Source organism: Tachypleus tridentatus, chromosome 6 (assembly GCF_004210375.1).
Source record: "Tachypleus tridentatus isolate NWPU-2018 chromosome 6, ASM421037v1, whole genome shotgun sequence".
Lineage (NCBI taxonomy): Eukaryota > Metazoa > Arthropoda > Merostomata > Xiphosura > Limulidae > Tachypleus > Tachypleus tridentatus.
This window is the reverse complement of record NC_134830.1, coordinates 24,530,064-24,640,572: the sequence shown is the minus strand read 5'-3', so window position 1 is coordinate 24,640,572 and position 110,509 is coordinate 24,530,064. Positions and strand designations below refer to the sequence as shown.

At 31.8% G+C, this 110,509-nt stretch overlaps 1 protein-coding gene across 1 annotated transcript; it reads left to right on the top strand.

Moving 5' to 3' along the window:
• Nucleotides 1-252: 252 nt before the first annotated feature.
• Nucleotides 253-103,702, top strand: LOC143252108 (ATP-dependent RNA helicase DDX55). The gene is made up of 17 exons (XM_076503756.1): nt 253-546; nt 11,813-11,945; nt 21,487-21,624; nt 28,835-28,989; nt 38,164-38,257; nt 41,708-41,763; nt 49,991-50,180; nt 56,588-56,712; nt 56,989-57,078; nt 63,164-63,256; nt 70,867-70,981; nt 71,253-71,332; nt 75,529-75,617; nt 80,178-80,304; nt 85,016-85,105; nt 95,649-95,801; nt 103,061-103,702. The coding sequence occupies exons 2-15, from the start codon at nt 11,820-11,822 to the stop codon at nt 85,095-85,097; spliced, it is 1,560 nt and encodes a 519-aa protein (XP_076359871.1). The 5' UTR covers nt 253-546; nt 11,813-11,819; the 3' UTR covers nt 85,098-85,105; nt 95,649-95,801; nt 103,061-103,702.
• Nucleotides 103,703-110,509: the final 6,807 nt, after the last annotated feature.

The following is a 110,509-nucleotide window of genomic DNA, read 5'->3' as shown; positions in this document are numbered from 1 at the left end:
CAATAAACATGTGACTTGGCGAAAATAAATAAAAATTCTAGTTCCGAAAAACAAACAAACAAAAACACAATATATCAAAATTAAACTACTTAGAGTCAGTAACAATATCAAGCAATAACTCGTTTAAGCTCAATTAAGCATTTTTATTTCTTGGCTAAAGCACAGAGTTAGGTACTATGTGATTAACTATTTTTCTAAATCTTCCCTTAATCAATGCATGACTGTTAGGGAAAATAGGTGTCAGTTTTGTAATACATACACTCCGAAAAACAACGTGGTTTAGGTAGAATTTGAACAGTCAGGTGGTATTTTGCTATCACCAAAATTAACAGCTAAACAAAATGATGAAAGGAATAATACATGAACAGTTAACAAAACCTTAAGAAAGTTAAAGTAGAATACGCTATCTCCCGTTATTTCACGAAATTAGTGTAATTCCTTTTATTTCAAAATATATAGAAGTTGCGTGGTAATGGTTGAGGATATAATTTACTAAATTATTTAGTTTACAAACGAAAACATTCCGGTGGTATAACTCTAAGATAGGTAAGACGTGGTACTGAAGGGTGAAATAAGTGGTTAAATCAAATTGTATAGGTGATTATGCTATTTAAAAATAATGAGTTGAAATGAAGTGTAATGTGGATATTTGAAGTTAGATTTAACTTTTTAAAGTTTTCTTTTTAATGTAAGGAAATAAGGTTACTGCGTTAGTGTTACCAGTATTCGGATTTACATGTTTCGGGAATTTTTATTATATTGAAGTCTTAATCTCATATAGACTAGTACTGATAGTAGTGCATGATTTATTTCGTTTTATGGTTTAAGTTTGAACTTCACTAAATGTTAAACACATAAATATAATTATAAATTAGAATTCATGAAGTAAGATATATTGTAATTTCATGTATTATACAACTCATTGTTTACTTCTGTAACTTGTAATTAAACCTTGAAGTGAAAAGGTACTTTGTATTTTTATTTCATAATACAAGTAAATATTAATTTTATTGATTCAGTATGTAAGTGCAATGTAACTCACATAATTGTGTATCAGTAATGTCCTTTGAATATCATTTGTAATTTTAGTATCTATAGCAGCTAATAGTAATAAAGAGCAATTCTCTGTTACTTGTATAATTTTTCCATATAGATCTTTGGTGAAAGGCTATGTTGTATACAAAATTTCACATTTTTTTTAAAGACTCAAATGCAGCTTAGTTACTAAACTTTATGAATTATAATGGAATTCTGTGCTATTGATAGTCATCTAAAATAATAATAATTAATAAACTAATGAAATAAAAAACTGACATCTAATATTTCATTTACTGATTCAAGCTATGCTGATGAGATTTGAATAAGTCAAGCTGCAATCCAAAGCAGAGAGTACAGCCAGTCAAGGAATACATTAGACCTTTACATCACAGATTCTTTTCAATTTCATTTGTGGTGAAAAAGAAATCTTTAATACACACACAGCCATTAAAAGTTGGCCCACTATATAGTGGCCTGGTATGGCCAGGCGGTTAAGGCACTCAACTCATAATTCGAGGATCGCGAGTTGAAGTCCTCATCACCTCAAACATTTAGTCTGAGTGTAATGTAGTAATAGTGAAATCAATGAATTTAGAAAATCTTCAATACAGAGGTTTGATGGCTTTATTCCAGAAAGTTTTCGAAGGACATATTCATTTCTGCAGATTGTACTGTACTATTTTACTGTTCCTTAGGTCAAGTTTGGCCAGTGTTTAGCATATTGGGTTGTGAATCTACAAAAAAGCACTCTCCGTATTTGGGAGATGTGGTCGGTGGCATAGTTAGGTAGGAGTTAGTGGGAGCTCAGCCCCAGGGTTCATGGTATTAATGAGGACTCATTGATAATTTTATTCTATATAAAATTATGTGAGATGCAAGGCCCACAAAAACTTAAATCTGCCACAGGATGTAGTTGCATTACAAGAGACTGTCAACTGTCATTATTGTTTAGTGTAGCCCAAGGCTGACAATGGAGGTTGTTTACTAACTGTCATTACTCGAGACTGTAAGCTATAAATTGCCAGGTGGTTGGGATGTTTGACTCAAAATATGAGGGTTGCGGATTGGAATTTATGACTCTCACCAGACATGCTCGCTCTTTCAGCCATGGGGGCATTATAATATGATGGTCAATAACACTATTCAATTGTAAAACAGTAGCCCAAGAGTTTGTGGTGGGTGGTGATGACTAGCTGCCTTCCGTCTTGTGTTGCACTGCTAAATTAGGGATGGCTAGTGCAGATAGCCCTTGTGTAGCTTTACGCAAAGTTCCAAACACAACAAACCACTATATAATATTGAATACTGAACTTGATGAAATGTCATAACTTTATTTACATATCTAAATTAGGTTACTATATGATGAAGTGAAATGAACTCAAAATTCCATAGATATTAAAGCATACTGTTATACAGTTTTAAATTATGAACATAACACATTTTATTCAATACTTAAGTAACCAGAGAGTTGGCATTGTGTATTGTTAGCCACTTGCCTTCCTTCTAGTCAGTGGCATAAAAGTAGTAATGGCACTGGCTGGTGATTTTAATTGCTTTGGCATGACAAAAACTGGTTGACTAAATTTTTTCACCTGTCCATTATGTAGGTTTGTGCTTAACAAATGAATATAATGGCTTAAAAAAAACAAAACACTTGAATGTTCAAAATAATTAAAGATAAATAATGAAACCCAAACTTTAATTAGTTGATTATTTTTTGTGCCACACAATTTAATTGAAAGTTTAAGTAATCTCAAATGTTGGCAATCAGAGGCACTAATTAAGGCTAGTTCGTTATGTTTGTCACAGTGATTAGTGTCTAAAAACTAATTAAGTTTAGCAGGACTAAACTTGACAAGCATATTTGTGGAGATTTGAGGTCTTAAAGTCTAGAACTGTAGATGGTTTATAGCTTTTATTTCATCTATGTGACTGATTATAGTGTTGTCAAAGCATGATAAGGTTGAAGTAATTCTGCTGTTAATCGAAACTTGTTTTAAGTTGCAATGACAGTATATGGAACACATTTTGTAAAGGTCAGTAAAATACCCATTAGTGTTTGAACAGGTACCGAAATCCCTACCCAGATGGATCTCGGGGTGCCTGGAAATTTCTGACTATTATTAACAAAACAGTTTTTAACATGGCGAAAACAAGACAATGTGAACCATGATGCCATGCAGTTTAAGTTTACCATGGTATTTGCCTGCAAAGTATAGGCTACTTTATGTATTCTGACTAATGTGCATGAGGTACTGAAACTAATTATTCATCCTGACTGTCATTATAGTGATTACACAGTACCTCTCCTGGGCATTGGTTTTTGTAAAGTATATCTGAGTTTTTGCAAGCTTTTTTCATATTGTTTAGTTTTAACTTTTTTTTTTTTTATCACTATATAAAGAATTTTACCTCCTGATTTTTTCACACCAATGATTTGACACAGATAATTACGTTAATTTGTACCCATTAACCCCAATAAACAACCAACCAATCAACCATAATTTACAGTATTTACTATTACAAGTCACTGTCATCAGCACTGAAAGTTTCCTATGAATAATAGGCCTATTTTCTGTTCTAGAATGTTGATTGTGCTGTTCTACAAAATGCCGATTGCTTCCAATTTTGTTGTGACATTTTTTTTCCATACTGTTTTTCACTTCAAAATAATATTTCTGTAGCTTTAACTTAAAATTTGAATAACTTTTTTTAAGGAACTGGGTAACATTTGTGATAGGCAGGTTACTCAGTGAAAATGCCAGAGCCTCTGGTTCCAGACTTTTCAGACACCCTGTATGTGATTAGCCTCACTTTAAGGGAGAGCTAAAATGCATTCAGAAGACAATCAAGACATCATGGGGAAGATCTAGAAGTATTAGCTTTTTGTTGTTTTTTTTAAATCCAAATCTGCCATTGAATACTGAGTTCCAGGCCTCCTTTGAGATTGTGGGGCATTATAGAAAAAACTGTGTTCATAAACTAAATAGTAAGTTAGCAGGGCTAAACATGGCTTTGGGGTAGCTATTAGAGTAATTGGGCATACTGGAGAAGCTTTATTGGTACAGTGAGGCCTCTGTCAATTATGGTGGAGCCTTTGTACTATACAAAGAAGAATGGATATTGTATGCTAGACCTATCAGTTTGTTTAATCCTACTTTTTCTCACTCTTATGGTTTATTTCAACTGTGTCTTATGAATATATTCAGTCTTCCCAAACATTCTGCAACTTTGCCTACTTAAGTGGACACACGTTTTAGCATGTAATGCATCCTGACTTTTAGAAACTATTCCTGGAGTTGACAACTTGTTACTTTAAACTAATCTGATGATCTTTTATTTAAGTTTTAAATCTTGCTAAATAATTCATTCCTATGCCTAGCCTGAGGGTAAACTCCCAAAATGGTGACATGTATATTTGTATTCCTAAACCTGTCAAAGTGTTCTTTGTACTTTTAATCACCTTTTTGATTCATACTCTGCAACATGATTTGGTAATAAGATGTTTCTTAGTATCAGGAATAAAGGATAAGGGTGATATTTGTTTAAGGTTATAATCTTATGTGGAGAATCAATAGAGTAAAGGGCTTCAATGATTTTAGATACATTTTGTAGGTATTAGGATAAGAAAACAAGTTTTAAAATTTGGGAAAGACCCATGTTAAGACTTTTATATTCTTGATGGGGTGATTAACTTGTGTAATATTTTACAATTGGCAGAAGTGGAAGCCATCATTTTATCTTGTTAAAGAACTTTAGGTTTTCCTTTATTTAATAAATACAGTTATCTAACGAGTGATTCACATGTTTTTTTACATTGGTAAATAAAATGTTCTAAAAATTATGATTTGTAGGAAAAACCAAGACATAAGAGATTTAGAAATAGGTATAAATTATGAGATGTAAGTTGTACATTTTAAAAAAAATTAAATGAGTTGTTAAAAAGTTACTTTTCTCTTTGTCATTAGTAATGGTATTTTGAGATGAGAATTTTCATGTATGAAGTGTTCTACAAATCTTTTTAGTATCATTATAGGGATAAATAATTTACTAGGCTGTGTTTCAATAAAGTTTTGTATCCATTCACCATTACACATTTTGATTAGTATGGAAAGGTACAGTCTGTTAGTTCAAATGTTTTTCACATATGTTTTGGAAGAAAATGACATATTTTCAGCCACAGTTATAGTTTTTCATTGTATATGCATATATATTCAAGCATATAAAGATAAATCTTGATGAAGATCAGTAAACTATGGCAATAAATGTTAAAATATAAAATTAAGTTTGTAAATGTATTTGTTTATTTTTGATTGATGACAGTAGAAAAGCCAAGCTAGTTAGTTAAAAAGTTAAGTGACAACATGTCTTGAATTATTTTTCTAAACATTGTTATATTTCCATATAGATTTCTTTAATGTATTAATGTAAAGGTATGTTAGTATTTATATAAAATTTATATAAACAGCATGAGGTTTTTACAGTCCTATACTTGTAGAGACTGACCCATTACCTTTAATGCTGTACTACTATGCGTGTTCTCTTTACTGATCTATGGCTATCTTTTTAACTTGTAGCTATTCATCAGTATAATGGTTGTTTTCTTCTACACATGAAAATAGGCTATTTAGGTAGACGGCCAGACATGGCCAGATGGTTAAGGCATTTGACTCGTAATCCGAGGGCCGAGGGTTTGAATCCCCATCACAGCAAACATGCTCGCTCTTTCAGCCATTATAATATGCTGGTCAATCCCACTATTTGTTGGTACAAGAGTAGCCCAATAGTTGGCAGTGGGTGGTGATGACTAGCTGCCTTCCCTTTAGTCTTACATTGCTAAATTTGGGATGGCTAGCACACATAGCCCTTGAGTAGCTTTTCACAAAATTCAAAAGAAACAAACAAACAATTTAGTTAGACTAAGTACTTTGTTTTTAGAAATATTCTGAGATTGTGTTATGTTTTTATTTCAATAAAATAAAATAATTGTTATTAAGAGATATTTTTTTATTAGTTGTAGTTTTGTATGACAGCATGGGGCACACATATACCTGATTTGATTATTTTTTTTATTAGTTGTAGTTTTGTATGACAGCATGGGGCACACATATACTTGATTTGATTTAATTACTAATCAGAATCTTTAACAAACTATCTTTGAATCTAACTGTATGTCCAAATTAGCACATTTTCCATTTTTTATGCTAGTATTCTACTTGAGAAAATAAAAGAATCATTGGGACCAAAGATAGAATAGTTATGTGAAAAAATTATAGTAGTAAGGTTCATTTTTTTTATATGCTCATCTGGAAAGGCCTGCATGGCCAGATGGTTAGGACACTTGACTAATAGGGGCTTTATAATGTGCTTGTCAATACTACTGTTTGTTGGTAAACGGGTAGCCCAAGAGTTGGTGGTGGTGGTGACTAGCTGCCTTCCATTTAGACTTATACTGCTAAATTAGGGATGACTAGTGCAGATAGTCCTCATGTAGCTTTGTGTGAAAATTCAAAAAACAAACAGATCATCTGGAAAAATTGCTTAAATCCTTACTTAGATGAAAATTCATTGAGATATTGAAATTTTAATCCACTCCATAAATGTGGATATCATGCTTTAGTGTTCTTAAATCTAGATGAAGGAAATGGAGTTGTCGTTGTCAATAAACAAGACTATTTTGACAAAGTTATGTTATTTTGGATGATTTTATAAGTACAATAAACTTTAGTTTTGCTCAGTTAATACTGTGGAATAATCATTATTAATATTCAAACATTCTAAAGGTAGTTTTAAATAGGTGATTTTAATGGTCCCCATTTTGTTTCATCATGATTTTGAATATTAAGTATTATGGTAATTTTTAATGCAATTCTAACAAGGTTTCTCATTTCTTTTGTTGTAGCTTAACCTACTCTTCAATTTCAAAATTTTCTTGCCAACCAGTAGATAACAAAACCTTTTGTTTCTTATAAAGAAAAGATCCAAAAATAGATATTCCTGTTTTAAGATTTAAATTTGTAACTGCCACCTTCTTGCTAACAGAAATAAAAGTAATAAGCTGAAGGCTATATGCCATACCTCTTTTATCTTTCACAAATGATTTTTACTATTGGATTATTTCTAATAAAAAGAAATGGTAGATTCCTGTTTATCAAATGAGAAAAGGTTATAAGTCATGGATGTTATCAGTTTTTAGTGCTTTGCTGCTGTTGTCACTGTTTGTCCGATGGAAATTACTTGAACAGTTATGTGAATTATTTAATTATCTTCTAATTTAGTATGAAAACCTGGTATCTTATATTAGTCTCAGTATGAAAACCTGGTATCTTATATTAGTCTCAGTATGAAAACCTGGTATCTTATATTAGTCTCAGTATGAAAACCTGGTATCTTATATTAGTCTCAGTATGAAAACCGGTATCTTATATTAGTCTCAGTATGAAAACCTGGTATCTTATATTAGTCTCAGTATGAAAACCTGGTATCTTATATTAGTCTCAGTATGAAAACCTGGTATCTTATATTAGTCTCAGTATGAAAACCTGGTATCTTATATTAGTCTCAGTATGAAAACCTGGTATCTTATATTAGTCTCAGTATGAAAACCTGGTATCTTATATTAGTCTCGGTATGAAAACCTGGTATCTTATATTAGTCTCAGTATGAAAACCTGGTATCTTATATTAGTCTCAGTATGAAAACCTGGTATCTTATATTAGTCTCAGTATGAAAACCTGGTATCTTATATTAGTCTCAGTATGAAAACCTGGTATCTTATATTAGTCTCAGTATGAAAACCTGGTATCTTATATTAGTCTCAGTATGAAAACCTGGTATCTTATATTAGTCTCAGTATGAAAACCTGGTATCTTATATTAGTCTCGTCTCAGTATGAAAACCTGGTATCTTATATTAGTCTCATCTTATATTAGTCTCGGTATGAAAACCTGGTATCTTATATTAGTCTCGGTATGAAAACCTGGTATCTTATATTAGTCTCGGTATGAAAACCTGGTATCTTATATTAGTCTCGGTATGAAAACCTGGTATCTTATATTAGTCTCTTATATTAGTCTCGGTATGAAAACCTGGTATCTTATATTAGTCTCGGTATGAAAACCTGGTATCTTATATTAGTCTCGGTATGAAAACCTGGTATCTTATATTAGTCTCGGTATGAAAACCTGGTATCTTATATTAGTCTCGGTATGAAAACCTGGTATCTTATATTAGTCTCGGTATGAAAACCTGGTATCTTATATTAGTCTCGGTATGAAAACCTGGTATCTTATATTAGTCTCGGTATGAAAACCTGGTATCTTATATTAGTCTCGGTATGAAAACCTGGTATCTTATATTAGTCTCGGTATGAAAACCTGGTATCTTATATTAGTCTCGGTATGAAAACCTGTATCTTATATTAGTCTCGGTATGAAAACCTGGTATCTTATATTAGTCTCGGTATGAAAACCTGGTATCTTATATTAGTCTCGGTATGAAAACCTGGTATCTTATATTAGTCTCGGTATGAAAACCTGGTATCTTATATTAGTCTCGGTATGAAAACCTGGTATCTTATATTAGTCTCGGTATGAAAACCTGGTATCTTATATTAGTCTCGGTATGAAAACCTGGTATCTTATATTAGTCTCCGGTATGAAAACCTGGTATCTTATATTAGTCTCGGTATGAAAACCTGGTATCTTATATTAGTCTCGGTATGAAAACCTGGTATCTTATATTAGTCTCGGTATGAAAACCTGGTATCTTATATTAGTCTCGGTATGAAAACCTGGTATCTTATATTAGTCTCCGGTATGAAAACCTGGTATCTTATATTAGTCTCGGCGGTATGAAAACCTGGTATCTTATATTAGTCTCGGTATGAAAACCTGGTATCTTATATTAGTCTCGGTATGAAAACCTGGTATCTTATATGAAAACCTCTATCTTATATTAGTCTCGGTATGAAAACCTGGTATCTTATATTAGTCTCGGTATGAAAACCTGGTATCTTATATTAGTCTCGGTATGAAAACCTGGTATCTTATATTAGTCTCGGTATGAAAACCTGGTATCTTATATTAGTCTCGGTATGAAAACCTGGTATCTTATATTAGTCTCGGTATGAAAACCTGGTATCTTATATTAGTCTGGTATGAAAACCTGGTATCTTATATTAGTCTCGGTATGAAAACCTGGTATCTTATATTAGTCTCGGTATGAAAACCTGGTATCTTATATTAGTCTCGGTATGAAAACCTGGTATCTTATATTAGTCTCGGTATGAAAACCTGGTATCTTATATTAGTCTCGGTATGAAAACCTGGTATCTTATATTAGTCTCGGTATGAAAACCTGGTATCTTATATTAGTCTCGGTATGAAAACCTGGTATCTTATATTAGTCTCGGTATGAAAACCTGGTATCTTATATTAGTCTCGGTATGAAAACCTGGTATCTTATATTAGTCTCGGTATGAAAACCTGGTATCTTATATTAGTCTCGGTATGAAAACCTGGTATCTTATATTAGTCTCGGTATGAAAACCTGGTATCTTATATTAGTCTCGGTATGAAAACCTGGTATCTTATATTAGTCTCGGTATGAAAACCTGGTATCTTATATTAGTCTCGGTATGAAAACCTGGTATCTTATATTAGTCTCGGTATGAAAACCTGGTATCTTATATTAGTCTCGGTATGAAAACCTGGTATCTTATATTAGTCTCGGTATGAAAACCTGGTATCTTATATTAGTCTCGGTATGAAAACCTGGTATCTTATATTAGTCTCTGTATGAAAACCTGGTATCTTATATTAGTCTCTGGTATGAAAACCTGGTATCTTATATTAGTCTCGGTATGAAAACCTGGTATCTTATATTAGTCTCGGTATGAAAACCTGGTATCTTATATTAGTCTCGGTATGAAAACCTGGTATCTTATATTAGTCTCGGTATGAAAACCTGGTATCTTATATTAGTCTCGGTATGAAAACCTGGTATCTTATATTAGTCTCGGTATGAAAACCTGGTATCTTATATTAGTCTCGTATGAAAACCTGGTATCTTATATTAGTCTCGGTATGAAAACCTGGTATCTTATATTAGTCTCGGTATGAAAACCTGGTATCTTATATTAGTCTCGGTATGAAAACCTGGTATCTTATATTAGTCTCGGTATGAAAACCTGGTATCTTATATTAGTCTCGGTATGAAAACCTGGTATCTTATATTAGTCTCGGTATGAAAACCTGGTATCTTATATTAGTCTCGGTATGAAAACCTGGCATCTTATATTAGTCTCGGTATGAAAACCTGGCATCTTATATTAGTCTCGGTATGAAAACCTGGCATCTTATATTAGTCTCGGTATGAAAACCTGGCATCTTATATTAGTCTCGGTATGAAAACCTGGCATCTTATATTAGTCTCGGTATGAAAACCTGGCATCTTATATTAGTCTCGGTATGAAAACCTGGCATCTTATATTAGTCTCGGTATGAAAACCTGGCATCTTATATTAGTCTCGGTATGAAAACCTGGCATCTTATATTAGTCTCGGTATGAAAACCTGGCATCTTATATTAGTCTCGGTATGAAAACCTGGTATCTTATATTAGTCTCGGTATGAAAACCTGGTATCTTATATTAGTCTCAGTTGTGTTAGTGGCAGTATTTGATAATAATCTAAATTCCATATTAGAATTTTTTTTTTTTAATTTCTGTTTTAACTATAATTGAGGCACAAGAGGTTGATGTATACATCTACAGTTTAAGTGAATACAAGGGCTTGCAAAAGACAATATTTCAGATGTATAAATAATAAATTTCTTGTTTATGTAGTTTTATTTATTGTTGTAAAAGTAACTAAAACATAAAAATTAAACTTATTAAGTTTAAGAAAACGTAAATGAACAAAATACTTGTATAATAATACACATGCAGTATGAATGTGATCATGCAATTTGATGGATGTTTACACAGAGCTGTCTGCCTCATGATAAATAGCTGTCTGTGTGATCCAAGAGTGTCTAAGTGCAAATATAAAAAAATTGAAACAAAATGAAAAATCTATCAGCTTTGGCCTTAAAAAAATAAATAGTTATTGTATATTACAAGGCACAATTATTTTAGAAAGATAGTGGATAATTTAGTTTTATTTCTTTTTTTTATGTGTGGATTTGATATCCATATGACTAAGGCCAATTCATTTAGCATTAGGGTCGAAGAAGTAACAGATAAAATAAAGTTTTACTGAAAACAACTCTGATCTCGAATAGAGGGTTTGGAAGTTATGCAAATAAAATATGAAACTATAGATGAAAAGTATTTTTTATTATTAGTGTAAAAATGGCCTTAAATCAGACTAGTTAAGTTCAGTGTTTGACTTCATAAATTTGCAGACAAGTCTTTAGTACATGTACTTATTTTAACTACCTTTGCATGTTACTTCCCTTAGCTTGTTTTTGAGCCATGTGCTACTTGTTCATTCTTTATTTCTCCATAACTCTTTTATTAATGGTTTTAATTCATACCAGAAACCCTATGAAGGGTTCTTGTTTAAAATGTTTTCAGTGTTACCAATAAAATTATTTTAATTTTACAAGCTTTTTACTGGTGTTATATGTTTTTACATTTTATAATTTCTTCACCTATGTAGTTCTTCATCTACTTCCAGATTACCCTTTTCATATGTTAATGTTTTTTCCTCAGTAATTTATTGTTAAAATAATTATTTGTGAATATAAATATTTGTCATTCTTATATTTAGAGAGTTAATGGATATCACAAAGGGAATCACCACACAAGACATGGAGGAAGATAGTTGGGAATCACTGAACTTAAATGTTGAACTACTTGCAGCTGTAAACCAATTTAACTTCAAGTATATGACACCAGTTCAGGTATAATTTTTAAGTATATTCCAAATCACTTGCTTTTATATAGTTTCTGGTTGTAGTTTATACAAAAAAAAAGTGTCAATAAACATATACCAATTGAAGTTACTCTTCATGGTACTTTGAATTTCTCTTGAGGAGTGAATGTTCAGAGGAATTTGAAGAACATTCTTAAGTCAAAGATGCTGTCTGAGTTCTTGAGTGAAGGTGTTTTTTATGTGGGCCATATCTCCACTTGTAGAGATGGAATTATGCTGCCTAGCAATGCTCTTATTTTGATGTTTTCATTATTATATCCACCTGCCATTGTTAAGGCAGCTTATCTGAACTGTGGGGTATGATCTTCTATTCCTAATCCTTTTTGGTGTTTCCAGTGTCAGCAGTTTGGACATTTGAAGACATTTTGTTGTGGTTTTTTGACATGCTCATTGTGGTGACAAAGATGGTAACACCTACAAGTATCAACTGGATCCTCACCGTGTCAATTGTAGTGGTTCACCTCTATATTATCTTTGTTCTTGCCTTGAATGGCTGGGACAGGAAAAGGTACAGCATTTAGAAACTATTAATAACATTTTTCATATGGAGGCTCCTTCAGTATGGAGTCCTGTATGTGGTGGGAGACCTCCTAGGTAAGGTTCTGTTCTTTCAGTTTACCTCCTGTGGGATCTAAACATCCACCCATGTGTGATGACCTGTGAAGGAGGAGAGGATCTTGGTGGTTGAGGGGTCCAACCCTAACACACCACTTTGGCCTTGAATTCCTATAGACGGGCAGCCTTGTGGTGCCCCCTTGGGTCAAACGGCTGGTCCACTCAGGCTAGGATCAACCAAGTACCAGTGTTGGATGTTCTCAACAGGTGTTGTGGACATTGTATCTGATGCTGGTGTTTGGGTATAGTGCTCACGAAACCCTGGCATTGTTGCAGTGTCCATGTTTGACATTGTAGTGCATCCCCTTGTAGTGCTCCATGGTGGGTGGGGTCATGGGCACCAAAATTTTCCTTTTTTGGTATGGATACTCCAATTAAAAATCTTAATAAAATAGTGAAAAAACAGTCTATAGGTAAATGACCACATCTTCACCATCTGTAGTACCTGTACCTCATTTTGTTTTATTGCATTCTCTTTCAGACAAACCTTTAAGGCAAATGTCTCTCTTTTTCATTCAAAAGGGACTTGCTGGCTCTCCAAAGTCAGTAAAGAAGCTTTAATCTGGTGACATGTTGGTGGAAACATCCACACTTCAACACAGTAAACTTCTCTTGCATTCAGAGGCAATTGGGGATATACATATTGAAGTTACACCTCATGCAACTTTGAATTTATCACAAGGAGTTATTGTTGAGAGGGGTTTGAAGAACATCCCAGAGTTGGAGATTGTCGCTGGTTTCTCCACCCAAGGAGTTTCTGCAGCGAGGTGTATCTCCACTTGCAAAGATGGAATTATTGTGCTGAAGAATGTCCTCCTTCTCACATATACATCATCATGTCCACCTGTCATCATCAAGGCAGGTTATCTTAATTGCAGAGTATGACCATACATTCCAAACCCTCTCCGATGTTTCCAGTGTCAAAGGTTTGGTCACTCGAAGACGTCATGTTGTGGTTCCTTGACATGTGCTTGTTGCAGTGGCAAGGACAATGATGCCTACGAGTGTGAAATGGACCATCATTGCATCAATTGCAATGACTCTCAACCATCCTATTTTCATTTTTGCTCTAAATGGTTGGAAGGAAAAGAAGTGCAGCATTTGAAAATGATTCAAAACATTACTTACCCTGAGACTTGAAAGTTGCTGTCCACCACTTCATTTCGGACATATGCTGCTGCACTTCATTCCACTACTGCAGTGGGAGTGCAAACAGATCTCTTTGTGCCTCCAAAAGAATTGTTCTTAAACCAAATTAAAAGTATTTTGATCTCCATGGTTAAAAAAGTTGATGAATCAATTTCAACACCCATCTCTCTCCCTAACATTCATTCCAGCAAATCCCAAGATCCACTTCCTTTGGCTCCAGTTACAGGCATTTCCTTGGGTACATCTTCTCCCCACCCCAAGATGCAAAATGATCATTCATTCATTCACATTTTTAGTTGCTGGAATCCTCTTCCAACAGCAAAGACCTGCCCAATTGACCCAGGACAGAATCCATGGAGGTCAGTAGACCTCCCTCGAATAAAGACATTAAAGAAAAAAGATGTGGTCATGAACAGAAGGGCTCTTCACCCAATTTGCATACACATAAATAAAAATGGTCACCTTGATACAGTGGAACTGTCAAGGTTTATGCTCTAATCTGGATGACATCAAAGCACTAATTGTTTCTACTATCCTGTATGTCTTTCATTACAGGAAACATTTCCGAAACCTGCCGATTCAGTTGCCTTTTGGGAGTCTTTTTTGTAAAGAAATGAAGGGCTGTGTGATGGATGAGTGCATGGAGGGATGACATTGTTGGTTGATCAGCATGTGCCCACCCCCTGTTTGCCACTCAACACACCCTTGGAGGCTGTAGCCATTCCTGTTTTCTTGGGTCATACCATCACTATTTGTTCTCTATACCTGCCACCTGGAGAGACCTATGATCAATCAGACCTTGATGCTCTCATTGAACAGTTACCATCTCCCTTTTTAATCCTGAGGGACTTTAATGGACTTCTTCCCTCTGGGGAAGTGCTGATATTGATGGGAGGGGTGGCTTTCCACTTTTGGCCTTTGTATCTTGCCACAGCTGGCTGAGTTGGGTCTGTCATTGTATGGTGTTGCTGAGTCCAATGATCATTTCATCCCACCATGGCTCAATGTTATCCCCACCTGTGACCTTTCTTTGAGCCATTTGAGAAAAGTGTATGCTCTCTTCTCTTTGCCAAACATATTTTCATTTATTTTTCTGTTTGTGTTTTTTACAGATGGTTCAAGCAGGTGATTGTTTGGGCACTGTGTATAGTTTGTATGTTCACTGCTGAGTTGTATGCCATTTCCCTTGCCTTGGATCATGTAGAAATGAAGCACTACACTGTACTATTTATATGAACTTTCTTAGCTCTACTGGTTATGGAATTGCTTAATGTAAGTTCTCAACCTGTACTCTTAGATATTCAGAAATGACTGGAACAGTTTTCTCTATGATCCATCTCTATCCAGTATTTCAAGGAATAATGGTTTTGACACAGCAGCTAACCATGTCTGCTCTGGTGCCATTAAAGCTGTGCTTGTTCTCTATTTGGATTATGGTTCTAGTTCTATGATGCCAGTTGGAAGTTTATTTGGGGTGAAAAACTTTATAACAAGCTCTTCCAGATAAAACTTGCTACTGTTATTTGGCTGTCTGATTTCCATAAAGATCAGTGGGAGGAAGTTGTCTTGGTGAGGCTTTGCAATGGTCACAGTTTTTTAACCCATTGCATTTTTTTTTTTTTTAAGTAGGACTGATCTGCCAGTGAGTGGCCTTTATGACACTAAAGTAACAGTTTTTCATATTTTTTTGTCACCATTATATGTTTGAACCACACTACCATGGTGACATTGTCCAACATGAATGTATTTTTAGCTTCTTTTCAGAGCTATTAGCATCTTTACTTATAATCATATTTTTGTTTAATTTTGGGCCATTATTTCATTTTTGACTTGTTTTCATATTTACTTTTCTGCAGACTTTTACTTCAGGCATTATTTTTACATTTGCCATGAGCTTATATTTTGATAGCATACCACTTTAATAGTTTGCATTTTATTTACAGAGTGGTTTCTGCACCCCAGGTCTTTTGTAAGGTTTTTTCTTGGTTGGCCACACTCTTTTTGAATACTTTTACCATCCTTCACAACTTTGAGCATCCAATCTTATGATCCATGTCCTCATCCTTTGGCTCTTTTTGTCTGTTTTCTTAGCCTGGTCTGGCCTACACTTTTCTTATATGCCATTTATCTGTTTGATTATTCCCTCAGGTCTTGATCTTTATAGATGCTAGTTTCTTTCTGAAGTTCTAAGGTGCCTCTTCATCTGGCTTAGGTTGTGTTTGAACTCTCCCTTCTGTTCTTTTGCTACATGCTGACTCTTCCCTTCATTGAGAGTTATCTTCTCTCCTCCTTGCATATGGAATCTACCAAACCTATCACCTATTTAGCTGCATTTTCTGTTTTTGTTTCATTCTTTCTGTTGTCCTTTTCTTTCAGTGACTTTGGCAGGTATTTTGTCATTATAATTTTTGCTACTCTCTTCTTCTTGGTAGTTATACTATGACCTCCTTTTTGCTATTTTCTCCTGGCTGTTTGCCATTGGTTTTTTAGTCTGTTTTTCTACTAATTATCAGGGAGTCTTGCCTGTTGATGTTTCTTTCCCAGTCTGTTTTCTCCACTGTGTTCTGATCCTTCTTTGTCCTATTCACGTTGTTTCCATGACTTAGTGTGACCTTAATGGGGGATGTACATGTTTTGATGGATACTCTGTTTGAGCCTTTGACTTCCTATTTTTTGTAATGTCTCTTTATCCTGACTTGATTCCTCCTTTTCATTTACTGTTCTGCTGTTTGGATTTCTGTCATGTGGTTTATTATTGCACTCTTTTCAACCTCACTTTTGTATGCTTTACCTTGTAATATCTTTCCTTCCTCAATCTTTAAATGTTGAGGAGATTTGCTCTATTTTCCCATGTACCTTCCATTTGTGACTTACCATTTGAACCTTGGTTGACTTCCATGACTTGTTTGGCTGCTATGTGTGCCTATCAAGCTCCTCTTGCTTCTTCTCTGAACCCTTTTCTCTCTCTTTTCTGATGGGTCTTTTACCTTCTTTGGTTGGCATGTCATGTTGGGAGTGTTTAGACTCACATTTCTTCTCATTTGATTTGTTGCCTCTCTCCTTCTCTTACATCTCCTTCTGGCTTTAGGATCAGTTCCTTCAGCCAGGTATGTGAATGTTCACCACATATTTGTCTCCTCTACACCTTCTGGCTTTAGGATAAGTTCCTTCAGCCAGGTATGTGAATGTTCACCACATATTTGTCTCCTCTACACCTTCTGGCTTTAGGATCAGTTTGTTTCCGTGGTTTTTCTTTCTATAGGTTGACATTTTTCTGTCATCCACTTTTTTGTACAGTTTCTATTTGAGCCCCATAATAGGATCCGATATAGGATCTTGCCAGGAGGCTAGTGGTGCTTTCTAGGTATAGTTATTTTTCAAAATCCATATTGAGCCAGGATAATTGAATATACTCATACTACCTTCCCTCTGGTTTCATATAAGCCTGTTGTGAGATGAAGTGTTTTGCAATTCTTCCCTTTTTTCTTAATGAGTTGGGTATGGGAGACCTTTATCACTTACCAGTTCCTACCCACTGGGGTGGTGTACTATCTTTCCAGACAAAGAGAGTAACCTAGAAGAGATGAGATGTAGCCTTCCATGGGTGTATATTTATGGAGCCCTTGTGGTTGAGTGTCGTACGCTCTGAGTTTCCTTTGGACATTTTTCTGAATCGATCTTATCTGGATCATTCTTTACATTGACTCCTCTGTTACTTCAATGCAGTCTTCTAGCTTACTGTGTTAAGAGGTGGGGTATTATTTCTGAAGTTAATATTTTCTTTACCCGAAGATGTATTCCCACCCATCCTTTCTACTTATGGTGCTTATTTTTCTTATTTGTTTCCTCAAAAAGTGAAGTTTTATAAGTGCAAATGCATAGAAGGAGTTAGTGCCCATGGAGACCTGTTGCACTCCTATTGTCAGGGGGCTTTGCTACATGATTACATCATCATGCAGAATTCATGTTAGATCACAAGATTAGGTGGGAGTTGTCTAAATCTTATTGGCATGTAAAACGAAAGCAGACATGCAAGGAAGTTAGCTTACTGTGTAAAGTGGTTTCTATTGGAAATACATTTACATGTAAGGAAAATGTTGACTTTAAGGGAATTACTGATCTTCTTTCCTGGGAAATATGAAGTAGCAGAAAATATTGCTAACATAAAAGGCACTTGAATGATGAAACAGTGTATTGTGATTATTGTAAGAAACATTGTTTGAGCATTATATTTATCTAGCTATGTTCAGTAGTAATTATTAACTTTGAATTCTCATCTATATATGTAGCATACTTTGATGATGCATTAATATAAAGTATTAATAGATATGTTTTGATGTACAGTAAAAAAACAACAATGACAATTATTTATCTTTTGTTTTTAAGACATGATGTTACTTTAATTGTTTCATTGATAATTTCAGAACTTGTAGCATATCATATCCAGAAACACTTAACAATAATTATCTTGCAAGGTGATTACATTACACTAGTTTAATATTGTATGTTGCATTCAAGCAACATACAATATTGAAAGACTAAATAATTATATTGTTGCAATATAAAGTACTTTTAAATTACGTATAATAAAGAGCTTTATTAAGTTGAAAAATAACATATAGCTGTATGTTTATCTAGTTTTTGTTAACATACAGCTAAGTTGCTCAGTAAGGTGAGAATAAATATTAAATTGCTTTGATATTGGTGATTTTAAGTTTGAACTTGGCATATATTGTACATACATGCATAACCATAGTGATGGTTAAATTCTTTAACTCGTTCGTATAAGATAATCTAAGGGTTGGCAGTGACAAACCAAAAAACAGACATAAATCCCCACTGTCCTTAATTTGCAGATTTTAAGTGACTTTGCACAAAAGTTCTGAAACAAACAATTATTGTTGGTATTCTTCTGTCATTAATATTTGTAATTTTTACTGCACTGAAATATTTGAAATTTTCTGATTTTGTTTAGAGCTGAGCAACTTAGTTAATAAACATAATTGATTACATTTGAGCAATCATTGCATTGATCAGTGTCAGGTACATTGATTAAATCATTGAAATTACAATTTGATTGATTAAATAATGTTTCTGTGCCTTTCAACAGTCAGTTAATCAATATTTTAATGAGTTTGTCAAATGAAGTTGTAACTAATTGAAAGTAGGGTTTACAGTTACAACTAATATTGACTGTTCCAACTATTCAATTAAACAACATATTGCTTTTATATTTGTTTTTAATATGTAGATTTTGGCAATAATTGATGCATCTTGTGGTGCCAGGAGGTAGTAACCTTGTTATTGTTGATTAAGGAATAACCAAAAATGAATCAAGTGACTTGTTTGGAGTGTCATCTCTCTTCTGGTTTCTGTCTTGTGGTTCACTCTGTCTCAGTCAAATTTTATTCAGAGTTCCTTCATTTTTTTGCACTTGAAAGATCTAACCAGTTGTTAGAAAGAAACATTCTCTTGCAATCAGTAGAAATGCCTACCGTATTTTTTGTCTTTGTTGTTGTTTTTTATGGGATGAAACGAAGCAGGGACACCATCGTGGATCAGTTATTTATGAATTTATATTTCTGCAGTTGTATTTCAGCTATACTCAAATGTTTTCAGAATACTGAATAAAATTTTGGGTTCTCAAAAATCATGTTCTTTTAGAAGTTGGACAGCCTTATTAGTTTCATTGAATGGTATTGAAATTAAAGCAATCCATTGAAGAACATGTATTCACAAGTATGGAGAAAGAGCTTTGCATCAGGTTGTAACCCTCACAACAAAGAAATTGAAAAGGAGGAGATGAAAAAATCATGGACAAGTTTACAATTTAAATAGTATCAATAATGTGAAATAAAGAAAGGAAAAAGAGAAATATGCAACCGTGCAATTACATTTAAGAGGCCAACATTTGCAGGTGAATGTAACATGTTTTTACCAAGCAATTGGGACATAACCAATTTTGGTACCAGGAAAATTATTGAAGACACAAAAGTTGAAAACTGTTGATGTGGTTCACTTGATCAAACACAACTTTGGATATTCCTTTCCCCACAGGTAATGTAGACTTGTAACAGTTTGGAACCACTAGTGGCTTAACAGTAATACTGAAGGTTTTTTATGCTTAAATTTTGGATTTCCAAATGAGTGTAGTACTTGTTACACATTGTGTAGCTTTACACTTGACAACAGCCAGACATGCACACAAAATTCTCATTCAGTGTGCTTCTCTTCAGGTGGGGTGTAGTTTTGGATATCTTTTTCACTTTAGGAGTATATTCTGGAGAAGTCAGCCTCTTTATCAATGTTCTCAAGATTGATCAACTAGCATGCCATCATCTCTCTGACTCTCCTGTCTGGTCTTACTCTGTTTCGTTCAGACATCTACACTGTAATTACTAACACTGACAACAAGAAATTTACTTTCAGGAATACTGTTTTCCCTTTTATGTTTTCTTTTTGTCTAAGTGAAAACCTTGCTTCCCCAAGCCAATAGAATCAATATGGAGAGTTCTTCATTAAATATGTGTAGTCCTTTAAACATGAGACCAAGTTGATGCACAGCTTTGGTGTCAAGTGGAGCTGTGGTGTTACCTAGAAGTGCAGTATAGCCCACCTCACTACACTGAACCAGGTCATTTTTCAGTGGTTAAGCCAGTCCTTTGGGTCTTGCATTCCACTTTGAATACCTGAAAATTTTCATTGGTATCTCACATAAATATTTTTCATTATGATACAGTCTGACTTAATGCACTAGCCATGCTCCACAGTCATGCTGAGCTGACAGCTTGAGAGATACTGACTCATTGAGCAATCTTATATTTTGTGCATATGTATGACACTTGAACATTATACAGAAGGTTTTGTTTTTTGACAAATACCCCATACTTTTTCACCTTTATTAGGTAAAGGGTATTCATTGCATGGATGCCTCAGTTGGTGACACATTCTATGGATTTTTTTCATGTATAATTTTAGAAAGCAGTTCACTTTTGTAGTTCCATTATTTACACGACTCCTTTCATCACCTTCAATGTGGAATTATAATTCTGTTATTTCTAAGCTTGCACAACCCACATTATCACACATAAAGGTAAAAGTTTCATTCATGGCTTGTGACATGGGCCAACATAATCTTAGCAATAGTGTAAAGTACATTTAAAGTAAAAAAGATTTCAACATTCATAAATAAGTACATTGCTTTGTTAATTGTCTCTTAACATCACCATTAAAATTCTTTATTAACAACTTTACCCTTGATCACTGAGAAAAGCTTAAAATATTTATAGTTTTGCATATAAACTTTCTCTCTTTTTTTCTCACATCTGAATACAATAAGATATGTTTATTGTTTTCAAGAATTTAAGGTGTTTAATTCAATATCTTCAATTTTTTTTGGTTAGTATTAAAGCTATCTTAACTTCAAAAAAAAAAAAAGTTAAATAACTTAGTTTGTTGTTGTGATCCAGAAATGTAAGTCATACAAAATCACTGTTTCTCTAATGATTAATTGTATGTAATTATAGATCAATGGTTTGGAACTTTGATGCTCTTTAAAAAGGTCAATCTAAGAACTATTGCATTTTTAAATAATGTTTCATTGTGGAAATTTAATTAACAGAGGTCAGTACTGGTATTTGCTTATTGCATGCAGTTTTTTTTTTTCAATTGAAGTTAAATATTAATTGTATTTTGTGTTTAAGATGTAAGATGTATTAAAAGAGAAATTTAACATTCTATTCTAGGCCACTTGCATACCCCAATTTCTGTCAAAAAAAGATGTAGCTGTGGAAGCTGTAACAGGTAGTGGGAAAACTCTGGCATTTCTCATACCAGTTTTAGAAATATTACTGCAAAGATCCAAGAACTTAAAGAAACATGAGGTCAGTGTTACTTTTGTATTGTGCATCATGTTTGTAATTTTTACTATTGTTTCATGGGATATGGGAGAGGAAGTATCAGCTGGTTGAACAATCACTTGTGAATTGCAAAAGGATAAATTTATAGTATCTGAAAGTTTAGTCCACAAATTTGCTATTTGTGCATGTTAAGTTTTCAGTAGTAGAACACCCATAGCAGCTGAATGATATTGATAGGGACATAAATGGTATTTAGGTTTTTGTATATTTAGGTATGGAGTATTTTATACATGCTGTTAGTTCTATGAACTCAAACAAAGAATTGCAGAACCTAAATAACAATGGTCACCTTTAACATGTAAATTTACTGATGAAGTAAGAGAACTATATTTTCAGAACACTTATTTGAATGAAAACTTGATTTTAAAATATTCTGAGTTGAAGCTGAGGTAATATCTTACAATTTAAAATTTTTAATATTCTTTAATTCTAAAGCATGTTTACTTGTATATGTTAAAATAATGAAACTTGTTTTTAAAGTTGTAGTACATTTGTTAATTTTAAAAGTATATGAAGAATCTAAATGTAAATAGTTAATGTTATCAATGAAATGAAGAAGAAAACTGTCTTTTTCTAACAACCGTTTTATATTAACCACTTTTTCACAAAACACAGAAAAAAACTTTATTTTATGAACTTGGCGTATGAAATGTCAGTTAAATTCTCAAGATCGTAAGTTACTATCCAAGTTAAAATATAAACCAGTAAATGGTGGTTTATGTTAACATTTATTTTCAAAATATTTTCCTAATTTAACAATTTTAATAACCAAAAATGGTAGAGTGGGTGCAGTTTATTTTTCAACAGTAAGGACCAGGCTTTCTTAAGTGTCCAGTTTGATGTCACTAGCATTCTTTGGTCAGTTTCTCTGAGTGGATACCCACAAACACATGATTTCTAAATGATAAAATGATGGACAGAGCTTTGCAAACATACATGTTGAGCTTGCATTAAGTTTTTCCAGCAAACCAAAGAGTTAAACAATGGTGGGGTGTTAAAAGTTGTGTATTACCATCAGAAGAATTTAATTTCAAAACAATAACACAAATACAAAAGTTTTAAATGTAACTCAATCCTTTATTGTGAATAATTAATAAATATATATGTTTCAAAAATTTGTTAGTAGCAGTTTGTCCCATTACTTTTAACATATAAAAATATCAAAATAATTTGTCATCATAATCATATCCTCCTTTTTGTTTGTTTATTTTCAAGACAATAATCATAAATTTTTGAGTAAATAAAAAGATTAAATTAAAATGTATTTGTGAAGTCTAATTTGATTTGATCATACCACAAACATAGGGTATGAAGAGAGATTTTGGGTATGTCCATTTGGAGTTTGTAATAAAGTTAGTTTTTAAATATGTGATCTCCTTTATGCATATATTTAGTGTAGATACTCAAGTTATGTTATTTTGATATATCATTATACACAACCAAGAGATTTGTTGTAATCAGTAACTGAAACATTAAGAGTAAATTACATTCTTCAATACAAATTACAGAAATTGTGTGAACTCCTTTGTGTTCTTCTTTACATCAGTTTTGCTTCAGAGGGGAATATATAGAGTTCGTAATGCTTTTCTCACCATGTTTAGTTTCCACCATATGCAGATGATTAGGGTAGGATGGATTTGAAATGTACTAATCAAAAATCAACTCACTTTTCTGCAAGAAAAGTCCCTAATGTAGGATTACATAACAGGTGCGTATCTCTAACTGTATAATTAACATTCGAATAGTGCAAGTTGTGGTAATTTAGGTTTAAATTATTACAAAGCTAAATCTGTGAGTGATAGATAATTAGGGTCTGTTTATAAAAACAGATAATTGGGGACAGGGTGAGAGGTCTGTAAAGGAGTTTCAGAATGGGAAAAGGGGATCAACATTTTAATTCAACTCCTTATTTGTGCTTTGCACTTCATAGTATAATGCCTTAGCATAATGCTCCTTAGTATAATTCTTCTCTTCTTTTTCTACACTCTTTTCTCTCTCTAGTTCTTGTTTTTGCTTATTAAACTCATAATTTGCTGTCTTTAAACCCAAGACTCTCCCCAATTTTTATCAGTTTATGAAAATTTGACATTGTTACATAGCTTGATTATAATCTACATATTATTTGTGATATTACTCCATTTGTGCATTTATAGGTCTACTTATTTCTGCTGGTGTTCATGTTTTCTTCTATCACTGTTTACCATTGTGTACTCCTGACTGTCTTGCCAATTGTCAGGAAGCTTTTTTTATATTTTATAAAGTAAATTAACATATGTACTGGTTGGTTGGTTTGGTGTTTTATGGCACAAAGCAACTAGGCTATCTGCACCAAAAATACGTACTGTGTGTTGTTGTTGGTCTAAGGATTGTTCTATAGTAGGTGTCGATGACTTGTTTGCAATAACTTTGGAAAAAACAAACAAACAGCACTTCATTTGTTTTGAAAATATGTATATATTCAGAACTAGTTAAATATATGCACAACAAATTCTTTACAGTGTAGATTATCATAGGCAGGTCATAAACATTGTATAATTCTTTTCTTGTTTAAAGTCCACTTAGGCCTATTCAATTGCTTTAGAATTTCAATTGACAAGCTAAAATATTTTTCTCTGTTACTTTCTCCAAACCATCTAATCATAGCTCACTTATATTTCATGAGCTACTGTAGTTGTATCCTATACTTGTAAAATCATTTATTTTTTTTTCATATTTAGGCCTACTTCCAATAAATGTATACAGAGGGGTTCAATTACTTTAGAACTCTCTTTGACAAAATAAGTTATTATTCATATGTATTTCAATACATTTATTCTCACTCTGATATATATGAACTGTTTTGGGCCTGTATTAATCAATAGGCCTTTCTGTGTCTGAATATCTCTTTTACATGACTTTGTTTCTTGTTTGCTTTGTCTTTGCTTCTTGTTTTCTGCTCACCTTGTACTAGTCCTATGTTTATTACTAAACCATCTGCTCTCTATATATGTTCAACATCAATGAATTTCATGTTATGTTCTGTAATCTCAACATCAATGAGTAATAAATACTATGTATGATTTTACTGAGTTACATAACTAAACTTGTTGTAACATTTACTTTGAAATAATTACTTCTAACTTGCTTGTTATGAACAAAAACTAAATAATCATAAAATATTCACTGACAAAATAAATTAATAATATCTACACTAAACAGTCATTTATATCATGATAGAATACTTATGGCTATGATTAGTGTCATGGACAGCTCTTAAGTAAATAAAAATTTTTAGGGTCATTAATTCTCATATTTTTTCTTCTAATGGATCATTTCTTGAACAATGATAAACTTGTGGACCCACATTCTCTGATAAGTCTTATATTCAAAAGCTGGTTTTACAACACTTACATAAATATGAAAATTAAACTTTTAATAAAATATTTTGATTCAGTTGAAAAAAAATGATTTGTTTTTGGTAACTGTTGGATTGAAACAGAGTCTTTACTGTCATAGAAACTCTTTAAAATGCTTGTGGATAGGTTAGGTATAGTTGTTTATGTGCTCAAACAAAATATAATATTTTACAAATTTTAAATATATTCATAAAAAATAAAAAGATATTGGTAGCTCAGAAGGTGAAACTTCAAAAATGGTACTCATGAAAACAGTCTGATAAAGTTTGTCTGGCAAGTGACTTAAAATGCTATTGGCATCCCATGTTTAAAATTAAGGATGAAAAGGTATTCAAGTATCATGTCCTAGGGTGGGATGTTTCAACACGTTCTTAAAGTTATGTAATATATATAATAAATGTGTATTTCAATTAACTAATTAGCATTTTTTTGCCACTTTGAGAAAAGTAACAGAGTTGTTTTGTATGATGATGTATAGCTGTGGGAAAGGGAGATCGAATCCTAAAGGTTTGTAATAATAAATGTGTGTGGAAGCTTCCCTACCCAGAAAACTTCTTTCCCTCCTCAAGAATTTTTAGGGTTCATGGACCAAAGGTTGAGAACTATAGCTTTTGAGTATCTTATGAATAAATAAAAAATTGTTTCAGTATTGTGTGAGTTATAAATGTTTTGCATGCAAGTCCATTGTGAATTATTGTAAAATAATTATTAGTTATTGTTGTGAGTTACTAAAATGTTTTCGTGATTCACTTTTCACTGTGTCTTGTCAGTTGTGAATCATAAGTATACACTAATAGTTCATTGTGACTGCTTATGTTCACCAGGAGTATAAAAGTGATGTGTATCTGTTTAGACAATGATCTTATACCCTGCAAAGTTCTCTAATTATTCCAATTCTAGAGTTTGTATAAACTACTTTACAACACAAAACCTAATAGTAAAAGACAGAACAAAGATTGGCATGAAAATTATGGATAAGAAAATAAACAATCAAATAAGAACAATACCCAAAATCTAAATAATTCTAATAAAAGGATATCTTTGATCAGAATGATGCTCATAATGGAAGCAGATCAAAACATGAAGATATTGCTGTAGAAGAATGTGTTTTTAATAGATTGAAAAGACAAAGTATCTCTAGTGATGATGTCAGCTCTCAGAGTAAACAGTGGTAGTGTAAGACAAAAGTTGTAAAGATAATTACTCTCTTGAAGTAATTCACTGTTAAAATTTATTTGAAGATTATAAAAAAGTGTGCATATATATTTATGTATATATTTCAGAAATGTATCTCAAGCAAGAATTAATGATTAAGAATGAATGTGACCTACCTTCAGTACCTTTGCATGTGAAGTGATGTGAAAAAAATGCTAGGTAACCATATCAAAGAATTATTCTTTTACATGATTTAAAAGTAAACTAAAAAAAAGGTTTTCTTCTTTTACCAACCACTGAAAGGCATCATTTTGAGACAACTAAAGACAGTGTTGATTTACGTAATCATGTACAAATGGGTTTGGCCACCAGAGGGGGCCATTTTGTGGTGAACAAGATGCAATATCATCATGTCAGTTGGGTATTACACCACTTTATGTATGGCATCACATTGTCTAAAGTCATGTAACCAACTGGTTTATTCTTTGGATTTTGTTATCAACTCTTTGTACCTCATAATTTGAACATTATTGCTTAATAGCAATCAAATTATAAAAATAGTTCAGAAATTGTTTTATCTTATTTGCATCTAGATGCATGTATAAGTAAGAGTAATTATTTGTTATTCACACATACAGGTGACAGAAATGTTGTCTTTAGAAACTTCTTACAGTAACTGAAAGCATCTCCTGTCCTTGTTTCTGGATGAGTGTTCATCAAACTGTCATCATGTCGATGTATAACAATAGCTAGAACCAGTTAACTTGTATCGAGTGAGAGGATTTATTGTTCTGTCATTTAGAGTATGTTAAATAAGTTGCAAGGTTAACTAAACATATGTTTTCCTCAGTCAAGCTGTTAGGTATGTACATACTTTACTCATTTTGCTAACCTCTCTTTCATCACTCCACTCCTCTGTTTCTTTATACAGCTGCAGTTTTAATACTGGAATGTTTAAGAGTAGTGTTCTGGTGCATATCCTGTTGGTGTCATTGTTTTTTTAAATCCAAATTTAGAATAATATTTTCAAACATTCCATCTCAATTATTCACAGAACTAAATGTGAATTGCTAGTAATGACAATGTAACTGATTTAAAAGAAAATACTGTTTCAGTACAGAAATGTGTAATAATACAAGCTGACAGTTTAGCCTTGGTTTAATCTTATACAAAGCAAGCAATCTATATTGTGAAAATAATGTGAAATAAAACATTATACAATACCACATATACTATTGAATTATGTTTAACCCTTACTTAAATGGCGGCCATCATCAATTGATGCTGCTACCTACAACGCTCCTCTTGTTTAAGGGTTAAGTAGTGTTTTACGTTTCATCAAATGTGCAGCAAAAAAGAAAAAGCAATGCTGTAGTATATTTTGTTCATTTAAATAACTTGTGTTTGTTTATTATTAAAAACTTTTAAAAAAAAAAATGATGAGATAGTTTTTGTCTTTTGTCTCTTTCTTTTCTGTATTCCACTTTACAGCCAAATTAAATGTTTAGATTATGTTAACTAATTTTATGTGTAGTGAAGGAAGAGATGAAAGTGAAAAACTTAAGTTGTTCAGTCACTATGATTGGTTGGTCTAATATTAAATGTCATTTTCTTTACCAATGAACTTCACGTGGTAAAATTTGAATTAGCTGCCAAACCCAAACCTTGTTTTTGAGTTTTGTTATAACTATAGCTATCTGACTTTTCAAATGAGATGAAAGGTTACATTTGTCAACATTTTTCATCTCTGCAAATGTACTTTAGAACTGCTGTTGACATATATGTTTATAGTGTACGTAAGTATACTTAAAGGAAGTTTCATAAAATAATTTTGAAGAGACAAAAAATTTTATGTTCTTATATTCAGAATTCAGATATAGGCTACACTTAAAAGTGTTCTTTTCATATTAAATTCCATGAGAATGCCTGAATTTTACAAAGTAGAAAGCTTTTATTCAGTTCCAGCAGATCGCGTTAACTTTAGAGAGAAAATTTACATGGACTTTTAGCAGACTGCATAATATTTATAAACAGAAAGCTTAATGTTCAAGTATGAATTGTTAAATGTGTTAAAAATACAAGGTTTTAAACAATTCTTTTGTACTTAACCCTATTGAGATGTCTTCCTCTAGTCACAAGTCAAAGGTCATGTAATCTTCTTTGTGGACGCGCATTCAAAATATTATTGAACTACTGCATCATTATGTTTCTACATTTATTACAATATTTTGATGAATATCATGAAATTGGCACAGAAAAATTGTTTTATATGTAGTTTTGACCATACTGTGCAAGTAACATACATTATTTATTTTATGTTTACTAATATTTAATTCAGATTGATAGGTGTGGTATAATTGATACTTTCATTATTATAAAAGTTCTCATATTTTGAATTATTTATTGTATTTCTTCATTTTTGTAAATGACCATTTTATTTAGCAGTAGAGAAACAGGTAAATGAAGCTGTTGCTGCATTAATGATGCTGTTCAAAGTACTTATTAATTTGTGAAATTTTGCATGTGTGTGCACAAACTGCAAAATAAAAAAAAAAGTAGTTGTTCTTTGTGATATATTTTAGTACCTTTCATGAAGTTATATTTGCATTTACATTAATTTGTAGGTAGGAGCAATCATCATTTCACCAACACGAGAATTAGCTTTGCAAATTGATGAAGTACTTGCACGGCTCCTAAAAAGGTTACCTCAGTATACCCATCAACTTGTAACAGGTGGTTACAATCCAGTGATTGATATTGAACGCTTTAAAGAAACTGGGTGAGTTTAATGTACACTTTGTGTGTTATTTCTGTATCTTTCATAAATTTTGTGATCAAGTGTATGAACCAGAATAAGTATATGATTTCCCCATTAGATTTTGTTCTGGAAACAATATTTATGTAGTTTTTGAATAGTTTTTAACTCACCCTATAGTAGTGTTAATTCATTTTAGATGTCTTAATATTATGGCATCAGAATTCTTTCTACCAAAGGTAAACTTTAAAATCTCTGTGGTCTAGAGGTTTAACGTATTACTTGATTTACTGCATTTCTGCTGTGGATTGTAGGTTTGTTCTAAGTTCATTAGAACAGCACAGGCAAGCAAACTAAAGAACTATAGTTAGGCCTCTTCTAATAATAATGTATAAATAATATTTTAAAATACCATTTAGTGACTTAAATTAAGGTGGGTTTTTCAATAATATTATGGTATTGGCCCAATTTGTTATTTCAAACTATACAGCAAAGGACTCGTGAACTCAATAAATATAATTTACACATTACCTATGGTTCTGTGAAATCTGGCCCAGCCACCTTGGCTAAAGAAAAAGTCCAGAAAGCCGCAGAGGCACAGAGAGCTGCCCATTCAGAGAAGGAGAGAAAAAAAGCTCGGAAGAGAGCACTGTAAACCCTTGTCTCGAAAAAGAGGAAAGTAGCCAAGATTGATTAAAGGAAATTAAGTGATTTGAAATTTGACTGTAATTTATGCAGCAGAGCAGAAGTTGATATCAGTGACTGAAAAACATTTTATTATTATCTGCAGCATACAGTGCCAGTGGTTTATTTTAAAGCATATCATTAATTTTATTTTGAAGCAATGTCAAAGCTTTCCTTGATTTGCAGTTTCAGTTTGTATTGTGAAAGAATGAAAAATATACTGATATTGAGGTACCAGTAATTTACTGACAAGATTGTATAGATGAACAAGTTTTACTGTAGGTAGTCATGTAGAGTAATTTTAAGTAATTTGAAATTTTAATGGAATACATGCAGCAGAGCAGCAGTTGTTGATGTCAGTGACTGTACAAAATTTAATATCTGAGGCATATCACTGATATCAGTAGTTTAATATTGAACCATATCAGTAGTTGAATTTTTAAGCAATGTCATAGCTTTCCTTCATATGATGTTTTAGTTTGTATTGTCAATTTGTGAAAGAATGGAAAATTCACTGACATTAAGGCACCAGTAGTATAATGACAAGATTGCATAGATGAACAATTTGAACTGTAGGTAGTCATGATTAGTCAAAAGAGTAATTTTATGTGATTTGAAAATTGTATGGAATATATGCAGCAGAGAAGTAGTTATTGGCAATGACTGTAAAACATTTAATTGGCAACATACCAGTAGTTGATGATGATGATATTGATGACAAAAAGGATAATAATGAAATGATTTGTATTTGAAATATTTACTGAGTTATTTTGGCTTTATTAACTCATATTACTAATATATTTTGATTTAGAAAAAAATTAAACTGAATAAATAGCAAATAAACAATCTTAAATTTCATTTATTTACTTTTTATTTTATTTGTTATTTTTAGATATTTTGATATATCTTCTAAAAAATGAATGCAAATTAAAAGAATAAATCAATCTGCTAAAACTGTAAATGAAAGTTATAGTTTTATTAGTTTGATTTAGTCTTTTAATTTCCTTTGTTATTTTATATGATATATATTGTGTACTTTTCCAACATTGCAATGTCAAAAAACATAAAGAAATTATGTCCCAGATTGCACCAAATAGCATTCATTTTTTTAAATTTTCTTGGGAAGCATGCCCCCGGACCCCCCTAGTCAGGCTCGGCTACTCGGCGCTGTTGCGCCTCAGGCGCCAGGCTATATACCTTTTCCTCTCTTTTTCATAAATGTCATTGGCATGCCTGATTATAAGAGGACAAACTGTCCAGTACTGTGAAAGAATGTGCAAATATTTAATCTTTGTTTTAAATTTATTAATAGAACAATATTGTTATCCTTTTACAGAACTGGTAAAAAGAAAATATGGTTACAAAAACATAAAAGATATATTAAGTTTCTGTATTAATAATAATTTTATATTTTTCATTAAACAGATTTTTAAGCAAGTGATAGGAGCTCCAATGGGAACTACCTATTCAACTTGTGTAGGAAATGTATATTTATATTATCATGAAAATATATTTATTGAAAACCATGCAAATCCAGATATTTTTATCTTAACTTACAGATATGTTGATGATTTAATCAGCATAAATAATTCTGAAATATATATAGTGTTATTGACACTATTTATTCAAGACAATTATAAATTGAAAAAAAACTTCAATTTCTGATACAGATACACATTATTTAGATTTAGAAGTTAAAGTAACTGATATAAAGGATATCAATATAAATATTTTTGATAAAATTAAAGACTTTGGTTTTCCAATTTATGGTTTATCCTCCTTACATAGTAATGTACCATACCCATTTATTATAAACATTATAACTTTACAGATATTCAGATATTGTTAAATGTGTAATAAGTTAGTATTTCCTTAATAATGTTCATATACTGATACAAAAATTAATAGTAAATGGATTAAATAAAGAAATTTTAGATAAAATTATTAAATTATTCTGTAATAAATACAAAGAAAGTAAAATCATAGAAATTCTACTAAAATTATTTTTAGTTAAAAATAAGGTTATCTAAGAACTTGGCACTATTATATGTGGATGCACATTTTAAGCCACATATAAAAGCATGACAGTCACAGCAAACTGTCACTTTACTGATGTCATGTTAATTAGTACCTCTACCATAGGAATGCTAAGTTTTATCTTACTTACCCCCAAATGGTAGTACCTTATTTTCATTTTTTATTTTTCATCTTTTTCTTATTCTAACTTCGGAGAGTAGTCACCTTCCCACAATTCTCTGTAGGCAGTGAAGGCTGATATAGACGTGGGATGTTGTGGGCTTGAGCACCCACATCTCGCTCTCCTAATTTCTAATTTTCTCATGTGAGACTAGCAAATTGGAGGTTAAGACTGATAGATGGTGTATTTCCACCACAATGTGGGTCCTACTTCGCAGTCACCTCCAAAACCTAGGATATATTTTATAATCCCACATTTTAGCTTGTACACTAGAATCCTTTTGTTTTTTTAATGTACAGCATATTTTTAAAAGAATTTCATGTTAATGTGTTTCTGTTTATGGCTTGAAAATTTTATGGTTGTATTATAATTAATCAGAGGTTGGGATTTGCTCTTTATAATGGATTTGTTCATTTACTCATTTATCTCCATTTAGTTATAATTATTTAATTTCACTGTATATATATTGAACATGACTTTTATAATATAAGGTGTAACCTAACATTGACACAAAAAATTTAACTGACATTTCTAAGACATTGAAATGGAAGCTTGAAACAGCAAAATGACAAATTTTGCCCACAGCAACTCCTAGTTATGTGTATAGGTTCACTATACATTTCATTAGCTAGGTATATTGTATATAAATATGATCACTAACCAGAAAAACATCATTATATGTTAATATTGTATATTTAGGTAAAACTGAATTAATCTTTGAGCAGCAAGAGATTCGTTGAAGATGCTGATTGTGAAGTAATGCTAAATATTTGAGTGATGATATTAGATGGAATAATGAGGCAGTACATAAAATGAAATATGGAATGCAAAATTTTTATTAAAACCCTAAACACAACTATAATGCATGTTTTTACTTCATGGGACAATGGACTATTTAATTTGCTGGATTATTTCAACTGACGTTTTTTCTTTAAGATCCTGTTTCTTACTGTCTAAATTCAACATTTCTTAGTTTACAAGAAATGTCTTACTTTAGAGATGCCAACGATTTGAGTGTAATCATTATGATTTTGGTGTATACATTAGCACTATACACTCATGCAGACAAATATTACGATTTGTTGCAATTCCCAAATTATTATATATTATATAGACCTATACAATAAAGTGATAAATTGTTCCCCCAGGGCTTGAAAGGGTGAAAAGAAAATTTCTAGTGAGATACAAATAAATTTTGATAATAAATAAAAGACATAGTCCAAATGGCTACTTGCAATAATCATGTTTGTGCTTGAAATAATAAAAAAATTTGTATCTCTGACGTCTACCAATAGTTTGAGTGTGGTGCTTCTCCATATTGGGTACGTCATCAGTGCTTGTCAGCCAATTAGATCTCGCCTAGATGGGTATTTCTTGTTTTCTAAGTGGCACAGAAACACCAATGCGATCGTTCGTGAGATGGAAAAAAGAGACCTCGTTCACAAGATTGTCTTGTTTCTAGCAAATCTAAAACTAAAACTGTGAAAGGGCTCTGTCTACAGTCATTATGCTTGGTCATTTGAAATAGTTGGCATCTCTGTTACTTATCTGGAATGACCAGCACTGTTCACATGAATAGTCATTCTCATTCCAGTGTAGGTGAGGTTATAACCTCAAAAGGTAAGTAGAACTACTACTGAAGGACTGTCACCAGTGTCTTTACATAACGTTCAGTATTGCAGCAGTATTTCTGGAGAGAACATGTACTATCCATTCAAGAATGTAAAAGGAACAGTTGTTTGTTTATTTTATTAGAGCAATGCCATATTGTATCATCTGTTATGTCTATCAAATCTTAGAATTTAGTGTTGCAAGTCTAAATTTATTACTGTAATACCAGGGGACTTCAAGGAACAGAGACATCAAGAATGAAACTGAACAGCTTTCTAGACTATGTATTATGGGAAAGCTAAATGGCATAATATTACAAGAAGATAAACACATGTATATCACATGTTTCTCTTTTCCCCTACTTCAGGTGTATACTTAAACCCAATAATTTATTTGAATATTAATCTCATCAAACTCTAAAATTGGACTCTGGTCAAGAAATGCATTAATGTTCTTTCACCCTTGAAAACAGGTCACATAGACCTCACAATCATAAAGCAAAGAAAAACAATACAAAATAAAAATTAACAAAACATACCCTTTAATATAGAGATACAGTGAAGAGTAACAGTAACCAAGGTATAATACAAAAATAAATCCTTTAACACTAATGTAAGCAAACACATAAATATAGGATCTTTAACAATTGTGCATCACAAAGAAAAATCCATAAGCATTGATGATAAAAAATTAACTCTTGTTATGGATTTTGTCAGTTTGACCAGACTTGTAATCCCAAATCAAATGTTAGAGTTCTGTACTGTAGCATTTAATATGGTTTGAATATCTTCACAATTTTTCAAGCTTCTTGTTAACACAAGTCTTTTGTAGAGAAAAAATCTGAAATTTTAATGAAGTATTTTTACTTAAAATTTCTCTGTGAATATATGGAGTCAGTGTGGACTGCTTTTCATGTTAAGATCAAAAATTATTTTTTCATGTAAAATTTATGAAATTTTTAAAATCTCAATCATTTTCAGACTTTATTTTTCAGTTAGATTTGATATTTTCTTTCCTTTACCTTAAACCTATATACATTTGGTCATTTCCACCAATCTCATAAATACCAGAAAGAAACTAACAAAAAAACAATCTGAATTACCTCCTTTCTTTTTAGAAAAACTGTAAGTTGTGAAAGGAAACTACATTTGTTTATCTTAAATCTTGTAGGAGTTACCATTTCTACAGAAATGTTAAATGTTTTACTGCCCTTTGAACTGTGTTGTACTAATAATCTCATCAGACAAGTTGTAAATCATTTGAAAAATGTATAGCACACATTATTCCATCAAATTGTGCAATGCACGAGCTTCTTGCAAGCATGTACTGTGTGAAATTCTTTTTACTCTTACTTCATCTAACGTTAATAATAATAATGTTTCTAATTTTTACATTATAGTTTTATAATAATAATAATAAATAAAAATACACAAGAAAACCAAGAAGTATAGCTCATATTTTTTTTTCCCTTCACCTATCAATGAAACTTATGATTATTGTTCTCTGCTTATCAATGAAAGTGTTAATACCCATACCAGCTGTTTTGAAATACATTCTAATTCTACAATTTTCTGAAATGTTGTCATTATTTTTAAAATTAATTTAGACATGTTCAGCTTAATCATTTAATGTCACAACTTGTTAAAATAATAAACTAGTCAAAATTAGTGTTTTTGATTATCCTAGATAATCAGTAATTATCTAGTAATTACTAGATCTAGTAATCAAAATATTACTATTTGTTGTTAGACACAAAGCTATTGACTGTCTGTGCTCTTCTCACTGCTAGTATTGAAAACCATATATTAGCATTACAGGTTTTTTTATTTCATTATCTATTAGTTGAATGCAATGGGTAAAAGAGCTAATAAGCCCCACTATAGTGTAAACTATAGTGTTTACAACAGTGAGCTTAAGTGGAAGTGTAGCAAGGAAGTGTTAGTACAAAGATTGAAAAGCAGTCAGTCGTCACTAGTTTTATCAACTGCAATGTTAATAAGAAAACTAAAAGTAATATCAAAGCCTGGAAAGATAAAAATGTAATTTCTTAATAAAAGTGAAAAATGGTTATGTATAAATCTATTTATTCACTCAGTATTTGAAAATAAAACCCTCTATTATAAATATCTTATTTGTTTTTACATACTTAAATATACAGAATTTGTTTCAATGGTCATGGAGAATGTAGTATAGTACAGAGAGTACATACAAGGAAGATTATTGATTAGTTAAATAAAACGTTAAGTGAAAAGTGCTTGTGTTATTTAACTGAAGGAATTTCATTAATAAGCAATGTTATTTTGATCCAAATATATTATGTTGAAAGACAAGTGATTAGAACTTAGAATTATTTTTATAAGTTAGATAGTCACATTCTCACAGTGAAAAGAGATATTATGCAGATAATTTTAAAGCATTTTACCAGTTCTGAAGTAAATCCTTTCAGGTAGAGAGTTTATGGTATAAAAGTAGCATGTTGCTTTGTTATTTTAAACTTGGTAACTGCAGTACATTGATGATATTAGGAAAACACTTTAAAAAATCAACTCAACGTAATATCCCATAACCTGAAATCCTTTAAAAAATGGACCTTTGTTTAACTAGGGACAAACCAGTAATAGGTTTTTAGAAACAGAAAATCCATTATTTGCATACTTGAAATCAGAACTTTAAAGTGATTCATTTGAAGTTAAGGTAGGATGATTTCAATGTTTTGAAGTTGTTTTTCAGCGATTTAATTATTGTTCACTGAGAAAATGAATAGTTAGAATAATAGAATATTTTTTCAGTGTTAAAACAAATAAGAATGTTTATTAATCATGTGCACATTGGTGAGTCAAAGACTTATATTCAGAATTTAAATAATTTAAAACTAAAAACGTTTTTAGGTTTTGTAATAAATATGAAAAAAAGAGATGTTAAAATATTTATTTGACTGATTCACATAATTCACTTTATTTGAAGTTGTGTGTGAGATTTACACTAAGCTGTCATGTTGTGATATGATTAGTTTCAAATAGTGAAACATTCTAATAGCATTTTAAATCAGTAAAACTAAAGAAAACTAGATGTAAAAAAGCTGGAAAGCTAGTCTGTTAAATAATGTAATTGTTTGTTACAAGCTGTAGTGATTACAGAAAATAAAGGTATTTGTGATCCTATTTCATATTTTTCCACTATTAATTTAATTATACAATGACAATTTCAGTATTTAGGGTGAATAAAATTTAAATTTTACAAGAAAACCACAATTTGGAAGATTTCAGAGGTGATGCAAATACAATATGGAAACTGCAATAATGCATTTCTGAGGTAAAGAGCTTGAGACTGAACTAATGACCTGTACAATGACATTATAACCTGTTTAGACTTTTATTTAGTAATTTTGTAGATACAACCTAAATTCCTATTTATACTACCTCTAGCAACACATTGCTTGGATAGTTTAAGAGATTGATCGACAAGAACTCCAAGATGCTTTTCCTCCATAACACTGTTAACATTTTATTTCCATCAAGAATTGTACTCAAAATTCAAATTGTGATAAGTCATATGCATTATCTTGCATTTATCATATTTAAAAGCCATATACCACTTATTTTACCAACTCTATAAATATTCAAATCTTTTTGTAAGACATTTTCCTTGCATCTAGCAACACCTAGAAAACTTAAAATGTATATTGGGGAACTGTTAATATAAAGAATGAAAAGCATGCACCACTAGTTTTATAAACTAGAATGTTTATAAGGAAATTAGAAGTAACAACAAAACTTAGTAAAATGAAGAATTACTTTTTCAAACAGTATCTGCTTTGAACATTTGTTGAAAATAAAAACATCCTTTATGTATGATATGTTTCAAATTATTTGCTTTCTTTATTTTAATTCAATATCTAAAATTATTATATAATTTCATGTTTTGGCTCTCTATGCATATAAAGTGCTGTTATGAAAAATTGTGCACTTTTTACTGCAGGTATTCCGTAGAAGGTCTGATATTTTCTTAATATAAAGCTTTTTAAATAAAACAATCCCATAATTGGTTACGTTTTCTTTTGGAAATAACTATTGTGTATATCTAGTGATATAAAATTTATAAAAATGTCTTCATTATTTGTAAGAAACATTTATGGATGAACTGCTGTAATGTTTTTGACATCATAAAGTAATGAAAACACAAGTTCATTTAAATTTCTTTCAGTGTAAATTTGTTTGCTAATTTAGCAGTGACTTATGTTTCAGATTCTATTTCATTTTTTAAAAATACAGCAGTCATGTACTAGACCTAACAAAAGAAAAATAAAACCATATTTAAACTCTGTTTTTAATTCCAGTAAAATAAATATAAAGAAAACTGGCCTCTTAGTGGATAATGTATTTTTAGTTCTGATTGAAAGAACAAGTTGCTATACTGCTACTAAGGGCTTTCCCAGCACTCAAAACTGGTTTTACGTTTTTGATGTACATTTAATTTCTTGTGTTATAGTTGGTTATGAGAGTTTTCAAAAACAACATTCATTATTTTTGAAAATCTTTCTAAGTGGTTTTAGATTTTCCACGTTTATTGTATATCAGGGAAGTAACTCTAAATAGAGCACAAAAATGTGCCTTTTAGTAATTATTCATCACAAAGACTAAAACCAAAAAGGAAGTTCTAGAACTGAAACTCATCAACAATAAGATTTTATATTTATTTTATTTTAGAGGAAATGTTTTAGTGGGAACTCCAGGTAGGTTGATGGATCTCCTCACAAGCAAGAATTCAGACTTTAACCTTGGATCACATGTAAGATCTCTTGTAAGTTGGTATTTTGTTTGTAATGCTTTTGTGTTGATTACATTTATACTTTTTGATAAGCTCTTCAGTTTACATTGCTTGAAATCAAAGGTGATGTCTCAGCAAAAAGCCCCAAATATTTGTATAAAAAATTCTAAGTTTTTGTTTTCTAAATATAAAAAGTTATCTTCACATTATATTGTTATCATGATTACTTTCTTTGCATACCATGGTGCTTGTATCACTTCAAAATCCTTAAATTCATATTCAGATAATTTCAACCATATTCTAGGAATTAATGATTGATTTATTAGAGTATATATAAACTGAGCATAAGCTAATAAATAAATCATTACTTTACTGCAGTTTTGCTAATTAAAATCTGTTAGTAGCCTGAAACAAATTTTGACATAATCGTTTTGATGTTACAGTTTATTTTCATTAATTTCAACCTGTAATTTACAATACTGATTAATTCAGAAGAATGAATATTGTCTTTATATGAAATTTTTGTGCCTGAAAAGTTGCAAATACATTTGTGCACTGCTTCAGATGCAAGCTGTGGCACCATATACATTTGATTTATAGCAAATTCTTAACAATTAGATACTAAATGTTATGGCTAGATAAGTATACCATAGTCCTTTTCAATGAATAGCATTCAGTGTTTTCATGATGTTGAGGCACAACTTGTAATGGTTTGCAGAAAGGAGTTTTCAACATGGAATTTTTATAAGCTTTTAAGACAGCAATTGGAGTCAAAACTATATCCCACACCAATCTGGAACAGTGCCATTATCCACAGATGTAAGGATATGGTTGCAAAAGAAAACATTATGACCTGACAAAAAACTTGAGAGCTTCTGTGTTATTTTCTAGTGCAACTAAAAATAATAAACATGTTTTTGAAATTAACAAATAATGCTCATAAGCTAAATGCATCCAATCACATCTTAAAATCAGACCAGTTTCACAAGATGAAGAGATAAACTGAAATTATAGCATGATTAATTATATCCTGTCACATGTATATCCATCCTTGTGATATAGGTTTGACACACATGCATGCCTTTGGCCTGCATAAATGGGTTTTAGAGGTCAGTATTAATACACTGTGGAAAATTTAACAAAATGTACCTTACCATCTTTTTGCTGCAGGTTCTTGCAAGAGGGAAATTTGCAGTGTTGAACATCAGTGACATGGTGTAATTTATATGCATAGTATGATTTTACAGTTGTTCTCTCTGTGTCATCATTATCATCATATTTGGGCTTATGTAATTTTGCCATGAGATGTTTTCTACATCAGCAGCATCCTACTCGGCACACACTACAAAAAACAGTGACAAACCAAAACTTCAATTAGTAGCTCTGAGATGCATAATAATAAAATGTGTGATTTTACAAACCTTCACACTTCATTATGGTGTTAAAATGATGATAAATTTTAATATAGTTTTTCTATTAATAAATATTTGTTCAATGAGGAGTATCTCATAATCGTGATAGATGATAGAGGTCATTTGATTCATGTTTTAAGCCAGTGTTAGCGTGTGTAGGTATACTCGAGTCAGAAATTTGTTTTCTATGAGATTTTGGGTTTATTGAAAAAACAGTAACAGCTAAAAAAAACCATCCCACACCAGTTTTTGTAGCAATGCCATTACCTGCTTTTGTTTTGGATGTTTTTTTTCTACATTTACTACATATAATACAGTAGGGTATTGACTGATAAGTTAACATCAAGAAACTGTGAGAATATTGTTAGACCAGTTTTTATTTTTTAAAAATAAAATCATAATGTTCATAAAAGTGGTACTTATGATAGATTGTTTATCAACAATAAGGCAGAGCACTATAGTGAAGGTGTTTCTTTTATGATTTTTAATTTAAAAAAAAATTAAAGGGAGTAGTCAATTATAAAACAGAATTGAATACCTGTTTTTAGCTTTTATCAATAAAATACATATTTTACCAACTTATAAATACTCCAGTATATAAGAAACTGATCTATTTAGGAAATAGTTTTTTTTAATACTAAAACAACATGTATGATATGTCAGAATTGTAGTTTATGAAGTAGTGAAGCTATATATTAACAGTATGACCAATTATTCTGTGTTTAAAATTTACAAAGCAATGGCATTGTAGTGTGATTTATGTGCATATAAAGTGAGCAGGTTAAAGGGAATGTGAGCTTGTTGTACAGGGCCCATCTGTATACATTAAGGGGTGGAGAATATGTAGAATTCATCACTTCCTTCAAAACATGATTTATATGCAGAGCCACACAATTCTAAAATAAGTGAATTTTTAACAGAAAAATGCAATATAGGTAAACTTTCATTTTTGTGTATTTAATTACTTCATTTCAACTGTTTTTAAAACTGAAAAAATTAAATTTTAAAAATCTTGTAATTAGTTTCAGTTTGAATGCACTCAGATCTTTATTTTACTTTCAGTTATTTTTTACTGATTAATTATTCACTGGTTTAGTCTGATCAGTACATGTATATTGCACTTGGCCAATTTAGTACTTGAATGATAAGATAATGCCTTGAAATTGTGACAGTAATATAAAGCATATTAGAACAGCTTTTATTTTGAATGCTTAAATTGTTTGTTTTCAAAAACAGAAACTTAGGCTTAACATTTGGCTACCTTTACCAATTTACATCAGCCATTTAGAATAACACTTTAAAAGATTGCTGGTTATGGAACAGCTAAAAGGCCAACACAATTGCTATAATATATTTTCTTGACCATCTGCTTTGAATCTTACTGTAAAGAGACAGAATTGCTATATAAACATGTAACAGTTATGGGTGAAGTATTAAAATTTATAATGTTATACTGGTGGATTGGGGTAATCTTATAATATAGAAGAACATTAATTAATGTTTATCATTAATTTTTATTAAAGTATTTAAGAAATTGTTGTTGACAAGTGAATGTCTTTTTTTTTAAATTTTACATGTAGTATGCAAAACTTGTAAATGAATTTACTGCAGGAAACCATTGTGCCTTAAAAGTTTGAAGAATGGAGACAAGTATGGGAAACTGAGGTTTTAATACATAAAGCATTATTGTGCTCTTGCAACTGTATTAAAGTTAACACTTAAATGTTTTTCTCAGTATGTTTGATAATTATTTATACGTTTTAATTATTTCATACAAGTTCTATTTTTTGGCTCAAGGTTATCAATTGTAGTTAAATAGAAATAAGCACTTCAGTTTCATAAACATTAAGTTGTCAAAACCTGTGTTTCAAATACTTTATTTGATGAACCGTTGTAAATTGTAAATAGTTTAAAATGAGCAAAAATAGTCTTTTGTGGAGTTTCCGTTGTTATGAACATACAGATATGTGTATATAGTTTCAATTCTGAAAAGTTATTCTCTTTTTGTAAGGAGTTTTAGGTAAATTTATTATATTGTTTCTCTTATATTTGAAATGTTCTTTTTATATAGGAAGTTCTTATACTTGATGAAGCAGATAGACTGTTGGAGCTAGGTTTTGAAACTACGTAAGTTATTATAGACATCGGTTACATTTCTGCTGTTAAAGTTTTTTAAGGCCACTTCCATGGTTATATAACCTTAACTGTATTTTGTTTATCTACTCGTACCTTAATTCTAGTGGCACAAAATATAATATATAAATTTAATGAGTAGCTGATGTAATGTATAAAAATTGAATCAACTAGCAATTGATTTTGAAGGTTTCTCATCATATAATTATTTTTATGAAGTGACAAGGCAAGATAATTTAGTATTCAATGTGATTGATTCAGTGCTAGTAACTTGTATGATCACCTACTTCTAATTGGAAAGCAGTGAGGTAGTAATGTGTATACTGAATATCTTATGTGAAAAACCATAAGCAAAAAGTGACTCCAGGACTGGGACTTGAACCTTGGACTTCTGACTAACAAGACTGAGTTGTACAAGAATAAAAGTAATTTCTAGATTTGCTTCTTGGTATTTAATGTTAGTCATAATCATCTGATAATTTTAAGTACTATCTAGTTAAAAACATCAGTACCAAGAGGCATACAAGAGTTTAATACTGATCTATCCGTAGAAGCTAATCATGTCAGTCAAGATCATACAATGCAATATAATTATACAATGATAATAGATACAAATCATATATGAAAAAAGAGCTTTCTATATCCTCTCGGTTGACAACACAGTCAACATACCAGATTTTGAACACACCTTCCTTAAAACATTCAAATACACCATTAATTTGGTATTGGCTGTTCAACTTTACTAGACACTGTGTACAGTAACCTTTTCAGGAAGAAATTGAAATAATAGTTTTAAGCATCTGATAGATTATCATCTTTGTACTCGTTTCAAAATTGTGTTAACACTATTGTAACTTGGGTTCAAACCTCAGTATTTTATTTTTCATTTCAATTAACTTTCTTTAAGTAATCAAATTCATCCAAAGTAAATTTTTATTATTTGAGAAAAACAACATCCAGATGGTATTTTTCTTTTATGAAAATATGCTGGGACTTGACAAAAAATACAAATACCAAAAATGTAGGTATGTAGTAGATAATCTACAATAAGTCTTCAAGGCAACACCAATTGAGATCAGAAGTGATGAAATAAAGTTTCAATAGGAAGGTGATACTGCACCTCAGTTAGAACATTTCCATCTTTATGATGGTAACACGAGTCTTGTTTGGGTGATAATGGTTTGATGGGTTTATGATCTGGTGAGTAGTCAGTCAAGGTAGATTACTAAATCCTAGCAAACTAATTTGCAACAAAAATGTTAGAGTTAATAAATTAGAAGAATAAATTAAATAGGATGAAATATGAAGAGGAGAGAATATACCAATGCTTTTAATTTAAGGCTGGCTTTAAACTTGTAGTAATGAAATTTTCATTTTATCTCTAGCTCTACTTACTGTAATAAAATGTCCATTTAAATTCTAACTTTAATTTACATGTAATGAGTTGTATGAGATTTCTTTCCTGTTTTTGCTGCCAAGTGTTATATTCTTGGTAACACCTAATGGTGGATCCAACAAACATCTTAGTGCAGCAAGGATGTGAAAATTTGTAGACTTCAAAATATCACTTAATCCTTTCTCTTAGGGTTCATTATAATATACATGAGTACAACTACACACTTGCACAAGTTCAGTATTTGCACTGTAACTTTTGATACAGCATGTGTATTCATATAAAATTTAGTAGGCTTTTAGTAAAGATTACAAGTATTTTGTATTCAAAAAATACAATTTTTTAATGAAATATTTTTACTAAACTTTTGTTGTGAAAATAGTCTGAGTGCAAAGGGATTTCATGTTTTGATAAAAAAATATTCTTCATCCTTAGAATCTCCTGTATTATAATCTCTAAAATCTCCTAAATACATTTCTAATGTTTGTTTTCAGTAAGACTTCATATATTGTTATTTTTTATACTCTAACTGTGTGAGGGTCTGTCACTTGACCAACTTTATAACTATCATAAAGAAATTAAAAAATGATTATAAATTGTTTTTTCATGCTAGAATGATTATACATTATAACACTAAAATACAAATGTTTAGTCTCATAATGCTATATATATATGTATATATTTACATACATATTTGTTATTATATTTTCCTTTCAATCATGCCTAGTTAACATACTTAACTTGCATTGATGCAGCGTATGTGCATCGTGTTATGTATCCAATAATATAAAACTAAGATTCAGTCTTCCCTGTGTTGGCTGTGTTTAAATGAACTAGTATTATATAGTTTATATTTTACTGAAACAAACTTTAAATCAACAGCATTTGCCATGGTCTTTTGTCAAATTGACTCCTAAAAACAATACTACTACTAAAAAAAATGGGTACTTTACTTTTAGGCTGATGATCAGTTAGCAGTTACTTACTTTTCCATTAAATATAATAATTGGATTAAGTCTGTGTTAGTAAATTCTAACCATTTTGTAATAGAACTGTATGAAACCTGTACAGTTGAAATCAGGTGCACAGTGTATACTTTCTTCAGATATTTCTACACATTACTTAGTATTTACTGATAAGTAATAATAAGAAAGATACATTGATAAGTTAACCCAGCTTCCTCACTGCAGATTTCTTTCGTGCATGCCAAAAAGTTTAGTTATGTACATTCAAAATCTGATTAATGTAATTTGTTATTATCATGGTGTATGAATACATTTGGCACAGAAGGGTAGCTAATAATCTAAATTTTGATACATAAACATTTTAACCTCTTAGTTTTATAAGGCAGTACTAAAAAATTTCTCCTGGTAGGATAATTTAACACTATCTCTCTCTGAGCATCTCCTTTTCTCTAATTTATTTACCACTCTTCTAAGAAGTAAAAAATGTAACATATAAATTGCTTGCTATTATGTCATCAACTGCTCAGACAAAACATAATTTTCATAGTATTCAATTCTATTTGGTTATAAAGCTATCAAGAAGAAAATCAGACTTCTCTCACCACCAAGTTAACTTGTCAAATGCTCTCTTTTTATAGAAATTTCCAATATCTCTCTATGACATTTAATATTATAGTATCTGGTAAGTACTTTATTTCTCGTTCTTTTTGTATATATTATTTATTTATTTATTATTATAAAAGGAACTACAATGTAAAAATTGGAAACAACTTACATGACATACATAAAACAAACAAAAAGTAGTTTAATTAAGTTTTGAATACAACTCACTAAAAACCTTGTGACAAGCATAGTAAAGGATGTCTGTGGTGAGAGGGGAAATTGCTGCTGAAAAGTTACTAAATGTTTTCTTCAAAAAGCCAAAGAGACTGCATCGTGAAGTCAGAAAAAAAACTAGATTAATTTGAAAACAAACAACAAAACAATTTGAGGCAAACTTGTTCAGTTGTAATATTTTCAAATCACTTCTTTATCTGGTTAATTGCTGCTGAAAAGTTACTAGATGTTTTCTTCTAGGTGTTTGGTCTTTCATGCAGACTTGAATTTATACTTTGCATACTAGGAACTGTTTTGTTCATGAAATTTTATTTATGATACAGTTAACTATTAGGGTTTGAAACTGAATAAAAATGCTATTAAAATAGAAACATACCACTTATCTCTTTCTCATTAGTTGATTTCTTTCAAAAGAGTTGAGACTTTTAGTGTTGGATTTATTAGCCGTGATGTATTAAAATGATGAATGTTAAAAGGATGCTGAGAAGTAGCTGCCATTTAAATTCAGTATTGATTAGAAGTTTATGCTAATCAAATTCACCAAATTTTTTTGTCCCTGTAATATCTATATTTGTCTCTTAAAATTATTCTTTGAACTTCCCTTCTTTTGCCTTTTTTTCATTCAGATCTTTAAAAAGCATTCCTATCTGTGTCTTCAACTTTCCAGCTCGATCTTCAGTTTATTTCCAAGATTCATATGAAATCAATTCTTCTTTTGGTTTTCTGTGGAAACCTAAGGTTTTTCTGACAGCAATTACATAAATTTCCTTAAATTCTGTCCATTTTTCTTTTAATCACTTACTATTATCTAGTATCTTAAATCTACTTTGAAAATCTAGCTGAAATGCACCTTTTATCTCGTGACTTTGTTTCTTAACAAAATCATATGATTTAGGCATAGTTATTTTGCACAGTTTCATTTTTGTCTTTGCAACAACCAAATGGTGATCAGTATTTTCTGCGTCTACACTTCTAAATGATCTGACATCATGGACAAAAGATGGACACCTACAGGTTATGGCTATATGATCTGTTTGATTTACAGTTAAATCTTCAGGACTTTCTTCATGTTCTTTTATGAATTTCTTTGTGTGAGAAGAATGTACTCCAATAGCCAAACCATTAATTGTACAATATTCCACAAATCTAAAGCCTTTATCAATCTGTGCTCCTATTATCAAGTGCAATTCCAGGATTGATGCTCACCTTGATGTTACTTTGTCTCCCATTAATACTTTTGATATCTCTTTGTGGAATTGCTTTGAGTACCTTTTGCAGTTTTAAGAAATGTTTGTTTTTACTTATCTTGAATCTTCTGCTGGAGCACAACAAACTATGAAGTTAAATTTAGCATATTTTGATTTACAGTATTCACTCAGTAGTCTTGCTAATATAGGTTTTCATTTCAACAAACTTGCTTTCACTTCCATGAAGCAGAATAAAGTCAACCTGTTTGAGAGTATATAAGTTTGACCTGAAAACCCGTGTAGTTTATTTTCATTCTTGTACTGGACTGTTCCAATATATCTACATCCACAAACTGCAAGAACATCCAGAATATTTCTACCAATTTTTTTCATAAGCTTGGAGAGTAAGTTTTATTTGATTTTTCTTTAAAAACTTGAGTTTCTAATTTAATATTTTTAGTTAGTTTGAAACTTAACTGTTCTTTTTGGTTGGTTTGCTGATAGTGCACAAAGTAATTTTTGTTTCAAATAAAATTTTAGAACATGCACTAGAAACGAAAATACAGGAGTAAAACCCTAGAGTGGGATTGAGGAGTTGTTTTATTGCATTCTAAAAACACAAAAGCAAAATCTTCAGCCAAGTAGTTCCAAGGAATAGAATGAGCCTTCATTCAAATGATAGTATACATGGTGATTATTGAACGTTGTTCAGAGGTTGGCACAAAGCATTCATGTTTATAGGTGGATGGGTAGGAGCTTCATTCAGGACTAGGCTCATACCAAATCTTCTCAACAGCTGTGGTGAAATTAAGACACCTTGGGGCACTGGGACGGTGAATAATATGGAGTCCTCATGCATCTTATATTTCTAATACAAAAGCATTACTCTGCAGTTAAATTTATAGCTTTGTCTACAGATGTGTGTGTATATTTATGATTAATTTTCTTTTTTTTGTGTGTATATGTTTTCAGATGTCAATCTTATTTGAACAGTGTAAATTTACTAAAAAAATCATAACCATAATACAGTTTCAAACAGCACAAAAATTGATAATTTTAATTTGCTTTAAACAAATTATTGCATTAGTAGTCAGCAGTATATTTGGAGGAAATTCTACAGTATCTGTGGCTAGCATGAATTCTGTAGAACACCATTTTTAATGGTTGTGAATTAAGTTTTTTCTTATATGATATTGTTATTTTACACTTTATTAGTATCACTTAATTGTTAAATTTATCTGTCGTTTTATGTCTTTGCAAAGAGAGGGAGGAAGACGCACACAAGCGTTTCAATGCTACTTCTTTCTTCTTCCACTTTTCCTTCAGTTATCAGTATAATAACTTGGTACAGTTAATCTGGGACAAATATGCTCAGGCAGTTTTTTTTTTTCTTTTAGGCCCTTTTAAGGAATTTATGGGGCCAAAGGTAAAACAACCCCATAAAATGAACATTTTCGGTTCTTTTGTAATCATATTTATAGCAAGCTAGATGTAAATTGGCATAAATAAATATTTTCATGCATCTCACCCATTGACATGCAAAAAAGTTGGATTTACTGATTTTGAATCTTTTTAGGGTGTCAGAGCTCACTCACCAGAAGGCATAAATTGGAGTATTTAGTCAATTATTTGGCTGTATTTTGATTAGTTTAGATGGGATTTAGTATAATGGTATTTATCTACTAATCATTGACAAACAAAAATGGTGGTCTTGCACATTTTTAGTAATTATAGAGGGTAAAGATGCCACAAAAAACAACATATTTAATTTGTTGTATGTTGGCCAATTTACAGGGAATTTGGTAGAAAGAATTTTTTATGGATTGTATGCTTTGAAATTTTGTTTTTTGCACAGTTTTTCAGTGAGAAAGCACAATCTGGAGTTTTCATGATCTGTTCATGTATATGCCAAACAACATGCATGTGATGTGGTACAAAAATTCCAATCATTGATGTTGACAATATTTGATGTTTCCATGTTTTTCATGATTTTTTTAGTATCAAAATTAGCCATGTTAGGATTTAGTGGTGGAGACATGTTGCATTCACCTGTGAATGTTGGCCTCTTTAATTTGTTCTCTACACCATAACTGAGCAACCACTTAAACAGTCATTTTCATTTGATGTTGCAATGAACATATGATTCAACAGTGGTTCTCTAGACATGAATCTACTGCTCATTGGCAGAGAAATTAAATGTCAACTCACTGCAAGCTTCCAGTGATGTCTAACCAATTGTAGCATTCTCAGCAGATCTCCAAATGAGCAGTGTAATGCTGTGAAGCCAGGTATGGGCTAAAACAGATCTTTCCATCCTCAAACTTGAGATTTATAATTGATAATAATTTCTGTTACGTACTGGAAATCAAGTTCAGTGTTGCGATCGTGGACAGTGAACTGGTGATCTTTGTAACAAATAATGGTGATATGTGATGGAATTGACCTTTCAGTCTGTCTCTTGTAGTCCTCACGTGCCTAAACAGTAAATTTCATGTCTGTAATGCTAGAACTTACAGCTCATTTCTTATGGTGGACAGAGTCCAATTAACTTGTTTATTTGCACTAAAACAAACAATTACTCTTATGTACATAGCATTTGTTTGAGAATATGTTCAAACCCTTCCCACTGCAAGCGTAGGTAAACCAGTTGAAGTTGCTGTGATTTTTTGATAATAAGCACATAAACAACGTTCTGAGTACAAACTTACAAACATAAAACCACCCAGAAATCTTGGTGCATATGAAGGTAAAATCATCACGTCTTTCAACCGTGAATGTGTATAAGTATACCTTTTTCAAATTATAATAGATGTTTTCTCTTGTACAGGTTATTTTAGCTCTATTCTGTTTGTGTTTAGAAGGTATTTAAAATAATTGTAGATCAATGGTACAAATAGATCCATTATACATATTTCAGTAAAAGTATTTTTATGCTAATTTTGTCATAGTTTTGTTGAGGTTCATAATCATTATAATTTACTAATATTTACAGCTTTGCTGCATTTCGTTTTTATTAAGTTGTTATATTTAGGATTTTTTTGAAGCATTATAGTGAGTACTATCTAAAAAAAAGCAATAGTAGTCATTTAAATTTTTAATTTTTCCATGTATTCTCTGTATCTTATAGTTTTGTTAAATATAAGCTGTTTAAAGTTAAAAAGAAAAGGACACATTTAAAATGAGATGACATGTATGACATTTTCCTGTATCTTTCTTTTTGTAATATGAAATACATCTTATTTTCTTGTTCAATTGATGCTAAGTTAATTCCTTTTCTCATTACTTTCATGGACACAATATCTTCTTAGATATGGGTGTGTCCACTGGGATGGAAATTCATCATTTGAAAGCCCTACTCCCAGCAACATTTCACATTTGATATATCAGGAATGAGTTTTTGTTGTTTTAAATTCTCCTTCACTCATGTGAAAATGTTTTTTTTTGTTTGTTTTTTGACAAAGTAGTCTTACTATTTAACTTGAACCTGAAGAAGTATTTCCAATCAGATGTGAGACCAAGAGAATAGGTTTACTGGTAATTTAAAACAGTATCAGATTGCACAAAGCTGTGCAAATAAAACAAAGCCTGAAGTAAGTTTGGAATTTTTGGTAATTAAAATGAATAAATAGACCCCTTTTGAAGGTAAAAAAAGGCTGTTTCTTTTGTATTTATTACATTTGACCACCATCCTTCATGATAAACCGTCTTCTAATTTTTTGAGACTGCCATCATCTCATTCCTAATTAAAAATTCTAGAAATGTCACTTGAGATATAATTCAGCAGTGACACAAGCAGGACAGGTAAAAAAATATTTTAACAATAATTTTGTTTTGTTCAGGTTGAATATGATCCTCAAGTATCTCCCAAAACAACGAAGGACTGGTTTGTTTTCAGCTACACAGACAAATGAAGTTGATCAATTAATTCGGGTTGGTCTTCGAAATCCAGTTTGTATCACCGTGAAGGAGAAAGGTTGCAATGAAAATAATGCACTACGGACTCCCTCATCTCTTACAAATTATTACACAGTATGTTAAATTACAAATGTTTTGGATGTTTTATTTTAAGGCAATCAGAATTTATGATTGATAAAATTACGAACAGTTGATTATTGCACCAATTACAGAGTAGGTGATAATGTTTATTGATATATTTCTACTTTAATTCATTTTCAGCTGTCATATACTACAAGTTCTTATAAAGCAAGAGTATCCTAACAGTTCAGTCAATTGTGATGTATGTTGTTGTGCGAAATGCAGCTTCTGTGAATTTATGAGCAGTTGATGTTGAAAGATTATCTATTTAAATATAGAGCTTTTCTTTTTTTTACTTATGCATGCAACTGTAATGAAGCTAGAGGGTTGTCATATGTGTCTTAAATTATTCTGAATAATTTATAACAAAGAAAATAATTCACACACAAGTCAGAAGATCATTTTCTCCTATTAATTTGCTTGTGATGGAATAGTGTACCTTTTAAGGTCCAATGTTTTTGCAGAGTGATTTGCTAATGTGCTTGGCATAGTCATACCCTGGGGACTGCACTTACAAGTGTTAATGGACAACTAGCTGCTTCTTGCCATTTCTGAATGGGAGTTGTCTACTCCTACTCATTAGCTTTTTCTCAAAGATGTGTGGTGGGATTGTTGATCTCATCTGGAGAGGTCCTTCTTTCATCCTCCCTGATACTTTGTATGTCTTGCTGTTTTCTTCAATACCCATCAATACCTAACTCCTTTCAGATTCCTTTCTATGAAGCTGGCTGTTCGGACTGCTTGTCTGATTTTTTACTTCCTACTTGTAAAGTTCCACCATAGATTTTGAGGTGACTGGACACCTCTGATATGTTTCATACCCCTTTACAGGGCTTGTATTCATTTATTTCAGTGGGTCTTTCATGACAAGTATGACCTTGCATGGGATTCCTTGGGTGTTCCTATTCACACTCCTTTCCCTTGATGGAATGCATTGATTAATTTTCAAGGGTTTTGATTTATTGGTTTGTGGACATTTCAAACCACTATTTTCAAACTACTGGTTGTTTGTCAGGCTTTGGATCATTTGTTTTTTTCTTTCTAATAACTAGCAGGTTTTGTTCCATGCTGACATTTATATTGAGTGTCTTCTCTCAATCACCTGATCCCTGTATTTTTTCACTATGTATCTTCTTTTTTAGACACACACCTGGATCCAACCATTTTTGGGTGATTCTGTTTGCATCTGGATATGCCCTTTACTGTTGGCTTGACCACTGCTCTCAATCTAAATTACCTCAGTTTTGATACTTAGTTCCTCATTTTGGAGCTTTGGCTGTTAAGGTCTTCAGCTAGGATTGGTTTAATCTGTTCCTCTATGTTTACCCCCCCCCATCCATATACTTGGGTGGTCTCCTTCATCCATGCTCCTCCATGTATGGTCCTTCTGTCTACTCCTTCCTGCCCTGCTGAACTTTGGTTTCCTCAGTTCTACCAGCAACAGGTAGTCTTTGTCATTCCTTTTCCTTTCTGTTCTGGCCTGCTTCATCAACCCAATTATTTGTGCTCCATCCTTTACCATCCATTCTCCATCTTCACACCCAGCTTTTATCAAGTCATTGGTGGGGTTATCTGGTTTCTTTCTGAGAATAGTTTTGCATTTAGCATGTTCCATTTGCTTTCTTCTTTGGCCATCTATGTATACAAGTTGGGCATCCATTGCTCCTGGGCATTAACTTTGGTTTTCCAGGCTTTTCACTTGATGGTTGCCTGCATCTGAGTGTCTCATGTTGCTTTTTGAGAGTGGTTTTTCAGACTGCTTGATTTCAGGTGTGGGGCAGCATTATCCCGTACCTTACATTTTTTCCTATTTCTATATGGTCCTTACTACTTTTGTCCTTTCCTTGTTGATCTGTTCCTTCTGACTTTATTGGCCACTAAAACATCCATAGCTTCTGGTCTGGAACATTACTGTAATCTTTCATATCCTCATGTAACCTTTGTTTGTGTTTTCTGTTCACAACTCGTTTATGCTGTATTTTTTCCTCCTCCCAACCTGTGGTTGTTTTAGATTGGATAATTTCATCTTTTGACATTATCAAGTCTTTGTACCACTCCTTTTTCAACATCCCTTGCATCTCATGACGTTACAGTCTACTTTTCTTCTATCTGCATGTTTTCTGTTTCCATTTCTGTCCTCATGATCTGGATGGACTCCTCTGTTCTATCCATGCCCTCCATTGTTTATTTTGCTCACATTGCTTCCCTTTCAGGGCTCTCATTCTCACCTGTTTCTCCTTTTGCAACATTCCTCTTCCTGTGACCTTTTCTCAATTATCTTAATCAGTTGGGTTTGACGCTTGATTTAAGTGGCTTATTTCTCCTCATATCCTTCCTGGCATGATCTCTTGCATATTTCCTCACATCAACTGCATCAACTTCCATTCTCTCTTGCCTCTCATCTTTGTTAGTCATTGAAGTAGATTTTACTATAGGGCATGTGGAGGACTATTTACAAATTCATCTCCGACTACTTACACCACATCATTGCTTCTGCTTCCTTGGAGTACTGTCTACCAACTGTGTCTATTCTTTCCCCTGGCTTTGACACAGCTGTGACATAAGTCTTAACTAATCCTTTTTTCTTTCAAGAATACCTGCTTTAGCTTCACATTGGATCTTACCTTGTGGCAAGTGGTGCCTGACCAGGTATTTTGTACATACTTTGAATGGGTTCCAATTAGATGGCTATAACCATTCGTAGACATCCTTCTGTCATATCTGCATAGTAGACCATGTTGATCCCTTTACTCCCATGGCTATGTACACTTCTCTTTGAGATAAGGTGTTTCACAAGATCACTGAAGTGTAAATTTCTCATGGTACTTGCATCATAATATGCTCATTCTGGACTGCACCTTTGCATAGGTAAAACTGGAAGTAACTGTTACCCATTCCTGTTGTGTCTCCATTGAATAAATAGGTCTGGTCTGCTTTTAAATCTAGGATTTTATCATATCCCATTGCACTGTCTTGAGTGTTGCAATCCCTCTGGACTCTTCATCACAAATTTCTTTCCCTTTCTTTTTCTGGAGTATGGGAGCCCATGGGTTTGCTGATTGTGGATGCAACCTTCTGGATGAGTTCTACACAGATGTTTATAGCCATTCAATTTAGAGTGGGGTGGTGGTGTTTTGCTAGTGTAGAGATTTTTCTGTAGTTGAGACACCTAAAATTTAGTTCATCCCTCTAATTAGATGTTCCTCCTACCTTCACATAGATTTCAATACCCAGTGAGTGAGGTTTTCAGAGATGAGTTAACCAATCACTCAAGCCCTTACACAGGTTTCTGGTTTACACCTTCCTCTTTTAATTGCTTTTCTTTGTAGTGGATCACAGAGTATTTTTGCAGCATGTTTCCATTTCTGTCTTGGGTCTTCTCTCATTATAAGGTTGTTGATGACTTGGGTTTTTTTGGGCTTGTTCATTGTTATACAGGTTGAGTGCCTACAATGGACTTCCTTCAGATTTTTGATGACACATTCCCTTGTCCATGAAATTAGGCCACCCTGTGTTCATACAGTATTCTGATAGATTTTTCTGGACTCTAGGACTTGAAGTGAAGACTGTGTAGGTCCTCATTGTACCCTTAAGAAGATTTCAGTACCAAGTGAAAGTGATTTTAGATGTAATAGACTTGTCAGTTGTTGTCCATCATGTCCTAGATTCTGTGCATCTGGGGCTACATCATCTTTTACTCACCTTTTGGCATGGGAGTGAGTGATTCTCCTTCTTCTTTCCCTTTGTTGCACCATTTTCTTTCATGTGGATGTACTTTCTTTTCATTCCAACACATCTGGTCCTCCTGACATTTTCACTTTTCATGATGAAAAGATACCTGGCTTAGATGTGATACTGTTCCCCTACTCAGATCTTCTGATCTGTTCCTCTCGATTAATAGACTTGTGTCCTGTGGATCTTTCCAGATACCCATGTGCTTCCCTCACACCAGTCCCTTTTCCAATTCAGTGTAGGATTCAAGCTGATAGTGGGAGAAGAGGGAGATTACCAGATTGAAAAGTTATAATTTTCCTAAATGAAAATATATTTGCAATAGATATATCCCTCTTCTCACACTTCCAGTCCTACCTCCACACGATCTTCCAGTGCTCGCATCTTTTGGCAAATTTCAAAGTGATGGTTTGGTAGTGACATGTAGAGGGAGTCATCTAGGTCACGATAGTAGAATTATGCTATTGGTATTGATTCTTAGTGATTTACATGAAAAATTTGTTGGAACTTTGGATTCCAACAGAGAAGACAGGCTTGTAGCATGTATTCAAAAATGTTTCAAATAGAGAGCAGCACAAAACAAGAAAAGCTAATTTTATGAAAAGATGGAAGTACCTATTCTTAAATACCTTTTTTCTTTTGGAAATTATAACTTCAAACTTAAACCTATTAGAAATACTGAACTTTAAACCATGATCTAGCATTTTGTTTTTTAAATCTTTTATAACATACTTAGAAAAATATAATTATCAATTTTTATCAAAGAAATTGGGACATAAAATTTTTGTACATTTTTTTTCCAGTTGTGTAGAGTGTTAATCTAAATTTAGTGTACATATATTTATTAACTTTCTCAATAATAAGAAAAGTATAAAAAAAAGAAATGTTTACATATATTTCCAACTGGAAAGGTTGGGTTGTTAAATATTCTGACCTCAGTCTACTGTAAAAAAACAAAAAAGACCAATCAAAAGTAGAGAAAGAAAAAAATGTTTTTACTACTATAAAGTGATCCCAATTATAACACAAAAATGAAAATGAGTTTTTATCATAACACAGTACAAGAATATTTATTCTGACATAAAAATTAAAACTTAAGTTTTAATAAACATAAAATTAAGTAACTATTAAATATAAAGTAAACCAAAAAACATGAACTAGATAAGTTCTAAAGCCTCTTTTTCCAAAGATAAAAAAATAAGAAGCAAACTAAAACCTACTACATCTATTGGCTAGGAGATTTTGGACTAAACTAAGCCTATTATTGAATGAAAAGAGTCTCTCTTGATTCACAAGCTAGCACCTGAAATCAGTGTAGTTATTTCTGCAAAGAAGCTGTTGTTAAGGTTTCAAGATGTAATACTAAAATTTTGATTATAAATATATACTTTATGATATTATAAATAATGTCAGATGTTACAATATATGAGTGACAATTAAAGATAAACGGAAGAAGAGCCATTACTTAGATTGGCATATATTGTTATTTACCACTTGCAATTAGTTTTGGAATTGTTTTTATCAGATCAAAGTCTTTGAAAAATATGACTGGTTGCTTATTCATATTATATTATTCAAGTGTCATTTTCATTGTAGGAAAAAGTGCATATAAATAACCATCAAGACAGTGTGTGTTTGATTTTTTTGAACCACATCATAACTATATAAAGTTTTCTTTAATTTCTTTTTTTCAGATAGTATAGTTTAGGTTTCATATGTTAGAAAGAAAGTATTACTACAAAGCAAAGTGTTTTAACTTATAAAAGGATCTAGTGGCATGATTAGTATTCACAAAATTTTAAGGTTTTCATATTTCAAGTTTACACATACAATTAAATACTCTATACGAAACAATGTTCATTTTATGATGAAAAACAAGCAGACTACTAAAGTTTGTACCTAATTTATCAATACACACACACACATAAGTAGTTCAATTCAATTTGCTGGATTTTTCTTTCGGTAAAACTTCTGAGTAACTTGTGTTTGTAACAAATTACTCCTTTGACTTGCATTGTGAAAGAGCTTGAATAGATATGTATTTTGAGTTGAGATAAAATTTCACTCCAGGTGCAACACATAAATCTTCTGTCAAAACTAAGCTTCTTTACCATGTACCACAACACTTTTTGCATATTTACGATAATTGCATTTTACTCAAAGTTTGCTAATCCTAAGTTAATCTTGTTGTATGCATGCACTGCTTCAAAAGAAAGCCTTAAACTGTATTTGTGTTGCAGGAAATATTTAAGTTGATTATTTATTCTTTCACATTTCAGTTTCATTTTATTACTCTAATTTATGCTGTAATTAAAATATAATTAGCAGTTACTGAGTACTAAACAGTATAATACAGACTGGTGGACTTATTTTGAGTAATAGTTATTGTAGTTTTTATAAGTTTAAGATTTTTATCTTATATTTTTAGAATTGGACAGAATTGTGCATGTTTCATAGAAAGCATTGGTGAACATTTTTGGGTTTTTTTTCTAACAAACAAAACAGTAATAATTCAGAATGACATTGTGTTTTAATAACTGTACACAATGTGTCTTTGATTTCAGGGAATTGTTTTTGTTACAAAATTCACATGTAAAAAAGTTATTGAATGGTGAAATATATGTTTTTACAGTATTGTTATAACATTTTCATCATTTTGTGTTTTATAGATTTGTGATCCTGATAAGAAACTCAACTGTCTGGTGTCATTTCTTCGTGATCATCAGCAAGAGAAACTTATTGTTTTTTTTAGTACTTGTGCTTCTGTTGACTATTTCTCTAGACTCCTTAAAGGGTATGTTTGTCTTTTCTTTTTTTTTAGACAGAGTATCTTGAAATACAAGTCATTTATTTTTCTGATATATATTAATAGTAACTTAACTAATAAGTTACATTAACTTAATGTTGAGTAGGATTGTATCTCTATAAACCAAAAACTATACTATTCTGATAGAAATAACTTAAAACTCCTGAAGTTGAATGTGCTTCGACTATTTTTACCATTATATCATTGGTCTACAGAATAATGTGCTTAACATTATTCCTTATTAATGTTTGATAATTGTTTTAGAATATTGAAGAAACTCGCCATCATTAGCATTCATAGAAAGATGAGGCACAAACGTCACAAACTGTTTAAACAGTTCAGAGATCTAAATAGGTAAGAAAGCTGAGGCTAATCTTGGTTTTAAATAGTTATACAAATACTAAAAGAAAAGAATATTGTATATCAGTCTGTAATAATTTTTTTAACATTTATTGTAAAAAATACCATTTAAAATTTGTGTTTTTAATTCATCAAAGTGTTAATGTTTGACTAATTTTACTGGGTTCATCTCACTTAATTTTGTAACAGGTGTGACAAGTTTGCTAATGTGACAAAGTAATCAGTTATTTTTTGCTTACATTATTTAAACACATTTTATGAATAGGTGGGTAACATTTTAATTTAAGATAAATGTGATTTCCACATCCTTCATCAGAACCAAAGCTGTTTATCATGTGTTGTAAGATTTTTGTAATTCACCATATGAAAAATGGCATGAAAGTTTCTAGATTTAATAAGAGACTGTTTCAGACTCCTTACCAGCATTCTTCTTTGAAGATTTACAAACACGAGTGAATCTGTTTGCCTCCTTGACACTGCTAATAAATTAATTCTTTGTTAACTGTCATTTTTTTTTGGTACTGCTAAAAAAATTAATACATTTTTAAGAGCAAATTTGTCATCTCCTTGATACTGTTATAAAGAAATTAATCTTTGTTGAAAGTGTTAAAATAGGTGCTTTTATTCAGAAATACTAAAATAGACAATGCTTGATTATGTAAGTTTGAATCGTCAATTATTTCTAGTTTGAGAAGTATACAAGGGCAACTAAAGTTATGCAAACAGAAAAATTTATAAGTACCACAAAAGAGCAATTTTAACAAAAAAAAGGAGCAAATATTATAAATGTACAGTATTATGTAGCAATTGAACGTTTTTTTTCAAGAAAGTAATGAAAAGATTCAGATGTTCTTAATTATCTTATGAAGAAGAAACATTACATGCCAGTGTTGTTTTTTTAATCACACTAACAATGTTTTCTGAAATCATCATTACTAAAGCCTACAGTAATTGAGTTAAGGCTTAAGTCAGTAACTGATTTGTTGAAAGCTAATAGAACAATATGAAAATTAAATAAACATTGCTGTGGTAATTTCTGGTGCCTCATTTTTTTAAGACACACTAGCAATGTATCTAGTTTAGAGATTTGGTTAATGTTAATATTAATGTTTATATACTTGCAGCTGTTGCAACATAGACATATCACAGAATCAATTTTTTCATTTTGTTTATGTTAGAATTTGTATGAAAAATGTTTTTTTTTGTTCATGTACAGAGTAAGTAAAATACAATGAGGTAGAGTTTGCTGTTTTGTTTTAAACAGGCATCATGTTTACCAGTGTTGTTACTTTCTATCTAAATATGATTATAACTAATTCTAACAATTTAAGTTTACAAAAATAAGATTTTTGTTATTAACCATTTTATTTTCATATCAGTTGCATTACTAGAAATAAAGATAAGTTTTGAAATTGCTGGTATACAACCTGAGCTAATCATTTACAGAATATATTAGTGTTATTTTAGTTTTGTTTGGCTTACTATGGTTGTTTTTTTATAACTATGTGGTCACAATGATTTATTTAAAATACTATATTATTATTGTGAAAGCCTTTTTTTTTTCATATAATAAATTCTAAACATATGGCTAGTGTTAACTAGGTAACTTTTAAAAAATTAACTGGTATCATACCACTGTAACATTACTTCAAATACTATTAAGATATACAATGTTTTTACTTGTTAACAATATACTGTATTATTTGAATACTCTGAATATAGTTTTATTTGTATTCATTCCCTGATGATCTTGAAGTTTATTAAGATAGAGCTATAATTACTTTTTATAAAATAAATTGATTGTATTCTAATTTTATGTTGTTTGATTTTAAGTTTAGATTGCTTGGAGAATATCAAAATGTACTAGTTTTTATTTGGCTAAGTACTCATTTGCTTAATAATGAAATTAGTAATGATTATTCATTTATCTTGATTTGTTACAAAGTATTTGAGCAACTGTGTAGCTACAGAAATAACACTTAAGGTCCACCCAAAAATTGTTTTAAACTGAAGGGTGCTAGATTCCATAAAATGCAGTGAACATTGAAACTTTAAAAAGTTTTATATGTTTGACTGTTGTTATTTCAATTACAAATATTGAGAATGCAGTATTACCTTCTTTTTCAATCAGCTTTGTATATAATGTTGCATATTTCTGTAAACTGCATGTAAAAATAGTGTGTAACATGAAATATAATTGCATTTTGGGTACCATAAAGGCCTATTTTGAATAAACATTAAGCATTAATCATATTATTAAAGAAATGGTATGTTATCACTACCAGAAGAGCATATGTTTGCATAGTTATTTATCTGCTCTTCACATCCATCTACTCCAAATTCCAGCAGGATGCTTGATTTTGATATGGTTTAACTTGTTTCTATAATGCCCATGTATTTAAGCCTTGCAGAACAAACGCTGTGTTTGTGAATTTTTTGTCAACCTGACGATGATCCAAGAAGGTCAAAATGTTGTTCTGTACTTTATTTAATTAAAATGTTAACACCCATACCAGCTGTCTTGAGAACATAATTTTATCTCAAGTGGAGTTTTTGTCATCATGAATACATGTGTATTTTACTTTTTGGCTTTGCTCATTTTGATCTCCTGTGGAAAATATTGCTATATTGTGGTCATATTCACACCAGTTTGTTTTATGTCTACCTAGCAGTAGATTATGCTGGTTTTTTTGTTTAAAAACTAGTTCCAATCAAAAGTGGTTAATCTACAATTTATGACATTAATTTTTATACTGGGAAATCCAACATAATCATTCAGATTAACAAAGAAGATGACCTAGGAAGGTTGAAACATTGTTTTCTGCTTTATTAGTTAAAGTGTTAATACCCATAATAGAATTTCTTGTTTGTCACAGTCTTGTATTCCAATTAGTAGTAATGTCTATTTGGTAGACGTTTGATTTATTAGTGATATTAACAGTTATAGTAATCTAAGGAATTTGCTTAAATTTGAGTGACACTATGATATATTTTAACAAATGCAAGGGTTAAAGTAAAACATGAATCTCATTATCTGTCAATAATACCATGTGGCAGAGGAAGGAAATAAACACTGGAAGAACCGTTACTAACACTGATAGGTTGCCTCTGATTAATGTCCCCTCAAACACACACAATTCTGGTAAATAATAAATGTTACACAGGCTATGACTTTCCTGCTCTTTTTCTCATCATAGCAGCAAACTTGAAAGATGTTTTGATGATGCTGATTGAAGGAGGCTACCATGTATATGGTAGGACCACTTCCCAGGATTTTTTGATGCTTATAAACTGTTATTACTGCATTTACTGTGATCGTGAGCACTGATGTTTATAGTAAAGTTAGAAATAAATAGGTTATATTTACTAATACTTAGTATAAACATATTTAACTATAATAGAGCTATTATCATATGACCAATTTTGTCTGTTATTTGCTCCACCCCTCCTTTTATAGTGGCCGTGCAGTGGATTTTGTTTTATCAAATGTTAGAGGTGGAAACTTGACAGCGTAAGCTAAACTAGTGTGATGAGTCTCAGTTGATCATAGACTGTTTACCTTTATTATATTATCTCAACTTGTTTGAATATATGTCATTGTTCTTCATTACATGGGCACAAATTGTATTGTAGCCTTTTCCTGTGGCTAGAAAACCAAACAAGTCAGCAAATTCTGTTTCATAACTTTTGTGGTTATGATAATTCACATAAAAAATGAAAGAAATTTGATTTCAAACAATTTTGAAATAAATTCAGTAAAAATAAATACATGTATGTACTATATAGGTAGTCAGTTATACAGCTAATTTGTCTAATATTAGCTGTCCAGTACTGCTGCAGTAGTGATCAGTGACAACAAAAAACATTACTATCACAACAATATGTTCATAAGTAGCATTGGTATCACCATAGTCAAAATCTGCCTCAGCAATCATTCCTGTGTGGTGTTAAATAGAGTTAAATCAATTTGATAATTATTATTGTAATTGAATTCAGTATCATTTACTTGTAAGTGTAACTTTATAATGATGGTATGTAAATTACTGTTGAAAATATATTTTTTATTTCATTAAATTATTTCTGAAAAAATGTGTAGGACTGTTAGGCTAATTTCATTTTGTGGATTGAAACTACATACATGTAAAACATATAGGTTCATCAATTTAAAGAGGATGATTTGGTTACATCTTTGTTTCTACAGTTAGGTTTACAAATTTTAAAATGTAATTAAAAAGTTGTAAGACATCTGTAGGCTAATGAGTCATAAATGTTACTTTCAGTAAAATTAAACCAGTTAGTATGCAATGTACTCACTTTGAAAACAGACATTTAACTTCCTTTAGTTTTTAAGTTAAATCTTTTGTATAGATCAGTTAATTCAAGGGTTGCATATTAATATTAAACTTTTTTTTATAACTAAGAATAATGTACACTGCATCTTGATGTATATCTACAGTATAGTATTAACAAAATGATTTTACTGTGTCATAAATATGTACATGTACAATGTATCACTGTGTAGTTCACATTTAATTATATTTTATGTTAATAGTGTTTGTTTGGATTATTCTGTGAAAAAAGAAAAGAAATGAAAAGTCAAACCAAATAAAAAATAAAACAAATGTTTTTATAACCAATTCACAGGTTTTTATCACAAATAAATTTCTCTGTTTAAAACACAAACCCAATATTCACAGCATTGAAAAACAACTTTGTGTGTGTGTGTGACTGTTATCTTTTTGTGGCATTTTTATAACTGCAGTGTAATTTAATTTTCATGGAAAATTGTCATTTTGTAACATTATGTAATATGTTAAGAACACTGATTTGATGCAAAACTTTTAAAGCTAATTGTTTTTATATTCAGTCTTCTTAAAGAGTCATGATCCATTAGTGACTAATTTTATTTTTCTAGGTACTATGGGGTGATGTGAACCATGATTAATAACTGTTAAAGCACTTGAAATTCTCTAACATCCATATAAATTTATTATTCCCATTTCATATATCATAGTGAAATCTGTTTATTATTTTCAAGACTTAGTGTAGTATGAAACTTTATTAACTCTAGAATTATCAGTGGGGAATTTTTAATCCTTCTTAAACTGTTTATTTCTCAAGTTGTTTATGACTGTTGGTTACAAAAAATTTCAGAAAATTTTAGGTTGTTAAATTTTTGTATTGTGAATTGCAATTTGTATATATAACTTATTTTTAAAATGTAATTTCTAGTCTGCATTAAATATGTCTTGGGAAAGAATTTAAAGGTATTTTGAAAGTGATTCATTTGTATCTTCTTTATTGTAAAGTTATATATATACTGAAACACTGTGTACCTTTGCAGAACTTGCCAACTAATAAATTTAAAGTCTATGGTAATGAAAATATAAATAGAAAAAAAGTATTTTTGGCTAGTTTTAGTACATTCTTTTTTTCATCAGCTTTGAAGCAACTGGGGAACAGAACTTTTCTTAAATTTTTGGATTTTGCCTGCAAGAAATCCATTTCTTTCTTTCAGATTTTGGTTAACTTTTCTGTAGTCAGCAATTGTATATTAATTGCATAAAAATACAAGAATTTTAGCATTTCTCTGTTCTCTTGTTCTCACTATTTGTTTCAATTGCATATGTTTATTTTTGGTGTTATTAGATCTTGTTCTTATATTTTATTGGCACTTTTTGGAATGTGAAGATAATTATAGCTTTCATATGGTCTTTAGGTGTTTTGTAATTAAAAATCAAATATTGGAGCATAGTTCTTTAAAGACAGAAATGAAAAATATCATTGACCTAAATCAAATTTTTGTAAAGCTGTGTGTATGAACTGAGATATAAGATCAGTGAACTGTAAGATGTAATTTTGAGGTATCACATATATTTGTTTACTTATCATACATTAATGTAATTGTGTGAAAAGACTGTACTTTATTAACATATCAACTAATGGAAATTGTAGTGCCTGCTATTAATTTAAAAAAGTTTTACTAATTAAGTAAGATGTGTAATGGTGTGCAATAATTGATGAGAATGCACTTGAAATTCTAAGTGAAATTATGAACGAGTAATTAATACTTTTTTAGAGGGATTCTACTCTGTACAGATGTCATGGCTCGAGGTATTGATGTACCAGATGTCCACTGGGTTGTTCAGTATGATCCCCCTTGTTCAGCAAGGTCAGTTTGTGTCAAATACTTTTATTTCATTTTTTTTCTCTTGAAATATTATATTATAGAGGGCATTCACAATTTATATGTAAAAAATAGGTGTTGTAAAAATTTAAAATTATAAATATTTGAGTAATAATCTTATTTACAACTGTTTTGTAGTTGTAAGATCTAGTTTAAAGAAACTTGGTTTGTGAAATTAATGCGTGTTCTAGCAGCAATTTATAGGGTTATTTTTATGTATTTTTGATAAATTGCTTAATCAGAATATATATAATACAGTGAGTATTCAAACCTCTGTCATTTTTCCTTATTAACATAATTTAAATTGTTTTTGCCATTTTCATGTGAATGCAGTTTGTATTTATGGTAAATTTATCCCGTAATATTATGACTGGACACATCATTAGGATTATCAGTTAATATGGGATTGAACCACTTTTTATCATGATGATAGCCCAAAATCAGTGTAGCAGATCATAAAATAGTGTATGGTGTCTTTTTTGAGATTGGAGCTCAATGTTTGCAGTTAGTGATATCTTTAATTTTAAAGTTTATTTCAAAGCTGCTTTATTGGATTGAGACATAGTGATTTAGCTGAAATATTACAAAATTGTTGCTGAACTTTTTTTAAACAATTTTGGAGATTGTAAACATGAGAAAATTATTACATTATTATTCAGCAAGAATTCTTGTCAGTCATTTCAGAAATGCTGTATTGTAAAGATGAAATGATTATTAGAAATGTTCAGGTACATTAGAGATATTTCTATTTATTATTCTTCTAAAGGAGTATGATAGCCCAATTCCTGCCATGAGATTGCCAGTTACATTATTCACAGTAGGTACATCTACTCTTTAACAAATAGCCAAATGTATATTGTGTCTGTAACTCAATATACAAGGCATGCAGACATGGTCAAGAGGCTCAGTTGTTGTTTGACTAAATATTAGAATGGGGAAGATCTGTAATCTGAGCAAGTTTGACCATGGAATGATTGTTGGTGCCAGACATTGTTGTTCCAGCATCTTGGAAACTGCTGACCTCCTGGGATTGTCACACACTATATTCTCTAGAGTTTACAGAGAATTGTATTCTGTCTATCTTCTATATACCTCATCTTGCTCCAGAAGTGTTTTTGGGGAGGTTCATTCCCTTCTTTTTACCACTTTTGTCTTATGCCTTCTCACTTAATTATTCAGCTGTTGGGACTTTTTGGATAAGGATACTATCTTTATCAGTTCATAACTACCTACTACTATCTGCATGTGTTCCTTCAGATTCCCTTTCTTTGGTGTCATTTCTGATTCACAGGAGTTCAGGGCTGAAGCAGCCTAGCATCAGTTCTCTTTCTCTTTCCTGGCTTATTGCCTTTCACAACCCTGCTCTTCCACTCCTGTTCCTCAACTGCTTTTAGTTTTCCTGTTATATCATACAGGCCTTCTTCATCCTTCTACTAGCATTGTCAGGTTTGGTGCACATGTTATTCTGTACTATCAGTGGGCACCCATCTTTCTCGGTTGCTGAAATTTAGTCTCTCTTCTCTTCCAACAAATGGATTCTTCAATTTCTCAGTCATAGTCTTTCTCTCCTCTTCTCATTGACTTTTCTTTTTCCTGGAAATAAATCTGTCTTCAGCATCTTATAAATGTAGTATCAGATCTCCAGGATTTTACTCTCATTCTTTTGCAGTTCCCAGAAGACTAGATTGTTTCACAGTTTCACATAAATAATTTATCTTCAGTGGTTTCTCACCCCAGGCTGTAGATGATAAATGCTGTATGTAGGATGCCTCCCATGACATCCTGATTGCCATTTCCTCTAGATGTTTTCTATAATTTGTCCATTAGAATTACATCTTCCAATTCCATGCTTCTTCTTTCTACAGATAATTGGCTCCTTTCGTACTCGTACACTTAATGTCCTTGGACTGAGATTTCACTTCTGTATTGATGATTGACCCTTAGCTTATTCCCATGAGATATCCTCTTGTCATGCCTATTTCTTTACAGATTGATCCTTGATTGTAGTGGGTTGTCAAAATATTTAAGTTGTTTCTCATACTCGTTCAATATTTGATATATTTGAATGCCTTCATCTTGTTTCGGAAAGTTTCAACCTTGTTGCCTTTGCCTGTGAGTAATAAATATTTGTGCTTTTTCTGTTCCTGTATAATATATTCTTTCACTTTTGGCTTCCCTGGTTCACTTACTCCTTTTAGGCATACCACATGTTTTTCATCCAGTAGACCTTGTGAGAACAGTAGATTCCCTCTCTTTGTGAACCTTTCATCTTCTCCACTTGAGGAGTTGTCATAATGGTTGGACTGTGTCGGTAGAACCTCTGGCATTCCCTTAACCCATAGGCTTGATCTTCATTTTTTTACCAATGTTTTCCTTTTAAGTTGGGAGTGCTTCTTTGAACAATGACATGGCTCTAGTGTTTGGATGTAGAACAATGGTTCACTCTATGCCAATGTGCTAAAATGTTTCACTGTTGGGCAGACATCTTCCCATTTCCTGTCCATACTGATGGATCACTTGGTCACTTAAAATGTCTACAGTTTTTATTTACATCATTTGTCAAGGGGCACCTCTTCTAGGACCTTCTGTTTGGGGAGTTAGACCTACTCTTATAAGCTCATTCACATCAGGTTCTTCTTGGTGCTTGTCATGTGCTAGGAGTTATGAACCTGATTTCAAAACACATCTGTTTGTGAGACTGCATTCTACTAATGGAGTAATCTCTCCACCACAGTTCTTTTGTTGGGTCTGCTCTTTGTTGGTCATATGATTCATAAACACCTTTGCCACCTCTTTTAATTTGAAGTTTCCTTACTTCTGGTCCCCTGGTCCTTACTTTTTAGCTCTGGCTGTTCATGCTCCCAACCAGATCTGGTCTCATTGCCTTTTTTTTTTTTTAATATATCTGTCCTTGTCTTTGCTTCTTTTCTTGGTTCCATGCCTTGGTATGTGTTCTAGTGGTGGTGTCTCTTTGGCTAACTCGGCCTCAAATGGAACACTGGGTCAAAGTAAATGTATGTGATGCCAAAATACTTAGTCTGTAGTTTCATATGAAGTAGGAACTCAGATTACCAATACTAAAAAGCTAGAACATAAAATAAGAACCTTATGTGTTTTTTATTTGTTGAGATATGACTTGCATACTGAATAAACGCACTGGCTCTTTCCATTTTTGGAAACTGCCTTTTATATACACTTGTTTCAATATAAAATGTGAAAACCAGTCAAAAGCTCAGAATGTTCTCCTTGTTGCTTTCTTAGCCATTTTGAAGTACTTGGTAGCCATCTTATATCTTATTCTTTCAAACCAAGATTTCAAGCAGGTAGATTGTCTTTAGTCTGTTCAAAATTACATATTGTTTTAGACAAAATACAGTTTAGTTACAAGGCTTGATAAATTATAGTGGAATTCTGTGGTAGAGATATAATTATTTATGATTTTTTTTTCATCATTTCAAATGTATACATACAACCTAAAATATTATTTAGTTTTACACTGTTTGTGTATGAAATTTGAAAAGGCTTAGCAGCTTATGGCAAGCAGCAAATGAGTACAAAGGGTATCGCAGGTAGAAAACATAACTTGCTATCTTTATTTATTTACTGTTATGTGTTTTTAGAAAAATAAGTTTAAGAACTTGTTTGTGAATAGTAATAATATATTTACATATAACTTGCTATCTTTATTTATTTACTGTTATGTGTTTTAGAAAATAAGTTTAAGAACTTGTTTGTGAATAGTAATAATATATTTACATATAACTTGCTATCTTTATTTATTTACTGTTATGTGTTTTTAGAAAAATAAGTTTAAGAACTTGTTTGTGAATAGTAATAATATATTTACATATAACTTGCTATCTTTATTTATTTACTGTTATGTGTTTTTAGAAAAATAAGTTTAAGAACTTGTTTGTGAATAGTAATAATATATTTACATATAACTTGCTATCTTTATTTATTTACTGTTATGTGTTTTAGAAAATAAGTTTAAGAACTTGTTTGTGAATAGTAATAATATATTTACATATAACTTGCTATCTTTATTTATTTACTGTTATGTGTTTTTAGAAAATAAGTTTAAGAACTTGTTTGTGAATAGTAATAATATATTTACATATATAATGTATAATAATTGTAATATGAGTGTATTTTACCAAATACTAGTCTACCGAAGTACAGCAAAGATGGGTCACTTTCTGAGTTTTGTGTTATTCGATATGGCTAGGAAGTTCCTGATGCCCAGAGCAACACCAATACTCTCTGTGAAAGCTTTTCTCATGTGTCTAGTACTTCTGCTTCATCCTCCATCTTCTTAACCATCAAGACTTGGGCAGAGTGATCACCTCTTTTCTTTGAGGCTGATTATTTTTATGAGTATAGTTGCCCCTTTACACATATGGAGCTCAATCTTGCTCTTCATTGGTCTGGCAGGACATCAGTTGGACATGATGACATTCACTATGAAATGCTGCTCCATCTCTCTCTTGCTTCTCCTGCTATTCTTCTGGTTGTTTTTCACTAGATCTTGGAGAAGAATGTTTTTCCTGATGCTTGGCACCATGATGTTGTCCTACCTTTTTCTAAGCCTTGGAAGGGTCCCAAGATTCCTTCATACTATAGTCCAGTTGCATTGATGAGCTGTCTCTGTGAGATTCTAGTGAGGATGGTTAATGCTCATTTTGTTTGGTGCCTTGAATAAAAAACTCTTTTCACCCACCTATTGTGGGTTCCATCAACAGCGTTTCATCTTTGACCATCTGATTCGACATGAAACATCAATCAGGGAATTCTTTCTCAAACAACATCTTATTTCTGTATTTTTTGGCCTTGAGAAAGCTTATAATATTACGTGGAGGTCTGGCATCCTAGGACACCTACATTCATATGAGTTGTATGGCTATTTGCCCATTTTTATTAAACATTTTTTAATGGACTGGCAATTCCAAGTCCATGTGGATTTGAAACATTCCGGTTTTTTCCCACAGGAACTTGGAGTCCTTCAGGGCTGTGTTTTGAGTAATACGCTTTTCATCATAAAGATTAATGCCATCAGTGGACAACTCCTCTTACGGTTGCAAATGGTCTCTATGTTGATAAACTTCCACATCATCTTGTGTCATTTAATGAGCATGAGGTTTATTGAGCAGCAGCTACAGACTGCACTCAATAATTTACTGAAGTGGACTACAGCAAAGAGTTTTATCTTTTTTCACTCTAAAACTGTTTGCATGCACATCTGCCACAAATGGGATATTCACTCCACCTCGAGCTCTGTCTCGAAGAAATTGTGCTTCCTGTGGTCCTTGAGGCAAAGTTCTTGGGGTTTATATTTGACTATAAACTGACTTTCTTCTGCACATCTAGCAGCAGCACTTTAAGTGTGCAAGGGCATTGAACATCTTCCATGTCCTCTCTTTTACCCCTTGGATAGTAGATCGATGTTCTATGCTAAAGATCTATTTTACCCTCATTAGTTTAAAACTGGACTGTGAGTCTCTTGTCTATGGCTCTGAAGATGTTGGACTCTGTTCACCATCAGGGGCTCTATTCTGCATAAGGTCTTTCTGCACTTCTCCAGTCCAGAGTTTGTACACTGAGTCTCATGAACTTCCTCTGTACCTCTGCTATTTGCAACTGTCTTTACTGCATATTTCAGAACTTTGATTCTTACCACAGCATTGCATCTGGGGTTGTGTTTTCTTTTCTCAATGCGTGATGCTTTTTCAGAACATGTGGTCTGCCATTGTTCCTTTTGGCCTTTGTATACAGGTGCAGTTGGATGAATTGGGTCTGTCCTTGGATGGCATTGCTGTATCAACTGGTCAGCCCATTCCACCATGGTTTATTACCATCTCCAAATGTGACCTTTCTTTGAGTCATCTGAAGAAGGTGGATACTCCCGATTGGAAATACCATTTTTTATTTGCCGAACAAACATCTTTTGAACCATCCTTCCATTCCCTTTTATACGGATGGTTTGAAATCAGGTGACTCTGTGGTTCTGTGGTTGCATACAGAATCCCCTCTACAGCTTCTGTGTTCACTGCTGAATTGTATACCATTTCTCTTGTTCCTAGATCACATAAAAGCTACGCAGTACGTGAACTGTACTATTTATACCGACTTGCTTAGCTCTTTACTGGCCCTCTAATCACTTAACATTAGTTCTCTCACTGTTCTCATTGTTATTCACAACCAGCTGGCCAAATTTCTCTTTAACATCTACTTATATCTAGTTTTTCTGGATACCAGGCCATGTTGACATTTATGGGAACAAGCTTACTAACAAGTGCAGTTAAGTCTTACTTTTCTGGTGATATCACTGCTTTGCCTGTTCCATATATGGACTGTGGTCCTGTATTCAAGCTTTTTGCTGATCTTTGGCTGTCTTGCTTTTGTAAGGATCAGAAGGAGGAAGTTATCTTGGGTAGACTACACATTGATCACAGTTTTTTAACTCATTGTTTTTTTTTAATCTGGGACTGATGCAGCAATGTGTGATCTGTGTGACACTTAAGTCAAAATAGCCCATATTCTACTGTCATGTCGTCATAACGAGTGTGAGCGACAGCAGTATTTTAGATATTTTTTACTATAGGTTCACCCCTATTGTTGGACAGTGCCATTGGTAATGGTGACACTGTCCACCTTACTAAAGTTCTAAAATTTTTAAAAGCTTTTAGCCTTTTTAACTCTATGTTTTTACCAACTGTTTAAATTTTATTTTGTTTTACATTGATTCAATTTCACATTTTATAACGATTTTAGTTTTTATTATTTTTGCCATTTGTTTGGCTCAGATATTCTAGCTGCTTTGTACCAATAAACACTAAACAACCAACCTACCTCAGTGTACTCAACAGCTAGATGATGCAACTTTACTATTAAAAAAATAAAACAAAAACAAACACACAACCAAGGAAAATTTTAATGAAATGAATTTAGGGGAGCAGTAGATTTTGAAATGATAAATGTAAATTTAAAGAATGATTTACATTTTGTAAAGAAAAATCACAGCAGTTTAGAGAATACATTAAGCTCAATCTTGAAAAGACTGTGTGAAATAAATGGCAAAATCAAAATTAAGCAACCATGAAAATAACATGAAAAGTGAACATAAAATGAACATTAGAATAAATTTAAGATAAGTAATAATAAGGAAAATACTTCACAGCTTCAGACCAAGAAAAAAACCTTGAGTACAGAACAGAAGCATTATTCAAAGCTGTGACATTTACAGAAATATTCACAACCTCAGATGATGGGAAGGGAACATTGGTTTTATGAATTAATAATAATAATTTTTGTAGTTATGTTTCAATATAAAGTAAACAAGTTTTAAACATCAGGCAGCACATAAGCCAAGTGGGATTTGTTATTTACATTTCTGATAATCTGTTCAGTAACAAATATTTTATTTTTTTTTCTCTTAATTTTTAAAAATTTCATAATACAATTTATTTGAGCTGTTTTTTATTTTTAAGATGAATTTCACTGTTTGTTAATTTGATATTTCAATGTATCCTCATATTTTTATCTGCATACAATTTGGTTGTATGACACTATACTTGGAGATTCATGTTATTCAACAGTGCCTTTGTTCATCGCTGTGGAAGAACTGCCAGAATAGGAAACAAAGGACAAGCTTTACTGTTCTTGTTACCAACAGAAGAAACATATGTGAATTTTCTTCAACTGAATCAAAAGGTGCATATCTTCTATATAAAAGTACAAACATTTGAAATATTGTAACATTAACAGCAAGCATTGTAAAGTTCTTTATAATGTACAAAATAATTGTATTGTTTTGTATGTTTATTGTTCATTCATGTATGTAGTATTTATAAAATATTATATATATACAATGATTTTAAGAGGCTTAATTAATAGCTTAGATTTAATCCACTTCAAATAGTCTAACCATAATAGGTATGTAGTGTTACATATTATATTTTTTGACATACTTGTGATGTTATAGGTAATTTTGGAGAAGATGGACCTGGGAGAGACATTTTTTAATGTTCTACCTAAAGTGAAGAAAATGAACATGCGAGACAGGTTTGTCATTAGTAAAATTATAACTGCATATATGTCATTTATTAGTTTTATAAATGTAATTTGTCATCCCAATGTTCAGTTAGATTAAGAGACAATAATATTCTGTTGATTTGAGGATTTCTGACCTTTTTTTATTATGAGAATTATTTGTTTTCTTTTGTATTGGTGTAAATCCATGGAGAGAATTTCAAAGAAGGGGGAGAACATTACAAAACTTATGAAGTCTCCATATTTGTATATTTTAAACTTGTATTTTTTCCTTTCATTTGAACTTTCAAGTGATTAAAGATACTAAGAATTTAACATTTCTTCTGCATTAATGCTGGTGCATTTGCCCAGTTAGTCTGCCTCTCTGTGGTTAGGTGCATAGCATTTCATCAGCTGTTTTGTTGCCTTCAGCAAGTCCTGTGGTTTTGTCCCAAATTCTGTCATAATAAACAGTGTTTTTGCATTTTGATCTAAAAGAGTAACTAGAGAATATGTTTGATTGGAAGGTTTTATGAAGTTACAGTATGGGTTTTACAGAACTTTGGATAAATATGTTAAATATTTTAGATTCAAAGGAATTTGTATTTATTTTTGAAAAGACAGTTTCTGAAATTACAGCTATGTTTTTGAAAGTTTGAAGTTTTCAGAAGGTGTCAGAAACAACGTTAAAATTGTCTGTAATTGATTCGACACTGTCTGCATGCTGGGATCAAAATGTTTTGTGTAATTTATTTATTTTATGTCCATCATAGATACTGTATAAGTAAATCTGCAGTTGTTGAGAGGATGAACTAATGAAATACAGAATTTCATCTCTGTTGTATGTTTCTAATGTAAAGGACTTTACAAGAATGAAATATAGTCAGGTTTAAATTGTGATTTTTGCAGTAAATGTAAATAGTAATTGGACATTGTTCTTAAACCCAGCTTGTATGCATCACTTCTATATATGCCCATTCGTGTTCCCAACATCTTCATGGCCCTTTGTGTCAATGTTCTTAGCATCTAAATAAAATTTTGTCAGTTTTTCTGGTTACAGTTGTTAAGGTCTTACCTGTAGTATTTCAGATAGTCTCAAAAGTCTCTAATGTTGTACTCACCATTCACATTCTTTGTGTGTGTGATCCACATTACAAACTGCTCTGTATTGCTAATATCAGCATACTAATATGCTAGTACTAAATATAACCTTGCCTTTCTTCAAACATTCAGAATTTCCTTCCTAATTTGATTACCTAAAACTTCTCCTGCATTTGATGGCTTTCTGTTTGTAATGTTATTCTGACATGTACATCCCGATTACATTCTATCTAGTGTAATGTTATTCTGACATGTACATCTTGATTACATTCTATCTAGTGTAATGTTATTCTGACAGGTACATCCCGATTACATTCTATCTAGCTTTCATTGCTAGCCATACATTTTGCATTTTGATGTTGTTTTTTTTACCTGAATATCGAGAACAGTTGTCTGGTTGTTATCAGAATGAAGTCATTTACTTGTTATATGTTTATCAGACTGTGTACACTGACCAGTGATATGCAAATAGATACAATCTAACACAGTGTAAAAGATATTAACATTAAAAAAAAGTTCTATAGTCTATTAGCACATGCAAATAACAACACCCACCTACCATCTCAGTTTGATAAATTTAATTATCAGAGTTTATGTACACTGTCAAGGAAGCAAACTGTTCTGTGTTACATATTTAAAGTTTAAGCAACCTAAAACAGTTTTCATCACATAAAATTTGTGTGTTAAAAAAACCCCAAAAACAACACATGAATATGTGTACAGGTAGCAGTGCACTTGCATGTGACTCTTATTAAAAATGTAACCACATTACAGAACATTGAAAATAACTACCATTACAAATTTCAGTATGCTGAATTGATTTTGGAGATCATACCAAAGTTTTTATTTTTTGCTAGAATTTTTGTAATTTTCTGTTTATGTTATGGATGCATGAATATTTTTTACATTTTTGTGAAATTTGAAGTTTTTATTTCTTTAAATATTGTAGGATATTTTGTATCTCTCTTTTCTCTTTAAATAGTTATAACGTAATAATGCTGAAATTGTGTGTAGTTGTTACTAATATGAGAAAGTATAAATATGTAAAATCGTTAGTAAAATCTCTTGGTACACTTAATGACTTGATATACCTAATGGCTCATATTCAAAATGTGAATCACTCTGTATATTTTATATATATTCTTTTAAATGTTTACTACACTTTAGTGTGCACATACATACATACATACATGAATTTTGTTTTGCATGAGGTTTGAACACAGCAAGAGAATGGTTCAATATACCATGTCATTAGTCCCTAGCTAGTACAGCGGTAAGTCTACAGATTTACAATGCTAAAATCAGGGGTTCGATTCACCTCGATGGACTCAACAGATAGCCCGATGTGGCTGTGCTGTAAGAAAGCACACACATGCACCATGCCATTATATTTAAAAATTCAAGTACAAAATAAAAATAAACAATTCCACCCACTGGAAAATATTTGAGAGGATAAAACAACAGAGTTACTGTCAGGTTGCACCTCTTTCCAATGCAAATCACATTTAGTATATGATATAATTGTGGAAGACTTGAACATATTTTCTTATGAAGGTTTTCTCAGATAACCTGTTTTTCCTTGTTTGTTGTATATAGTCGGCTATTTCAGTGTTATTTTCCCTATCAATAATCAGGTTTACAAAAAAACAACTTACTGCTATTGTAATCTGTAGTATCACTTATATCAATATGGTTTCTGGTCTAAATAGTGTTTTAAAGGCTTGTAAATAATAAACATCTTCAGTTGTTAATGTGTTACATGCACTCTTTGAACACTTTATATCACCTGAAGTTTGCAGCATAAGAAATTTATTTGTTGCAAGATGAAAGCAGGCCTGATACACTAAAACCTTAGAGGCTAACATGCTGTTGTCGTATGCAAACGCCAAATAAAATTTACTTTTTCATATTAGTGTGCTTTCTCTGTTCCCTTTTATTCCCTTATCTGTGTTTCATCTTTATTTCCCTCCTGTCAGAATTTGCCTGTTGATCAGTATATATTATCTGATTCTATGATGTGAGATGTGCACTGTTCAGCTTATTCTCATTAAATTTACTATGAGTAGAGTTGAAACAGCAGACAATTAAGACACCTTGTAAGCAACAAACATTGGATTAAACCAACCAACCAAATGATAAGTTACACAATATTCTGCTTCTAAATGTCATTGAGAGAATTCCAACATTTATTTCTGGACAACCTATTATAATGTCATTTTAGTTGTAGCATAGTGGTTTATAGAATGTCTCTGAGATTTACCATATTTTGGTCCATAATAATATTTTAACTGATAGCTTAACCAGGAATTATGCAAAGACTTTACTATCTGTATTTCAGTAGTTTTAGGGTTCTATAATTTATAAAATCTTAGTTTTCTAAATGTATGTTAATGTGTTCTTTCTTGTATTTCAAGTGTATTTTCAACTAAAAAAACTCCTGGGCTAAGTTATTTTTATGAAATGTAGCTGTGTATGGGTTAATTTGGATATCCCTAAATTCTCAAATGTTTTCAAAACAATTTCTGCTCCTAGTGATTTCCTCCATTTTATTAGTCCTGACCTAAAATGTGAAACTGCAGTTTATACCAATTTGTTCTGATATCTGGTAAGGATAAAAATGTTTTTCCAAATTCTTAATAAATTTATTAATAGTGAAATCAGACTTAGCACATTTCTTAGAATAAAGGGTGGAAGGTTGACTGCCAAAGTGGTGGTAATAAAGGGTGGAAGGTTGACTGCCATAGTGATGGTAATTCTTCATGAAATACCATTATAAATGGACAGCTTGCAGATAGTGATTCAAGTTTGATGTGGTATAATGGAGGAAAGAGTCGCATCTCTAAAGAAAACAAAAAACAAGTCTGTTTATACTTGTGTCCTCTCACACATCATGTAAATGTTTTTCAACTGAATTAAAAGGCTGACATTTATACTTGTTGTTAAGACACTTAGGAGTTGTTAAAAGTGTCATAACAGGAGGTACTATAATTATAAATTTAAAAATGGAAGTAAAATGTGTAATTTTAGATTCTTTGGTGTTTTGTTGATGAAAGACATTTAAAAAATAAGTTCTTTAGTAATTGCATAAAGCCAACAAAATCAGTGACATGCATTTTTTAAAACTTTAGAGACATCTTTGAGAAAGGGAAAAGAGCATTTGTATCATATATTCAAGCGTATTCCAAACATGAATGTCACCTCCTGTTTAAAGTGAAAGGTGAGTACAAGTTTTCTGTTCTTTTTTGTGTTTGTATAATACCATTCAGTGTAACTTTAAGATGAATATTCTTGAAATATATATGTATATATAAAGATGCATTGTGATTTTTGGATGTTTCTTATAATTAGGCCACCTAGATTTCTATTAAATACATAGGCTTAGTCTATTTAACCAACAACATGATCATTTTCTACTCATAGTGTTTGTGCATTTACAAAATTTGACAGTCTTTCCAATGACAAAAAATGATAGTTTTAGTAAAGTATTTGTAATAAGCTAAAATAAACATTTGTCTATGAATATATTGAGTATTTGTTTTAATTGTCCATGTACAAAGTAATTTTAATGTTAAATACCTTTCCTCAAAAATCTCTAATTTTCTTTGTGTAATTAATCACTAAAATCTAAATGAATTTAAATGTTTTTGTAATAAAACTTTATATCTTATCTGTTATTTACTTTATCCTGTTTCTTTACATGATCATTCAATTTGACCAACTTCGTGACCATCACAAAAAGATTGAAATAAATCTAAATTACCCTTTTGTCTTTCTAAAATGACTTTACATTATAATGTGAACCTACATTCATTTATCCTAAGTAGATTTAAGTTTGTGACAGTATATGTGCATTTATAATTAACTTTTATTGTCTTATTGCTCATCAATTGCTTTTTGAACTGTGTGTAACTATTGTCCAAGTCAATTTAAGTTACAAATCATTCAGGAAACATGCAGCTCCCATTACACTGTCGAATTACTTTACCCATGAGCTACTACAAGCTGCCCTTGTGTGTGTCTTGTGAAACATTTTTAATTTCAAAGTAATAAATGAAGAATAAACATGAAAAACAAGAAATAAATTACTGCCTCCTAGCAGTACAGCAGTATGTCTGCAGACTTATGTTGCTAGATACTGGGTTTCGATATCTGTGGTGGGCAGAATACAGATAGCCTTTTGTATAGCTCTATGTTTAATAATAAAGAAAGTTATGTGCTTAATTTTTTTCTTGTTGTTGATTGTTTAGAACATTCGAGTCTACTTTCTTATAGTAATAATAGTAATGCATTTAATTTTTATTTAATTGCACCAGAGAACATGCACAGGTAACATACTAAATGCAGACAACTTCCTCTACCAATTACAAGTTTTATGGCTTTCTAACCGTGTGGCAAGAGCCGTTACAAATTCATCCATGCTTGCCATTGTGACTCCTGTGTCATATTATAAGTGAAATTGACACTTATCTATTTAGAACACAAGGTAATACATCATTTGGTACATGAAAACCAAGAATTTCTGTTGGTTATAAGAAATGTATAACTGAACATGAGAGAACTATTAACACATCTTGAAGGAGAGGATGTGACTGGAAGATGAGGGAGGAGAGGATGTGATTTTCTGTAACAAAACAAAATTGAAAGTTATAAAAGTTATGATTTGTTTGAGCAACGATAATTTTATAGTGAGTACTTTATATTTCGTTTTCTACATTTTGAAGAGGTGATGGATAAAATAGGAAAGACAATGCCTAGAGAAAATGTGTTACACCAGGGAAAATTCAGGATTTTTTCTTTAATATTGCCTTGTAGAATCAAGAACTTAAAACTTTTATATTCTTAAAATATACATTATTAGCTAAGATTTTATGCTGTGCTATTGGTGTAACATAAAAAATAGCTTAATAAAGTTTTAAGTGTAAGACACTAAAACTTTGTCATATGCAAAAGCTACTTTGGGCAAGAGGGTTAAATTACAACTAGATTTAACTTTTGAAAATGTTCAGTAGTAAAACTTGCTAATCCTGCATAATTTTATGATAAATTTTGTGCTATTTATATACAAATATATTTTAAAAACTATTTGATTACATAATGTAAAGTTAGATGTTCAGCTGTTTGATTATGATAAATTTATATAAAATGTCTAGTTATTGATTCTGTGGGCTTCTTGAATGTGCAAATACTCAAGTTGTTTGTATGTTTACATTTATAACACTGTTTCTTGAATTAAATAGGAAAGAAGTATCCATTTACTCTCACTATTGTTTAAAACTGTGCTTAAACATCAGCTCTGTTAGTATTTTTGTACACAGATCTTTGAATAATTACTTTGTTAGATATATATGTACTTAATTAATTACTAGGTTTATTTTTGCTAACTGTAATAATATTGATATCCACCATTTAACAAGTAGTAAGTTGTGTATGCACATTTTTTTTTTAATTGTTATTCTTGACTCTGGCCTTGGACCTAGAAACTCATTAAAATCATCTGCAGTTTATGTGATTAACTTTAATTGCTTTTTATAGACATATAAGGTGTCACATTTTGCTGGCATCACCAATACATACATACATGTGTGTGTATATGTATGTATCTGTATCTATAAATGTGTGTGTGTGTGTAATGCCAAACAAGTGGAATTTATCATATTTGTTTTAATGAAAAATTGTAGTTTATTAATGTACAAGGGTTTTTGCATATCTTAGGCCAAGTTAGTTTGGTTTAGTTTTATTCGCATAAAGTATGCAATAGCATTGTATGTGATTTGTTCTTGGCAGTAGTTAAACCGTGTATCCATAAATTATATGGTTATTGTTTTTCACTTTGTTAGTTCTCTTCATAGGAATAAATGTATAAATATGATAGACATAATTATTAAATACATTAAATAAATCAATAAATTACATGAAAGTTGAAAGCTTTATTTTTTATAGTTTTACAATACAAAGCTACTGAAATTTGCTGAGGATTGATAACCTAGCCTTAGGGATAGAAACTCAGTGATAATAAATAACTACATATATTCAGTATCTGTAATTACAAGTTATTTTTGACAGGTAACAACATTGGTAACTAATATAGAATGATATTAATATAAAAGTCTAAAAAAAGTCAATATTTATGCAATATTTGAATGTGCAAAAATAAAATAAATTGATACTCTGATTAAATGTATCCTATAATTCTGAACAATTTCATTTTGTTCATTACAAACATCTATTGTCATGTTTGTTTATCGGCATGCCTCCTTTTCTTTAAGCCAGAAATGTTCAAATTAGTGAAACATTTATTTTTGACAGTTAATTGTAATGTAGATGTAGGTCTGCAAATTCTAGTTTAGCTCAAGACGTCTGAAGTTTTGGTTACTTAGTAAGTGTGGTGTTAAGTGATTTCATATTCTCTCTATTTAAATGTAATGTTTTTTGATTAAATATATATATAAATCCAGAAACATTAATCATTTTACCCAAGATTTTTTTAAGAAGTTTAAAATTACCACTAGAATGAATAACTGTTATTACAAATGGCATGATGCATATTGCTGATTGATGCATGTAAACATACTTCTTGTTGCACTCTGTTAAAAAAAAAACATGCACTTTAAACAAACTCTGAGAACCTGTGCAAACATTTAACTGGTGTGTGAAGCTTGAATTCATATGTTCTGATGTGCAAAACCTGTAATCTTGGAAATCTAGGAGAAACGAAAATTAAAAATATTAATTAGACAGTCATTTACTCAAAACATAATAAGTAAACAATAAGACAGATTTTTTTTAAGTGTAACTTAAAAGGGCATACTGCCAGAAGCAGCAGACAAGAGTCTTTAATTAGACAGGTGTTTACTTAGTGTTTAAGATTTTTTTTTATATATCTTTTAAGAGAATTTTATCTGTAGTTTTTGGCAATATGTCTTTTTAAAATCAGTTGACATATCCTCTGCTCTGCAGTTTACTTCTCACAGCTTGACAGAATAAGGAAAGAGCTATAAGAATGAAAAATATGGATTTTATATCAGAGTTTGTATTGAAAAATAATTTTGAAAATAAACCAAGATGACATCCTGAAAAGAGTAGAATGCTTTGTCTGTCTCAGTTGAAATAAGGAGTATATTATGTAATGAAAATAGACCACAAGTCTTTGTATTCATCCTGAGAAGCCTTGCAACCATGTTGATTGATGCTGGTTCTATAACTTTCAGCTAGTAGTATTTATTTGGGAAATTACGGCTTATGCATCAATGAAATTGAAATTTGTAAAATTTTCAGTTAATAAAATAGAATGCTTTCTTGCATTAAGTCCACCTTATTATTTTTCCTGAACGATAGAAAAGAATCCACTTACTGATAGGAAAAATTGCAATAGCATTTTTTTTTATATATTTGTGTTTTGAATGTGCAAATATCATCTGTTATGGTATTTTACCTCTTTTAGGAGAGTATTTTATTGTTCAGTGAGTGTAAAAAGAAATTAATATTAATCTTTAAATTAAACTTACAAACAAGTAATAAGTATTTTGATGTAAATGTTCTTAATTACAAAAATATCCAGCTGCATAACAATGATCCTTTTAGGATTAATTTTCTAGATAAATAATATGAACTTACAATGTTAAGTTACATGAAAGAAAAACAAGCTTACAATAGAAGTTGGTCTTAACTCTTTTAAGTCATATAATATAGTAATACCTATTTCACTCTAAATTATTGAATGGAAGATTTTATAGATGTGAACTTGGCTCATTGAAAAAACAAGAACAAAAACTTTCAGATTTAGACTTTGGAAAATTAGCTGAAGGATTTGGACTACTTAAAATGCCGAACATGCCAGAAGTGAAAAGACAAAATGTGGAAGGCTTCGTTGAAACTGAAGTGGATATCCAGAATATTCCTTTCAGGTTTGTACTTTGGTGTCATTTTACCTAAGTATCTTTACTATTGTTTTTTTCTTTTAAAATTGACTAGAAGAAACTCACAAGTACATGTTAAATTGTTTTGTAAATAATAAAAATTGTAATATTGATATGCAGAGAGTTTTATGTTATATTCAAATGATTTTGAAGTTCACCACATCCTAACAGTCCATGTGCCACATTTTGGTTTGTGAACTATCTGATGCCAATGCGATAGCCCTACAGCATAATTTTTATTACAAAATAACTGTCATAAATTTGTTATATTCAAAGCACACTATTCCTCCTGTTTGTCTTTGAACAGCTTGTGTACTAGTGACTTGTGTTGCATTAACAGATGAAAATCTTAATTATGGTGTAAACTGCTAGTTAGAATACATGAATAAAAGTAGTTTACAGCATTTTAACAAACTGATTTTATCCATTCTTTTTAATTCCCAATAATATCAGTATGGCTTATTATACTGACTACCAAAAACTTGTATTGCTGACATATTAGGCCCAGTTTTTTCCTATTTCAGTTTGGTTTAAGGACCAAATGTATCTACACAAGAACATAATCTGACGTTTTGGAACAGTATGTCCTGTGTAGTGGAAGGTCTCAAAATTGTAAAGAAACAAACCTGGTGATGTACAGTACACGTACATTATGTTTGATTTTGTTTGATTTCTGTATTGGTTTAGTATTTGAAAGAACCTTAGAAATGCCACATACATATTACACTAATGCACTATGTTATTTTGCAGTAATGTATTACCTGTGGTAAACTTGTAGCCATTGCTTTACATTTATCTTTTATTAACCTGTTAAAATGTTAGGTTGTTGTTACTTGTTTACATATATTGAAAAGTGCTTGAATTTGGAGAATGACCTTGGTAGTGACCTGAAAATTTCTTAATTTTTAAATATTTTGTTAAGCATTTGGACTGGTTGGCCTTGAAGTTTATAATAAAGGTTATTAGTAAGTACCAGTTGTGTTTTAGGCTCATTTTTGCATAAAATTTAATTTAAAACAATTTTATAATGGTATGTAGATTTACCTGTAACAAATATGTATTGCTTATTGTCAACAAGTTACACTGAAAACTTTTCAGAAGAATAGAAATTTGAAAAGTGAATTTAGTATTTTTATCCAAAGGAAACAGAAATTTGAAGAGATTAGTATAATAGTACCATGTTCTTATTAGAATCACATCCCTTATTTCATTGACTGAGAATTGTAAATATTTTTTTGAAATTTTAATGCATTGATACATTTGATTTATCAACTCATTTGATTGTTATGTTTCATACAATTGTAGATCTAGTTATGGGACAAATCACATTCTACTGGTTACAAGAAGGGTTAAATGTGTGATTGTTTCTCATTAAAGAAGATAGTGAAAGGTGGTAAATAGATGTTGAAGCAGAATAGGGAAAATGAGTGCTTAATTTGATTTTGAAGATACCTTGGCAAAAGTAGTTGGGTTTACACTGTTAACTGGAAAAATAAATCAGATCAAACCTTTTAAATGGGTTACAAGTAAAAAGTACTTTTTATATTTTGTGATAGACTGACCAATCTTTCAAGTATTATTAAAGTGTTCTTTACTCCTAACTTAAAAGAAAAAATACAAAAACTAAATGAGTGGTTCATGTGTTGTAAATTTTGACCTACTCCATTAAATCAAAGAAATAAATATAATCATTATGAACATTGATTATAACAGTCCCTGGAAATTTGACTTCAGGCCCATTACTTCAATATTTATGAAATGCTAGAGCAACTGGATATTTAGAATGACAGCTCTTGATTAGGTGATGAATTGAGCAGATGTAAAAAAATTGCTAGATTTGGAAATGCCAGATGTATTTCTACAATGAATTAAGCTGAGAACTGAACAGTTCTGAAAATACACTATTTGGGAAAATCTTGTATATGTTGTTGTAAATGTATGGGGTCTGTTGAAGTATGGAAGAGTGTTTGATACTTGGGTTTATACATACATACATACATACATTTGACAGCTTTGGTAAAAATTTTAAGTTAGAATAAAGGTTGAGTTGTAGATAGATATTTTGGGTTAGATTAAATTAGTTTGTTGTGTGAAGTTTATTAACTATACCATAGTTAACACTAGCCTTCTGTACATTAATATTTGTAAAGAGCAAGTGAAAATGTGTATGTACTGAAAAGTGTTGTGCATCCTTGTACAAAATATTTGAAGTTTCTATCATTTTTTTCAGTTTTTATCATTTGCATTTTTCTCAAATCATGCAAGTTATATTTGATTTTTAAGTTTTTCTTTCAAATCTCTCCTTTTCCATGTCACTGATACAGATTTTTTATCAAAAACACAACTGTTTGTACTTAACACTAAAAGTAGGCTGGATACTGAGTAACCATTCAACTTTTATGGTTAATCTGACTCTGTGCAACAGTAATAGAAAATTTTATGAACAGTCAACTTCTCTTAGTTAATTTTAAATCTTAAATATTTTTAGTAGATTAATTTACTGAGAAGAGTAAATTCTAGAATCTCTATATTGTTTAAGACTGGTCACTTGGCTTTGTGAAAATCTAATAATTTAATTCGTGGAGGTGGTGACATATCTCAGTATATGGTAACCATTCTGCCAAAATAATATGCTCTGTGAATAAACAAGACCATTTAAAGATGAATAAAATGCATCAGAAGTCGGGCCAACTGAGAAAAGATTACATACAACATATAACTGTTTAATGTTACATCTGTTTAAAAGTATTGACCTAACTGTATAGAACATTCTCTAATCATTGATTCATTTGGTTGCAATAAAATCTAATAATAAAAAGTAGAGCCACCACAACAACTATAATCATTTTTATTGAATGTTTCGGAATATTGTATCTTCCATCTTCACCAAATTTATGAAAATAACAAAGCTAACAATCCCTAGTGTAATTAATAATATAAAAAAATATAATGAATGGAATTGGAAAATGAAAAAAAATCAAAAACAAAAAAAGGTTGTATATGACAATATATTTGATAGTCGTAAAGCTATCTGTGTAGCCAAGACTTCTAACTATTTACAAATTCATGTCTTGGAATACATGGGCGTTTCTAACAGAATTGGATTTAAACTTTAATTCTATCTAACTTTTCTATATATTCTCACAACAAACTAATGCCACATTTTGTTATCTTAAACAACTTTTCAATTCTAACTTGTGGATGTAATGATCATGAACTGTTGTTAAAAGAATGCCAATATATTATCAATGAAAATCCAAACAGAAATAGAAATTCAAACTCATTCCTCCTTATTTTATTTTATTCAAAGTTGTTTTTTGAATGTTTTATAAATTCCTATTTTTTATTAGTAATTATACTAAAGATTATTCAGTTTATTATTTTCATAGATTTACTGAAGATAGAGTATGTGTAATTTTGAAACTGTTATTAAAGATATAGTTGTTGCTGTGACTAATATTCATTATCAGACTTTCTAGTCAGTTTTAATAAAGTACCAAAAATTTAGATAGATATTAGAAATAGTAAGGACTAACCTCACTATTAGGATAAAGTTGTGTTTACATTGTTATCTTGTAATTTTTAATCTTATTTTCTTATATACTTTTCACTTCCTATTTTGCTTTCAACCCAGTCAAAATATTAAATTACTAAATAAACTAAATAATAACTCTTAAACCAAATAGTCACGTATATCCAACATCAAGTATTACTTTTACTGGATCTTTCTATATACTTCATTATTTAATATTTTATTTGATATTCTAATATTCTTGGGAGTGAAATATAATAATTTAATTCATGGAGGTGGTGGTGTATCTCAGTATATGGTAACCTTGTTGTACAAAAAATTTTTTTGTGAATGTGTCAGATGTCAGGCCAACTGAAACAAAAGTACATACAAATTAAAATTACAGGTTTAAAAAAACTGTTTTAGGCTATTAATCTACAACATTTCTTTATGTAACTTCTTTGTCATGCCCCTTTGTGAGAGTTTAAACTACAGTGATGTATGACAGTATCACAGTCATTGAGTATAAGTGATCATACACTTGAGCTGTTATTTGTCACTAAATTTGCATATCCCTTTAAGTGTCTTTAAGCACTTACTGGTTGATCTATACTATACTTCATTGTTTGCCATAAAAATGCCTCATGTTGTGCACAAGGGATAATATGGGAGGAAATAATTTGCAAATGTTTTTCTACCTTTACGCATACTTATGTAGAATGTAGTTGAACAGTTGCAATCGGGTAAAAATGGTTGTCATTGTTAGTAGTTTATACTGTTACATAAGTGTTATTACTAATGTGTTCTTTTTTCTTGTAATTACCATTTTCTTTTATCCTACTCTTGCCATTTCACATGAATTTTTAGAAATAGTGTGTGTTAAAGCTAGAGACAGTATTTGAACCTGGGTCTTGTTAGAAAAACAAGTGTGCTACCAACCATATGCATTTCTTTTCAGGACTCCCATTAAGACAACTGCAGGATTGAATTTGAAGCATATGATTAAAACCAGTTGTTAATTCGTGGAAAAAAAGAATGTTATTTGCCTTTGGTTGTTATATTCTTGAGGCTAATAGTTATTACCGTAATGAGACATTTAATGAAATATCCAAGTTTTTCATACATTAAATGCTCTAAGGATCATAAGGTAGAAAATATTTAATTTTTAGTATTTTTGAACACTTGCAGGGACAAAAGAAAAGAAAAAGAACGTCAGAATAATCTGAAAATTTTCATAAAAGTTGCCCCAAGAAGAATGATTTCTACTTGACAAAAAAGGTACGAGCTTTGTTCTGACGTTTATTTCAGTAATTCAGTTGTGAAAGTTATTGATGTTTAAGTAAGATGGTTCCTCTTATCTTTGACTCCACTTCATGACATGGTTGTTTTTTCTTCATATTAATAAATTGTAATCTGAAAATGCTAAAAGACACATGTGATGGCTTGTTGTCCTTTAACCACATCTCATTATGTCTGAGGTATCTGTGGAATACTTGTATTTTTGTGTGGGTTTCCACCTTACAATTTGTTGTATTATATTTATTAGAAAGTCACAAGTTAGCCTTCCATTGCCTGGTGGTTAGGGTACTTGACTCACAACTTGTGGGTTGAGGATTTGAATCCCCATCACATTTAACATACTTGCCCTTTTAGCTATGTGTGTGTGTGTGTGGTATAATGTTACAGTCAAAATATTTGTTGGTAAAAGAGAGGCCCAAGAGTCGCTAGTGAACGGTGTTGACCAATTGCCTTCCTTCTAGTCTGTCACTGCTAAATTAGGGATGGCTAGTACTGATAACCCTCATTTAGCTTTGTGTGAAATTCAAAACAAACCAGATCAAGTCACTGCTATTAGATGACACTGCTAGTGACTTTTTCTATATATATATGAATTAAGGAATCTGTTCTATGCACAGGGATGAATACAGATGGAATTGAACTAACATCTAGAGCAGGTGTTGCCAAACTTTTTTCACAGGGGGCCAGATTACTTGGGGAATGAGAAGTGCAGGCCACATGATCATTATGTTCAATACTCATAAGCTAGAACGAAAGCTCTCTGTATAAGACTTAACACTAAGTTTAGGATGCCACATTAGCCATGTGGGAGTAGCATGCAATACACACATGTAATAAAAAACAAACAGAAATACAACCAACATTTTTATTTACCAAAAGGTTATCAAAGAAGGTGACATCAGAAAAACAGTTGTCACATCACACATAGTGAGTACATATCTGAATTTCACTAAGCCACAAAAAAGTTAGTGAGATTTATGAAATTGGCATTTGGCTTTCAAAATATCTTCAATGTTCAGTTTTGAATTGCTGTATCCAATCATTAGAATTGCTTTCAGATGTTCATCAGTCAACCTTGATCGATGTACCGACTTCACATACTTCATTTTTGAAAATGCTTGTCCACAGACATAAGTTGTTTCGAACACTAATGCCATACCAGATGTGAACTGCTTCAGCTTTGGAAAATCATCTTCAGGTATGCGGCTGTAAAATTCAATAAGTTGTCCCTCTCTGTGTTTTGCTTTCAACAAGTCATTTCCTTGCAAATCAGTGACCTCCAGCTGAAGTTCCACTGGCACGTCATCAATGACACAATCAACAGGATTCTGAAAAAGGAGAATGTCACTTTCGATTCTGTCGAGATCCGAAAATCTCTCTAAAAATGCTTATTTAAATCACCAGTAATTTTTTTTCTGAAATCCAGGTTGACATCTTCTGTGATTCCAGCATGAAACTTATTGAAATACTGAAAATGAGAGAGGTTTCCTCCTTCCAAATGTGCTTCAAACAATGACAGCTTTCTCCAAAATCCTTTAATGATTCTATAGAGATCACAGACAAGGTTATTCTTCCCCTGAAGTTTCAAGTTCAATTCATTCATGTGGGATGTGATGTCAACCAAAAATGATAACTTTGACAACCAGGTTGGATCCGACAGAAGTGGATCAGCTCTATATTTCTTGATAAGAAATATATCTATTTCTCTTCTCAGCTTATAAAAACGAGACAAGACTTTACTGCAGCTGAGTCACCTCACTGCTGTGTGATAAGGCAAGTCACAGAAATCCAAATCAATTGCTTCAAGAAATGCCTTGAACTAGCAATGATTGAGTGCATGACCCCGAATGTAGTTCACTGCAGAAATGACTGGTTTTAGTACGCAATAAATATCTGAGTCTTTTCCACAGAGCGCTTGTTGATGTATGATGCAGTGTATGAACAGAGCGCTTGGGAATTGAAGATCTTCCAACTGTTTCTCAATCTGCCCCACCAGACCCGTCTTTACTCCAGCCATGATTTTTCCTCTATCAACTGTTACACCTCTAGGCTGATTCCACTGAAGGCTATAGTCTTGCAAAGTTTTATGCACTTCCATGAAAATGTCTTCTCCAGTTGTTCTTCCGTGCATGCTGCAAACTGATGCCAACTCTTTCGTGATCTGAAAGTCCAAATTAACTCCACGAATGAACACGAGAAGTTGTGACGTACTTGAGAGATCAGTGGACTTATCCAGTGCCAGAGAATACCATAGGAAGTTTTTAGCTTTTTGGTATATCTGTAATGCGATGTTCTCTCCAAGTTCTTCTGTTCTCCTTACAACTGAAGTTGCTGAAAGGCTGATACTTTCAAAGAAATTGGCTTTTTCAGAACACAGCTCATTTGCTGCCTTCATCATACACTTTTTGATGAAGTTGCCCTCAGTAAAAGGTTTTCCTCGCTCTGCCATCCTATGCACTATTTTGTAACTTGTATGAGTGACAGATTCATTTTCAGCAAACTTTCTCATGAAGAAATTCTTTTGAGATTCAAAAACACGTTTCATGGATTCAAATTTCTCAGAATGGAACTTTCCTGAAAATTCCAAATATGTTGATAGATGTTTTGTTTCATAGTGACACTGAAGATTTTATTCTTTCAAAATGGCAACACTTTCGGTGCATATCACACAAGTAGCTTTCTGTTTTTTTGTTTCCACAAAGAAGTACTTTTCTTCCCATTCATCATTGAAAGCACGACACTCAGAGTCCACTTTTCTTCTTTTAAAAGCAGCCATAATGATGGGTGAAAAAAAAACAGGATCTGAAAATGAAAAACACAGAACGCTGTGAGAAAAGTTTTGTACTGGTCCAAGAACGCACAAACAAAATATATTGAAATGTACGTTTGCCACGACACTTACCTAAGAATGAGTTAAGAAAAGCGCCTAACCCTACTACTAATAGAAATGAGCTTGCTGAAGCGGTAACCCTAGGCCGCTGTATTTACAAGACGAGTCGATAGGACGAGGGTTAAGTCTGTACTTGTTTTTGAAATTCTAATGCTTTCATAGATAAGTGCCTCGACATGAATAAATGGGCAGCAAGGACGAAAGAAGAATTTTCCTATTGGTTAAATATCTGCGTGACAGCCTTGTTTCTTTTTATCATAACGTCTTGTGTTTGCCAGCTTAAAGCGACCATCGGTGTGATTTATTTTGTTATGATAGTCGGACATTTGATGAAATGCCACTTTTTATTTCCAAGTGGCTAATTGCTGGTGGGCCAGACAAAATGACCTTGAGGGCCGTTTCTGGCCTGCAGGTCATAGTTTGGTGACCCCTGATATAGAGCATTGCCAACTTCAATAAAATTGTTGGATTTTTTTTATGACTAACATTTAGTGTTTGTTTTATCACGTATAAAGTTTCTGCATTTAATATTGTTAAAATATAATACATAATTAGAACTTTGAAGATTTAATTTCAATTTTCAAAGTATATTGCATGTTGAAGGCTGGTAAAAAGGCCAAAAACTCACAAATAAAAGTATTTTAACATGAAGAAAAGTCTACGAATAATTCTGCATAAGCATTAATCATATTATTTAGATTCCTTTTCTATGTGTACATAGTCTGTACATTTACAGAATATTTTCTTTTCTGTGTGTACATAGCCTGTACATTTACAGAATATTTTCTTTTCTTTGTGTACATAGTCTGTACATTTACAGAATATTTTTTTCTCTGTGTGTACATAGTCTGTACATTTACAGAATATTTTCTTTTCTATGTGTACATAGTCTGTACATTTACAGAATATTTTCTTTTCTGTGTGTACATAGCCTGTACATTTACAGAATATTTTCTTTTCTTTGTGTACATAGTCTGTACATTTACAGAATATTTTTTTCTCTGTGTGTACATAGTCTGTACATTTACAGAATATTTTCTTTTCTATGTGTACATAGTCTGTACATTTACAGAATATTTTTTTCTCTGTGTGTACATAGTCTGTACATTTACAGAATATTTTCTTTTCTATGTGTACATAGTCTGTCCATTTACAGAATATTTTCTTCTCTGTGTGTACATAGGCTGTTCATAGGATTTTTTTTTGTGTATTTACTGAGGCTGTCATCTAATAGATGCAAAAATATGCTAACCTTGAACTTACTCAAAACTTTATAGAAAAAATTGGTAAACTGTCAGTTCAGATATGGAAAATAGCTAGTTAAATAACACTATGTAATAAAATTTTTACTTTTTCTTGTTCCTGAGCAGAAAGTGTCATTTTCCAACTGCTTGTCCCTAAAGTAAATGGAAAAGACTTATTTTTCTCTTCACACTTTACTTTTGTGACCTGGGAGCATATAACGAAAACATGATGGGAGACTATATTTGGGGACTGATACATGAAAGTGATTTACATTACAGTCGCAAATCTCGAAAAACTGCTCACTTCCAAACATTTTTGTTCATTTTTGCATAATGTATTTTAAATACATGTAAATCTGATTCATACTTTATTTTATTCAGACCTTATGTAAATGAAAATGTGCAAATTTGCCCGTTTTCACATAGAAAATAGATTAATTTCTAATTTTCATTATCTGGGTCACAAAAGCAAAGTTTGAAGGGAATAATGGTTATTTTCTGTACTTTTACAGCATAAGCAATTAAGAAATAACATACTATCCATGAACAAAATCTGTGTTACATAGTGCAATTAATAGTATTTTAATGTATCTATCTTGCAGTTATACTTGTTTCTTAATATATGGTACAGAAAGACTATTTAATTCTCCTCAGCACACCTTTGAAAAGTCACATTGTGGAACACCTGGGGCTCAACTGGAACCCAGCATAACATTACCATTATAATAAACTCTGGATTGAAATTTGAAAAAAAAAGTCTTGCATAACAACTTTTATTAGGGTTAGTATACAATGTGAACAGCATAAGTATACATGTATTATAGAGGATATATTTTGAAGAGTCAAGAATTAACAAAATTACATTTTTCCTTAATATACAAATTAAGCCAATTCCTGTACAAACAATCTATCAAAAAAATGCAGAAGTTTTATTATAATTATAAATTCAGCCCATTATACACCAATATATAACAAGATTACTACAGTACTGCACAATTTAACTCAAAAAATAAAAGTGTACATTGTGGGTCATGTCGAGTCTGACTAGGCCCCGACACAAATGTATTCCTATAGTAGGCTGTGGATTGGAAATCCACTAGTAAAGTTATTTACAACAGTTATCAAATGAAGTTTTGATGGAATAGGGTATTATAAGCAGTCATCATTTGTCGAGGAATGTGATGCATATATGTGCTTACTACATTTTCTCTCTGAAGAAGGAAGGGTCTACCTTTTGAAAGCTCTTGGGTTCTTGGGTTTTCATTATCTTTCTTACCACAGTGATGTTATAAATAAATACTTTGATGAATTGTTTTCTACAACAACTTATATAGTGAAATAAGTATTTAAAGTTTGTTCTGTATGGTATAAGGTGAACTGTATGTAGAGTGATTGTCAGTGATAAATGTGGAATCTCCATTGGCCCCAGATAAATATTAAATTGTAGCTATGTATTCATTCTTCCTGTTTCAGAAACGGTAAACATATTGATCCAGGATTTCTGCTTGAAAAGTACATCAGTTGTTATAAATATGTAGTGATTATTTAACTTTCAGAACTGCCTGTTAAAGCATTAAATATACTTCTTCATAAAATCTGGTTTTCGTGTGCAAAATCCTTGTAATGTTCACGAAAGTCAACCAAATTTATATGATTTATGATTTACATTATTTCATTTCTGTTAAAATTTAACTTTAAGACACAAGATAGTGTTTCATGCATCAACAACCTGCAGGACACAGTGTGTGCTATAAAACAGAATTGATAGTTTAGCAATTTTCACTTTTTGTAATTCAGACTTATTGCATGTTCTTCCTGGATCCTTATTTTACATACCAAATTTTAAGGCAGTTATTAAGAAATACACGAGATATAAATCTCCGACATTGATTGAATACTTCCCTTTTTCCTCCTTTGCACTGATAGTACAGAAATGTTATTAGATATAAAAACCTTAACTTTCACAGATTTTTTTCATATATCTTTACAACCTACTATTAGGTATCAGATATGATCTGAATATATGCAACTTGTGTAAAGTTATTCAACAAAAATCACTAAATTTTGACCAAAATATTTGTGCACACCTATGCAAAAAGTCACATGAGCTATTCATCTGAAATTTATGCTAAAACTTCATTTAAGAATAAAAGTAGACCATATTTAGATTTTTTTGTCATTTGAGTTAGAAACGGCTGATTTGGAGCAGTAAAACATTGGGTGAAAACACAGGCATACACAAAAGTATTGGTTAGGCCAAGCAAACTAGATTATCAGTTACCAGCTCAAGTTTTCAGAACAATCGTACAAATTATTATTCATTACCAACTTTTAAGCACAAATTTGCTAAATTTTATGAAGTTTTCCTAATTAAAGAACATTAGCACCACATGATATTAGCTTAAGAAATTAACATAAGTAATGATGCTTGATACAGTTGAAGCAAGAGTGTGCAGATGATGACAGGATACTGTTAGCTGAGTTTTCATGGTGTTACTATAAAGGAAGTTATTAACACTGTTTTATACAGAAAAACCACCATATCTTTTAAAGAATCTGTTTGGTACCATAAAATAAAATTCTGTTCCAAATAATAAGGCTGTGATCCTAAAGCTAATATTGGTTAGTGTTGAGTGTCACTTTCTTAGTTGGTGTGCATTGACAAAATAGAATGATTTCTAATAAAAAACACCTTAGATTGTGAAAAAAAAAAGTGTTGCCAAAAAAAGGATTGAGGAATGAATCAAAATTTGTGGTTAAACTGGTAGCACTTTTATAACATTGATAAGAAATTTACAGCAAATATTCATTCATTAACCGTTTTGCAACCGGCTTGGTGTAATATAGGAGTTCATATATATCCATTTGCACATGTTAGTTACTTACTGTATAACTTTTGATACAGTATGTGTAACTACACAAAATCTGGCAGATATTTAGAAAAGATTACAATTTTGTTTGCACAAAAAATCAATTTTTTGTAATGGAATATTTTAACTTAGATTTGTTTGTGAAAATATCAAGTCTGTTTAGTTTCTGGTCTGAGTGAGAAGTGATGTCCAAGTGAGAAGTGATTTCATGTTATGAATAAAAACTATTCTTAGTCCCAAAGATCTCAGATATTAATCTCTAAATCTTCTTAAATACATATCAGATGTTTGTTTTTAGTAAGACTTTATATTTTATTTTCTCTACACCTACTGACTGACCTCATAACAATCACAAAAGAATTAGGAAATAAATATAAAAACTTTATTTTTATGCTAGAATGACTACATATTATAATATGAAAATACAAATATTTGGTTTAAGTCTCATAATGTTATATATTTATTATTATATTGACCTTCCACTTGTGCTTAGCTAACATTTTATAACTTACACTGACATGATCCACATTTACTTCTGCTACCATATCTTGTAATATAAAACTGACCCAGTCATGGCTGTGTTTTAGTATACTAGTATTTTGTATTATCTCTTCTAGCTGTGTCCCTTGAATTTTGTTGCTAAACCTTTTAAAATGTTGCACGTGGGGAATATCAAACACAATTTTTTTAAGGTTTATGTATGTGTGTGTGTATATATGTATGCAGTTGAATAACCTAAAAATCATAAATAACTGTAATGGTGCCATAGAATTCAACTATAACTTATTGAATGCAGTAACTAAGCTGTATTTAGGTCTAAGAAAAATATGAAACTTTGAGCAGACTAAAGACACAATGCATCTCCTTGAAATCTTATATCTAAAGAACGGGTAGCTTTTCACAGATTAAAATGGATGAGAAAATCACTAGGGGGAGCATTCTGAGCTTGTGATTTGTTATTAATGTCATGTATTGAAGTAAGTATATATAAGTGACCATTTCCAAAAGTGGAAAGAGGTGAATGGGGCCACTGTGTTTGTTTCAGTACATAAGCCAAAATAAAAAGATACAAGGTTCTTATTTTATATTATAGCTTGTCAATATTAGTAATTTGAACTCCAAATTTGTCCAAAACTATAGACTTAGTATTTTGACATCACAAACATCTAATTTTAAAAAGTGCTGTATTGAACATACCACATGACTCACTAAAATATCTATTTAAATGTTTACTTTTAAATTAAGAAATGAACTCGTATATAACATTCAAGTTTGAATTATGATCTACAATTTATTCTGAACGTAATGACATAAATTAATAAGATAGTAGTTTAATAAAATCTTGAATGTAAATTAACAAAGAGAATGATATGGCCTTTGACCCATGCCCCATTGTGAAAGGGCTAATTAGTAAAACCATGTATTTTGTTTTACCCACCAACATGCCCCAAGTTTAACATAAAGTCCAGCTTGGTTAACTAATGAATGAATACTTCATGTAAAATTATTATCAGTGTTATAAGTGTAGATATCAGTTTTGCTGACAATTTTGATTTCATTCCTTTAAAGTCACGAGCTGTATCAATTTTTTTAGCCACACCTGTTTTCACACCTAAGGTATTTTTCATTAGATATAATTAATCTGAAATGTTTTTACTGGTGATCAGTGAATATACCAATAAATTATTTGTCATTACAGAATTATGTTAGTGAACAGTGTTAACAGAAATATTTAGTGCTAATATAATTGACATAATTAACTGTTAATATGCCACGTGGAAAATTTTTGTAGCATTCATTGCTACTTGATAACTAACTTGATATAAAGTACATGCTTATAATGTTATTTAGTCAAGATTGTTTTCTTCTGAGTGTATGGGTTTATTGTTTTTTAAGTGTTATGTAACCAATAATGCTTGAAAAATTAAAGGATGCAAACAGTAAGTCATCTGGCTGTGTGAAAAACTAAAGTTATTTTAGATGCTTACAATAAATAATGAAAAGCTAAAACATCTATGAAGTAAATCCATGAAATGTTGTAATGGGGAAAATATCCTTTGGCTTTTTCTTTCCTTTAAAGTGAATCTTTAGTCTTTTCCTTAAACCAGTAATGATAGCAAGGATATTAATTTAGTAAATAACATTTCTGTTTTAGTGTGGTAAATAAAAAATATAGAAGGGTGATATACTTATTTGGCTGAGTTTTCATCACTGGAGTTGTGCCATTCATTTTTGAAAGTGACTTTTGACCAGAAATGTTGTGTATTAGTAGGTTTATATAATTTTTATCTTATACATCTTGGAAATTTATTTTTATTATCTGTTTTATATTTTTCTACAATTAATAAACTCTTTGTATATAGAGTGAAATATTAAATTACAGTAAATGTTTATCACTTAGAAAGATTTTAATATATGATTGATGCTCGACAGATGTTCTGCATCTTCTTGTATAGAGAAAGTTAACTGTATCTATGGATGGTTTGGTAAATTTGGTGATATATCAGTGTAAGTATGTGTTCTTTGGCTCTGTATTATTTAACATTATATCCTTCCTCCAGTCACAAGTCTCCCAGTGCAAAAATGATATTGTCATATGGTCAGGAATTCATCATGAACTAATTCTATCACCCATATGCTGAAGTTCACAAGTGTTGAAGAAATGAACCTTTAGTATCCTCTACATTTGAAAATTTGTAGCAGAGCATTTCGTATAGTGACAAAACTGTACTCTAAACCATTGTCATCTACAAACTATAGAATGTAATTATGAAAGAGGATTCTTTGATGAAAAGTTATTGAAACAGCAATGAAAAAATGGGCCAAATGTTTTTGTTCATTTTAACATCTTTATACATTAATACATCGTTGTCTTATTTGGCTTTTTTATGCGAAGTACTGTTATGTGTCAACAGAATTTGCCATTTTAAAGAATGTGTTTCCAGATTATGTACACTTGAAATTTTTTTTGTCTTGCTGCATTTTTATCTGGAATGATTTTGTACTAACTGATTATGTGCTGAGTCATGTGACTTGTGATTTTGTACTTACTGATTATGTGCTGAGTCATGTGACTTGTATAAATTAGAAGTTTTGGTTTTTAATTAGATTTGTAAACAAATAAAGTTTGTTAGTATTTTCAAAATATTATTCTGTAAAACTATTAAATTTATTCATGTTTATGATAATGCAGAATTACAATTGCACATAGTAGGACAGAATTAAAACTGCAAACTGTTGTTAACTCTTGCATTCAACTGTTGGATGTGGACTGTAACAGTGAGTCAGAAGTCAATTGGTTTAAAGTGGTGGGAAAATATAAAGCTCTGTATTCTGATTTCCTGAAATATCTAGTTTTCTTTGTTTTAATTTGTGTATATACCCTTACACTGTAGTTGATTAGAAATGGTGTGTACAAGTGTTTAGGAGAATGATGCACTTTGAGTAGAAATGAAATTGCTGTTGTAGTTTTGATTCTTTTACTGTAAAAGATGCTTAGTAGAACCTTGCATTTACAGTTACCTAGAATGAAGACTAAAGAAAAGATATTTGGTAAAAAGGAAATAAATGCTTTGAAGCAGAAAAGAAGAAAGTCTTGGAGTTGGAGTAATGATGAATTAGAAGACCTAGCACATGATGCTCGCTTGATTAAAAAGGTTAAAAAGGGAAAGGTAGAGTAATATAAGTTGATAGTTATGTACATGATATAATAATATTTCAGTGCATATACATTTTTTGTACTTGCATACAGTGTGTTATTTTCAGAACTTAAATCTTATTGGTATCTTTCTCATGTAAGCTTACACAAGTGTTTTTGTTAGCTTCAAAATGTTTCACTGTCTATTGCTGATGGTAGATACATAATCCTATTGTATTTGAGTTCATAATCAAAATTATGCAAATATTTACAGAGGGTAGACAGAAAAATGGCTCCCCTTCAAAATATTGTTAATTTGCTACATATTTTATTAGATAAGAGAAAAATATGTAAAATTGTGTGTTTTCAAAATGCACTTAATAACATCTGTTCAAATATGATCTCAAACCCTAATTTGAACACTGGCTTTTGTAAATACCTGAAATATTTATGATTTTAGTTACATTTTCTCACATAAGGTGTTGTGTACCTGCCATTGTTTCTTAGATCTTCTTGTTACAATTAGCCTACAAAATGTTTGTTCCTGAAGAAGAAAGGTTCACCTTTCAAAAGGTTATAGGGTTTCTATTTCATTTCTATCAAAACATATTAAGTATTTGGCATTTAGTAAAATAGGGTTTTCTTACAGAAACATATATTATTTGATTATTGTAATGCTCAAGAAATTTTCTGTGACAAAGTTTCTATACTCGAACTTATAGTTTATGATTTATACCTTCTTGTTAATTTATGGATAACAATAATAATAATTTCACAGGGTAACATGAATGTGACAGTAAAATAATCATCTTAGCTAAGACAAAGACAACCAATTTTTTTTGTTTTGTTTTTATATGTCAGAGTAGAGTTTTGAAAAATCAGTTAAAGCAATTTGCACAAAAAGTAGAAAATTAAAAGCAGGAACAATGTTTAAGATTCACAATAAAAACTGTGTTTGGCTAAAAATGGTACACTAACCTGTTTCACTTGTTCTGTCCTTTATCACTCTTCAAATTTAGTTGAAATTTCTAAACATTTTAGTAAAGTTACAAAGAAAACAAGAAAAAAAACAACTTATTCCTGTGCCTGTGTAAACATCATTAATTTTTTTTTGTCTTCTAAATATATAACTACAGGGCAATTTTGATCTTGGCTGTTTCAGCTTTATAGTATTTATTGAAATGTTGAAACCGTGAATTGGTGACTTTTTGTTGTTGTCCTGTAGCTAATGCATTTTCTTTTCTTAAAAAGCATCAAAATTGGAAGTTATGAGTTTGAAATTATCTGCAACATATTGAAGGTGTTGTGAGGAGATGTATAAACATTGTTTAGTTGAGCTGTTGATTCAGTTGTTGTACCTAATAGTTCACTGTTTTCTCTGTGGCTCAGTGTTAGTTAGTTGAGCTGTTGATTCAGCTGTTGTACCTAATAGTTCACTGTTTTCTCTGTGGCTCAGTGTTAGTTAGTTGATCTGTTGATTCAGCTGTTGTACCTAATAGTTCACTGTTTTCTCTGTGGCTCAGTGTTAGTTAGTTGAGCTGTTGATTCAGTTGTTGTACCTAATAGTTCACTGTTTTCTCTGTGGCTCAGTGTTAGTTAGTTGAGCTGTTGTACCTAATAGTTCACTGTTTTCTCTGTGGCTCAGTGTTAGTTAGTTGAGCTGTTGATTCAGCTGTTGTACCTAATAGTTCACTGTTTTCTCTGTGGCTCAGTGTTAGTTAGTTGATCTGTTGATTCAGCTGTTGTACCTAATAGTTCACTGTTTTCTCTGTGGCACAGTGTTAGTTAGTTGATCTGTTGATTCAGCTGTTGTACCTAATAGTTCACTGTTTTCTCTGTGGCTCAGTGTTAGTTAGTTGAGCTGTTGATTCAGCTGTTGTACCTAATAGTTCACTGTTTTCTCTGTGGCTCAGTGTTAGTTAGTTGAGCTGTTGATTCAGTTGTTGTACCTAATAGTTCACTGTTTTCTCTGTGGCTCAGTGTTAGTTAGTTGATCTGTTGATTCAGTTGTTGTACCTAATAGTTCACTGTTTTCTCTGTGGCTCAGTGTTAGTTAGTTGATCTGTTGATTCAGTTGTTGTACCTAATAGTTCACTGTTTTCTCTGTGGCTCAGTGTTAGTTAGTTGAGCTGTTGATTCAGCTGTTGTACCTAATAGTTCACTGTTTTCTCTGTGGCTCAGTGTTAGTTAGTTGAGCTGTTGATTCAGTTGTTGTACCTAATAGTTCACTGTTTTCTCTGGCTCAGTGTTAGTTAGTTGAGCTGTTGATTCAGTTGTTGTACCTAATAGTTCACTGTTTTCTCTGTGGCTCAGTGTTAGTTAGTTGAGCTGTTGATTCAGTTGTTGTACCCAATAGTTCACTGTTTTCTCTGTGGCTCAGTGTTAGTTAGTTGAGCTGTTGATTCAGCTGTTGTACCTAATAGTTCACTGTTTTCTCTGTGGCTCAGTGTTAGTTAGTTGAGCTGTTGATTCAGTTGTTGTACCTAATAGTTCACTGTTTTCTCTGTGGCTCAGTGTTAGTTAGTTGAGCTGTTGATTCAGCTGTTGTACCTAATAGTTCACTGTTTTCTCTGTGGCTCAGTGTTAGTTAGTTGAGCTGTTGATTCAGTTGTTGTACCTAATAGTTCACTGTTTTCTCTGTGGCTCAGTGTTAGTTAGTTGATCTGTTGATTCAGTTGTTGTACCTAATAGTTCACTGTTTTCTCTGTGGCTCAGTGTTAGTTAGTTGAGCTGTTGATTCAGTTGTTGTACCTAATAGTTCACTGTTTTCTCTGTGGCTCAGTGTTAGTTAGTTGAGCTGTTGATTCAGCTGTTGTACCTAATAGTTCACTGTTTTCTCTGTGGCACAGTGTTAGTTAGTTGATCTGTTGATTCAGCTGTTGTACCTAATAGTTCACTGTTTTCTCTGTGGCTCAGTGTTAGTTAGTTGAGCTGTTGATTCAGCTGTTGTACCTAATAGTTCACTGTTTTCTCTGTGGCTCAGTGTTAGTTAGTTGAGCTGTTGATTCAGCTGTTGTACCTAATAGTTCACTGTTTTCTCTGTGGCTCAGTGTTAGTTAGTTGAGCTGTTGTACCTAATAGTTCACTGTTTTCTCTGTGGCTCAGTGTTAGTTAGTTGAGCTGTTGATTCAGCTGTTGTACCTAATAGTTCACTGTTTTCTCTGTGGCTCAGTGTTAGTTAGTTGAGCTGTTGATTCAGCTGTTGTACCTAATAGTTCACTGTTTTCTCTGTGGCTCAGTGTTAGTTAGTTGAGCTGTTGATTCAGCTGTTGTACCTAATAGTTCACTGTTTTCTCTGTGGCTCAGTGTTAGTTAGTTGAGCTGTTGATTCAGCTGTTGTACCTAATAGTTCACTGTTTTCTCTGTGGCTCAGTGTTAGTTAGTTGAGCAGTTGATTCAGCTGTTGTACCTAATAGTTCACTGTTTTCTCTGTGGCTCAGTGTTAGTTAGTTGAGCTGTTGATTCAGCTGTTGTACCTAATAGTTCACTGTTTTCTCTGTGGCTCAGTGTTAGTTAGTTGAGCTGTTGATTCAGCTGTTGTACCTAATAGTTCACTGTTTTCTCTGTGGCTCAGTGTTAGTTAGTTGAGCTGTTGATTCAGCTGTTGTACCTAATACTTCACTGTTTTCTCTGTGGCTCAGTGTTAGTTAGTTGAGCTGTTGATTCAGCTGTTGTACCTAATAGTTCACTGTTTTCTCTGTGGCTCAGTGTTAGTTATTTGAGCTGTTGATTCAGCTGTTGTACCTAATAGTTCACTGTTTTCTCTGTGGCTCAGTGTTAGTTAGTTGAGCTGTTGATTCAGCTGTTGTACCTAATAGTTCACTGTTTTCTCTGTGGCTCAGTGTTAGTTAGTTGAGCTGTTGATTCAGCTGTTGTACCTAATAGTTCACTGTTTTCTCTGTGGCTCAGTGTTAGTTAGTTGAGCTGTTGATTCAGCTGTTGTACCTAATAGTTCACTGTTTTCTCTGTGGCTCAGTGTTAGTTAGTTGAGCTGTTGATTCAGCTGTTGTACCTAATAGTTCACTGTTTTCTCTGTGGCTCAGTGTTAGTTAGTTGAGCTGTTGATTCAGCTGTTGTACCTAATAGTTCACTGTTTTCTCTGTGGCTCAGTGTTAGTTAGTTGAGCTGTTGATTCAGCTGTTGTACCTAATAGTTCACTGTTTTCTCTGTGGCTCAGTGTTAGTTAGTTGAGCTGTTGATTCAGCTGTTGTACCTAATAGTTCACTGTTTTCTCTGTGGCTCAGTGTTAGTTAGTTGAGCTGTTGATTCAGCTGTTGTACCTAATAGTTCACTGTTTTCTCTGTGGCACAGTGTTAGTTAGTTGAGCTGTTGATTCAGCTGTTGTACCTAATAGTTCACTGTTTTCTCTGTGGCTCAGTGTTAGTTAGTTGAGCTGTTGATTCAGCTGTTGTACCTAATAGTTCACTGTTTCTCTGTGGCTCAGTGTTAGTTAGTTGAGCTGTTGATTCAGCTGTTGTACCTAATAGTTCACTGTTTTCTCTGTGGCTCAGTGTTAGTTAGTTGAGCTGTTGATTCAGCTGTTGTACCTAATAGTTCACTGTTTTCTCTGTGGCTCAGTGTTAGTTAGTTGAGCTGTTGATTCAGCTGTTGTACCTAATAGTTCACTGTTTTCTCTGTGGCTCAGTGTTAGTTAGTTGAGCTGTTGATTCAGCTGTTGTACCTAATAGTTCACTGTTTTCTCTGTGGCTCAGTGTTAGTTAGTTGAGCTGTTGATTCAGCTGTTGTACCTAATAGTTCACTGTTTTCTCTGTGGCTCAGTGTTAGTTAGTTGAGCTGTTGATTCAGCTGTTGTACCTAATAGTTCACTGTTTTCTCTGTGGCTCAGTGTTAGTATAATTTTGTTATTAAGGAAAGTGACTTTATTGGACATGACTAATAAAATGGAAAAAGTTATTTATTTTTTAAGTTCTTGTAGAAACACCAAACACGTGGTAATTTTTGTTGAGATGAAAGCCAGTGGGAAATTGAAAGTGTTTATGTAATAGCTTCTAAAATTAGATCACATTTGAAATTGTTTTGAAGTCCTATTTAGTTCTTTGAAATGAATGCAAGCATTAAGTGATTTATACTGATATTAAACAGAGAGGATTTCTTAGTTGCCTTCAACATAAGTTAATTAGTTAATAATTAGTGGGATTAACATTAGATTTATATGGAAATGAAATTACATCAAACAATTTGTTTGCACCAAAATAAGGTGAAAACACAAATTGAAGAGATGCAGGTAGAAGAGTAAGGATAGCAGAGTTTGGATTTTCTGATGCATGTGGAGCATTCCTTTCCTTTCAATAGGTTTCTTTTACAAGAAGAAGTTCATTATGTGAATGAAACTGCAGTGGTATAATTTTATCCATATATGGAAAAATCTTTGCCGTTTTCATATTTTGTTCAAAACTTAGTATGATTGATTTTTAATCTCATAATTAATTCTGTAGTAAACTATTTTATAATTTTGATTTTACATGAAAAGGTTAATAAGTCTGAATATTTGCAATGGAATTTACAGAAAATGCTGTTTTGTTTTTGTAAAATGTGACATTTTTTTGAAACACTGGATTATTTCGTCGTCTTCCTTTTATGTTTTAATATAGGCAAAGAGTTGGATGCACTGTTCCATAAGTGTTATCTTTCTAGTTAAGCCTCTCCTTTAGGTTGTCACATTTAATGAGCTTTCTCCTTCAGCACAAGTTTTTAAAATATAGTGTTTACTTGGAATCCATTGTACATATAACAGATAGAAGGAAAGTACAGGTCTTATGTGTTGAATAAAAACAAAAAACTTTTGCATTTGATGTAATTTTCACCATTTGTCATTACTAATATCCTTGAATAGCAGGTGTTAGCTCATTACAATCCAGCCTTACAGTACTATCTATATCTTTCTCTATGCAAAGAACCTGAATAGGTATTGATGATGATTTTGACAATTCAGTAATCACACTTATAGCACAAATACTCTTACATCCTACAACGATATCTGGATGTGACTTATAAGTTTAATTCTTCATCTAAAAGTTTTTCATATTATAGTTTTCACAAAGTTTCAGTAAATCTTGTATAAAACACTCAAACTTATGTTCAGGTACCTGTTGTAATCTTTTAAGTAACAAAATAGCTTAATTGTATTTTACTTTTTATTCTAGTCTATTTTAACACCATTTTAAAAATAGACCTATTATTTACTGTATGTTTAAGAAGCATTGTTTAACACTGAAGTTAGCTCCACTAATTATAATATTTGTGGTAGTATACTTTAAACAAATGAAAAGCTTCTAGTATCAAAAGTTCAATTAACATTGTTCATACACTTAATGAACTTGAGGATATGTATACTGTGACAAGATCGTGTAACTTCCTTTTACATACTATGTACCTGTAGAATTTAATGAAATTTATAACCTGAATAATGAATCAGTTTAAAGAGTCCACTTTCTTTTGATGACTGAAAATCTGAAACATAGTTTGTTTAACGAAGGACGATTTCCATAGTGGAAACGTTACTCATTTTGACATGAGACTGTTTTTATACTTTAAAATAATGAATATAGTTAATATTAATGCAACTAAAGAACACAGTATATACTGTTCTCTTGTAAATAAATCTGTTCAAACTATTAAGTTATAAGAATTGAATTTACACTGATGGTTTTTGAAACTTAAAATAACATCAATCCTTAAAACTAGGCAAATTTGTATTCTGAGGAAACACTGCTAAACATTTGTTATAGTCTTTAAGTTGAGTATAAAGTGGAAGTATTATCTAGCAATCTCCAAAAGTACAATTGTGCTAACTTATTGCTGAGGTCACCAATTTCTTAAATTATTAAAGCCCATATCAGCATGTGTATCAGTTTTTATAATTCCTGAGTAAATTATGGTGTTAAAACAATTTATGTTATGTATTTCTTTATTCCTGCCACATTAATTATGCATATGATACATAATGACTGAAAGTGTAATTTCGTAGTTTGAGAGATCCTACTTTTGTTTCGTTTTCAATTTAAAGGCTGCAAGAAATGTTTAACAGTGTTTCCTTAGCATGTAAGTTTGTCATGTTTTAAAGGACAATACAATCTTAAGATGATTTACTACTTTATATAACAACACGCAGTTTGTATGCTGTTTTTGTAGGTTATTAATAAACATTTTCAGTGTTGAATGTGTGTAAAGTCTAGATGTATTGATGTTAAGTATGTGTGGATGTATGTTGAAAATATTAATATTTTGTAAGATTTAAGATATACTCATAACTCGTTATGTTTTGTTTTGCAGATAAGTAAAGAAGCATTTGAAACCCAGTTTGACTGTTAAAGAGAATGCTGTGAAATCACTTGATAAAACTGTTTTATATATATTTATATAGAAATAATAATAAAAACTTTCCAGTAATTTGTTCTGTGATTTTGTTAATGTAATTTTTTAATTGGCTGCATATAGTAAAATATTTATTTTGTTCACAATGTGAAATACAAAAACTGATGCTAACAGAAATTAATTTAAAAACAATTGTGTAAGAATGTCCAACAGTACTATTCTACAAGCTTGTGACCAAGCAGTTGCAAACTTAACTAATTTATGAATGATCTTACAAACGTGTGGATATATAAATAAAGACTTAAGGTCTGAATCAAAGTATTAAAACTAATTCTGTATAAAAGATAGAATAGAGCAATTAAAATAGATGTAAATGAACACCTTTGTTGAGATCAGACTTTGGTTTTCTTATTAAAGTAAATCACAATTTGTGATATCAATTAGAATACTTCTTTCTGTTGCATATAGTAAAAATGCTTGACTTGAATATAAAAGTACAAATATACATTGGTATTTCTTTAAGCTTTGGTGATTCGCCTCCAGCAACAAACATGTATTATCACGTTGTAAAAAAAGATCCAGTAAACTTTGTAAGTGCTACATTTTTCACTGTTGTCAGTAAATTTGTTATGTTGTAATCTTATTTCACTTACCAAAATATATATCTGTTATTAAACTAGAAACTACCACTAATTTCAAGTTCTTTAAAACTATTTACCATTTTAACTTAAACAGTCTTTTGACAGCAGTACAAGTGCATATGACATAAACAGGACAATCATCCAAATTGTATTCTCCGTGGTCTAGGGCTGAATGCTAGGCTTAGGTTAGTATGAAAGGATAGTTGGATTTGTGGGATCAGTTCAGTGGATGGTTTATATTTAAAATAGGGTAAGGAACTGACTTGTTTGCTAAGGCTATTAATGTAGCTGTAAGGGAATTTTTAAAACTGGTATTAAATAGTGATGAGGGCCTTTAAAAAAGTAAATGCAAAAAGAATAAAATGCAGAGAAATGTGTAACAGGAAAAGGTATAGAAATAGTTATAAGGATAGGCTTAATTCTTATTATTGTAATGCTACAAGTATAAGAAATAAAACAGATGAATTTAGAGCACTGGTAGGAATGGAAGACTTTGATATGATGAGCATAACTGAAGCATAGTTAATTTTAGACGATTTTGATGACAGGTTTTTTTTAATATAGGGTCACAGGCTAGTTAATAGTGATAAAGTGTTAAAGAAGGGCTAGGAGTGGCTTTACTATCAATTTAAAGCACCTCAGTTATATCCTCCTAAACTTTCAGAGAAAGTAAGTTGAGATTTCTTCTTGTGTGACAACCACTCGGTCTGAGGCACCATTCTAGTAACCCTACTCTGAACACTTTCCAACAATTCAGTGTGACCTATACGATGAAGTTATAACCTCTTTAGACTTGCATTCAATATTTTGTAGATACAACCTAAAATCCTATTTGCCCTACCACTGGCAACAGCACACTGCTTGGATGGTTTTAGAGACTGATTATGACTATTACACTAACACCCTTTCATGACACAATTATTTCCATCCAAATTATCAAAACCCATCTGCCATATATTTTCCTTACACACTAAATAGTCTAAATCCTTTTGTAAATCGGTAGCATTCTCTTCACAGTGTGCAATGCCAAAGACCTTAATATCATCAAGAAATTTAAATAGTTCATTTATCATTCCTTCATCTGTGTCATTCATATTAATCAAGAGTAAAAATTGTAAAACTGAGCTCTGAGGTATCCCACTTGTGACATTAATCCAGGTAGAATGAACTCTGAGGTATCCCACTTGTGACATTAATACAGGTAGAATGAACTCTGAGGTATCCCACTTGTGACATTAATACAGGTCTGAGGTATCCCACTTGTGACATTAATACAGGTAGAATGAACTCTGAGGTATCCCACTTGTGACATTAATACAGGTCTGAGGTATCCCACTTGTGACATTAATCCAGGTAGAATGAACTCCATTTGTATTAAAAAAAACAACAACACTGCTTCCTTCAATAAATCTGCTTTTACATTCAATTTTCTAACTTATTCCCCACACCTATAGAGACGGTTGTTTTTTTACAAGCATTTTATGTTGCACATTGTCAAATGCTTTTTTCTTAAATCCAGATACCTAAATCTACACCATGTTGGCTATTCAATAAAATTCTGAAATTTGTTAAGTGACTTTGCCAACATGTTTTAACAGCACTTCCCAAACTTTTCCCACAATTGTCTATAATGATTGAGACAATTTTAATCACTTCCCCTGAAAAGAGGAGTTTCATTAACTCGCTTCCAATCCTCTTTTCAGGGGAAGTGATAAAATTTGTTTTCAAACCAAGTTTTAAGCATTATTCCACATCTTAAATAGTTGTTAAATGGAAACAATAATAAACAAGGTGACTGCATTAATTTTGATTTGGTTAAGAAAAACTTGGGAAATTAAAAAAAAAAACAAACCAAAATTACCAACCCAGCAATCTCACCATAATCAAATACTTGTCTTCCTTCATCATCTGTCAAGGGTTCTACCCCTATCTTGACATTTTGTTTACTCTTAATGTTTTTAAAGAAATCCTTACTCATAATTTTTACATTTTTGAAACAACCATTTCTCATACGTCCTTCTTGATGTTCTAATATTTTGATCTCCTGTCATACCACTCAATATATATATTTAATTTTTTTGGTTTTCTGTCATACCACTCAATATATATATATATCTAATTTTTTGGTTTTCTCTCATACCATTCAATATATATATATATATATATCTAATTTTTTTATCTTCTCCTGTCATACTACTCAATATATATCTATCAGAGAGCTATCCTGAGAAGTTTCCAAGAACCTTTCTTCGTGATTTGACTCTAGCATTTTCAATCTATGTGTTTGAATTTAAATCACCCATAAATATAATTTTATTAACAGCTAAAATTTTAATTTCTCACTAACTTAATCAATTATCATAACATGATCATAACAAATTTCCACTAAAAACCTTTTCTCTTTATAGCCATTAATAGAAACAGAAATGGATTCAATCTCCCTTATTTTATATATGATATTTTTAACTTAAACACGATGTAACTCTCATTTTCTTTGTTTGGTCTTGTGGTGGAATTTGGGAGACTGTCTGTCTTGTAATAAAGACAATAGGACATATGCACACTGTTCCTACAGTTAGGCAAATGCTCTGTTGTCCTCCTCCTAATACCAGATGCAGGATGTCTTTTCCTGCATTTATAGTTAAGTGAGTTATGATTTTGCTTGTAATACAGGTAGTAGTTATCACCTGGTTCTTATGGTGGAGTTGAGAGATGACATGACCCTATAATGCCATGTTTTGTTTGTTGTTGTTTTTTTCCTCTTTTACAGTTGTCTTGAGAGTTTGGTTTCAACCAAAAGCTTGCTTCTACTTCACAATCCCAGTTGCTTGATATATGACACTGTTTACTTACCATTCTGGTTGATGGGTATGTATATCATGGTCCACGTGCCTTAACCAGTATGTTGATGTTACAACTTGTTTTTTCATGATCAGCCTCTTAATCCCTTTGTAAGTCCAAATGAGGATACTATTGTACATAGCTGTATCTGTTTATCTTTTTTCTAGAGATTGCATCTCAAGAAAAATTGCACTTTACACATCCATTCCTTTTTTCTTTTTTTTTGCCTGTATCAGCTTAATTTTTAAGCTGTTCTCTGGAAACTGAGCTAAACTCAAAATGCTAAAGCCAGGATGAAACTTGAACTACCCCACTCTTTTCCCTCTCAGATTGTGTCTTATTAGCTTACCTCTTCTAGCAACTCATAATGGAGAAGAGAGGATCCCAGTGGTTGAGGGGTCCAACCATAACATACCACTTTGGCCTTAATTTCTTGTAGATGGGTGGTCTTGTGGAGCTCCCAGGGTCAAATGGGTGGCCCTGTTAGGCTAGGGTCAACTGAGTATCAATGTTTGACGTTATTAGCAGGTGTTATGGACGTTGTGTCCAATGCTGGTGTTTTGTTATAATGCTCATGAAACCTTGGTATTGCTGCACTATGCTTATTTGGTATTGTAGTGTATCTCCTCATAGGATTCCACGGTGGATGGGATTGATGGAAACTAAAGCTTTCTCGTTTCCTTATGGACCCCCAAATTCTCCAAAAAAACCCATAAAAATAGATAACTGGTAAAATATCATGTCTCAAAGATTCTGAACAGAAGGCTCCACACTATTGTGCACCTGTACATTGTTTTATCATACCACATTTTTTTTCAGGCAAACCTTTAGAGCAGATGTCACCCTTTTTATTCAGAAGAGATTAGAGGGATTTACTGGCTCTCCAAAACCAGTCAAAAAGCTACGTCTTGGGGAAACGTATACCCTGAATTCAAAGGCCATTGGGGATATACCCATTAAGTTTACTTCCTATGTTACTTTGTATTCTTCATTAGGAGTTATTGTTGAGAAGAATTTGAAAAACATCCCCAAGTTGGAAATTCTTGCTGGTTTCTCCAACAAAGGTGTTTCTGCAGTGTGATGTATCTCCACTCATAAAGAAGGAATTATGCTGCCTTCCATTGTTCTTGTTTGGATGTTTATATTGCCATGTCCATTTACCACTGTCAAGGCAGGTTATCTGAATTGTAAGGTACAGCCATATATTCCCAACCCTCTGATGTTTCCAGTGCCAGTGATTTGGTCATTTGAAGGCATCTTCTCGTAGTTTTGTGACGTGTGCTTGTTATGGTGGCAGAGACCTTATGTCTACGTGTGTCAACTGGATTTTAACCAGGCTAACTGGCCCTCTTTCACCACTTTCTCAGAACTTCATCCTACCGTCAATAATCAACTGCATGCTGGCAGTGAGTGACTGTATTGTCCAGATCACTGTTCACTTTACTAAGACCTTGATACGTTTTCAGCAATATCCACATTTATGGTTGATTCCTACCAGCCAGGAGGCATGGAAGACTCAAAAATAGGTCTCGGATACTTTCTGATGCTATCCCTTTCTAGCTGCATCATTTATCAAGAGGCCTGTTACCACACTCAGCAGGTCAGGCATCAAAGCCAAAAGGGATCTTGGATTAAGAGCACACCGAGCATCTTTTCTACAATCAGATCCAAAATCACATGGAATTAGATTCTGGGGGTCAATGAGAGATATGCTTCCTATCCTCCTTCCATCTTATCTAATGATCAGGAAGTTTCTGATGTGTAGAACATTGCCAATATTCATCTTGAGAATTTTCTCATGCATCCAGCACTTTTGTTTCTTCTCTCGCATACTTGGCCATCAAGTCGTGAGCAGAGTGGTCGCCTCTTTCCGTTTGGGTCGATCGTCTCTACACATCTTTACACTACCAGAACTCAAACTTGCTCTTCATTACTCTGGCCGTACATCAGTCAGACCTGATAATTCTTACAATGAGATGCTGCACCATCTCTCTCTCTTGCTATTTTTTTCGTTGTTTTTAACCAAATCTGGTAGGATAATGTTTTTCTTTATGCTTGATACCAACTATTATTTTTCCTTTCTCTTAGCTTGTAATGGATCTCAATATTTCTTCTAATTATCGTACAACTACTTTGACTATTTGTCTCTGTAAGGTGCTAGATAGGGTGGTTAATGCTCATCTTCTCGCCTACCCAGTGAGAGTTTTTCAACAGCTGTCCACCTTGGACCACCTGATTTAACCTGAAACGTCGATTGAAGAAGCCTTTCTTAAGATTGGTTTGGTTTTTGGAATTTCGCACAAAGCTACTCGAGGGCTATCTGTGCTAGCCGTCCCTAATTTAGCAGTGTAAGACTAGAGGGAAGGCAGCTAGTCATCACCACCCACCGCCAACTCTTGGGCTACTCTTTTACTAACGAATAGTGGGATTGACCGTCACATTATAACGCCCCCACGGCTGGGAGGGCGAGCATGTTTGGCGCGAACCCGCGACCTTCAGATTACGAAGCGCACGCCTTAACGCGCTAGGCCATGCCTTTCTTAAGAAGGAACATTATGTTTCTGTGTTGTTTGACATTAAGAAGGCTTATGACACTGTGTGAAGGTACATTTTCCAGGACCTTCACTCCTATGGATTGCATAGCCATTTAATCATATTTATTTGGAATATTTCACTGGACAGGCGATTCCAAATCTGAGTGTATTAAACACGTTACTGTTCTTTTTCCATAGTATCTTGGAGTCCATCGGGGCTGTATTTTGTACGTCACACTTTAAGTTATCAAGATTGACGCTATCGCTACACAACTTCTTACAACTGTTGTAAATGGACTTTATGTCGACGATTTACACATCTCATGTCAGTCGTCAAACATGAGATTTTTTGAGCGACATCTTCAGACAACCCTCAATTGCTTGTTGAAGTGGATCACGGCAAATGGTTTTTCCATTTCTTTCTCTAACACCACTTGCATGCACTTTTGCTACCAATTTGCTACTTTTATCCTAACGGTCGTGGACTCGAATTCCCGTCACATCAAACATGCTCATTCTTTCAGCCATGGGATGTTATAAGGTGGTGGTCAATCCCACTATTCGTTGGCAAATGAGTAGCCCAAGAGTTAGCAGTGGGTGGTGATGACTAGCTGCCTTCCATCTAGTCTTCACTGTTAAGTTAGATTTGTCTTGTGCAGATAGCCCTGGTGTAGCTTTACACAAAAAAATCAAAACAAACAAGCCTGTGGTCCTTGAAACAAAGTTTTTGGGGCTTTTCTATTAATATAATATACTTTTATTCTTCACATTTAGCAGCTACAGGTCAAATGTACAAGGGCACTGAACATCCCCTGTGCCCTTCCTTTCATCTCTTGTGGAGTGGATTGATGTTCTCTCTTCAAAATCGATTGTGGTTTGCTTGGACATCAGCCTTGAGGATGCTACGTCCCATTCATCATGTGTGGCCTTGGCTCTGCAAGGGAGCTTTCCTTACAGAGTACTACAAACCTCCATTGTTTGCAACTTTTTTTCTAGTATGCTTCTGAACTTTGATCCTTATCACAACATGCCACCTGGGATTGTGTATTCTTTCCTCAATGAGCTATGCTCTTTGAGAATAGATGGTCTATTGTTCTTCCTTTGGGCCTTTGTATCTAGGTACAGCTGGCTGAATTGGGTCTGTGTTTTCCATGTCAATCATTCTGTAATAATAGAACATTTTGACCGTCTTGTTTCAGTAAGCATCTGAAGGAGGAAATTGTTCTGGCTAGACTACAAATTGATCACAGTTTTTAAACCAGTTTTCTTTTATTCGGGACTGGTCCACCAATGTGTGACCTTTTTGACACTCCAATCACAGAAACTCAGATTTTACTGTCGTGCCATCGTTACAACTCTGAACGACGGCATCATTTTAGGTACATTGTCCA

Coding starts and splice junctions, on each gene's coding strand:
- LOC143252108 (XM_076503756.1), top strand. CDS start 11,820: ATGGATATCACAAAGGGAATCACCACACAAGACATGGAGGAAGATAGT. Junction 28,990..38,163: donor GAACGCTTTAAAGAAACTGG/GTGAGTTTAATG, acceptor ATTTTATTTTAG/AGGAAATGTTTTAGTGGGAA. Junction 50,181..56,587: donor CTCTTACAAATTATTACACA/GTATGTTAAATT, acceptor TGTGTTTTATAG/ATTTGTGATCCTGATAAGAA.